We start from the raw sequence: 143565 nt of genomic DNA, 5'->3' as shown, positions 1-143565 counted from the left end.
GCTCGTTGTCTTTCTGCCCCGCAGGTGCGCGTGGTGCTAAAATACAGACACTGCGATGGGAGTTTGTGCATAAAAGTAACAGACGATGTTGTGGTAAGGAGATATGTATAAAAACTACTTTATTATTAAAAACGCTGAAGCACTGGCCATTTATATATATATATATATATATATATATATATATATATATATATGTGCCCGCTCTCCTCTGATTGCATGGCTCTGTGCCACATAGACTGCCCCGGGTGCATGTACAGCCCCAGTGTCTGTCCACACGTTCCCCGCCTGACAAACGTCACTATTAAGTAAAGGAGTAGTACTTCCAGGGAGTCGCTGCTCGACTGCGGCGAACTAAGAACCTCATGGAAATGCTTTTGTGAACAAATCATCTGAAAAGGAATTAGTTACGGCTAACTCTTTTTTAAGGTTGTGTTCCCGGCCCTTTTACCTCGCTGTTTCATATGTTGCCAATCAAACGTTTTTCAGATGCCCCCTTTCTTGCTTTAGCTGCGCATGTCCAAACGCTAGACCTCAGCCGGCAATCTGAGACAAAACCCTGTGCTTTTGGGAAAATAAAAACGATGAAATTTGACCCTTTGTTTTTTGGAACGAGCAATCCAAATTTCTGATTGGCTGTTGCTGTGTCTCATATATGTTCTGCTTCCAGTGTTTGCTGTACAGGACGGACCAGGCTCAGGACGTCAAGAAGATTGAGAAATTCCACAGTCAGCTGATGCGGCTAATGGTTGCCCGGGAATCCCGCAGCGCTGCCATGGAAACCGACTGAATGTCTGAAAACGCTGACAAACGGGCTCCGATATTTCACAGAGAGAAGATGGGGGGGGGGGGGGGAAGACTTTGAGAAAACAAGACAGTGAGCTGCCTGGAAGGAGAGAGATTGCTAAGAAAAGGCAGTTTTGTGTTTATTACAACAGTTAGGAAAGTTTTTATATGCTTTCAGTTGAAAGCTTCTATTTATTTTTGAATTTGAAGCGAGAAATCTAAAAATAAATCCTTAAGTGGACATCATTCTTCCGTACAGCACCGTTAGACCAGATGTAAATACGTATTATTTTTTTTTTCCCAATTTTTGCATTTTCACAAATTCACATTCTAGAAATGAGTGGGAAAGATGTCTCATGCAGCATTTAATTATTATTTTTAATTTTATTCCCCAATTCCAACCGTGGGGATCAGAAGCTTGCAGGACGCGTCGTTCTTTTCTTTTTACATTTTTTTTTCCTTTTCTTTTTTATGGCATGCCTTTTTTCTTTTCTTTTAACCGATTTGTATACATTATCAACTGCATACAACCTCCAAAAAATAAACAACCTATTACTTCTGGAGTAAAAGCTAGAGCTTATTTTTGTGATAAAAAGCCAGATTTTTCTTTTCTTCTGTATTTTTCTTGGGGCAGGAGGATCTGTACCTTCATCGGCACCGATCTCTCGCCTGCTGGTAAAAGTTTGCTAGTAACTCAGGGCAGAAGATGAGGACATCTTGTCTCAGTAACTTAATGTACCACCAATTGGGACTGAATTAAAAGTTCTTGGGTACATCTATTCTTGAAGGTTGTGTGTTTCTAATTATGTAGAATGAGTTCCAATTGATGTTTATCTTCCGTAAAAGGTAAAACTTGCTGTCTGGGTTCAGATTTGAGAACAAGGACTGTGGTGCGAGGTAGACGACGGTATCCGACATGTTCTGCGTATGACAGAGAAGTTGATAATGTGGTCGGGAAGACCGTTTCCCTTATTATTCGTTGCAAAGGTGGCGGCGGATGCAGCCCTGGCCCCTCTCTCAGCTGACTGTCCTAGCCGTGACAAAAATACCAGCGGAATACAATCAATATATTGTGTTATTGATCCAAAATTATAGGCGTTAAAAAGTAAACTAATTCTGGAGGCGGAAATGCTTCCACCCTGCTCTGTTGTGGATGTAGCCCCCCCCCCCCCTATACGTAACTACTCAGCAGCTGGGCTGTATATTTTGTGTGATTCATTTCATGTATTCCTAGGATTCCAGAACAAAAATGCATAAAACGATGTTTGAAAATCATTTTTATTGAATTTTTTTCATTTTTTTTACCAAAAATGTTCTAAATACACTTTTTTGGTGATGAATGGACCCCCTCCTAATCTGAAAGAGTAAAAAAAAAAAAAGTTTTTTTTTTTTTTTTTTTTTTTTTTTGAGGATTTATAATGTCCAAGAAAGTTGGGTTCAATGTTTTCTCTCTAGTCGGTTCCTGTTATAAATATAAAACGTGTCTGTATCTTACTGTGATTACTGAATAACATTTAATGTATGAATATATATATATATATACACTGTTATGCTATCAATAACCACTAACTATTGAGTGTAAAGTCAGAGTCCACACTCCTTGTTTTCTGCAATTAACAATATTTATTAAGAGAGGCTAAACAAACTAACAATACATATACAAATTACTATAAATTAGTATATGCTGTTACCAAACTATCTATTCATTGATTGAATGGAAATAACAAAGAAACAGCAGGATAAGCCTGTAAACACGTGATACAATTACCACTCCCTTGTGATCATCTCCACGCAGACTCAGAGAGAGAGAGAGAGAGTTGGCAGGACTTTATAAACACAGTAAGTCCTCCTTCTGCTGGACACTCCCCTGGTTACCTATCTTCTCCAGTGACCCTTAGAGACCAAGGTGATAGAAAAGGGAAAGGACATTGCACTGGGGGAGGGAGTGGAAGGTGACCAAATGTCCTAACTGATTTGCCATGTGCTCTGCAGAGAAGAATCTCCATTAATGTTTGAGACCATTTTAAGGTCTTGTATAGAGAGGCTTTGCCCATTGGATCTCTGCATCAGAACACCATTTCACTTCATTGGCATACAGTTGGTTGTCAATCATGCCCTCCTTTTTACATCCCTCCTTTTGACAATGAAGTGGATGAGACCCCTGGACTCTATAAAACCCACTGGAGACAAGAGGGAGAGCGTACCTCGCAGCGTATCTACTATGTATGCATGCCCAGCCCGCTATTCACAGAGTTCTTTCCATTTGCATTCCATAATGGAGGTGATATACTCTGGCAATCAATGACTTCAGGTAACAACACATACAAACTTGAATAACAATACATACTACAGAAACACACAATATAAGAAGTATCAGTTAACAATTATAATGCTGCTGTCATACTGGCTATGTCTACTGCATTCACTAACCCAACCCAGGCCCTACACCTCCCAGAACTGTGTCCACAATCCCTCTTCTATATCTACTTTTACCCATTCTGCCCACCTTATTAAAGCTCTTTTTATAGTATAGGTAATTCTGGAACAATTTAGAAAATGTGTAGAAATTTGAAATGTGTAGACACTAACCAATCAGTCAGTTTTACATGCCTACCACTTAAAACTACAGTACATTTTCCCCAAACCGACCCTTTACATTCCCAATCATCTTGATTGCCCTTGTTATCCACCCATAATCCCAGAATATAATTATTTCCCCAAAAATGTCCCCATCAATTTTTAACAACACCCCACACCCGCACTGAGTATTACATATAAACACACATCATATACATTGTCACCACTCCATATTTTAGTCCATCCTTCTATTCCATTGGCATAATTCCCTCTGCGGTCTCGAGAGGGCGGAGTGATGCCCAGATCAGTCCAAGAGCTGTTTCTAGTATAATTGCCTTCAGGATGTTGGTCAAATGAGTTTGTGTTAAGTTCAAGTATTGGAAGATTCATTTTTGGTATCTGTATAACTTCCATTATGTTGCTGAGTGGATGGAGTTGCATTCAGTTCCAATAGGGAATTATTATCGGATTCACATGTCCTGAATTGTTTAAGGAAATGCAACATGACTGGAAAGATGTTGAGCTTCATTCTTCTTAGAATATTATTTCACGTTGTCATACTTCAAGCACCTAAAAAGATCAAGCAGAAGCATCAATCCTTAGCAGTTAACTCTGTATCTGGAGCACAAGTCCCTTTATATAATTTACACTGATCTACATGCACCCACTTATATCCAGGCTGCCTTCTGGCCTTTTTGGGGTTAGACCTCTGTACATGTAGAACTGTTGTGCCCGGTGTGTCTCAAATTACATAGGGCCCTTCCCAATTTGCATCCCAGGGAGAATTTTTCTGAAAATGTTTAATCATTACCAATCCCCCCTTTTCAAACAGAGTTTGAGGTATGGATAAAATTTTGCAATCTGTTGGGGCCATATTGGAAGCAGCAAAGTGAAGCAATGAGTTTAATTGCTCCTGAATTTGGGAGAGATACTGGTCTCTAGATACAGATTCTCTCAGTGGAGTTGAAAGTTGTGGTTCACCTGGATGGCCTAGTGCCATTTTTCTCCCTGTCATTAATTCATATGGAGAGCACCTAGTGGCATTAGAGGGTGTAGCTCTGATAGCCATGAGTACTGCTGGGAGATTGTTAACCCATGATTTGCCATATTGTACCAGCATTTTAGATAACCTGGACTTCAGAGTACGATTCATTCTTTCCACTATACCGGATGACTGGGGATGATATGGTATATGAAATCTCTGCTGTATTCCTAATAGAGAACACAGGTTTTGCATAACTCTCCACAAAACATTATTGCAAAGGTCTACCAGCATTCCTTCTGTTCTCATTACATCTGCACCCAGTATGGTACCTTCAGTGTTTTTACTTTGCCAGATCAGTATTTCTTTACTCCACTGAGCACTTAAAGTCAAGGTGACTTGTGGAATAAGAAATGCCTGAGACTGGGAGCCACCAAGTCCTACGAGAAATGTCTTTTTCGCCCCAGAAGGAGGACTTAATGGTAGATCGGTTAATGTCACTGAAGCTCCTGTATCAATCAGAATCTTAGTGTGATGTCCTGCCATAATACCATGCACGTATGAACGTCCGGAATGGTCCCTAAATGTTTTACAAATAGGAACCATATCGTCCAGTGCTAGTCAATCTGAAAATAAAATTAGATGAGCCTCATCCCCTGGTTTCAGTTTGTGGTCATTAGTAACCGCCCCCTGTACTGCCATCATTCTCAGAGCCTCCCGCGCCGGACCATACAGATTGGTCCTAGGCAGAGGGTTAGAATGATGTTCCTGACCTGCCTTTTCAGGACTGTTATTTCTTTTCATCTTTACAGATCCTCTTTGATCACTTTCTTTGAAAGACCAAGAGGGGGATGGACTAACATGCCATCCCTCAGTCACCCTTTGGTCTCTCTTGGCCTTCCTACATTCTTTCTGTCTATGACCATGTTTATTGCAATAATAACAAATACCTCTGAAGGGAATCTCAGGTAGAGATTGCTTCCCTTCATTGGTAGTTACAATCGCAACCTTGCTCTGTCCTATGACTCCTTTCCTCATTAAATTCTGCCTGGCCTTCCCTATGATGGTCAATACCCCTTCCAAAGTATCTTTTTCCTCGGCCATCATTTGCACTCCAGGGTCTAAGTAAGTGAATTTTTTTACCAGGTATTGTAGTAGATCAGGAGGCGTTTGATCTGGTGGAATGCGGTGGGTTAGCCGATAGACTTGCTCAAATTTGGAAGCAAAAACCCACGGATCATCTTGTAAATTCACCTTCATCTCAGCAAGTGAATGACTATCTAAATCTCTGTCTCCTGTTACAAATTTGGAGACAGCTCTAAGTCTGTCTCCCTCTGTACCCCATTTATCATCTTTAAACCAATCGTGGTCTCGATTAATAGGGCCATTTATGGGTGGATTCAATCTACATGCAATGCTGCTTGGGGCCCACATTTTAAGAATCATACATGCCTCTTTAGGAGAGAGCATATATTGTTTAACTGCTGATTCGAAATTGGACATATTTGAAAGGACATCTGTTTTGCAGTCATATGGGGGAAAGAGGGGTTTTAACTTCATCAGCTGTTTCATCACCTTATCTCTATCCTGCTGCTGTAGAATTTTAGCAGTTTGCAGGGTGGCAGATGTCCTGCTTTTAACACTAGGTGAAACAGATAAAGGGTCCATAAAATGTGGTATTGTTGGCTTTGTTACAAGAGGGGTTAATACAGGAATACCACCATTATCTAGCTCATCCAGTATACGGTTTCCTATGTTTGTTCCTGGGTTCTCATTCTCTACAATACTTTGTGCCTCTTCTTCTTCTGCACATGTTTTCCCCTGGCTGCATACAGCAACTGGGGTTTGCGTGGCTAAACATGTTCTAAGGGATGATATCAACTCTCCTCTCGCTTCGTAATTGTCCTCTAATGTGTTTACATAATCTCCATTTAATCCACAGGTTGGACAATCACTATATTTACTTGTGTTGTTTATTATGGAGGCCACAGGAGTGTGCCCCACAAGTATACGGTTCAACTGATTCCTCAATAACTTCAGCAACTTCATACAGTTCTGGATTTTCAGTCTATCTTTATTCAGGCACCACTTCTTATTGTCTACTCTGCAATTCTCTTTCTCACATTGCAACCACAAACTATGCATTTGTTTAAATTCATTTTCATTTTCCATCATTAATGGGTCAAAAGTGCTAGCTTCTGCATACTGTGCTACAATTTCCATTCTTATATATCAAAAAACAAATTATAATTTACTCACACGACTTGTGTCTTCAGACTGCAGGCAATCAAATGGTGTGCACCCCACTTTGAATCCTCGGTCTGGATAAAACACGATCCTCCAGAAATGATGTCCGGCTTACTAATTGCGTCTCACTCTGGTTGCCTCTTAGGATCTCTCACGTCTTGGCCCGAGACGTATTGCAGAAAACGCTTCCAGCAAGTAAAACAAAATCGGTTCGGTTATTTTGTCCCTTTTAGCTCACTTGTATCTGGAGAAAACTGGATTGTCCCCCCTTGCAAGTGAGCAAAAAGTGGTAAAAAATAATTACCTGGCTCGCCAAATGTTATAAATATAAAACGTGTCTGTATCTTACTGTGATTACTGAATAACATTTAATGTATGAATATATATATATATATACACTGTTATGCTATCAATAACCACTAACTATTGAGTGTAAAGTCAGAGTCCACACTCCTTGTTTTCTGCAATTAACAATATTTATTAAGAGAGGCTAAACAAACTAACAATACATATACAAATTACTATAAATTAGTATATGCTGTTACCAAACTATCTATTCATTGATTGAATGGAAATAACAAAGAAACAGCAGGATAAGCCTGTAAACACGTGATACAATTACCACTCCCTTGTGATCATCTCCACGCAGACTCAGAGAGAGAGAGAGAGAGAGAGAGTTGGCAGGACTTTATAAACACAATAAGTCCTCCTTCTGCTGGACACTCCCCTGGTTACCTATCTTCTCCAGTGACCCTTAGAGACCAAGGTGATAGAAAAGGGAAAGGACATTGCACTGGGGGAGGGAGTGGAAGGTGACCAAATGTCCTAACTGATTTGCCATGTGCTCTGCAGAGAAGAATCTCCATTAATGTTTGAGACCATTTTAAGGTCTTGTATAGAGAGGCTTTGCCCATTGGATCTCTGCATCAGAACACCATTTCACTTCATTGGCATACAGTTGGTTGTCAATCATGCCCTCCTTTTTACAGTTCCCATCTTTAGTCTTGGCCCACCATCAATGAATTGGGACCAGCTAATAAATACTGCTGCCTCCAGGCAAGGACCACCGGCATCTCCTGCAAGACCACCAGCGCCATCGAATACCTGAATATGCGCACACAGGGAGTACGTGGAATAGCATGAAAGCCAGACAGCGAGTGTATGCTGTGCCTCTGTTTACGCTTCTTCTGTCTTCAATTCTTGAGTGCTTCTCAAAACAAACATTAACGTATTCTACTCGTAATTCTACTGAAGCGGGGATGTCGGCAGTCTTAGCATAATGAGAATGGAACGGAAAAGATTGGCGTTACTGCAGCGGGGGAAGTCAGGGGAGGATCAATTTGTGCTTTTGTCTGTAAAATTGAAATCGCGTTTTGTTTACTCCGGCGTAGTCAATATGCACAGGAAACAGACAAGTAAGAAATTCAAGACAAATTAACCAGCGATTGACCTACACTTGTTAAGCCGACTCTAAAATCTTGGAAGTGATCGGCTGCCTACAGCGGGAATACATTCTGGATGAGCAGGGACGTAACAACCATGGTTGCAACTGCGACCAAGCATGCATTCTAGGTAGCCTGGGCCACTCCTGCGACCACTTGTCTGCCCCCTTTAAAGCTGATCTCCCTCCACAGCAGGGGCCTGTAGGTTTTTAGTCCAGGTCAGACTAGCACTTTATGAACAGTTGTGGACCTACCCAGGGGAAGCAGGAAAGCTGTGGGGTCAAGTAATGTGGCTGTACGGTAAAAGCAAGGTTGCTAAAGGTGTGAGCATGAAGGTGTACGTAAACATTTGTATGTGTGAGCATGAATGTGTATGATGGGGGGATGGGGGGAGGGGGGGGGGGGGCAAAGATAGCGCTGTGCGACATGTTGCTTGTGAAGTCATTGGGCCCTGGGGGAATTTTCCTACCAGGCCCTGTAGTTTATAGTCACGGAGTTTTGGTTGAGGACATCATTTATGCTTTATTTATCTGTACTTTAAATGCATTTAAAATGCATACCGGGTGATAAAAAAATAAAACAAAATAAAAGCTTGCCTGTTGTAGAAGCTGCAGCACGCTGCCCCCTGAGTGGTCCAGTTTTTAGGTTGCTTTGTTTAAAGTAGCCAACCAGCATCAAGAAAGCTCTCCATTTAGATGTGAATGCTTTCTGCGTGTGTACGTGTGGGTCTCGGGAGATGAGTTATAGTGTATATACACTTGTTAGCCACTTTATGAGGTACACCTCGCTAGTGCCAGGTTGGACCCCTTTTACCTTCAGAACTGCCTTCATTCTCCGTGGCAGACATTCTACAAGGTGCTGGAAACATTCCTCTGAGATTTTGGTCCATATGGACATGATGACATCACGCAGTTGCTGCAGGTTTGTCAGCTGCGCATCCATGATGTGAATCTCCCGTTCCACCTCATCTCAATCCAATAGTTTACCTTTGGGATCCGGTGACTGTGGAGGCCATTGGAGTTCAGTGAGCTCATTGTCATCTTCAAGAAACCGGTTTGAGATGACATTTGTGACGCGATGCGTTATCCTGCTGGAAGACGGGTGCACTGTGATCATAAAGGGATGGACACGGTCAGCAACAATACTCAGGTAGGCTGTCGTGTTTAAACGATGTTCAATTGGTACTAAGGGGCCCAAAGTGTGCCAAGAAAATGCCCCCCCCCCACCATTATACCACCAGCAGTCTGAACCACTGATACGAGGCAGGATGGATCTATGCTTTCATGTTGTTTACACCAAATTCTGACCCCGCCATCTGAATGTCACAGCTGGAATCGAGACTCATCAGACCAGGCAACGTCCTTCCAGTCTTCCATTGTCCAACTTTGGTGATTCTGTGCGAATTGTAGCCTCGTTCTCCTCTGACCCCCCAAAAATCTGGTCCATAGGTCATAAAAAACCCGCTGGCCTCAAGGGGTTAAACAAATAACAAAAATACATCCATAAAGCCGAGTACATGAAAATATGTGTAACGCTTGCCAATAAAGATAATAATTTGCAGCACACCCGCGGGATTCCGTCTCTCAGTAAGTGTAGCGTTCCTCCCCCCCCCCCCCCCCCCCCCCCCACCGGCTTTTTTCTCTATCTTATATCCGTTGTCTTGTGTTAAAGTTGCCATCGCAGCTGGGCCTGACCTTGATCAATGTTGTTTACTACAAAACTTATATGAAAAAGACCTTGAACGTGACACATAATGTATTTATGTATATTAAGCAAATCAGTGCCCCCTACAAATATTGGCACCATTGGTAAATATGAGCAAAAAAGACTGAGAAAATTTGTCTTTATTCTTTAAACTTTTCTTACAAAAATCTAGGGTTATCCAAAAAACAAAATTGTTAAATATATGTGTGTGGCACAGTTATTGGCACCCATTTAGTCAATACTTTGTGCCGCTTTCCTTTGCTACGATAACCGTCTGTTCCTATATTGCCTGACTAGGCCGGTATGGCCCGCTGAGCCGCAGCACGCCAGGGGCCTGACTGTCCACCCCGTCGGGTCTCGGCTTAGGCCAGAACACGTTGCTGTCTGGCATCACAACCTCCATCGACGCACATCTTATACTCTCCGGATTTATTGCTGAGCTCCTCTTTTTCCTTTCGAATTGCTCCTGGAGATCACCCCGCCGGCTCCTCTCCCACACGCACCTCCCCCGCCGGCTCCTCTCACACACGCACCTCCCCCGCCGGCTCCTCTCTTTTTGGAAAACAAAGTTCAACTGGTTTACCGGATGCCAAACGAAAAAAGAGAAGACTTGGAGTAAAAAGATACCGTTTTCCGTTAACTTCCCTGCAAAGAGCTGCGCGTTTATCTGCGGGAAGCTTATAAAAAGGGCCACAAACATAACACAACAGAGCAGAACGTATGCCTCACACGTGGAATACTGTGACATCATCACTACAACCCAGACAGAACGTACGCATCACACGCGTGGAACGCTGTGACATCAACACCATAACCCAGACAGAACGTACGCATCACACACGTGGAATGCTGTGACATCATCACCATAACCCAGACAGAACGTACGCATCACACACGTGGAATGCTGTGACATCATCACCATAACCCAGACAGAACGTACGCATCACGCGCATGGAATGCTGTGACATTAGCACCATAACCATTATATTCAGATATAGTATGTCCACGGCCAAAAATAAAAGCAATAGTCCCAAAACATCCTCCTCTGTAGTAATGTAAATTAATGTAAAGTAGCGTAGAAAGGTGGGGCAGGGAAAAGGGTCACCACAACAGTACAAGGGCTGAGGGGGGCTGATTTTTTAGTCGCTTCGTCTGAACTCTTTCCAGAATCTCAATAATCCTGGAGATTTATTTATTTATCATTTAGTTGATTTCCAAACGACTGCTCCCTAAATGCTTCAAATAATGTGCAAATCCTAGCAATTATACCTCCTCTTCCGATACAAGGTTCGTATATTAGGGTTAATCCCTCTTTTTAAAACCTCTATTGCAAGTTTTGTGAGTAATTATTAATTACAGTATTATTTATCCAGCTGGGTACAAAAAAAAAGGAAAAAACTTGCAATAAAGGAAAAAGTAGCGCCACAGGTCAACCACCCCTCACTGCTACCTGCACTTCAACCTTTGTAACACAACAAGTCGCTACTTGCCTCTTGCCACAGAATCCACGCTCAGAACTACAAGTCCCATAATGCACCGCGCCTGTCCTTTATCTTTAAGTGTGGGAAGCTGTGTAATGCTTTACAGTTATAGGGCATTTAACCTCCTTGTTGCATTCTAAAGCCCGGGTGGGGTATAGGAGCAAAGGTAAGCGCCAACAGAGGCTGTTCGAGGCGTTATAATGCGTTTGGCGTGCTGGTATGACCCCCGCGGTGACCCGTACATCCCTTCCCCTTATAGTCAGCGCGGGGAGGATTGCTCCACAGACGGCGTGCGGCGGTGACAGCGCAGGGATCTGACCAGGTGAAAGCATTCATTAGTCTAATTAGCGCCCCATTTAACCCCCGGGGTCCCGGAAGATTTCCTCCATTAGATCCCTCTGCCAGATCCCAATTACGGATTGCGTTTGCATTTGGTGCATTAAAATTGTAAACAGACTGAGTTTGCTTTGTAAAAAAAAAAAAAAAGTGAATGCTACGTTTAGTTGCGAATTCTAGCAAATCTTGACTCAGTTTTTGCACCTGTCTTAGATTCAGGAGCCGTATACCCATCCCATGCATGTTTAAACACTATTACCCTCTACCACCTCTGCTGGGTGGTGGCTCCTCATCTACCACTCTCTTACATAATATATTTAAAAGTATCTCTAGTGTCCTTTTTGTTGTTTATTGAATCTGTAAAACTGCAGATTCTATTTAAATTGCCTGTAACAAGGATATTATTGGCCTCTTCTGCAATAGAAGGGTTAATCTGGTGCAGTGTGTTTGGGATGGTAGGCTTGCTGTGATGGGAGTGTGGGGGGGGGGGAAATGCACACAATGCTTTGGCGAGGGATTATTGCGGGAGATCAGGTTGTAGAATAGAGTGGGCGTCTTTTTTTTTTTTTTTTTATTATTTTATGAGTTTTTCCTTAAATAATTTCTCGTATAAATTCACTTTTTAATATGTTTTTATTAGTGTGAAAACTAAGATTTAATTACCATAGAAACATCCTAAAATATTGACTTTTTTTTCCTTTTTTTTTTTTATGGCGATATCGTGGCCGCCCGTGACCTCTGTGACTATATTATTATAAAACCTGATCTCCGGGCTCTGATTATTTATATACCGGATTAGTATTTGTTCTTTAAAACCTCAGGGAACCGGGGCATAGCAGCTGTTGGGTTGCAACTCCCGTCACCCTCAGTCAGAGCTGATGTGTTTTTTTTTTCTGTCCCGTATGTACCCACAGGACTGTTTGTTTAGGGTGAGAAGGGCTTTAGGTGGCTTATAAACCCTGACTTGATAATTTCTGTTTCCGTTTAATGGAACGTTGTGCTTTGGGAGATATATTATATACGTATATATTATATATGTAATACTTGGTAGTTGGGTGTCATGAGACGTAGTTAATGTATCCGTGGGCTACGTGATTTAGGCTAGTGACTACCTATTCATAATCTAAATGGAGACGGTCAGAAGTTTATATGGCATGTAAGCAAGACTTACTTTACTGTATTGAGAGGGTGGTAGGTAAGTGGAACAGCCTCCCAGCAGAAGTGGTAGAGGGTTATTTAAACATGGATGGGACAGGCATACGGCTCCTGAATCTAAGACGAGACCAACGACTGATTAAGGTTTGAGTCTTTACAGCGGGAGAAACGGGCAGACTAGACGGGGGCCGAATGGGGCCAATCTGCTTTTCTAATGGGTTGAAGGCTGCCAGCCTCCGCCTGGTTGATTCTATCGGCTTCCTAACATTGTTTGGGTGGGATGCAGACCCCTTCCTGCTGCGTCGTGTGTGCGGCTTTTCTCGTGTATTAATAGGGCATGCAGGTTCCGGGGCGCTATTATAATCAGAGAGAATCAGAATACGCAATTCACATTAAACGCGAGCCACATTAACTCACGCCGGTCCGGGGCCCGCTGCTGTGAGTGTCCGGTATATCGGCCAATCGAAGCGCGGCTGGAATTTCTCTGGGATGCAGGAAAGCTGATTATTTTAATCCTTAAAGAAGAAAAAAACGGGTTTTTTCCGCTCTTTTACTTCCGTGCCGGCCCCCCCGGCCCGTAGAATGTCTATCTAGGAAGGTTTGGAATTATTATTTGTCTTCTATAGCGCCGCCATATTCCGCGGTGCAGTACAACGGGAAATATTTCATATATCATCGGGAGGGCTGGTAACTGGTTAGACGGTCATCCCTATAAAGTATTCCAAGATGACGTAAACATTTAAATTGGGAATTATTAGGATTTTTCCCATTACTGCCACGTCCTAAAAGGTCATGGGGGGCCAATGAATCGGTAGCCATAGCGAAGCCTTGTTTTTACGCTTCCCAGAAAATAATACCTTAACGGAGCTTATTGGGCCGACAGATGTGATGAGTGTGCGGTGGTGATGAGAGGGCGCTGTGCGAGTTTTATCGTTCCGTTGTTAGAATCAAAGTATAATTGGACATAAAAGAGAGAAACATTGACCTTTGCGCTCAGTTAAGGCAGCCCCCCCCACACACTCGCGCATGCACACACACACACACACACACACACACACATACTCGCACGCATACACACCCTTTCCCCTCTGTTTATTATCACTGGCAGCACAAGTCAGCTCAGTTTCCTAATCGCGGCCCTGATAACAGGCGGAATGGTATTCTCGAGAACAATAAAACCAGGAGCTGCTTTACTGCAACCCAACCGCTCTCTCTGTCTCTGTCTGTCTGTCTCTGTCTGTCTGTCTGTCTCTCTCTCTGTCTGTCTCTCTCTCTGTCTGTCTCTCTCTCTGTCTGTCTCTCTCTCTGTCTGTCTCTCTCTCTGTCTCTCAAACCTCCTCGCAATCCGATTAACAAAAAGAATAAGAATGCAAGGTGATCTTCGCAGGTGCAGAGACTCCTTTTTTCTGGGTTCTGCCAACCTGGTAATTTAACCCCCGTTGCTTTGTGGATCGGCTCAATGGCTAGGGTTACAGTGGGGTTACAGTGTTTTTAAGGGTGGGGGAGGGGTAGGAGGGGGTCATCGGATTTGGAAGTTTCTGGAATTAAAGTTCTGCAAGACAGGAGATGACGGCGCTTTAAGGCCAGCAGCCCATAAATTGTGTGTTTGTGTGTGTGTTACACAGAAGCCACAAACCGCCGCACACGCTAGGGTTTCGGCCCTGTCTGTCCCTGTGCCGGGGATGTCTCGCAGCAGTCTGATCGCTGACGGCCTCTCTCTGCTTTGCTGCCGGTGCAGATTCTCTGAATGGCGCCTTTCGCTGACGTTCGTCGTTTTTTGTTTGTTTGGGACGCGTTTTGTTGGATTGGGGGCTTGTTTTGGGGTTTATTAACCACTTATTTTGTGTCCTGCAATAAAACATCTGGGTTTAGGTCCCAGAAGAAGGAAAAAAGGTAAATTACGCGCAGGAATGTGTCTTTTTGATGAGGTCCGGTCGTGTGAATGTCTGTGGATTATTCCGCCAAAGTTACCCTGGGGGTCTGGGGTGGCAGCGCGGGTGGAACCCCCCCCCCCGGATATATACAAGCGTGGTATTTGATCCATACGTTTCCCAGCTTAATGTATAGATAGAGTTTCTCGCAGTTTACAGCAGAACTGCCGTCGTCTCGGCTTTTAGGCATAAAAAGGAATTTTAGTAAAGCTGCCTGTACCGCCTGCCTCTTCGCTGTCGATTATTTTCTTTAAATGGGTGAATTTACTTATTTCCCAGAAAAGCTGAAATCTGTGGCAGAGCTACCTTTCTTGGCGTCTCGTCTGGGTGGACGGCTGCCATGTTTTTTCTTAGATTGGGCCACATTCCCTTTGCCAATGAGCGAAGGCCGGGGCTGTTGCAATACCCCTTAACCCTTTCAAGCCCCTGCCCCTTTGTGTGTAATCCTTTCAATCCCTCCTGGTCCGGCGGCAGGAAAAGTCTCCTATTGAAACCAATGGGAGCACGGCAGTTTCTATGGTAATGGGGTTTTTGGGACCCCCGTTAAAAAAAAAAAACAAACAAAAAAAACCTGTTTTCTGCACCAGTAAATATTAACCCTTTCAGTCTTTGAATCTGACAGCCATTTTTCTTTTTCTCCTTTAGTCGGAGTTGCGATGCTGCTTGAGATCGGGTTAACGCTGCTCGCCGCGGCGCTGCTCTACCGATTGTTTTTCCGTCGAAAAGATGAAACGTTGCCCATGGGCGATGGGTGGTGGGGAGCGGGCCCCAGACCGGAGAGCGAGGAGGATGAAAGTATCCGGCCCTTCAAGGTCGAAACGACTGAGGAAGAGTTAAAGGTACGAGGAGTGTGGTAAGCGGGGCTGGCGATGGTGGCACTCGGGGGGGAAAAGCTCTTCATGGCGGGTCTCTAATCTAAAATCATCCAATGATTACATTCAGAATAATTCAAATCCAATCATTCCGATCTTTTTCCCTTGAAAATAGCTAATTTTGGGTGGAAACCGCTAGATACAAAGCCTTGACTTGGGATGATGGGCTGTATGCTGAGGTACTTTTGTTGGAATGGGCGCCATACTCTTCCCTGGGATCTTCTGGGTAGTTTGATGTTGGGGGCGATGACTCCGCAGGTGGGACTCACCTCGAACATATGGAAGGGAGCGAATGTCTAAACGCTGCTTCCGAGGTTTCGGGTTGTGACCCAGAGATTTGGTGCTTCAGTTGGGGTCTCTGGGCAAAGAGACCTGCTAGTCAACGAACGTTCGGAGAACCGTCAGTGAAGCGGGAACTTGAAGCGATTTGATTTTGTTTTTATTTAATCTTTTTTACACATCGGTCTGTATCTTGGCGCTGATGGTCGCTCACCGCTCCGCGCAGGTTTCTTTGTGAGACGCTTTGAGGAGCGGCTTGACCTCCGTAATATAGAGAAAATGGTAAAAGAGTAAACTGATCGGAACTCTGGATATTGGGCCGTATTGTGGATATATTGAGGTGGTCTCTTGGTCTCTCTCTTGTAGGATTTGTTCCAGCGCATCGATCAGACCCGTTACACCGAGCCCCTGGAGGGGAGCCGCTTTAATTACGGCTTCAATTCCACTCACCTCCGCAAAGTGGTCTCGTACTGGAGGAACGCGTTCAGCTGGGAAAAACAACTGGAAGTCATCAACAAATATCCGCATTACAAAACCAAAATCGAAGGTCGGTGGAAACAATCACCGGACGGAATTCTGAATTTGTTTAAAAAGACAAAAAATAGATTACATACAATAAAAACATTACAAGTCCCCCCCTCTCTCTCTCCCTCTCTCTCCCCCCTCTCTCTCCCCCCCCCTCTCTCCCCCCCCTCTCTCCCCCTCTCTCTCTCCCCCCCCTCTCTCCCCCCTCTCTCTCTCCCCCTCTCTCCTCTCTCTCTCTCTCCCCCCTCTCTCTCTCTCCCCCACTCTCTCTCCCCCCCTCTCTCTCTCTCCCCCCCTCTCTCTCCCCCCCTCTCTCTCCCCCTCCCCCCTCTCTCTCTGCCCCCTCCCCCCCTCTCTCTCTCTCCCCCTCCCCCCCCCTCTCTCTCCCCCTCCCCCCCTCTCTCTCTCTCTCTCTCCCCCCCCTCTCTCTCTCTCTCCCCCCTCTCTCTCTCCCCCCTCTCTCCCCCCTCCCCCCTCTCTCCCCCCCTCCCCCCTCTCTCTCTCTCTCCCCCCTCTCTCTCTCTCTCTCTCTCCCCCCTCTCTCTCTCCCCCCCCTCTCTCCTCTCTCCCCCCCCTCTCTCTCCCCTCCCCTCCCCCCCCCTCTCTCTCTCTCCCCTTTATTCTTTGCTGATAATTTTTATCCCGCAAACCATTCCCTGTTTTAGTCGCCCTCCTCTGACCTCTCTCTCCGGATAATATCCTCCGGAACTATATGACTATATGTTGTAATGTGATGTCATTTAGGATAAAATGTAACGAAGTATCAGCTGTTGATGTGACCGGCTTTTATGTGACACACGGGGGACATGAGGGAAAATTAGGATTTTATATTGAGTAATCAGACCGTATCATTTAACACTTTGAGTGCCAGGAGAGCGTGAATGAATTGTGAATGGATGCAGGGATTTTCCTTTGGCGTCCGATGAGTTAAACCCATTTTATTTCTTTATTCTTTCTTTTTTTTTGGCAGTCTGGACACAAAGACCGATTCTTCTATTTAAGGGAATGATCTGTGTTGGTTTTGGTTTAGTTTTTTTCCCTTTTGTAAACATTAACTGGCAGAATTCAGGAATTTTCAATAAGTCAATCCGTCTAGAGAGGCGTCTAGTGGATCATTTGGGGAATTTACTACTAAAGAAAAGAAAAACACGCAAAATGTAAAAAAAAAAAAAAAATAAACCTCCTGTGTTACCTCCATGGTCCATAAATCTTAAATTTTTTTTTACATAAAATGGATGTCTCTTGCTGCCACAAATGTAATTTTTTTGCCCCGATGCACATGCAGGGTTAATTTATGTGCACTTTTTCTTACCAAAGCATATAAATTCAGATTCCTGGGTTCTGCTGAAATGACCAACCTGTACGAACAACAAAACGAGATCAGTGCACACCCAGCAAATACGATTTAAAAGCCCCTATACGAGTTCATATTGGGGGGTCCGGTCACACTATACGGCCATATATCGCTTCGCCCTCCACTAAGTCCCCCAAGTTTGGCGAGTCCTGTGTAGTTTTAATGGCTATGTAGCGTACCGTGGATCTGAATCAGTGGGACTGCACCACGTTTTAACCCATAGGAGACTCAAGAGACACTCGGCTGTCGCACGCATTAAAGTGCATGAGATGCTTATCCGCAGCTCCCTGTGAGACCTCCATGCCGGTCCCGGGGAAAAAAAGGTGAAAAGCAAACTTATTCCGAGTTTTCATATCCAGGTAACCCCCCCGTCTTCCACCTGCAGGTATCGATATCCATTACATTCACGTGAAGCCGGCCAACGTCCCCGCCGGCCGCGCCGTACGCCCCATTATCTTGGTGCACGGCTGGCCGGGGTCCTTCTACGAGTTTTACCGGATCATCCCTTTGCTGACGGACCCCGGGAGCCACGGGCTGAGCGACGAACGCGTCTTCGAGGTGATCTGCCCCTCCATCCCCGGATACGGCTTCTCGGAAGCGGCTCACAAGCAAGGTGAAACTTTGCGGTCTTGGCAAAAAAAAAATCAGTAAGATTTCTGTGCTTTTTAGTAAAATCCTCCTGGATGCATTCCCAGTGCCTCATTAACATGGGTAGGTGGGTTTTTGGACTACAAATCCCATCATTCATAGCAGAATTAGAGATTAAAATCCTCATAGTCATCTGAAATGAGCAGTTTAATATTTTCTCAGAATTTCCATATTGGGTATTAGTAGTAGTAAGAATAATGATATAGTAAGTCATTAATTAGTAGTAATATTTTGTTGTCTCGTTACTAACCGGTGTTAATTCCCCGACGGTTAGGCTGCGATTCTGTGGCCGTCGCTCGGATTTTTTACCACCTGATGCGGAGATTGGGGTTCCGTGAATTCTACGCTCATGGCGGAGATTGGGGATCCATTGTCTGTACAAACCTCGCTCAGATTGCCCCCAGGTAAAACCAAAAAAATCCCCGAATTCGGCAACCGCATCACTAAGGAATTTTAATGCAAAAATAATAATAATAAAAAAAACACATTTTTTAGTGCATTAAATAATGCGACGTCTTCTTTTTTTCTTAGCAACGTCAAGGGACTTCACCTCACCATGGTGCCCGTCTCCAGTTCGGGGTTGTCCCAGATGCTCTCCGTCGTCCTCGGCAAACGTTTCCCCGGAATGTTTGGCTTCCAAGACGAAGATGTCCGACGGCTGTTTCCTTTCTTAAAGAAAGTCTTCTATCATCTTGTGAAGGAGAGCGGATACATGCACATCCAAGCGACCAAGCCTGACACGGCAGGTGAGGCAATAACTGCCCTAGGGGTGCGTGGACGGGACCCACAGACCGCTGGGTCCCCTCTTGGAGAACACAAAACAAAGGACCGGGCGACCATCCAAAAAAAAAATTGTAACGTTCTCGCCTATAATCTGATTGCTGACCAAGAGCCAATCATTATACGGAAGTACCCCCAATTACCTGCTGGCGACCGATTGGTTGCATCTCCCTACATTTTTTTGCGGTGGGGGGGGGGGGGAATTCTATCTAAAGTACAAATTTATATAAAATCGGGATGAGATCCCGGTCTGCAGACACACAGCTCTCCGTTTCATGGTCTTTGTGGACCTTCTCAGATATCTTCTCAAACGCCGGACCCCCGCTCTCTAGATGTCGAGGAACTATAACGTCCTTGATGTATTTTGGGCGGATTTTACTACTGAATAGTAAGAACCGTAGGAATGTTTCCCCGATGATTGCAAAAATTTACCGGCTGGCCAAAAAAAATAAAAAAAAAAAATACGGAAATACAAGGATTTTTATGGTTCTTACAGTATTTTACCCGTTGATGTGATTGGTTAGCAATCATCGACCCACTTTCTCTCCCAGAATGCTGGATTCTACATCATTTCACAAGTTTTTTTTTTTGTTTTTTTTTTTGTGGTTCTTTTTCTTGCAATTTTATATTTTTACAGAAGCTACGGATAGCTGCGTAAAACAAAACGCCGCCCTACTTTCCGAATAAGCCGAAGAGCTCTCCCGACTCTTTAAGAATTCCTCCCAGTTTTGTTCTCCTTTTTATAATTCTAGGTTCTATTTTTTATTTTTTTTTATTATTTTTTTTTAAGCTCATTTTCTTACCGAACGGGGCTTTTTGATCTTTATCGAGCATCTGCTCTCGTTCAAAGCCAAATATTAATGAAATAACAGGGCGAAAAGCCAACTTGTTTGATGGCTGCTGCATACATCGTACCTTTTCCGTGTGCGTAAGTCTTGCCTACACATAATCTGCTTCAGGCGCTGCCATCAAATAGAAACGTTATTTTAGAAATCTGTATTTCATTTAACTGATTTGCATGAATGGGGGGGGTCATTTAACCCCTTGTGCTCAGGGAAGGCAATGCTAATGTTTAAACCGTTACTTTGTGAATTCCGTTCTTGTGTCGTAAAAGGGGGGGGTTAATGCTTTTAAAGTTTTTACTGCATGCGAATCAATGATTTATTTCTCCTCTTTGTGTGTTGTGGTGAGTTGCTGGTGCCGGAGGATAGGAGATGTCGGATTATAGTGATATGAGCAATAACTCTTAACGTTTCAAATGCAAAACATGGTCTCCTTTGTTTCGGGGGGGGGGGGGGGGGTACGGCTTTCCGAAGAATATTTGAGACCTTTGGATAGAAATCTCTATGTTTGACTTTAAACGTACCCATTTCCTGCTGTTTCTATAGCGTTTTTGTTGCGGGGCCTTGTAATATCCTCCTTTGAGCTCCTAGAAAAGAGGGACATCAATGAAGAAAGAGGGATTTGGGACCAAAAGCAGGGACACTTGTGAGGTATGGTGACCCAGGGCCACCATTAGGAGGGTAAAACCAGGACTGGTGTACAGGGTCCCAGCCGACCAGCTATCTAATAGGCCCCTAATTGTTCGAAAACACAATCTGTCATCCGCTCCAGCCCTGTAATTGGTTGAGGAGCATAGGGTTGGACAGTAGGAGGAGCATAAAGTAAGATTATAAGAGGAGCGGGCGCTGGCGTAACAAAGGCCCAAACTCCCCGCCAAACTTCCTTCCACCCCACCTCATGAATACCGCTGGGCCGGAGAGCCTTGCTCCCTCGGTCTTGGCGCGCTGGGATATGATATCATTTCCTGGCGCCCAGATGTATCCAGCATGTGAGGAGCTTTAGGGAGCAGAAGAGCTCAGGCTGGCCGGTGGAAAACACAGGTAGGAGATCAGGGGGGGCATGGAGTATGTGTTTAAGTGTGTTAGTGTGTGTGTTCATGTTATTGTGGGCCCAAAGCCACATGGGCAGAGCAGTGGGACAATGTGATGGACATGGAGTCTGGGGGTCCAAGTCCGTCCTGGGTCCCTGTGGTGATCTCGCATAGGCCTAGATACTTGATTGGCTGCTATACCAACTGAATACAATTCGCAGTTATTTCAATGCGTGGACACTGTTCACGAGTACAGATCCTCTGGCAGCCACAACATTAACTTTAAAGACGTCCCCCGAGGACTCCATTAATCCGGCCCTTTGATTTTCCCAGGGTGCGGGTTAAATAATTCCCCGGTCGGACTCGCTGCCTACATCTTGGAGAAATTTTCCACCTGGACTGATCGGGATTTTATAGATTATGAAGATGGTGGACTGGAAAGGTAACATAGTAACATAGTTCATAAGGTTGAAAAAAGACCAAAGTCCATCAAGTTCAACCTATATACATATTGTGTCCCTACTGTGTTGATCCAGAGGAAGGCAAAAAAACCCTTATGAAGCAGATGCCAATTGCCCCATACCAGGGGGAAAATTCCTTCCCGACTCCAAATATGGCAATCAGAATAAATCCCTGGATCAACGTTCTGTTCCTATTAATCTAATATCCATAACTTGTAATATTATTGCTTTCAAGAAACACGTCCAGGCTCCTTTTGAACTTTTTCCTTTTGCGGAGCGGGATGGGAAGGAGGGGGGGGATACTGGGGTCCTGAACCCCACATGAATATGGTTCAAAAATAAAAATCAAGCTCTGGACACCCAGCAGGATCAAAATATTCTTATTTTATTTTTATATATTTATATATATTTTTTTACTTTTACAGTTCAATATATAAAAATGTACATAAACGCGACCAGGAAAAAAAATACATTTTACTTGAGTTAAAAAAACAAAAACAAAAAACCCAAAACACAACACCATTAAAATTATACAAAAATAAAAGGTTTACATTTGGTGATAGCATTTTTTTCCCCCTAGAAAATTCACCATAGATGACCTTCTGACCAATGTTATGATTTATTGGGTTTCGGGCTCCATTGTTTCATCCATGAGATTCTACAAGGAGAACGTCGGCAGAGGACTCGGTGTAGCTAAACATGACAAGTAGGTGTTTTCATGCAAATACTGCATATTTTCAATCTTTGAGGTTTTTTATGCCATGTATATATCTGCATAGTTTATTTCAGAGGAGGAGAAATGTCATAATCTAACACTAAAGGGTCAAAGGCTTAGATGGAATGGAAGGAAGTTTAACATTATGGAGAGGGTGGTAGATAAGTGGAACAGCCTCCCAGCAGAAGTGCTATCGCTGGAACATTTATGCGTGAAACTAACTCGACTGCGAATAGACGCCCCTTGAATGGGATCGTGGGTCGGTTGGGGGAGATGTTCTGCGCAGACTCCAAAAGGGCCTTGGGGAAATTCCAAAATAAATGTAAATACAAAAATCATAAAGACTTCTTTTTTTTTTTTATGAAAAATATTGTGGAGCTTTTGAAATCCAAATATATTTAGAACCATTTTCTTTCTTTGTTACAGAATCCAGGTGACCGTTCCCACCGGCATCGCCTCCTTCCCCAACGAGCTCATGCATTGTCCTCTCTCCTGGGCCAAGCAGAAATACATCGACATCATCTCCTTTACCTACATGCCTCGCGGGGGCCACTTCGGTGCCTTTGAAGAGCCAGAAATCCTGGCTAAAGATATTCAGCAGTTTGTAGCCAAAGTGGAGCGCAAATAAATAGCAGGTTCTATTACGGTTTGTAGTAAATTAGAGGTTCTAGATCCCGTCGGAGGGGGGGGGGGGTGTGTTTTGCTGTTGTAGAATTATCACTCTCATGACCCGCAGACAATAGCTCTGCTGATGGGAGTGATAGTCCTATGAGAGCTGCTCAGCCAAATGATATCTGGGCATTGATATTTTTTGGGGGGGGGTTACAAGCTGGGGGTTAGGATAGAGTACAAATAATTATAGCAACAGCTTAGAGATGATCAGCAATTGTATACATACGCTTCTTTATAAACTTTTTCTAGAATATATTTACGTGTGACCTGCTGTTAAGCGATGCAAACATTCCATGGAGATATAAATATAAGATAAAATATACTATGCAAGCTATAAACAAATCCAGGGTTCCCAAGGAGACATTAAGACAAACTTTCACTGCACATCCAAAAAAAAACCCCACAAAAATTCTTTAAATGCGGGTAAGACTTTCTGGAAGTCTTTAAGTAATCCATTTTTTCTTTGGAATGGCTACGGTAAGAAGGCAAAATCTTCTTATGACGAACCTGCGCCCCCTAGTGGTAAAGGTAGAGGGTTACCACGTTAGATGGAAGGCTGGCATACATCAATTGGCTAAGCTTGGTTCCCACTGGGAGGCTACAGAGCGTGCGCAGGAAGTGTACTTAAGTATGCTTTTCACACTTCCTGGCTTCAGTAGAGACAGACAGGAAGAGTAAAAAAAAAACAGAAAAAAAACGCTAAAGAATGTATGAACTCCAATGTACGTTAACAAAAAAATAAAATATTTTGAGGAATAGATTGTCTTTTTTTTTACATTCTTGAAATTTCAACTTTCTGGCTATCCAGACAGCCCGTGTATTTTGTTATATTACACGTCTTCAGGTAGCGACACAAACGCTGTTACCTTTTTAATACACGCGTCATTTGTGTGGTTTTTTTTTTTTTATGAAACTTGTACCATTCCGAGACAGACGGGCCAGGTGGCATCATAAAGCCTCGCTGAGCATCTACCCCGGAGTCCTGGTGAAGGGGGATCGCCTTAAATTTTCTGGATATTGATTTAGGAATTTTCTGCACCAGCGGTAGCCTTTTTTACGGAAATCTCTTTTTAAAATTTTAATTTTAATTCTTTATTATTTTTTTTATTATTAGGTTGGTTCTGGATTCGATTTAATGCTGACAATTTATTGCAAATATTTAAAAAAATATATATATTTGTATTTATTGAGTAGAAGTGTCATTCTTTTAGCGCATAATGCTGTATATTTTTAAGGTTTATCAGGACTAGACGGGGCCAAATGGGGCCGATCTGCTGGCAGCTTCTATTGTGTGTAACATGATCAAGGCCAGGATACAAGACGGGGTTATTAGACCCCTAATTACACAAATGGCTTCGGTTGGCTGGTAAGGGGTCCACAGTGATAGGGGTCCTGGAGCCACAAGGGGCACAGAAACCACACTGCCTCCTAGTGGTGATAATGGCAGGTGGGCAATCTCCCAAACCGGGGAGTTATGGGGATGGGTAGAGGGGGAAGAGGTAACTTCGGTTAGTTTTTCGGTGAAGAACATCGCTGAATTGTAACATGTATCTGAAAAATTTATATTCCTTTAACGTGTGTGTGTGTGTACACATCAGTGTATACGTGGCTATATGTTATCTGTCCCTGAAGCCATATATCATCCCTCCCCTGAATAACATCTATAATGAGAACTTCAGATTCTATGAGATTAGAATTATTGAAAGATAATGACTCTGAGCCACGACGTTTCTTCTCGCACCTGTCTGAGAACGGGGACCCTCGCGGTGGCTCCGAGCAGCTGTTTCTTTATCCCTCGTCACGGAGAAAGGTCATCACGGATCAGCCGAGGAGGACAAAAGAAGCATTGTGTGTCCCATCGCTGACTGTGCCCATTACCTCCCAATTACAAACACATATGGCAGGGCTTGACCCTGCACGATTCTTTAACCAGTAATACGGTCCCTGCGGAGAGGGGTCGATCGGGTTCCAGAAGCTTGAAGCTAGATTGACGGGAGGCAGAGATGTGATTTAAGTTAAAGGCGGAGGTGTCATGCTCAACTACCCCCATAAACGTGGTCAGGTGGCCTGTGCCAACACTGGGCCCCCGATCCTTCTGGGGCCACATTCTGTTATTAAAGCAGACCCTCAGGTATCACCTGGCAGAACTGCCACAGAAAAGCATGACTGTTTCACGGAAAACTGGACAGTTAGCAGGTACGCAAATGTATTTTAGGCTCTGTGATTGTGCATTCCCTCCGTACCACCTACACCCGCACCACGCCGCAGTATTAACCCCGCGTGTGATTTTTGCGTTGTACTGCTGTCGGTCCGGCCTGCTTTTTGTTGCGCATGGCAGGGGATTGAAGCGTATTTATAGAACGGCGTCAGGAGGCCGGATAATGCACGGAAATAACGCCCTCCACAAAAGACCTCGCAGAACGTGGAATTATTGTGTATTATATTCTTCATTTATATTTACCCCAAGTGGAGTGCATGATTGCCCCTGTGCAATAGCTCCCCTAGTGAGCGGAACCGGTATACAATTTGGGTACACAGACCTTGCGGGAGGCCTGGTTCACAGAAAAGCGGATGAAGACAGAAGACATGTGGAGAGGTGGACGAAGAAAGAACAAGAAGAGGTGAGAGAAGAAGCGGAGCTGCGGGAGAGGGGGTGCGGAATTGGTCGGGGGACATTGAGAAAAGCGTGAATGAGAGCGGCAGTGTGAGTTATAAAAAAAAAAAAAAGTTTTAATGCAAATGAAAATTCAGAGCTCTGTGCTTAGTTTTCGTTGATATCCTTGGCGGTCCCTCGTTTTCGGACATTCCTATGAATTGCTGAAATTGGCAAATTTCGTTAAAATTCATGTGAATCCAGATTCCCCAGTCTGGTACATATATATATATATATATATATATATATATATATATATATATATATATATATATTGCTGCACATACAGCTGAACTGTTCTTTTCATAATTTTGTGTTGGTGGAAATAAAGGCTAATTAGAGGTATACCCCCCACCCCCTTCCTGGGGTAAGACTGGCTGCCTCCATGGCTCAGTGTTGGTAACATTTGCTCCCAGGACACTATAATGTTCTTTGTATGCCAACAGCTGTCTCAGGAAGAGACCGAAGAGGCGTCAGCTGCTCTCCAGAGGAATCGTCGTCGTTAGGCTCTGAACGCCGGGTCTGGCAGCCGGTCGCCGGGTCTTTGCTTCCACCAACATTCCGCAACTTTGTTACCCAATCCCTGCCAGGCTGATAATGGCTCCGCCCACTTATGGTCTCTGTATAAACCTCTACAGGGAGCTGCCAGCCACGATCATCAGAACCACGATCTCCAATTCTGTACATACAAGCATAGAAAATACACTCAAACGGTACAGAAATCTGAAATAAAAAGGCACAAAGAAAAACAAGGTGGGCAGGAATACAAAATCAGTTATATTAAAAAAAATCCACAAATAAAGATTTAATACATTTCAAAATTGTTTTGGCAATAAATTTAATAGAGACTTGTAATAAAGTAAGACCTGGGCGTATAATACGGCTCTTTCTAGACATCCTTATTCTTAGAAAAGTATAAAAATAAAGAATTTTTAAAAAATACACAAATTTCTGGCAATATCCCGAAGCTACATCATCTCGTGACCTTTAACGGGATATGGTCACTGACCCAGCTTAACATTATTAATGTACATTTTTGTGAGGGGTGATATTTGGGTTAAAATTTATTAATTTATCGCAGAGCTGAGATCTGTGGCATAATCTATACATTTTTTTTTTTTTTTATTATTATTATTATTATTATTTTTTTTTTTTTTACACAAAAAGTCATGGAAATTCCCCCTCAAAAAAGTAAATAATGAATGCTAATCGCTCTGCATGCAGGGATCATCTGCGAGGGCCGCGTCCAACCGGCGGGGCGAGATAAACGTTTGCCAAATATATCACTGAAGGGAAATGCCTCATCTCCAAACTATGCAGGACTAACTAAAAATAGAAGGAAGCAAAATACCGGGGTACTCCGGGGTTCCGCTCCGATACATTGTGGCATCGCATGGGAAAGAGAGATCCCCTAAGTCTCCTATTCATATTAGTTAGAGGCTAGATTAATACAGAGTCTGGCTGAGGGTGATCATAGCCGCCGGTTCCATCTCAGAAGTACAGGAACAAGTTCAGATAAGGATACTATGGCGGGGGATAAGGATACTATGGCGGGGGATAAGGATACTATGGCGGCTGTGCTGGACGGCCGCAGACCTCCGTCTTGTAAATGGACTGGTTACAAAGGAGATCTCTAAGCAGCCGCCCACTGGGGCTGCCACCCACCCCAAACATACAACTCAAGGTGTGCAAACACGGACTTTTCTTTAGTAAACGTGAAGAAATCGTATTCCCGTGTAAGAAACTTGCACATGCAATTTAAATGTCGCTTTTATTAAAATAGATTATATATATAATTTTGTATGTTACGGAGCCACGGTACGTGTGTACAGAATTGGAACAGCCACATTAATTTAGGATCTGCAAAATTATCCCTCCCCATTAGCTGCCTGTGTTGGACCAGGCAGCTAATGGTTATGCTAGTTATGCCACAGATCTCATGTTATTAAGGCTAAATGACCCATTCGTTTCAAATATATATACAAAAAACCATAACCCACGGGCGGCAAGCAGAGTTAACTAAAGCAAAGGCTTTTAAATATAGCGAACAATAAGCACCTAGAAACCTTGATAATGACCTTACCCCCTAAAGGACTTAAGCTTTGTCATGAAGGGGTTAAAAAGGAAAAGGTAACGCTACACGCACCCATATCAATCACAAGTCATTTATTAGACGTTCATATCTTTATCAACGTTTTGACCCATACAGGCTTCTTCATCAGTATAATCGGGTTCTCTTTCTATGGGTCAAAATGTTAATGCTACAGATACTTAAATTATTATTCATATTTATTATAATATTTATTAGTTTTCTCTGTAAAGGTGATCGTCCCCCTTTAGCAAAGAATTACGCAATTACAATAATTTAAAAAACTAAGGATGATGGGAGTTGTAGTTTTTAAAGCCAAGAGTTTCCTATGCCTGCCGTTGTTCAAAGTCAGGATTGATCATCGTTTAAAGGTGCTGTTCCACCTACTGAGCTTAAGGCTTTCATAACTAAATGCAGCATTAGAAACATAATTCCCAGGACTGTTAGATGCAAACCTTTCCCAGAAAGAATTCTTTAATCATGAAAACCTTTCCCTGAAAAAGTGAAATATCTGTGTTTTATGTGATTAACAGAGGAAAACGAAAAAAAAAAAAAGTTTCCTAAGGTCATTTTACTGAACATTTAAAAAAAAAGTGCAATTAAAGTGGAACAGCACCTTAAAATACCTTGCGTTAAACCGCTTTATAAAAGGAGGACCTTATTACGTATGCAAAAAGCTCAAAGTGATTTGGGTTCCTGAGACTTCTATCTGGAAAGACACGGATACATTGTTTAAAACACTTAAGCATTCGGCAGAAAGAACACCGGTTTGTTGAGTCCATCGCTCCCGGCAGCAGCCACCGCAGGGCAGATCATGGCGGTTTGGTGGGGGGGCATTAACAAGGCACTTGGCAGGACTGCGTACAGACCCATATGCTGCCCTTACAACGCACAAAATACCCTTATGTGCCCCCTCCTCGAGGACTCCCATCATTCCATTCCGGTGTTTCTCTTTAATCCTTTGGTTTGTTTTTAGTTCATTCTTTGACATTTCTTAATTCTCCAAGAAGGAATAATTTGTGGCCCTTTTCCCAGACAGTTCCTCCCCACCCCAAGCAGCTGCTCCCCTGTTGAATGGCAGATAGGGAAGCGGATAGTCCAGGGGATCTGTTCTGTTCGTAAAGCCCCGTTTATAATAATGCCGTAACCCAGAGGCATCGGACATGAGTTTTACAACACGGCCAGCTGTTCCAGGGACAGCTGCGCTGATCTGGATTCCTTATCCACTCTCAGAGTCTAATCGTGTGAAGCTCTGTGGTCAGAGTGGTGATGTCACAGCTGTGATGTCACGGGGTCCTCCCGGTAAAGGGGAGTTATATCTCCCTCTAGTGTTATCTTTCGGTAGCACAGACTTGTCAAGGACTTTCCAAGTCCACGAGCTTATCGGAGTATTCCTCTGGGCTGGTGGCCGCCTCGGGGGTCTCGTGGCTTTCCAGGGCGTTTGGCGTCTCTGCATTGTTTATCGTCCCGTAAGAATTGTGCCTTTCCTGGTCCAGCTTCGCCGTCTCGGAAGGTTCCGAAATGAGCACATTTGGTACATACATCTGGAACAAAAGATTTGTACAGACATACATGATGATGATACAATTACAATAAGGCCTCCAGCCTATATCCACTGTACCAAACCCTCCATCAACTGCATATCTATCCTTTGTCCTTTATTCCTCTGTCCAACTTTAATTGCTACCCCCCCTCTTTCTGACATTTCCCCACTCCACCTCCACTTGCTGCACTCTTCTCCTTCAACCAGCACTCAGTTGTACTCTTACCCCATTGTCCCATCTATGCTACAGTGAATCACTTTATCCATATTAAAATCACAATGTATATATGAAGGACGATTTTCTTATAATGAATGACTGTAGGAACCGTAAGGGAAGCTGCAAATAACCCATTCCATCTGAAGAAGAGACCTCTGAGTTTTCGTGACTCGACTAAAGGCGGATTCCAACTCCAGCGTTTGCTCCCTAACAGGCAACTCACGCACACAAGCATTTCCTTTAATATAAAAGTCTATCGAGATTCATTTACCGCGGGGTCCCACGCAGCTCCGGCCGCACTCGGTGTGTCTGCGCCAGCTACGAGCTCCACAATCTACAAATAGATCAGCATAGCGGTTATGTTTGTGCTACATGCGCCACCAAATGCAAATCACATGGCTACCCGCAACTTTACCATTTTTAAAGCCATGATAGAAGCAAATAGTGTCTGCGGCCTGCAGAACCCCTGCCGTGCCATAGTAGGGGGAACCCAATGATGATTTAAAGGGACCGCAGCTACCATATGCATTAAAGTGAGTAAGATGACTGGGCTGCCGCTTTAACACTATGTCGAGATGAGCAAGGAAGAGACGGTATAGATTCATGGGATGTATTACCCTTTAACCGTTTCAGTGCCAGAAGGGGGGGGTGAATAACATTGAATGTGCAGAACACTGCCCCGGCACGAAATGGATAACTCTCACCAAGTCGTGGCAAAAAGCGGTTCTCCTTGGAAGTCTCACCTTATAATTCAGAGGACTGAGGTGCTTGAACCACCCGAAACATGTATAAAGCATGCAGATGAAAATCGTGATCACCAGGATGATCAGGGTAAACAGCGTGGAAGGAGCCTTGAAGCCTAAGAGAAAGGGGAAAAAAAAAAAATGTGCGGATTACCAGATACCAAATAAATAGATAAAAAGTGGTGGTCCGATAAGTAGGAGAAGTTAGGGGAGTCTTGTACGAAGTGCCCTAGAAATTTAGGTGTTAAATTCTGAAGCTCAAATTCAGAGCTGAATACAACACGACAAAAAAAATGTATCAGAAGTCACTTACCCATTCTCAAAAAAGAAAAGAAAAAGAGCCACATGAGACACAGTATGGGGGCCGCTAAGGCTTGGCGAACAGCCGCAAAGTGGATCTTCCTGTCCAGCTTTGTAGGTAAGTAGGCGAAGTACAAATTGTGCCTGTCCACCAGGTGCTTGAGCAGCATATAGATTAATCCTGAGGATGGAAAGAATGGTAAAGAATAAAGAAAGGATCTACCTTAAGTATAAGACGCGATTTGTTTTAATTCAAGGAAAGAGTTAAACGCAGGGTTTATTGAGAATGTACGTTTTTAGAAAGCCGTAGGAACTGCTCTCAGTCCATGCAATGTTATTACTTTTTACTTACCAAATGGCACAATTATGGGGCAGGTTATACTGTACGCCATGATGACTGTGAACACGCAAAGCATCCACGCATACATCGCTCCGAATTCATACTCAAATGCCTGGTGCTATGGGGTTAAAAAACAATGCTATTAATACCTCGCAGTTACCTGAAAATTCTAAATTGATACAGAAATCCTACACTGCAGAATTCTAAAATCATATGTTTTTGGCATCGACTACTTATTAAGCACAAAAAAAAGCTCTAGAAATTTTTTCCAGTATTCCACAGCAAAAATATTTTGGGAAAAAGAACAGTTCTCACGCAGCCAAATTAACTGCCCTGTGGGAATTTACACTGCCCCCTGCCCCAAGAACTTTGGAAGGAAAGCTCCAGCGTGGCCCTCGTCGTGATCTTTACCTGCTTGATATTGCGCCTCTCCCCGGCAGACTTGGCCATTATCATGCGCACCGTATACAGGAGTAACCCAGGAAGGCGAATCAGCTCCATCCCATTCCCAATGAACGCCGAGGCAATCACGTAGTTTACAAAGAAGGCTCCTTGGTCCGGGAGGAAGACGCATCTAAGGGAAGAATATTCGGAACGGACATGAGTGGAGGATCTGCGTCACAGGAGACAGCGGCACCGAGGGGGTTCGGGAAGGGCTGAGGATATAACTAGAAGGTGAGCTCGAAATGTAAGTGAGAAGGGCAAGACGTAGGAGAGAAGGGACAAGGTAAGGTGCAAAATGTTAAAAGAAAGCATTGGTGGAGAAAGAGAGAGAGTAAGGGGGAATTAAAGAGGTAGCAGAAAAGAAGGGAAGTGAGAGATCACTGGTCAAGCAGAGGGGTAGAGAGATGATGAGACCAAGTGGAACGGAGAAAAGACATTCAAAACTGACAATATGGACAATAACACCGACACACGATAAATACTAAGAGAAAGAAGAGGGCCCGGTTCTTGTAAGGAAAGAGGGAAGGAGAAGGAAGCTGTGCGGAGGAAAGACAGAGATAGAAGCAAAGAAAACAGACACAGAACGAGAAACGAGGACAGAGAGGAGACGAGAGAAGACGAGACGATATTAAAACACAGCACAGAGTTACCCCAACAGCGTGTTATAAAGTTTATTCACTTTCGTGGCCTCAGCAGCCTTGGATACGGACTCCCAGGTTTCATACATTAGTAACGAGTACCTGTGTTTAGAGGACATTAAAGGACCGGCTACTTACTCCAGGCGAATGGGTCCCTGAACATCCACAGACTTATCAAACAGCCACCGGAAGAAAAAGTCTAAGCTGGGAAAACAGACAGAAAAGGTTTCGGAGGAACGCTCTCGCATTCAGACAGATATACGAAGATTTCCAAAAGGGTTAAACAGACACGGATCACGGGGGAAAAATGAACCAACTAGATCTAATAACAGCCCACGTGGAAACCTCGACTTGGTATTATGTAAAGATAAACTTAACCGTGTCACCTGCAGTCAAGCAGGAATATCAACCATAATACAATTGGAGCAAAAGCACCTAATTGCAAGCCTTATATATGATCACAGTGAGGGAGAATAGGAAGGAGTCGGCTCCAGACTGAGACTGAGGCAAAAAACCCAAAACAAAAGCCAAGTAGGATATTAAAAATACGAACGTGTGGAGCATTAAAGTGCCGCATATTAACGTATCGGGCGGAATAAGCGCAGCTAACCTGGTAAGGCCGAGCGACGGTAAAATCAGCACCATGAAAATCAGGAAGATATACACTTTATGCATCATTATTCTGTTCTCCGACGATCTGTAAAAAAAATAAAAAAAAATAAAAAAATCAATTGGTCTCAAATATACTGTAATAATTAAACGTAACATTAAAAGTGGAGCAGCCATGCAAGAACACCACAATAACCCCCGTCAACAGCGCTTTAATTACACACATTGTTTAAAATATAAAAAAAAAACCACGATTATATTAAATATTAAACATTTAAATAATCAGAAAATGATAAAATGTTAGAAGAAATACTAAAGTGTAATATAATAAAAGTATTTTTTGCACTTAATGGATGTTTACCAATTACAGCGGTTGCTTGATTCCCTCTCCTTAAATTCTTATATTTATATATTTTATGATTTAATGAAACATCTGTTTATTTTGATGGAGGATTTTTCCCCAAGTGGAACGCACCAACATCATATAAAATCGGCACTATACATCCTCTAAAGTTGCAAAACGAATAAAAAGGGGTAACTTCGCTTGAAAGTAAGTTAGAGGAACACATTACTACGCGATCCAAAATATCACCACTGTGGCACTTTAAAGGGGAACTCCCAACATTTTTAATTACTAAATTATAGCATTAAAAATGCGTTTTTAAAAATAACGCTGTTTTCTTTTTTAAAAAACAGTTGTACTTTTTGCCCCATAATATCAGGTTTCCAGGCAGCTGCGTATCAGGCATTTGTATGAGGTTCTCGCTCTGTTATCTGACCCCCAATCTACTAGACAACCCCCCCCGACTCCTTATCATTCTACCTGCGGGGGGCAATAGAATGGCTCGGTCTTAATCACCCAGTCGGACTCTCTGATTAATTAAAGTCTATGGAGGAACGACTTGATTAGCATCGCCATAAAGCGTCAGCTCGGTGTGGTGTTTGTCCCGGGAAAGTCATCCAAAATATCACATGACTGACTGACAGGTCTGCAGATAAAGGGAGTTTATGGGGCAGGTTTTGTCCCACGCCGGGGTTATTCCTGCACGCAGCGCGTTCTTTACCAGTGAATTATACAGTAAGTGACACAAATATCTTACTTTGTCCAGTGAGCTTCAATCAGGGTGGAATAATAGACAATCGTCGGCAACAAGGCTGAGAAGGACCACAGCAGCAATGTGGGGAAGAACTGACTGATGATCGGGTTCTGTGACAGACGAGAAGTAGATGGAGGTTCCAAACACAAGCAGAAGCAATCGTTCACTAACATAACACCCGTGTCTCTAGATCGTAAGCTTCGGATGCAAGCCCCCATTACCCAATGTAGTTCTAGTTTGGTCAGACCCTTTGAATGTAGGGACTGTAAGAAGGGCTGCGGGAATTGCTGGCGCTATTGCTATAAATAATACATTGTTTGTATTGATAGAATTGCCCGCGGTGCTTCTGCCCCGGGGTAAAGAAGTGCTTGTGTGTGTGTTATACACTCTGCCTCTGAGTGCGGAGAGCACTCAGACAAAGTAACACTCAAGTAAACGTCCCTTTGACGGTTAAGTCGAAGCTGCGCAGCGCCGGAGCCGATTGGACGATACTTACATTGAGGTAGTAGATGGGTTTGGTGACGTTGAATTTGTCTATCGTGCTGATAATAATCGAAGGGGTAGTCAGAAAAAACAGCACGATGAAGAGACAGAAGTTAATGCCGAGACACCGGGCCCACCACCTCCAGCCCTGCACCGAGAGATTCGCCCTGGCAAGAACAAGAAGCGCGGATCAGACAATAACAGGGGGGGGGGCAAATCTATACAATAAATACCCCAATCATCATAGGGGAGGAAAAAAAACACACAGCCTCATATTACATTGTATCAAACTCATGGGAAACACACATTCTGACTCAAACATGTAAATCGCAGCGGACTCACCAGGATATGTTCTCTGGGTAGGTGGCATACATGACCGTCCACCGGGAGGCACGGAGCGTCTGGCTGTAGCCGGAGGGCTGGGGCTGCGGAGCGCATCGGCACCCCTGGCACTTCACCGCGTTGAAATCTTTCAGAATACTGGAGAGACGGCAGTGACGATGTTACGGGGCAGAAAATATTCGGGACGTATCCCAGATCCCGATAACGGTGATACACAGACCCCCCCCCCCCCCACACAGCCGTTACACTAATAGAATGTCTCAGTCTTAATACACACACATATATATATATATACACATATGTGTACTCTAATAGCCCTCATTGACTTGCACCCAACATGCCCCTGATTCCCACACCTGAACTCAAGTAGTTAGTTTATTACAAATAAGTCAAATTATCCGGCACCAGAATCCTTGGAAATACTTACAAAGTAGCCATAGATTTTTCTGCAAACGTGACGAAGGCGATTCCCAGCGAAACATTGCGAACGACGGCCATTTTTTGGTTGAATTCCTCCATCAGTCTGTCATTCACCCTGGTGTAGTATTCTAAAGCGTCCTCCTGAGCGGGACAAATCACATATGAGTATAGACCAGACATACATCAGGCCACACCAAAAATGGTTGTTTTCTTTTCGTTAATAAATATCACAAACATTTATCGTCTTGATTTTGGGATACAAAACTGCTCAGAGACCCCAGGCTGCTATGAGAGAGGGAAAGGGTCTTCCTAACGTGATAAGAAACAATATAAATACGTTTTAGTTGCATTTAAGATTTGTAATGTAAATGTGTAATTATGGATAATATCAGTATAATATAAGGACGACGGCTCCGGCAGCGATCTCGTACCCACTCACAGCCGCGGATCACACAGCAGCAGAACTGGCCGCACGGCTTTGGGTTGATTAAAATGCGCTGTCCTGTCTTTTTGAACAGTTTGTTGTAGAAAGCCAAACTCTTCTCAGCCTTTTTCCTAAAACAAAGAACAAAAAATAGCAGTCGGTAAAACCGTCTCTGAACCCAACAGATCTCCATCGTCGCTGAACCGCAACTCCAAGGCAATGAAAGATTTTAGCCGCTCTCAGAGGGGGGATAGAGTGAGAGCAGCCAAATACTACGTCCTGGAAACGAGAGAGAGAGAGAGAGAGAGAGAGAGAGAGAGAGAGGTGGAGGAGAGAGAGAGGTGGAGGAGAGAGAGAGGGAGAAAGAGAGAGGTGGAGGAGAGAGAGAGGGAGAAAGAGAGAGAGGGAGAAAGAGAGAGGTGGAGGAGAGAGAGAGAGAGAGGAGGAGAGAGAGAGGATGAAAGGTCTGTGAGGGGGATGGGCACAGGGTACAAGGCAATCACCAGCTCTCATTGTGGTGAAATTAAATCTCAGATGTCTTTTGTTAGAAGCAGGCACCAGAGTGGGGTACTTGGGCAACTGGCCAAAGCTTAATGTAAATCAGCTCCTCAGAAAGGGGAGGAATAACTCCACTACTGCCCCATGTACAGCTCCTGCACAGAAGCTGAGCTGTGGCGATCGGTCCACACAGATAAGAAACAACATCCTACGAGTTCCATTGTAACATTACTTTTCAGCGACCCCAGTACCTCTCTTTGGAGAGACGGATCAGGTCTGCGACGTCGTAACACAGGTGGACGTCCACTACCCTGCAGGTTGGATACGCCTCGCTAGGACAGAACACAGAGTGCGAAGAGTTAAACCGCACATTTTATCAATTAACATAACTGCTGGAAACTCTCTGCAGTCTTAAGAGGAAGAGGTAAGACTAACGCAAAGCCGGGAAACAAAGGAGAGCGTTAACTAAACGAGGAGTCTGCAGGTATGTCACTGCGCGTAGGGGGCCAAACCCCAGGGAGTGCCTCCTACAGGAAGGGCTGAGCAACCTCTGCACCATGTATAGTTCAAAACTGTGAGATGAAGTGTAGAATCCCCCCGCCACTTGTCTACCATAAAAACGGCTTCCCACCTTCAGGCCCAGTCAATGCTACACCCCCTTCCATGTACAGACTACACCTTCGTAGTGTTGTCACTGTAACACAAACTTATTTGTTCTTACGTTGAAGAGACGCGATAATAATAATAATAATAACCCCCCAGGTGGCGCGTGATACTATCCCAGTACATACCTGAAGTGTCTACCGATGATATCCTTGTCTACTTCCCGCGGCAGCCCGGTGATAAAGAGCGTCTGCTTCACCTGTAACACGATGTTACAAAGAGACAGCTTAGAAACAACCGAACGCTCTACCTGCCGGACACAGTAACTCTCCAGCCAATAACGTGTCCCGGATACCGATCGGATACGAACAGGGACCTGAAACAGACGTAAAACTCGCAGGAGGGCTCAGCGTAGTTGAGGAGCTGAAACTGCTAAACTCCTGGCAACTCATAGTTTAGTGAATAAGCCCCACAGACTGCACAGGCCTCATTGCCCGGCTCCACCGACAGGTTTCCAGCATAGAAACTAAAAGGGGTAACATTGCTCCGGGAGGGGAAACGCAGACACCTCTCCCACGCGGTACGTCGCACCCACCGTATTTTCTCCTTTATATTTGATGGCAGAGGTGTGATGTCGCATAAAAACCACCACGAGGATCAGATAAATCACGCCGATCACCGTGTGCAGCCACAGGAGACTGTCCCTGCAAAAACGGGAAAATACGTTAAAACGGAGAAAAGCCTATAAAAAAAATACACCAATAACACAAGATTTACGTATACAGACATTACATCACTCTTAGACTAAAAAGCAGACGTGTGCATTCGGAATTTTAAAGGAAAATTTGCCAATTCCGTTAATTTGTACAAATGTCCGGGAGAAAAAAAAAAAAGAAAAGAAAAAGGGACCCGCAACAAAGCAGAGAATTCTGAATGGCGGAGCCTCCGTGCAAACCCTCTCCCATGGTTGGAGGACCGGCGAGGAGTTTCGCAGAAGTACCTGGATAACGGAGCGGATACCAGGGAGAGGAGGACGAGGAAAGAAGACAGAAGAACAAGTGGAGCACGGGTGAAGGAGACAGGGACACGAAAGTAGAAGGCAGGGAGACACAGAGAGAGCGAGTATGAGTGAGAGTGATGGGAGTTTGAGCGCAGGGCTTTCTTCTGTGCGTTTGTATTTTAATTGTGTATTTCACAGCCAGGTTACAATTGCTGCCGCCCACCCCACGTGGTCCCTATTAAGGGCTAATAGAGAATACCCCTCTCTGTCTCATTAAAGATCTTTACCTTTCGCTCACAGCAGCGAGGTGAATTGTTCAGCGTAGGACTCGCCTAAGAGGTTTGCCGTGACGTGGCAGGCGAGCTTCCATTCTAATGGCCATTGGAGTGAAAATAAAAACCTCCATTTGTCTAAATAAGCATAGGGATTCGGGACAGTGCGCAGGTAACTATCTTTTGGTGTTTATTCTATGTATTTTGGGCCGTTGCTGCCGCCCAAGAGTGATGGGAGTTTGAGCGCAGGGCTTTCTTCTATGTGTGTATTTTACAGTATTATATAGTATACTATTTTCACCCCGGGAAACATTTTGGGTGCAATGCGTGTTTGATCCTTTCTGCCAGGTGGTGGCGCTGTTTGCAATTGCTTTGTAGTAACAGCGACACAAAAGATAGTCTTCCAAAAATGTGTTTTTGATTAGAATTCTTTTCATCAACAAAAAAAAAAATTGGAATCACTACAGGGGCAGAACTTGATGAATGAAGTCAACCTCCATCTATACGTTTAAAACGGCAAATTACGAAAAAAATAAATGTTTTTCATGTTATTAAAAGAAAAAAAACTTTCACCCAACATTCATGAAGCACAACAGGCATCGTCGGTGCCGGCTTTACTTACTTGTGCTGCAGATTTGCAATTGTTGTCCTCCCAAAATTGAGTGGATCGTTATCTTAATGGAAAAAAAAAAAAAAAAAATAGTAATAACTGTATTTATGGATTTATATAGTTACATCATAATCCACAGCGCTGTACAATGGGTAATTAGGACATAAGTAGCACATCACATTACAACTTGGACAGAAACAAAAGGACAGGAGGGTACTGTTCAAAGGAGCTTACAATCTAGAAGGTAGTTTGTTAACTGGCTCTGGTCCAGGGTGATATTTCTTTGCAAAACTTCTTAAAAGTTGTTAAAATGAGTCAACCGCAATAATTAAAATTTAGAAAAAAAAAAAAAAGACAGTTTGGTAAAAGGTGTAATTCTGTACCGATGAAACCCAGACTTGCGTGCTAGGCAGGTAGTTGCGCTGTATTAAAAATCTACAAATAATCACAGGGGAGGCAAAGGCTGGAACCAAGTAGAAGATATTCCAAAAGGGGGTGGAGCATGATAAGAAGCGGGCTGGGCTACAGCTAAGCCACACCCCTTTGACTCTAGCGATGCTTTCAAAAAATGGCACTTAAGGCACACATTTTATGGGATAATCCCTTAGACTATTCCGCACTCATAACCTCAACGTCAGAACTCCCTCTGTTTAAAAACAGAATTTCTTTTGTTTCAATCTTTTTTTTTGCACATTTGCTCTTATTTCTTCATTTATGTTACGTAGACGTTTGACACTGTTGCGTTACCTTCCGGGTAGTTCATCGCTTACAGGATTCCTACAGAGAGTAGAATGCTTTGGGATTTGGAGACTATGTTACACAGGGTTAATAAGTAACACCCTTTGTAACATAGTTCAACCTTGTCGTTAATCGAGAAGACGACAAAATCCCAACATTGAAGCAATTTCCAGTAGTGTCACAAAACGGGGGGAAAAAAATTCCTCTTTTTGACCAAAATAGCCTCTGATTTCTCGCTGCCTTATTGCTTGGTTATCGATACGGGCGCGAATGCATTAACGTGAAACTCTCCGGACTCCTCTCGTTGCATATAGAACTCTTTGTAGTTCTTGCATCCGTGTGGATTACATGGTAATCTTGTCTGATTATGGATCACTACACGTAATGCTCATGTGATTTCGGGGCAGATAATTAATTAGTTACACAGGATTTATGCACACAACAGCGCGGAGTCTAACGTTGGAAACGAAAATCCAAAATAATTTAAAAGACTGAAAACAAAAAGAACTAAACTATGGGCTGGGAGCCTCCTTTTTTAATATAATTCATATTTATCATATGACTTCTTGTGCCCCCCTTTTATTAACCTGTAAAGAACCAAGTACATCTGTTATGACTTAATTCAAAGGGAAAGTCCCATGGGGCAAACAATCTCTTTAAGCATAACCCCCAGTGTTGTATACAACAACCCCCACAGTGCTGTATACAATAATTACCCCCCCCCCCCCGCGCTGTATACAGTAATGTCAGTCGGCATTGGTTTTATCCAACTTTGTCCCAATAAACTCCCTTTATCTGCAAACATGCAGGCTGCCGCATGTGATATTTAGGGTGACTTTTCCTACTCAAACACCACACCGAGCTGATGCTTTACAGCAACGCTAATTAAGTCCATTCCTCCATAGACAGTGTCTGGCTGTGTGATTAAGACTGAGCCATTCCATTGTTTCCCCACAGGCAGTATGATAAGGAGTCGGAGTGTTTGTCTAGTACATAGGGGCTCAGATAACAGAGTGAGAACTCAAACAAATGCCTACCCTGCAGCCAATTGAAAACAAAATATTCTGGGGCAAAAACTACAACTATTTAGAAAAAAGAAGAAGAACCTTAGTAATAAAAGAGTGGTTTAAGAAAGGTTAAGGTTACTTTGTAACTGGGGGATCCAGTTAATTACAATATGGCATAACTTACCGAGCAAATCCCCGGACAAATTCACCGGCAGGATGACGGCCACAGACAAGATGCAGCCGATTACAAGCAGGCAGATGATGTGACGCTGGAAGGAAAGATAGTGGGTCGCATCCTCGCCACACCGCTCACGGATGTCATCATCGCTGGAACGCATTAAACAAAGACATTAATGCCTTCCTACAAATCCCATTGCGTAATACAATAGCTGCCTACTGTCCTGATTTGGTGAGAATAGCCCAGATTGGAATCCCACTGCTTGATCCGCAAGTCACATGCAGCGGCTCGGTATGGGATGATAATGATGTCATTATCACAGGCTGTCCCAGGAGCACTTTGAATTATGGGAAAGAGGTGGAGACATGCTGTAGATGGGACGTGATGTCATGATTATGTCACCAGCCCAAATCACACACACATGCATTCATGTTCTCGAGTGGATAATTGAAAAGTTACATCAGGTTCCAAACTCTAAAAGGGGTGCCTTTGGCAAATACCCCATATATATATATATTTGCCCCTTACAACTATTTTCTGTGTCGAACACATCTCCTGGAAAGTAATAGACTCAGAAGTCAACTCCAGCGCTTTCCTCTCACCTGATTGGCTACTTCAAGAAGCTGGTGGAAAGTTTCAGCTCTGCAGCTTCTTCCTAAGTACCCTTTTACCCCAAATTTTAGCAAACCATAGGAAAGTGCAATATTTTGCGCGTTTGTTTAGGAGGCTCTCGGGGACGCTGGAGTGTCCCTTTAATAATGTCACACGATGGCCCAAAAATTTCTGTTTAGTCTTAAAATGAACTTACTTCATTTGGAAGACAGAGGTCATCCAGAAACAAAAGCCCTGAAAACACAAGGAGATGGCTGAAAAACAGGCATTATAACACACAAAGAGGAACAATGAAAGGGGTAGGCTGGGATTTTCATCTGGCAGTAATAGGATAATTGTGTTATAATACTGCTAATGTCTCATAGATTTTTTTTATAGTTTAAAACTGATCTACACTCCTTAAAGAGACTCCCCGTATTTAGGGGACAGTTTAATGCCCCTGACACCCCCTGTATAGAGGGATGCATGACATGCTCTGCGAGTATCCCTAACCCCGCTTTATTATACATTTGTCAGACAAACATAAAGACAATTACAATGGTTACATGACACAGAAGATGCAGCACTGCTACTGCAGCTGCTTCAGTGGCCCTCCTCTGACTACTCTTGCAACTGATTGGCTTCTTGAAGCAACCAGCCAATCAGTGGCAGGAAATCCCTGTATGTATTTGCAGTAAGACCACTCGAAAAATTAAAGGGGACACTCGCCTGTGGTATGCATTAAAGTGCATATGATGACTGGGATGTCCCTTTACCCCTCCCCCCCAACTCACGCATGGTTGGCTGGCCATTGGGTATTAGCTGCATACCCTTTAACTACCACTCCCATCAACCTCAGACAACAATATCCCAGGATTATAGGGGGCTGCAGTTTAATTACCAGATAGCTGTGCAAACATAGAAGCATTACAGGCTGGCATGAGACCCATCCAAAAACGTTATACCGCCCCAAAAACGCAATATGTTTAAATGTTAATATATAACGGAGTAATTCACAATAATATGAAAGTGTGATGGAGGGCACGGAGAAGACCTAGAACAAACCATAAAGACCTAGAACATAGCCAGTACTGGCATGAGATTGCATAGAACGGCCAGACAGGGAATAGGAGTCAGCTGAAACACATGCGCAGCCACCCAGCATAGACGTCTCAGCATTCGATGGAAAAATAAACTTACTCTGTCCCTTTCAAGCTCCTCGCTGGTTGAAGATGAGGACAGTCTGCGATATCTGCTCGGCGGCCTGCTGCAAGACAGAACGAGCGTGAGAACGAAGTACAGACAAGAAACGACAGACAAACGGGAGCGTACTGCGACAGGGGAGATATAAAGCGTAACCCGGGCTACCTGTCTGAATCGTACACCAAGGCGACCCGTCCATAGTCCCAGAACCTCTTACGGATCAGAGAAAACGCCAACAACAGGAGCTAATGGAAGATAAAGAGAAAAATAAATCTGTGCCGACGCATTGTGGCAAAATAACCTCAATAACACAAAAAAAAAACATCCAACTTCTTGGATTTTGGGTTAAATTTATATTATATATATATATATATTTTATTTTTTTTTAAATTTTTTTTTTTTGGTTTAACTACCAAACACTTGGGAGAGGAAAAAAAAGTTTGAAAATTAAATAAAAATGTTTTAATAATTTCTTGTAAACAGAAATACAGCATTAACCCTTCTCAAAAACTAGCCTAAAGCACAAGGAGTTAAAAGTCCCCAGATGCTGCACTGAATCAAACACTAATAGATTGTAAGCTCACGGGAGCGGGGTCCTCTTCTCTTGCCACAGCAGTACGTCATAACGTGCATCAATCTTGTTGTCAGTTTGGGTATAAATTTCATGTTATTGCCAATTCTTTATCATCTATTTTAATTTTATAGTAAACAAAACGCAATGAAATAAAGCATATATATAAAGGGTTAAATAAAGTGAAGGAGTGAAGGGTAGAGAAATACCTGATCTAGAGAGACAGGGGCATAAACTTAGTATAAGAAAGTATTAATTGCTATGTCATGTCTATCCGTTATATAAAACAATGATAATATTCACTGAGAGGGTGGTGGATAAGTGGAACCGCATTCCAGCAGACGTGGTAGAGGCTTTCCAAAACACACTAAACCTTGGATCTTTTTTCTGTCGCTACTTTTATATGTGTTAACAGTACGTACCGCGAAGCAGGTTACATCTAACACCAAGACGGTGGGGATGCCCCCAAAGGTGACCCCCTGCAGCACGGTGCTCCCGAGCGCTCCATTGTAACAATACGACTGGCTGGAGTTCGAGGCGTTCGCGAGACGGCCGTCGCTCCAGGAGGAGAACGCAGAAGACGTCGCGCTCAGGGAGGAAGAGAATAAACGCATCTTGGCCTCTTAACCTAAAAATAAAATAAAAAAAAATAACCTAAAAAAAAATCTAATACATAAAAAGCGGGGGTTAAAATAAATAAAGTCTTTGGGAGCAGCGATCGTGCGGAGCGCTGCCTCGGATACAGTCAGGCAATCGTCTGCAACCAAAGGAAAAAAGGTCAAGTGGAACGTTTTAAACAAGAAGGGGCGATGGTGACGTCCTTAATTACACGCTGCGGAGATTAAAGTCACGTTATACACAGAAGCCGGGCGATGAGGATGGCGCATGGTGCGGGGCTTTAACTGCCCCCATCGGGGATCCTGGACAGTTCTCCAAATTTTAGCTCCTTCTAAAAGGAGGGAAAAAAACTAATTTGGCAATTGTAAATGTAAAACGTTTATATATATATTTTTTTAAGTTACTCTACAGTCTTAACTACCGACAAGAATAAAGGATTATATTTACATAATTATTTCCACATTATCGGGGCTTTTAGCTCCAAGAAAACAGGGGATTTTGGTGCCATAGAGGGACTGTTATCTAAAAGAGAGAGTATGGGGAGGGGAGGAAAAAGGGACATGGTGTTTGGATGCATCTGAAGGCAACCCCTCTGGGTAAAACCAGCAAACATTGCTTCTCATTGCTCAGAAACAGAAAGCGTCATTCAAAATTAATGGCTTTACTGATCCGGGTGCAAAAAAACCCCCAAAATACCCTGAAACAAGAGAAAAATTGTTCTATGTGCCAATTACATGCGCAGCTGTCCTCCCAACAAGTCTCACGTGCTCTGTAATGATCCGGTTCTTAGATCTCACAGCGATTATATTTCCGGCAGTAAAGAATTAAAGAGATAAGATTGTTAGATCTTCCTCCGTTCCTGACTGCGAACGAGAAACCTGTAATTATTATCGCAATTAACATCAGAGTTTTTTTGCAGGTAAACGAAAGGGAACCCGATATCCAGGAACTCGTCTAAAGTGCTCAGATCTCATCATGCCTTTCACCGAGATCCACTAACCGGGCCTGGTCCGCCTTTACGTGCTTACTGGTCAGATACTCACCGGGAAGCGTCGGGAGCATGCGCGTTCCCAATGCGTGTCCTGCCGAGCGGCACTCAACACACAAAGTGAGCCGTTTCCAGGTGAAACACAACCCGTTTAGGTAAATTCAGGCCCTTACTGATGCCGAAAAAGAAAAAAACAAACAAAAAAAAAAAACCTAACTGCCCCTTAGACCCATGAAGTGCTGGGGGTCCTTTTTTATGTTGCCATGGAAACCAGATACTTCGCTAGGCTGTTCCAGGCACCGATCTCTGCTTACATGAAGGGATTGGATAATTTTTTTTAAGGGTCCGCCGGGTGCCTTGTGTTATTTGTGTACGGGAGGCTTTCAATGTTGAGGGGCAGAACATACCCCGTTCTACCCCTGGGAGGATGGCATCTTGGGATGTTTAGGGAGGGCTTTATAGTCACCGGTTTGAATTTATTTTGCATCAGAGAATGATTGACTTTATAAGGAATCTATAATGAACCTGGAGCCTCCCAGAACACGCGGGTCTAGCCGCCCTTCCCTCATCTTCTGTTGAAACCGGCCGAAGGAACTCTTTTCTCGTATGGTCCTACCATATGTTGGCTGCCTATGGACCCCACCAAGGGTTACGGCGTGCCGGGGGGGGGGGGGTACATCCTAGAGACCCCAAAACAAAGATCAGGACAAAACTTCTCCCTACCTGAACCAGCACAGGACATTGCGGTCCTTCGGCCAACCCCAGCAGTCTCTAACCAGGGGGTGAATCACGCGTCACGCGGGGGAAGAAACAACGTATCCGTTAGTAGCCAGAAAGACACAATGTTCCACGCAGTAGTTATTCAGGAGTCTCGGCTACGCAGGTAACAGGGTTTGTTTCCGCCTCACACGGCCGCGCTGTCTGCTGACACTACTGCCGGATACGGGCAAGAGAAATATCCTAAGGAGTCGGAGGGTTTATAAAAATCTGGGACCGTAAGAACAAACACGGCGAGGCGTCCCCTTTAAGAGATACTTTGAAGCAATATATAGAAGATAAACAGTCGTACAAATATACATTCCCTGCCAGGAACCGCGCCGGCGACAGGTGCATCAACAAGGATGTCATGTGACCGCGGCCACCGTCTTCCTGATCGCAGGCAGCGCGGCGCGGCCTTAAAGGGGACACGTCAGCTAAATGCCCACACCTCAGCGGCCTTAATTTAACAGAAGCCCGCTCGGACTCGAACACACTGAAAGCAATAATAATAATAATAATAATAATAATAAACCAGAAGTACGGAGAGCTGGAAATCTGGAGAAATTCCAGAAAAAAAATGACACGGAAGGACTCTGTCTGCAGCTGAACTATAACTCCCATTATCCCCAGGCAGCCATAGCATTACACTCTCTACCCCTGACCTGGGGGGGGGGGGTGTCTGTCCTCCCACTTTTTACCGATTAGTACATTTCTTGCTAGTTTTTGCTTTGTTAGAACCGACAAAAAACATGTCATGGCGTTAACCCTTTCCTATCCTGGGGGTTAAGCAGATCGCCGCCAGATCAATCAGTTGCGTCACTCTGAGAATAGAGATATAAGGTGCCCTGAAAGTTTGAAGCTATAGAGAAAAAGAAAAGAAACAGCTGTGTTAGCAGATCGCTTGTTGGGAATTTAATCCCTGATCTAAAAGAAAAACCCTACAAAAAGTTGTGTTTAAAAAAAAAATTGGAAGTTATGGATTTTTTTTCTCTTAAAAATATTTTTTCAACGGGTTTCACGCCAACAGAACTTCAGTGTTTGCCGTCGGCAATCGAATCCACCCAGGAAACCGGTGCCAAAGACCCACAGCGCCTCCTCGAAGCTCCCTCAACTCAAGCAAATAAACACTCAGGCTTCGCACTCCAGGGATAAAAAGATAAAGCGCTTTAACGTGCGATAAAGTGCTGTATACACAAACGGGACAGCTTAACGAGCTCCGTGCCTTTAATGACGCTCTCTCAGAATTTGGGGACATTCACTGTATTCTTTGAACCCTTAAGTGATCCAATTACACTTTTTACAACATTTTAAAACATACCATTTACTAGGCATAGCTTTATGTCATAGCTGGTATTTCTTTTAACTTTGTTCTCAAAAAAACTAAGTTAAATTTACTTTTTTTTAGATTTTTATTACAAATAAAGCTACAATGCTTCACCAGGCTCATCATTCTTAAAAGAAATACCGGTATTTTGTAAGAGTTCTATTTTCAGGTTTTTCATTCTTTCCCTCTTCCAATCACAGCTGGTAATTAATCCCCGTAACATGGTGCAGAATTAGACTGCGAGCTCCAGAGGACAGTAAAGCTTTTTCTAACTTTTTTTCGCTAGGAATTCTTCCAAATCAAGATATTCACGCATATCCAAGCAATTTCCCTCGCTGGTGCGATTACAAACCCGTGAAACCAAGCTTAGAGCGTGAAACCAACACTGACCGCAAAGCAAATCCGGCAAAAACCTGCACCAAATACACAGAGATAAAGGAATTCTGGTGCAGTTACCATAGCAACCAGTGAAATACTCTAGCCGATTGCGCCACAATTATGCACTAGGATTGCTCTTTATACACATTACGGACTTTTAACGCTAAGTCTGTTCCATAGACTTTCGTGGTCAGAGTGTCTAGCTGGGTGATTAAGACTGAGCCATTCTATTGTTTTATAGCATAATAATTTTGAAGAGTATTTTTAATCTGATACTGATCTGGTAATAATAAAAAAAATGAGGGGAGATACCCTTTAGGATTTCAGAATATGTATGAAAGATGCTGGGTGTTTTTTTTTTTGTTTTGTTTTTGTTTTTTACAGAGCAACACAAAGTGGTAGAATTATCAATAAAAAATAAAAAAATATAAAGAACGTTACAGAAAGGTAAAAAATACATCGTAGCACTGGCCACTGCAACCAAAAAAAATTAAAAAAAAATGTGTTTTTTAGATTATGTTCCCTTTTTTCTTCATGAGCTGAATCCACTTGCTCGCTGGGGTAACTATAGCTGGATTTAATTGTTATGGCCCGGCTCCTGCAAAGCTTTTGCAAACAGGTAGCCTACATACTGGCTTTTTTAATGGTCACGGTAAAAATGCAACCCTGACCCCAAGGCGAGACCGACGACTGATTAAGGTTTGAGTCTTTACAGCAGGAGAAACGGGCGACTAGACGGGGGCCGATCTGCTGGCAAATCCTGTGTTTCTAGTTTGCATGATAAGAACGCATTCGCTTCTCAAAGTAAAGGAGATCTAGATACACGTAAATGGTTAACAACCAAGTCACAAACACAGTAAAAAAAAAAAAATACATATATTATTAAAAAATGCGTAATAAATATATATTTATAAATAATATATTATAATGCATTATACTATTGAGGTGATTAGAACAGATTGGCACCTGGCTGGTGAAACAGCTACTGGTGACTTGAGGGTTAACACACCCTCCAAATAATTGGCAAGAAAAAGAGAAAGCTTTCCAGCTAACGTTGGCGTTAGCTCCCAACACGTTCTATACTGGCACCAGGGTTCAGGAGTAAACCCTACGGGTGCCCGTCTGTGCCGGCGGCACACTTGGCCGCATGACACGCTAATTTGCCATCACATCTTTTCTAAAGAGTTGAAGTGCTGCGTAAACTGTTGCCGCCATATAAATAAAAGATAATAATAATGCCACTAGTTTTATATAACGCCAGCATACTCCGCAGCGCTGCACAACGGGAATTAAGGACGTAAACAGCATATACCAGGAGATAAAGGTTAGGCGGGCCCTTATCCAAAGGAGCTTACAATCTAGAAGAGGAATAAATTGACAAAATACCAAATGGGCATGGTATAAAAACACACACACACACACACACACACACAATCAGCGAGACGGCTGCTGCTCCCATTGGCTAAAAGGGGAGTACATCTGAGCATGTGCAGGAAGTGTACTTTAGAATGCTTCCTGCTCTCATTGCAGGAAGAAGGGGGAGGAATTATATGAGACAGGTGTGTAAATAACTAAAGACCACCTGACCTGATCTGCATGTAGTAAAATGGGGGAGGGGGACAATACGCATTTAATATAAAAACAGCTCTGCAGTGCTCCTCTATATCACTTGTGATTGTTTAAATAGTGACTAAAGTACAAAAACACCATCAGCAAAGGGTTAACACCAAAAGTACACTGAATGCAGTCATCGGGAGCTTGGAGACAGGAGTGGCCCCATTGATGTTTCCATAATACTTTAAGGGCTGAGAGCCCAAGGGCCCTAGACCCCCCCCCACCATCACCATGCTCTTAATACAATAAAAAATGTCTTTCATCACGGACACCCAGGGTGCCCAAGAGGCCCAAAGTTACTCGGCCCTCTCTTCAAGCACCCTATGGAAATATAGGCGCAGGAGATCGGAATGTCAAACAGACACGTTATATAAAGCGCTTGGAGAGGGAAAGGGTTTGCCAAACCCTCCGGAAGCTTCCAAGATAACCCGCAACTCCTTTGCCGCTAAAACAATCTTTCTACATACTCACAGCTCTCACAGGCAGCCGTACCTGGGGGCTTTCTAAATTAACCCTTTAAATAGCCCATCGTGAAGATTCCACGTAGTGACCCAAACGGCTCTAATACCGATCGTCATGGAAACCGTAACTTGTCATTATTGAAAGATACACTTAATTGAGTCACCTGCATTCAAGCATAAAGTACTTGTAGCAAAAAACGGGAGTCTTGTATATGATCACAGCGGGGGGGGGGGCTACAGGAAGGAGTCGGCTCCATACTGTGTTACCCCTGAGAATTTGCCCCTTCACCCTGTGATTGGGGTAAAAACCCTGTGACTCAGTGGAAAACCCCCAACAGTTCCCAGGAAGGGAAGTAACCTCGTATATTCCATCCCTTTAAAAGCTGATGTATCAATCTGAAAATTGTTTTCTAGCGCTGGATCCCGTTATATAATAACTCTATATCACACGCTGGGTATAACAGGAGCTGTATTTTGGGGGGGGTCTTTCCTTCTTTTTGGCATTGTTTTGTAACGTCTTCCCGTTACATAGCTTGGAGCTTTCCGTGGGACATCTCGAGAAAGTTTATTTAAAAAAAAAAGAAATAATAAAAAAAAAAAAGTATAGGGGAACCCCCATCATTACCATCGCATTAACCCCTTCACAGCCGTAGGACATAATTACTACGAGACGCACCCCCCCGGTACATGTGAGGTCGGGCCCTCCGCCGTCTGCGCCCGCTACACATTTAATGTGTTATGTTATTTTGTTTATTTATTTTTTAACATATTTATATTAAATTATTGATTATAAATCCAAACACAACACAGAAAGAATTGCGTAGCTATTCTAGAAAAAAAACACCAATATAAATAATGTGGGGGGGCCACTAAATATAAAAAAGAGAATCTAACGTAGAGTAAAAATGCTGAAAACGCTTTGATCAATAGGGAAAGAAGCCTCTGGTCATGAAGGTGTTAAAACTACTTTTCAAAGATATTGTTCTTTTTTAGACAGTTTTTGCCCCATAATATGTTTTCAGGCCGATGCATATCAACCATTTGTATGAGGTTCTCGCTCTGCTATCTGATCCCCGATCTACTAAACACCCCGCCTCCTTATCATACTGCCTGTGGGGAACAATAGAACGGCTCAGTCTTATTCATCCAGCAGACACTCTGACTAATGAAAGTCTATGGAGGAACAGACTTCATTAGCATTGCCATAGAGCATCAGCTCAGTGTGGTGTTTGAGCAGGAAAGTCACCCCAAATGTCACATGACTGACAACAATGGCCGCCCTCCTGTATACAGAGTTAAAACCTAGAATCTGACAACAGATCGGCCCCATTCGGCCCCCGTCTAGTCGCCCGTTTCTCCTGCTGTAAAGACTCAGACCTGAATCAGTCGTTGGTCTCGTCATAGTTTCTGGAGCCGTATGTCTATCCCATGCACGTTTAATACCCTCACTGTATTACCCTCTACCACTTCTGCTGGGAGGCTGTTTTACTTACCGCCCATAAACAATAATTACAATTCTTTATGGCATTTCCATAACTTTCACACTCAGAATAGTAATCGTTATGAGAAGAAGAGTTCTGACTACCAGAAGCAGTGGTCCCTGTCCCCAGGAGATTGCAATCTAATGTGTATTGTGTAGGCATGATCTTGCATAATAAAAGCATGTGATTAAAGTGTTATGACTCATGGGAGGGGGGGGGGCAGGAAGATTCATCACACTGTAATACCCCCAAGAACTGCCCCATACAGTGAAACATACACCTAACCCCTTCCGCGCCAGTACCCTGAAAGGGTTAATTCAATTACTGCCCCAAATGCCACACCATTCAGCCCCCAACGTGTCACCAAACACCCCTAAATGCCCTGAATCCATGACACATGTATGTGCAAAACCCCTACATGTGTGTGTCACGCTTCATGTCACGGAAGGGGAAGGTGCGGGCGGTTACCAAGGGGTTAAATGCAGAAAACCCACAAGACACGTCAGGTAAGAGGGCAAACAGAGAACAACAAATACCCCACCCTGCCCCCCCAACTCTGCCCCGGGGTACCTGCTGCGAAGATAGCGGGATGCATGGGGTAACAGCACGGACCGGGGTGCGGGGTCTGCGCTTTGGGGTTTGGGAAGCGGCTGCTTACTGGGGTCTGTCAGCTGGAGCGGGAGTTACTGGGAGGGGGCGGAGTCAGCTGCTGGCCTAGACTAGGGGCTTCTGGGGAAGGCGGCTCTTAAAGTGAGTTTGTTCTGCGCATGCGCGGCCGGGAGGAGTCTGCGCAGGGGAGGCTGGAGCTGCGCGGAGGGTGCGTGTTTTGTTTGTTTGGACAGCTCACGCGTGGCCCAGTATGATGGGTAGGGTTAGTCAAGGTGTCCCCCGGTACTGTAGTGGTGCGGGTTACGCACCCTTCACTGAATGATTCAGGAGCCATATGCCCATGTAGGGTTTAATGCCCTCACTGTATTAACCTCTACATCTGCTGGGAGGCTGTTCCACTTATCTACCACCGTCTCGGTGTAGCTTGGAGTGGCACAAGGAAATGGGCCAGCAACAAGTAAAGCCACATGTATTAGGAAATTTGAAATGTTGTTGCTTGACTCCGGTCAGCCCGTCTGGCTTTTCGCCAGCGGGTGGCCCAGCACGCTTTCCCCCTCATTCCCCCCCCCCCCCCCACGGATGTCCTGTTTAAACCCCAGAAGTGCTGGAGGGGGGTATTAACACCTGGTCACTTCTTATATGCGGGCTCCCTGTTCTCGGAGATCTGCTTGATTATTCCTCCCCATCACGTTATAGGCTGACCTGTGGTGCAAGTTGATTTTTTTTAAGATGTTAATTGAAAAATACCCCCCAAAAAACCTCGTGCTTTCGGATATGACGGATGGTTCTGGTAAAAGCCGCGATGATGAGGCTTCCGCTTTAAGTTCTTCGTAGAAGTGTTTCAGGGATCTAATCGCTTGGTTGCGTTTATCACCCGCTGCGTGACTGATGACATCACAGAGTGCCCATACTGGGCGATGGTCGGGGTTATTTGTTTGTATTTCTGTTTTTATCAGTATTATTATCGGTCTGGCTGCCAGCATTGGGCGCGTGGACGCTTTGGCCATTGCTAGAGATTTACACCCTTCACTTAATCAGTCTTAGATTCCATATGCCTATCCCCTGCATGTTTAAATTCCCCCACTGTATTACCCTCTACCACCTCTGCCGGGAGGCTGCTCCACGTATCTACCAACCTCTCAGTAAAATCACACACAATAACAAACCGGTACAAAACGAGAAGAGGGCCCTGCGCCCGGGAGCTTACACTCTAGTCGGTGGTTGAGGTCTTTGTTCCTGGCTGTCGGTAGTGGTCTGATTATGAGACTAAGATGCAGATCCCCCGCAGCGCTGCAGGGGCCCGGAGCCTCCTCTCCGGCAGCCAGTGAACGTCTGCACAATGCGCTCTGGGGGCAGACTGGCAAATAGGGGGTTAAAAGGCATATCTGGGGGAGTGGCAAATAAAAGGAAATAAAAACAAAAAAATATATAGTTTACATGAATTAACATTTAGTGGTATAACTTTTTTCTTATAGGGTCGTCTTATATTCAGGCTTTTTCTTTTCTAAATAAATATTCAAATTTTGGGGGGTCGTCTTATAATCGAGCAAATAGGCTACTTAAATTCTGATAAATGCTTGGATGAGGGTCTCTCTGCCGGGCCTGACACCCCCACAAACAACAAACAATGTGAAACGAACAGAAAGAAATAAAAAATAAATAAATAAAAAAAAAATGCTCCCTTAAAGCGTTCCGACCGGGCTGGACTGGCAGGCGGGGCAAATGACGGGGCAACACGGTTTAGATATATTTAGTTTTTTAAGGGCTAATAGGGCTTTCATTTTCTAACATTTTTTATATAGTCCAGCATTTAACATGTTAACAAAATATAAAAATACATTTAAAAAAAAAAGCAGTTTTAGTGAGGGAAAAAAAAGTGTAAGTCTTGCCGGAGGTCACTAGGGTGGAATACCCCTCTGGTCATGGAGGGGTTAAGGAGGCATGATGTGGGGTAAAGAAGGGAAAGGGGTTCTGATGGATCGTCTCGTATAACTCGTGAAACCGGTCCCGGAGTCGAGGTGTTTGCCCTGCTCGCTCTTTTCAACATCTTTGTAGATCTGACCGGATTACGTAATTTATAAGAGGGAACCGACGCGTTTTCTTCCGCTTCTAAAGCATTTGGTAAGATTGACTTCTGCATACCAACAAAATGCTCCGGCAGCATAGAATCTGCAGGCAGGTCGGCCCATCTGGTCTGCCCTTTTTTTCTGATCTCCTGCATGTTTAAATTCCCTCACTGTATTGGCCTCTACCACTTCTGCTGGGAGGCTGTTCCACTTAGTAACGTTAAGCTTCCTTACATTCCATCGAATCCTCTGACCCTCTAGTTTTAGATTTTCGTCACATTTGAAATAAACTTCCCTCCTGTACTCTGAGTATGTAAATGATTATTTCCTATACGTTTCACGTGGACGCCGACGCGTTTTACAGCATGCAGTTTCCATGCATTGCTTGGTTATTGGAGCCCTCGCCGGCTCCCTCTACTGGCAGCAGGAAGAATTAGTATGTAAGCTTCTCGCACATGCTCAGTAGCACTTTGTTGGAAAAAAGTGGATTAGGAGCAGCCAGTTACATGTATGCTAGCAAAGCCTCGGTGTTCAGGTAGCATACATGCGATTGGCTGTTCAACCTCCATTGACCTGATTGGGAGGGCTACTGAGCATGTGCAAGAAGCATATTGGGCTCAGGGCCAGGGCCAGACAGGACGCTGGGCAAATACATGGTGGGCCGGGGGCCCAACATCGCGATCTGCGGAGACCCCACCGCTGCGGGCAGATAGACGGATGAGGCTCGCTGCGCGCCTCTAGATGTTTAGCGGGGGGGGGGGGGTGTATTCTACACATTTATCAAGAAATCCAGGCTTTCTGTAAGTGACATCGTTTGTGCCCCCGGGACGCGTCTTCGCGGAATGTTTAACGTCACTGCACGGGATTGGAAGAAGAATGGAGGAAACCTAAGGGGACGAGCGCAAATACACCGAGTACCGGCTCAGAGTTCAGAAGACAGACTAAAGCGTACGCCGAGAGATCAGGATGAGACCCAACAATTACCGGAAAAAAAAATACCCTTTTTATGTCGCAAATTAACCTAAAATTCTATGGGCATTCCTGATTTCCACGGAAAAAGGACAAAAACGGGTCATTTATAATTAATAAATCTATTTCCGATTACAGCCACAAACTCCTGAATTAAAGGGACTTTCCAGCCATCAGATCTACACGAATGCTTTAATTCTTTTGCGGAGTCCCTCTTGCCAATGCATGGGGGGTTTGTGCAGAATCTCCCCCCCGTATGATCGCAGGAGCCGACGTCCTGCCACGTGATACGCTTCAGCGCTGGCTCAGTGATTCGAGAGGTGGTGCGCTGTATCTCTGGCACTGCAGCTTCTCCTGAAGGCAATGTAATTTTTTTTTGCTTTACAGGTTTATGGAACGGGCATTGAAGTACTTACAATGTACTTTAATAAACATTCTTTGATGAGGGTCCCGACGGGAACACAGGAGTGTCCCTTCAACCCCAAAATCTTAACAAGGGTCCGTAGAGCCCCCTAGTGGTCAAAACGAGTGCAACACCCAACTCATTTATCTCAATAGATGTCTGTTTACAAGCGGCCAGACTGGATTCCAGTAGTCTGAAGGCATCTACAACAACCCTGATGCCATGAGGGGCCACTTGGGTAAGGAGCGTACATAACTTGAACATACTCCAACTTTTGGGCAGAATGGTTTACCCATCAACAGGAACCCCCCATGTCAAAACAGGACCAAGAAGTGTGTCTACCTATCCTATACCCTATACTGTTGGGAAGTGATACTTAAAGACCCGTCATATCAACCCATTAACGGCCTACAGTACCAACCACATCCACATGTATTTCGACCAGATGCAATATTTATTTATTTTTTGAGAAGCGTTCTAATGAGATTTGTTTCGGGGTTACAGAGTCTAATTGGACAATTTTATAGACGATAAAATAAAATATATTTTTTTTTTACAAAATGTTCAACAGTTCAGAAGTAGGGTGAGAAGACCGGCCTTCGGCGAGTACAAGAAGCTACGGAGGACGATTTGGAAATGAGACCATGGACGGCCGGGAGGAGGTATGAATCGGGGACGTTCCGTGAATAAAAATGGAACGCTGAGATCCGGAGATCAGTCGGCAACCATGGAAGACATGTCCAGAAAGCTTGGCCACGGGCGGAGATTTCTCTGGAGACGTCTGCGTATTTGTTGGGACGTCTGGAGACGTAATTTGGCTAAAACATAAACTTTATAACCTAAAAACCCTGTTAGACCGTTTTATCGTTGATCTCCATGCCAATAACGGCCGGATAAATACAAGTAGAATATTTACACGTAAGTGCTCTTTTCAACGACTGTCCATAAGGTGAAGACAGTTCACCATCGATGGAGGGCTCCACTTTGACGTGAAACATGCTCCGGTACTCAATGGCCATCAGTAACCGGGAGCATTGTCCATGGAGCATGCGCATTTCTCCACGATCATTTGAGGGAACTCGGCCACTTCGATTTCCGTGTAATCCCCCTTTTTGACCAAGTACATGACGGGCAAGGGGGCGCTCTCCACCACCGCGCAGGTCTTCTGGCCGTAAGGATGCTTCAGGAAGGGCGCTTTGGGCTGTCGGCAGCCGCCGGTACACCGATAAGCGTTGTAGCCGGCCGGCTCGATGATCCAGTACTGTGTCCAGGTCAGCTGGCGGAAATTGAGGAAGTGCTCCTCCCTGCAGCAGACGTTGTGCTTGTTTTCGCCGAGTGCGGAGCAGTCCCCGTGGGCACTATGGAGAAAACAAATGGCACTTAGTCACAAAAGCAGATATATATGTATATGGAACCCAAGGGCCACATTATAGACACAGAAAAAAACCTAATCGGTCGTTGGTCTCGTCTTAGATTCAGGAGCCGTATGCCTATCCCATGCATGTTTAATCCCCTCACTGTATTACCCTCTACCACCTCTGCTGGAAGGCCATTCCATTTATTTAACATTTCTTCTCCTTTGAAAGGAACTTCCCTCCTGTACTTTCTTAAATCTCCCCCCCCCCCCCTCTCTTCTCTTCTTATTGAAGTCTGAGTGGTTATCTATTTGTTCATGCCTCAGTTTTGGGACATATTTTGGGGATCATCAACTTAACAATGTCCTCCCAGCTCATCAGGGCAGACCAACCCAGACACGGGATGGGACTTACTCCTTTTCATCTTGGTCCAGAGTATATACGGCCAGCTCCGGCTTGTCCATTTGGCCGTCGGTTGGCTTCTGAGAAGTGAACTGCACCAGCTTGGCCATTTCTGAGGCGTAGCTCCCGTGCTTCTCTCCATCCACCCGGACCTCCAGGTACATGGAGGGGTCACCTTGGCTTTTCATCCAGTAGTTCACAGCCGAGGTTACGTCGAAGCTCCTCCAGCCGGACTCCATGATCGGCACCAGCCTGAGGAACCGAGAGAACTGAGATTTTCATTTATATGGAAACGATACGCTTGGAGGACCAAGAAATAAATGTTAAGAGACCGATTCTCCAGGAGGAATGGACTTAAAGGTCTGGGCCGTACCTGGAATCTATCAGGTGAGTCCTGTTGGTCCCATCCTTCAGGATCTCCACGTAGCAGATACTGACTCTGGCGTTGCTCACCGCTCGGTGGTCTCTTCTCTCTGGCACATTTGCGAGGTTGGGGGGCATCTTAAAAAGTTTTAGCTCTGCCATGGTCACCTCGCTGCTGCTGGAGAGTCTGGATTCCATGTCGAACACCAGGGTCTGCCTTTGGGGGTTCGAGTACATCACCTCCCCAGAAATCGCTGGAACAGAAAAGTAGCACATCATTAAATACCGACTAATAACAACTCGGGGGTGTCAGAAGCCCCCCACCATCAGTACAGGAGGGAAGTTTATTTCAAAGGAGGAGAAACGTTAGAACAAGAGACCATCATCTAATACTAGGGGGGCAGAGGCTTCGATGGAATGTAAGAAAGTTTTACTTTACTGATAGGGTGGTAGATAAGCGGAACAGCCTCCCAGCAGAAGTGGCAATACATCAACAACGAAGTGATACAGCGACATGGTACCAAGGACTAAGCTTGGCAGTGACAGTATAGATGCCGGACTGTCCTTACCTTGGTTTCCCTGAATGTTTCGGAGGATGCCGAGCAGGCTGGGTACCGATCTCCTCTGCCGCTCCCGGTGCTTGTGCAGCATCGAGATATATTTCTCTTGGATTTTCTTTGGGATGATCAGATTTTCGATATCCCGTTTCTGCAACTTGGGGACCTCGGGGAGATTAAGTGTCTTCAGCAGAGCGTCCTTGATATCATCCGGTGTGAAGCTAGCGGCGGGTACCAGGCAGACGGCGGCGAGGACCCAGCAGAGGCAGGCGGAGACCCTCATCATTCCGTATCGCAGGGCAAGAACCAGCAACCAACAAGGATCCTCTCGATGTCCTTGCTGTCCACAAGGTGTCTGCTGAGAAGCCCTCCAGCCGCTGCTTATATAGGAATCCAGGGTCCCGGCCCCTGCTGGGAAAGCCAATTATGCTAATTCATACATTACATCATGCAAATAAATAAGACAGCAGGGCATACACCCCCCAATTAGGAGACTGGATATACATTCGTGCTGGATATACATTCATACTGGATATACATACTAATTAATTCAATAGTCAGTAGCCAGTAGTCAGTAGCCAACCATCAAATAACCCGCTGGAGTTATAACCCAAACAAAATTCTGCTTCTATTATTATTTTATTGTTTTATTTTATATTATATTATGTATTTTATAATTATAATATAATAGTATATAATAAATTATATTATTGTATTATACATTTACTTTATATAGTTTATATATATAATATAATAGTATATAATAAATTATATTATTGTATTGGACATTTACTTTATATAGTTTATATATATAATATAATAGTATATAATAAATTATATTATTGTATTATACATTTACTTTATATAGTTTATATATATATAATATAATAGTATATAATAAATTATATTATTGTATTATACATTTACTTTATATAGTTTATATATATAATAATATATAATAAATTATATTATTGTATTAGACGTTTATTTTATATATATATAATGTTTATATTATATATTTCTTTTAATTTAGCCTATAGATATTTAAAGAAGTTTCTGAAGTTACCTTAAAGATCGCCCGATATTAATGGCGTAGATTTAAATTCACCTTCATATAATGGCCTGTTTTTTTTTCTCGGTTTGAAATGGTTTTATTAGGGGTAATGTACAAAAAGCGTTCATGGTGCAAAGTGGTAACAAGCGGGGCAATCACCCACCGCATTCACCGCATATATATATATATATAAATGACTAAAAAGCTAATTTATTGGTATTTTCTGAATTTCTAGATTGAACAAATGTGCTTCGGTGTAAATAATTCTTCAGAAGCGCTGCCAAAATTGTTGGCGCCATATAAATAAAAATAATTCATAATTATTAATAATAATCTAATAATAATGTGTGGGTTGTAATAGGCGCTGCGGAAAGTGTTGGTGATATATAAATAAAAAATGATAATAATAATAATGTTTGCTTTGCTCTTTTTGTAGCAGATGAAATCTTCTTTTGGCCATCATAGAAAGAGAGGTAGTTACGTAGATCCTCCATCCAGTGTTGTGGGTAATACCCATGTAACGTTGCAATATTCTGACATTAGAACGTCTCGCAGGTATTCAGCTATGCGTTCAGCGTCCAATGTGTCTAGCGCTGTGTACACTTGGCTGTTTGTCCTCCTGGGTCACCCGGTGCTGAACCTTCATGCGTCTGGCACGGGGGCTCTAAATGCCTGTCTTAATGATGCTGGGGGGGGCCTGCCTTCCCTTGTAGAAGCCAGTGATGGGTTTATGGGATTTGTAAATAGAATTAATGAGCAAACAGACCAAGATGTGGATTGGGGTCTCATTCAGAAGCGAGGACTTCATTGTTCCTTCTCGTCCCGCAAACAGGAGGCTGGAATTCGTGGCGGCGGCGGCGGCGGCTCTCCAGTTTGTGGATTGGGAGTCCGTCGGGACATACAGGTTGTCAGACGCCGCGCGTGAAATACGACAGACGCCCGCTGCGACGACCTGTCTGTGCTTACGCTTTGGGTGTGGAACTCCGCTCCGCGTTTCAATAAATGCTTTTTGGGTTCAAACGTTTCGACTCGGCCTTCATCAGGACTTACTGCGTGTGAGCGAGCACAACGTGTACCGTCATCGCGGAACGCGTGTAATAATCTGAATTCTCCCAATTTTCTATTCTGTAATAAACGGTTCTTTCCTTTCCGACCAGACTCTATATTCTGGAAATTCTCTTAAAGTTGAGACTTTTGTAACTAAAAGTAGCATTAAATAATAATACTTTAATCCCGTAACATTCTGCCCCGCTTATCATTTTTAATTGTCATGTGACACAAAAATAGCCGCTGATGGGTTGTTGCAATAGGAACCTGATTCTTTCACAGTCAGTTTGTGAGTTAAAATGAAAAACTAAAAAAAAAAATACCCGGAAACATCCCGGCTTCCGTTCCCCAGGGCCCTCCCTTTTTGGAATGTGGGTAGGTGGTCCCGCTAAAGTCGGTGGGCGGTCCAATGACATCAGTTGGCGGTTCCACTGAAAGCTGCCTGGTCTTGGTGGGGAAGTGGGCGGGGAGTGGGGCGTGTCTCGATGCTGCTCCCGCGACCCGGAGTTTTCTCCATGCCTACCTTGAGACCTGGAGAACTCTCTGGGTGAAACCTGGAGAGTTCCCAGATCTGCTGATCATAATGCCGCCTGATTTCTTTCCAGTAATATGGTTGGCTATTCAACCCTAAAACGGGCAACCGGGATCCTCGGCGAGCTGCTTTTCAATAGGTTGGTTGGAGGGATCAGATATCTCCATTGTGACCGTTCCATTCAAACTCTAGCGGTCTGCTTCATGCCTCCATAGTTCCTTGACCCAATGCTCCATATCAGTTCCAGGATATGACATCATAACTGCCTAGAGGTGACATCATAGCCACCAAGGAAGGTCCAGAGGGCATGCCCGGGAACTTTCTGGCTCTGCCCCTCTTGTGGCATGTGAGTAGGACATCCTGCCAACGTCATGGGGCACATGCCATTTTTAATGGGGAGCCTTCCCTTGCGGGACGCGGCCAGGACTGCACACTGACGTTGGCGGGCGGTCCCACTGACGCCGGGGGCGTTCCCGTGGCCCGGAGGATTCGGATCTTGACCCGGAGAACCGGAGGAGCAGCGCTCACCCGGCAATCTCCCGGAGCGTTCCCAGGTATGTCCATAATGCACAGAGACGTCGGAGGGGTTGGAAAGTGAAGTCAGGGTCTGTACAGGTGCCAGTGATGACCAAAATACTTCAAAAGTCATTTCATGGAAAACATAAATAAATCCAGTGCATAAAATGTATAAATTTAGTACCGACCCGCCGGGTGAGCCGGCAGCGCTAAGGGGGTCTCGATTAAAGTTGTTTCAGGTCGGGGGGGTGATTTGTTGTCATTTTTCTGCGTCTGTTACTCGGGGTAATGTGTATTCCGGATTGTTTGCCCAGACCGTACGATGTGTATTCTTCATAGACGGCTTCCTCGCGTTCACAGCTGACTCCCGCCCCGCAGACACGTTTTGTGTATTTCCGGCCTGCAGGTGCACAGAAATTCATGCCTTCGCTTCTTTTATTAGTCATTTCTTAAATTAATTCATATATTGACATTTTTCTAATAAAATTCATTTATTTCTAAATTATTATTTTTGTTTTTTTCTAATTATCCTGCTCGGTGTGAACGGCCCGATGTGTGTTTAAAATTCTCCAAAATATGGAACGTTCCCCCAAAAAATCCGCATTATTCTGCGTTGAAAAATTTGCAATTTTTATTTTTTCTTAAAACTTTTCTTTTTTGATCACACTATGGCGACCTGCCGCTTTGCCATAGCTTCCCCATCGCTCTCCTAGGCTATTTTTTTATGAGGTTGCTTTTGATGTAAATATTTTTTTAAAAATTGGGGTGTGTGAGAGCCGCTATCAACTCTTATTTAGATGCAGTTATCGTTAGATTTTTTTTAGTATTTTAATTTGGGGACAGACAGGGATGATTTTTTTAAAAGGAAAATTTTAAAGCTAAAAATAATATAAATATAAATATATATATATATAGATATATTTTTTTTAAAACCTTAGTTATATATATATATATATATATATATATATATAGGAATATGGCCTAAACAGAGAATCTGCCGGCAGATCGGCCCCATTCGCCCCCGGTCTAGTCGCCTGTTTCTCCTGCTGTAAAGGCTCAAACCTTAATCAGTCGTTGGTCTCGTCTTAGATTCAGGAGCCGTATGTCTATCCCATGCGTGTTTAAATCCCCTCACTGTATTACCCTCTACCACTTCTGCTGGGAGGCTGTTCCACAAATCTACCACCCTCTCAATACAGTAAAGTAAAAAAAAACAATTTCTGTGGGTACGTGTGGTTGGACAAACACATGACAATGATGCCCGATGGAAGATATTGTTGGTCTTGGAACATTTCGGGCTCTGCGTGGATTCAGTAAAGGACCCCCCCCTGAGACATTTGGCATTAGACTCTACAGAAGGCATCTTCGATTAGATGCGCGCGGCTGGGAGTTATAAGTGTGGTTTTTGTAGATACTCTGGTCTTTAAAGGGACACTCCGGCCATCACATGCACTTTAATTCCTATGATACCCCCCTGCATTTGCCCCTTTCCTCGCAGATGTGATTCGCCATCCAGCACTGTCTTACCAAAGAGCTAACCCTCTCTGGCGGAGGGACTGTAAATGTAAATGTAGGGACTAGTGCATTTCTAACGGGTCTTTCTCATGATAAGGCCTCCTGTTCCTTTAAGAATATTGTATATTTGTTATGTAGTAGTCTGCATGTATGGGAGGAAGGAAGCCTGGTCAGAGATGGTATCAAGGCAGGTCCCATCTAAATGGGTGAACTTTAATGCAAACAGGAATATCTCCTTTGCCTCCCTGCCACTGGGGGGTTTCACGGGGTACATAATGGATTCAGACGCCCCCCTTTGTGGCTCCGGACTGAGTCAATATCCATTAAGATGCAAGCGAGGCCTCCTATTCATACAACACGTAGGAGAGCCCACTGAGCCCAGCGGGGGGCATGCAGTCACCTCGACACCTGCCCGTGTGAATGGTATGGCCCAGTTACTACTCGATGGATCTGAACACCACATCAGATGCCATTTTGTTTTTGTTATGTGGATCATTTACCTAGAAACATAGAATTTGCTGGCAAATAAGACCCGTTCTGGTCCATCTTGTCTGCCTCTACCACTGCTGCTGGGAAGCTGTTCCATTTTATCCACCCCTTTTCTGTAAAACAGAACATCCTTACATCTCCTGGGGTCATCTCATCTGCAAGTATACATCTTTATCTCCATGTAAATCTAAGAAACAAAGATAAGCCTAATGACTACACAAAGTCCAGGTGACTATTTGCCCAAATTAAAAACACATTAGCCCCTTAAAGAGATTGCGTAAGATCAGCGAGGGTTGTTTGCCTGATATAGATAAAGGCAGCTGACAAGGAGAAGAAAAAATACCCCTTTATCCTTAATTACTGCTGGGAGGCTGTTCCACCTATCTACCAGCCTCTCAGTTAATGTAAAGAGCAACACATTGGATAATTATTGGTCATGTGGTAATTTTTCTGGTGAAAACAGCAACTTGTATAAATATTTTGCCTCAAACACAATGGGGCATATAGGAGCTGAGGGGTCAAAGGCCTCAGACTATTACCCCAGCCAAGGGCACTCAAATCCTTTGAGTTCTTAATGTGCTGCCACCCGCCGGCCAATCCTGCATATAGCATTAAATGGTTATTATACCGCCACCTGCTGGCCAATTCTGCACTATATGGTTAAAGTGCTGCCACCTGCTGGCCAATCCTGCACAATGCATTATATGGTTAGTGTGATGCCACCTGCTGGCCAATCCTGCACAATGCATTATATGGTTAGTGTGATGCCACCTGCTGGCCAATCCTGCACAATGCATTATATGGTTAGTGTGATGCCACCTGCTGGCCAATTCTGCTCATAGCAATGTCAGGAAGGAGTATGCGGTCCGAATTTGACCAAATTATTGCACAGATCCCTGCTTCTTTTCTTCACTTTTCCACTGCAAATAATAAAGAAGGTATCCAATTTTTTTATGTGACATTAAGATAAGCTGATTTCTCCAAATTCTATAAAATAGGGTTATTTTTCGAAATTCTATATAGGTTTAGAGCATCATCTCCAAGGAAAAAATTGGAAAATCACCTACAAGTTGGAAAAATAATAAAAGTCAAAAACACAAGTCAAGATGCTGAGCTGTGAGACATGGAATCAGTCAGTGGAAAAAGTAAGGAGACACCGAGTTTGTGAGAGCAAATGGGAAAAACCCTCCGAACTTCATCTGAACCGAAAGGGCAGGAAATGAAATTTGTTGTCCATAAGACAAATTAGTAAGAATCGGTTTTGGTCCATTGGCAAGAGTGTCAGCGAAAGCATCAAAACTGCTTCACCTGGCAGCAAATTCCATATAATAACTGCCAAGATTGCACACTGTGAAACCTTTTAGCAACAAGCACTCCTTGATCCTTCTCCACAGAGGATTTCACCAACAGGCAGTCCATTTATAAAAACCATGCTTGTTCTTCTTTGCCAAATGCATCATTTTACATTTTTCTATGTGGAAACATCTGCGATTTAAAGATCTGTCTCCTCCTTCTGAAGGGTTTAATAATAATGTTTATTTTGGAGTAACATTCTGTATTCAGTCATTTCACCAAATTCTCTTTCCATGTTAAACTTCTTTCCCTTAATATATATATATATATATATATATATATATATATATATATGTTATAATTTACACAGTAACTATTTGCGTGGCACGCTATAAAAAGCCAGGTAGAGCACATACACTGCATCTCTCTTCAGTTTCACATGTAAAGCCGCGTTGACTCCGTATAAAGATATTGATGCACAGATTATTTTTTGGGTAGCATCTCCTACCTGCTCTTTAACTCTTTTCCCCATTATGGATGCTAGTTTCACCAGCCTAAATATTCTACACTCGCAAGTGCTTTTCTTATAGGGACACTCCAACCACCATATGATAGCTGCATGGTCCCTTTAATCTTCTGTAGTGTTCCCCATAAGAGAGTGCCGGGGTGTTAATTACAGACGCCGATGGAAACAGAACACTCAGGGAGATCCATATAATGAGAAATAAATCACTTTTAATGTATTAAGAAATATTAAAATTGAACACTGAAATCGAGGAGGAATGGCTGAATCGGCAATTTGACTGCCAAAAACGGCAGGACCGGTCCTGTTAACTCATAGAAGTCATGGAATTCAGTCCTGACGAAGTTAAACCCTTGTTGGGTGGATACAGAGCTATGCCGAGGTGGAAATGTTTGTGTAACGATATTCACTTGTTATAACCTGTATTCATACAAAATAAAATCAAGACAATTCTATATACAAGAGAAAAAAAAAAATAAGGCATCCGTTGAGAGGACAAAATCATTAAATACGGTTTTATTTCCGTTTCCCTTTCGTTGGTTTAGCAAAGAGCGACGGGTCCATCTGTTCTTTGGAAAGTCCCCTCACAGAGAACAATCTGGCGGCACGTTCCTGCAGGGTCCCACCACACTTCAGCCCAAGAGCCAGAAGCTCCTGCTTGAGTTTCTCCAGCCCCAGGGCTTCCAGCTCAGCCGCGGAGCTAAACGCCAGGAGGTCTGTAGGAGAGGAGTCCTGCGGGAGAACAGAAATCGTTACTGCGGGGGAACCAACAATCACCTGTAACATAAAGGCCAACAGCAATGGCTTCAACTACGGCCCTCAACCACATGCCCAATGACACAGGGTGTGGGGATATACTGTGTGAAGCCCAAGCTGCTCTACGGTATAGGTAGGAAGCTTAGACAGCCAGGTGGCGTATAAATATTATCTAATCTCTCCAGCCGGATAAGGGCCAAGCCCTTCAACTGCGTGCTGTGACAAGGACCAGGCGGCCCTTCAAGCTACATCGGTTCACCGTTAAGAGACTAATCAAAATATCTGTTTCAAGAGGTTTTTCCTCTAATGGTTGGCGATACAGAGAAACTGAGGAATTGGGATACTCCGTCCCACCGAAACATACATTTTAGATCTGATTTTCTTAAGCAATTTAGGATCTTAAAGGATTTGTGCAGGAATTCTTCAATTACAGGAATTCCAAAATTAGACTCTGGCTGTTGAAATCTGTGGAAGTAGCAGCCGCCAATTACGTTTATGCCAACAAAAACGTGTCCAGATACCATAGATGTGATTGGCTGCTCTTACGCCCACTGAAGTGCTACTGAATATGTGCAAGAAGCATACGGAGGCCTCCTGCTTTCAGTGAACGCAGCTGGGGAGGGAGTTAAGAGACAGAAGAAATAGGATTTTAACATGAAAATGGGGCTGGGGTGCACTTTTAAGAATCATAAATTGTTTTACTTTGAGCAATAAATCTGGAATAAGCACCTGTATGAGCAAAACCGATATTCCAGTTTAGTGAGATGATGGCAGATAAACAGCCTCCCAGCAGAAGCGGTAGAGGGAATTTAAACATGCATAGTATAGATTCATGATAGCCTTACACCAAGACGAGACCAACGATAAAGTAAGGCTTAGGTTTCTTAGAGGGGAATTAAGACCGAATTGTGTTTGCTTACCATGTCCTGGACCTCCGGAGCTGGTCTCTCCTTTTCTTTCTCGGGTTCTTGGCTCTCTGACATTGTAGCTTCAGCAGGAGGAGTTACTTCCTCGGACCCCGAGGTCTGCGGTTCCGTCGGACCCTCTTGTAATAAACTTGCAGCTTTTTTCTGCTCCTGAATGAACGGTAAAGCGTCAGGGGGCGGCAGCCGCGTTTCGCATCCGTCGGAATCGCTCGGACTCTCGGAGCTGCACGGCTTTGGGTCCGTACTGTGAGAAGATGTGGATGGAGATTCGCTGTCACTGTCGCTTCCGCTGTCAGAAGCCGAGGAGATGTCCAACCCTTCCACTCCCGTCCTGACCAGAGAATACAAAAACAGACAATGTTTTATATATAGTATTATCCATCAGGTCGCCTCCATTCGTGTTGAGAAGACGGAGAATTCTAATTACAAGCAAAAAGCAAGCCGCTGGTTTAGATTGGCCAAATCTGTGTATTAAAAGAAATCACTGCACAGGAATAACCGATACACCTGAAGCAAAGGTGCGAATTATCCCTCACCACACAGCATGCAGCACTTACCACAGACATTTCCGTTTGTCATGTTTGGATTTAGAGCTCTCCCCTTCTGTCTTGCGTTTGCGACTTTCCGTTCCCTTTGCGGAGACCGCTGTGCTGGAGGAAGCCTGTAATCCTGAAATTAAGAAAAATCTCATATTAATGCTACTGATCGCATATAGACGAGGAGGCCAGAGTAGCCCCGCTAACCCACTCATTAGATACAGGGGGGGGACAGATATCTCCACCAGCGTCAACAACCGAAGTGGGACACAAACCCCAGTGAGGTCAAACAGATGGGCCGAGGCAATAAACATATCTGCCCACTTTCTGTATGTAGTAAATAAGAATGCTATAGTTTAATAGGTTACAACGGGGTGACCAAGACATATTCGTTATTCTCCCCCTGCAGTCACATGACGTGGGGTCGGGGACCTTGCAAAAAGCAATCTGGATGACTCGGCCTTACCTTTGATGACAGAGTCCTCCAAAGTCTCAGCCATGTCCTCGCACTGCCGATGGTATTCTGGATCGGTGAAGTAATGCTTCGGCTCCGCCAGTTTACGCTTCAGCCTTTCCAGGCGTCTTTGCTCTTTTTCCGCCTCTCGTTCCGCCTGTTTTTTAATCCATTCGGCCATCCTGGAAAAAATAAAAAGGGTGCTCTTGGTTGTGATGTCATAACCTGTGACCCCCAACTCTCTAGAAACGAACTAAGGGGGGGGTGGTCTGTCCAATGTTTGTCAGCATCAATAATAATTACAATGGGGTAGATTTAACCCTATCGTGACCAAGGGCCTTTTTTATTTTTTGAAAATTTTTACCATGTTGGGTCAAACATGAATCCCACCGTCGCGCGCGCACGCACAGACTTATATATTGCTTTTAAGTACTGATAGGGCAGTCTTTTTCACACGTCCAGACCAACATTCAGTATCAACAGCATACAAAAATACAGAAAGACTCGAAACAAATGAGTTTCCTAAGGTTATTTTCACTTGTTGGGAAAAATACCCCAAAATATACCAAACTTCATATACAAAATATTCTGTACTTACAGTACAATTGCAAAAAGCGCAAAAAAAATAAAAAATGAAATTATACAAAAATAACAATGCAAAAAAACAGAATGTTGCAGAATCTTGTAATACCTTTTTTTATTGGACTAACAGTATTTAAAATAATAGACGAGCTTTCAGGAGTCCTCCCTTTATCGAGTCAAAAGCATTTCTCTCCCAAACTACAAAAATAACAAAACCTATTTAAAAACTAAAAAATCCCCTGCTCTGCCAGCCAGAGGGTAGCGGCGTTCACAGCCTTGCAGCAGACGGTAGGTGTCATAGTATGCCCAATAGTTGTGAAGGAGTTAATCTTTTTTTATTTTTATTCTTCAGACCTCAAATATTAGCAAAAAAGAACACGTTTCCCCCCAAAGTGTTTTCCTTACGCTTTCTCATGGTTGACGTCGCGGAGTCGCCTCCCGCTGAGATCCCGGCACGCCTCTCGGTTTGTGGTCTTTTCGATCTGGGCGCCCAGAGCCCTGAGCATGGAGCCAAACCCTACGATAAAAAAAAAACAAAAAAACTTTTAACTAGTCCGAGGCAAATGCCGGAACCCGCAGACGTCAAAATGTCCAAATATAAATAAATAAAAATTACTACATTTTACCTAAAATGTCTTCATCCTACATAGCATTTTATAGAAAAAAAAAAAAAAGGTTCAAAGTCTTTACTTTCTGGAGACTTTGGTTCTATAATAAACCCAGCCCGGTCCAGTCTATGGCGCTGGTGTTGTAGTCGGCAAGACCGAGGCCGGCCAAAGCCACAAACTGGATTACACTTTAAGATCCACTCACCTCCTTTCCCCCCACGAAGCCGAGGCTCCAGACTGTACGCGAGTCCATCCCGCAGCTCCTCGTCCAAATCGACCAGCCGGCCGTCACACTTCACGTAGAAGTCATCCGGCAGAGCCTAAAATAAGTAAAGCATAAATCAGTTAGCCAGGTGCAGCTGTCCGTGGAAACCCCAATTTCAGAAGCGCTAAATAGCAATAACTAATCAAACTAATGCACTTGTCACGTGACAAAAAAAACAGGCACTGATTGGCTGTAGCCATAGAAACTGAAAAGGCATCTCAGACGATTCTGTGGTTTTATGCGATTTAAACCTTCACAGGAAAATATAAAGAGTCAGATTTGCTAACGTTGTCTGCTCGGAGCGCATTTAAAGGTCAAATCGATAATACAGCTTCCCAGGTTCTAGGGCACTAAAGGGTTAAATGACATTGTGAACAATAGGTGGGTTTACGTGAAGCTGTGGACCTCCGGGGGTCCTCGTGAGACCAAACCAGAATATGACTGCGCTACAAATGTCAAATAACGCAAGGTTTTTTTTTGTTTGTTTTTTTTTTTAAAGTAGGTCAGTGTCGAAAAAGGCAAGTCCTCATTTATCTAGAAGACCGGTCCCCATCTTAATGACCGACCAAAGGTTAGTCAGCAGCTCATTATCCAAATATTTTCTGAGAGTCTCCCAGCCATAATATATTAATAATAAATATATAAAATCCTTGCCGACTCAGCGAATCCATACCTAACACAACCCCTTATTTACCAAAAAACAATATTTTATATAGAATCTGCTGGCAGTCGGCCGTTTCTCCTGCTGTAAAGACTCGAACCTTAATCAGTCGTTGGTCTCGTCTTGGATTCAGGAGCCGTATGCCCATCCCATGCGTGTTTAATACTCTCACTGTATTACCCTCTACCACTTCTGCTGGGAGGCTGTTCCACTTATCTACCTCCCCGTCAGTAAAGTAAACCTTCCTTAGATTCCAATTTTAAGCTATGGTCTTAGACTACAGGTGCCCAAGAGGATCAAAATACATTTCATAGCTTCACATAGTTTCACTCTTACTTTTAAAAAAAACCCCACCACACATTTGTACACAAGAAATATCGAGAGCTTAAACAAAAACAATTGTTTTTTTAGCGCGTAATTCACAAAAGCAGCAAATTTGGGTGCGTTCCTTATAACTTATCTGTTCTGTTCATATTATAAAATAAAACTTCCTCTACGCCCTATTAATAAACCTAGAAATCTGTCTATGGAATGTCTACGGGGTCGTCTTATAGGCCGCGACATATCGTTAAAAGCTGCATCACGGAAAATGCAGCGCTGCGGAATATGACGGCGCTATATCAAACAACAAAAATAATTATAAATGTAGGGTGGAAAGGAATATAGTTATTTGATTTATAGCTAAGAGGGCATAAGTAGCGTATCACGTTTAAGATTGAAGTCAAAGAGCTTACAATCTAGAGGATGGGCGCTGAAAGGAACACATTTGCATGTACATTGACTATGTAAGGGGAACGTTTTCTAAATAGTGGGACTGCTTAAAAAAACTCGGGGAGATTTGCAAGCGGTGGGAGAATAACCGAGGGGCAGCTCAGGAGTCTGTGGGCTTGAGGAGGCGAATGAGAGTAAATTGTAACCGTGAGGAAAAAGTCTCACCGAGGCCTGGGCAGGAAGGAGATCCCGAACCACCGACCCGTGAGGCCTCCGGGCCACGGACACCCGGCCGGTGAAAGCCTCTCGCACCCATACAACCACCTCCATCTTTCCAGAAGCCACAACAACAACGTCACCGAGATTCCGCACAAACCGGAAAGAAGTGCGCTGGAGAGTCACGTGGCTACGGCAACCGACGTCACTTCCCAATGGGACGTGTCTGCCCTCTTTGTTGTGGGGAAAGAAATGACACAATCCTTCGTGTTAGAGCGAAATGGAGAATTCTAGAAAATATGTCTACGTGTAAACAAGAAATAAAACAAGAAGCGGCGGTTTTTCCTGTGATGCTAAAGAACATTTCAGTGTAATTTTATTTTCAGAGATATACGCTGTTTTTAAGGGTACGGTGTAACCTGTCCGGAGATTTTTTTTATTTTATCCTGGTGTTCGTGTGGTAATAATGTTGTTTGTTAATACTGGTCCTATTATATCGCCATTACTGGCATTACACCCGTAACAAATATGGCCGCCGTGTAAAGACTTTGCAATGGCCAATGAGCGCGAAACACAAGAGACATAATGTAGTTTTACCTCCGTGTCCATTAGCGATAAATAAAACAGGCAGGGGTGGTTTGGTGGCTAATTCCAGTGCTTGGAGCTCTGTTTGGCTTTGGGTAACCTCACTCAGGGAGTGGCAATTTGTTTACATCAGGGCTACAGATGATTTTATATTAAAATAGATTGTAAGCTCAAAAGAACAATGCCACATCAACCAATGTATTGCAGTATTCAGTCTATTCATGTTACTGTTTCAACGGGCATAGTTAACCCCTTAATTACACATCATGTAATTAAACTGAACAAAACTAACCCAAATCTAGATAACAAATATCAGATGTAATGTCATTTCATTAAGTAAATAATAAAAAGTAGAATTTATATATATATATATATATATATATAATTTTACCAATTTTAACAAAAGTAGGACACTGAATTTTGTCAAACTGATACAAGTTGGAATCAACGCATTTATGGGTTAATACATCAATGGAAAACCCAATATATGGATAACAAGCGTCATTATAAAGTGATATGAAGTTTGTGAGTTTAAATTGTATGATGTAATGTTATGATGAAATAGTTTTGCAACAGAGAGAAGAAAAGAACTAAGATGAGGAAAAACCATCATGTAACAAAGTAACCAACATCCCATTCATGATTCAGAGGCTTACAGGTAACAATGTATACAGATTACCCCCTTTAGTGGCAATTTAACCCTTTCAATGATTTGGCACCTAAAGCTCTGTGCACCCCCTGGGTGTGATTGAAAATGTAATGCTGCTGGTGATTTTGTACCAGAAGGGACCATTCTTTCGCTTTCCGCTGCTATAGTTTGATGCCAATATGCATGAGATTGGTACTCGCTGACATTTATTTAGTTGCCCTCGGTGGCCACCTCAAGCTCCCTGCAGCGCATGAGCAAAAGCCACGTGTTCCAACCCCTATACAGATCCAACTTGTCTCCAGTTGCCCCTTAATTATGAGCAATACATTATAGAACTGGCCGGAGGCTGCCCTGTCCTATTATCCGATCTCTGATAATCAGCCGGGGCCGACAGCTTCTGCCGCTCTGCGCAAGGCGATATAATTACATATTCAACAGAGCGGAGATCAGGGGGCTGCTTGACAAACGTGAAGGCGAAGATTAACTATTTCATAGCCGGTGGTAGAAAGATGATGAGATTTTTGTGATCTGAACTACCATATGTGTAATTTTTTTTTAACTATTTGTACCATCCCTCTTAAGTGTCCCAGTTTTCACAGGACAGTCCTGATTTGCGGGAAATGTTTCGCTTTTTGCAGGCAGTGGGAATCATTTATTTGTTTGAGAAGATCCTCTCTGTTTGAGAAGATGCGCCGTAGACCTTCATTTCAGCTCCCAAGTAGCCACCAACTTTTCAAATGGGCAAACTTGGCCCCCGGGGGTCTTGCAAGAGGCATGGTTAGGGATGGGGCTTCATCAAGACATTACTTGTGAAGCCCGGTCTTTAGTGAATACAACTCCAACTTTAGTGAATGCACCCCAATGGGCAGTTTTTATAAATGAAATTTAGGGACATTTTTAATGCACTCGAAATATATGTTCCAGAAACTTATAGGCAAAGAAGCAGGAGGTATCCACTTTGGTGGGCTGAAAAGGAATTGTACCCTAATTATACAAAGTCAATCAGAAATAAACTTGTACATATAACAAAAACTGGTAGTTTTCAAAATATAATTTAGCTTTAAAGTGAAGGGGGTTCAGGAAACAACTCTAGAGAAAAATTGAGACCGGGGACAGAAGTTTCGATCAGGACTGTCCCCTGAAAACAGGGACACATGGCAGCTACTGGGTAAGCAGGATAAAACAAGGGACTGTCCTTGGAAATCCCAGGCAGTTAGCAGGTATGCTAAACTAAATGGGTTACGCGGACATGACACCGGCAGGGCAGCAGCTGTCGTCACACGTGTGCACGGCGTTCAGTCTCGGAAAGTTGTTGGGCGAGTAAATGGGGCGTTGTTTCATTACGCCCTACCCCACCCTTACTACTGTTACTGGGGAGTAAACATGTAACATATAGTAACCGGATTTTCCGTTCCATTAAGCCAACCACATAGACCAGTGTAATGCGAGCCCGGGGGGGGGGGGTGCCTGGGACGCCCCTAGCCATCGCTGCCACCTTCCTAATAGCACCAGCCGGCTACAAGATAGGTAGCCGCTTTGGTTCTCCTCGGGGGGGGATTCTATGTCTTCAGGACGTGTCCTACCAAATAAGAACCACTGAACTGGTAGCCAACACCATGAAATTAATTCCTTATTAACTAAACGCATGCAGGGACCCTAGGGATGGTTCTGCACCTCTTTCCTGGGTAGGTTGTGGGAACTTTGGGGTACTAATGTGGGTGGACCCCCTTGGTCTGACCCGTTGCAGAAACTCCAGCTGCCCGCCAGCTCCTCCTTTGTTTATGTGCCGCTTTATGACCTCATACTCTGCCTCACGAGGAGGAGCGTGCCAATACAGACCTCTGCAGGGTAAATGGACCAGTACCAAGGCTCCTAGTGGCCCATTGGGCAGAGGCACACTGGCAGCCACGTTTCCCAATAAGCTGATCTTCCCCCAGTAGTGTGAAACGGGGCTGTTGCCTAAACCAGAATCCACTGATGCTTGCTGATCACAGTGGGACGGGCACAAACATCCCCCCACCCCCACTGTATTAATAAAATAAAGACATTAACATGTGAAAACAATCACATTGTTACAAAAACATGATGGTAAATTTGGTGCGGGGCACGCCGGTGCCCCCGTCTTTGGGTTCTTTCTGGTCCTCTCTCCGAGACGCTTGGTTTAAAAGCTGATTACCCGGGGGGGTCGGGACCACCACTGCCTTTATTTCATGGGTAGTGGGAAGTCAAGCCGAAAAATAATAATAATAATTAAAAAAATGCCAAAAAAAATAATTTTCTGTAATTAAATCAAAGTAAAATTTGCGTGAATATGACATCGACATCAATGATGACGTATTCACAACTGACTTTATATAGAGAGGTTATTCAGGTTTATACATATTATAATGGCTATACAGTAAATAACATTTAACTCTTTTAGTCCCCTGCACGCCCCTTCCAACTTCTGGCAAGAAGCTCATTAGAACGTACAGGTATTTTCTTCCTGTAAGAATATTCACTTGAGGACTCATTGGTCTCTGGGCTGCGCTGGCTATGGAGCCCTGCTTGCTGATCACAGTGTGATGTGTACAAACAGGTGAGGAGAAAAACAGTTTCTCTCCCATTCAAAAATAATTTTAAAAAAATTAAGGCAAAAATTAAACATAAATGGAATAATAATAATAAAAAATATATATATAAATAAATAAAATTGATTGGTAGTCCAGTGATGTCACCATGACATCACTGGCATTAAAAATGTATAAGAGATCCCCAAAAGGATCTTGAGCCATACTGCACTGAGAACACTGCAAAAAAATTTGAAAAATTAAAATAACAAAATAAATAAAATATATTTTTTTCCCTCAAAGGAAGTGCCCCTTGGCCCCCTTAAAAAACATCTTAAACACGTACATTATAACATCAGAACCCCCAAACGTATGGAAAATGGGAGTCATGGTTCAACAAACATATGGTATAAATGATCCTTGTGATGTCATCACAGACACGGTGACATAAGAAGACAGTAAGGCGCAGGGGTCGTGGGTGGTTGTCTTAAAATAATTCCTCAGTGGGAAGGAAAATGGAGACAACTGGGGTGGTCTTCACGTGAGCAAGACTAACCTGCAGACCACAGACATCAGCAGGGGAGGGAGCAATTTTCTCACCCTACATCTTATGAGGTGTAAGGCCTCATATGACCTCATATTTAGCTTTGTATAGTTTAGAGCGATGATGCAATAAAGGAAAATGTATTTTATTTACACTGTTTCATTTATAAATACACCTCCTATTGTTTCTATACACATTATTGGGACTTTTAGGGACACTTGGAAGGTATGAAGGATTGTGAAAACCCTAGGTTACCTGTCCTGAAGAAAATGTGAAATCAGTAAAGGACTTGTGAAGGTCATCATGACCTTCAGCAAAACCGCGGATTCCTACCGAGAAGGCATCTGTTCACCCTGTGACCCCGAGGCTGGCCACCTGTCACACGGAATCGCTGAATGGATATGTGTTTTTGGGTTGGTTGGGGGGGGGGGGTTAACTGGAGATGCTCCTTACTCTCAGGCGTCTGCACATAGCAAGAAGCTGAACTACAACTCCCACGACATTCAGCCAACCAAAGTCTCTTAGATGCCGTAGGACTGACATTCACATACAAACAGTACAGTCGGCCCCGGGGTCACTAATGCCCCACTATGAACAGCTTGGTGGCCAGTTTGCCTCTGGCACGTACAGTTATAAAGTTTGCTGGCCCTTCTAGTCGCCCATTATTCCTGCTGTAAAGACTCAAACCTTAATCGTTGGTCTCGTCTTAGATTCAATAGCCGTATGTTTATCCCATGCATGTTTAAATCCCCTTACTGTATTAACCTCTACCACATCTGCTGGGAGGCTGTTCCACTTATCTACCACTCTCTTAGAAAAGTAAATCTTGCTTACATCACATCTAAGCCTCTGACCCTCCAGTTTTAGAGTACTGTCAGACTATGGGTGCCTAAAGGGTTCAAACACCCAAATTATCACCAACACATACACCTTGCTTAGACTCACATGCTTTTCTCACACTTGTTACAATTGCTAGAAATATTTTAAACAAAACAATTAAACAAACACAATGACTATTAGTCATCAGTAATATTTTATTTCATTCATAGTGGCCAAAAAGGATGCTCCATGCACCTCCATCCACTGCTGTCACTAAAAGAGACAACATAGAATAAGTACAGAAAGAATCTGGTCATGGTGTAAATAACACCTAAACTGCTTGTTACTCTAGACCCCTGAAAAAATGGTAATTGCCCCAATTTTCCCATTCTCAGTAGCCCACTGGGTCATTACATAATTAAAAAAAATAGCCCAATGCATTATCCAGTATGTCAAGGGCATGGTAGTAGACCAGAGAATGGGTCACTAGCCACAGTATATGTGTATGTATAACCAGCCTCCATTCAGCAAGCTGTATCTCAGGGCATGTCTCACTAGCCCAATTATTGTATCAATTATGTTTCACTAGCCCTGAAGCAGGCAGTACTTCTAACCAAGAGCCAGCAAAACAGCAGTGTAGCATACTGCATGTGTCAGTGAATCAAACCCAGCATCATTAGCCCAGAGTGTTAGTGGCCCAGTGTGTGAATCACTAGCTCGGATCCCCTATCAGTGACCCAGTAGTGTGGCAGACTGTCTATGGTGTGAGCAGGAATATTTCTTACAGTCCAGTATCAGTAGCCACCTGCATCTTTCATTAGCCCAATTATCCTTTAGTAGCCCACTCTATGTATCGATTGGCCGTTACATTTCCCACTACCCCAGAGCACTCAGCTGTCCAAGTGTGACCATGTCTTCGTACACACAATGCAGTATCAGTATCCCCGCCCGTTTATCAGCGATGATTGAATGTACCAGTAACTCATTTCAGTGGCCCAGTGCGTGTACCAGTAGCCTAGTAACTGTCAGTAGCCCAGTCTCCCTGTCAGTAACCGAGTGCCCCTGTCAGTAGGCCAGTAACTCTGTCAGTGACAGAGTCCATGTGCCAGTAGCCTTGTGTGAGTGCCAGTAGCCCAGTGCCTCTGTCAGTAACCCAGTCCATGTCCCAGTAGGTCAGCACCTCTGTTAGTTGCCCAGTCCATGTGCCAGTAGTCTTTTGTGGCTACCAGTAACCCAGTGCCCTTGTCAGCGGGCCAGTCCATGTCCCAGTAGGCCAGTACCTCTGTTGGTAGCCCAGTCTCCCGGCCAGTAGCCCAGTCCATGTGCCACCACACAGCAGTGTGCCGGAGCGTGCCTTTGTGTTTGTACACACAGCTCTGCTTGTTAGGCCCTCCCCCCATTGTCCCTGATTGGCTGCCGCCGCCTGAGTGAGCGGTCACTGGGGCTTGTGGGACTAGCCGAGGCAGCCATTTTCCAATTGTATTTGCAGCTAGCAGCCTGCGCGCTCTGCAGCCAGCGGGGAAGGTAAGTTTGGGATTTACCCTCCCGCGCTCCGAAACTGCCCGCACAGCCCCTCACACCGACCCCTCCGTCTTCACCCCGTCCTCCTGGAGCCCGCAGCCCCTTCCCGCTCCCTGCCCTCAAACTTTTCGGGCTGGAGAAGCTGAGCGGAGCCGGTCCGCCTCCCCCTGCCCCCAGTTCTCTCAGGCAAGGAGCTTGTTCTGTGTAAATCTCCCTCCTGCCACCCAGGGCGTCTTTATTCGACAAAATGCCCCAAAATACCAACTCGTACCCCTCTAAAAGCCCCAGCATCCTCTCCTGCACACCCCCGGGTAACTGACTGAGGGGCCCTAGTGGCCCCAAACCCATGGCAAAGTGCCTTAAAACGCGTGCAAATGCCCCCCTCATCTCTCCGGTCTCCCCAGTTCTTGTTTAAGCTTCTCCATCTTGTCTTTTTTCTGGTCACCATGTTTTTTTTGCCCTTATAACAGAATCCTGTGCTAGCTGGGGGAGATCTGGGGCAAATCTGCAGTTTGGGGTACTTTGTATGTATCTGTGATGTGCTGGAACAAGTACTCCACTTATGGTGTGGAGATACCCCCTTTGTGGGGTAGATATTCCACACGTGGGGCAGTTTGCTGCAATGTATCCGTGGAATTGTTACATTGTAACATTGGGAGGCTGAGCTCAGGCAGCCAGTGAGCGGTGCCTTAGAGATTCAGCATGGAACATCCTACAAACACTGATACCCCCAAAACTTTATACCCCTGCACCCTATAATAAAGCCCCAGTATAGGGGTGCCTCCACCCCCGTAGCTAATATAAGGGGGGCTGGGGCTATTTTTAGGGGATCTGAGGCTTGTTGAATTCGAGATCTTACGATTCCCTTACACAGATCTCATATAAAAGCTATTTCTCTCTGCGATCCCACTGCTTTATTTGATCAAATAAATATATATATTTTATATATACTTTTTTTTTTTTTTCTATTTTTGGGGGGCTGATCTGTGTTTTTCTTTCTCCACTGCTGATCACAACACCTCCAACTGCCCCAGTGTGTTCAGCTGGGGAGGTTTATTTTTAGTCGATGTTTGCCCCCTTTCTGCTTAGCCGTGGGGTATCGAGGGTGTTTTTTTGGAGCATGAAAGCTCTTATTTCCCCCAGAAAAACGTTTTTTTTTTAATATTTTTTTTTTTCGTGTGGAGTAACATGGGGAGGATCTCTCCGAGCAGCCTGCTAGCGCCACAGTTTAAAAACCGGTCATTTTAGGTGAATGGGAAGACATGGAGGAGGCTGAGATCTTTGCATTCAAATAAACCCAAATAATTGTATTTTTCATTTTTTGTAACATGCATATTTTTTTTCTTAAATATCCCCCCCTCCTCCTTGCTCTGTTTTGGGAAGGTAGATTTAGGATCGTGAATCCTGCAGGAAGATGGCTCGTACAAAGCAAACAGCCCGTAAATCCACTGGTGGGAAAGCCCCCAGGAAGCAGCTGGCCACCAAGGCAGCCAGGAAGAGTGCGCCCTCCACTGGTGGGGTGAAGAAACCTCATCGCTACAGGTAGAACACAGGAGGAAAAGGGTGTGTGTTGGAGGGGGGGGGGGTGCTGCCGCGCATGCGCACTATATATACACTGCATCTCCAAGGATAACGTTCTAATGCATATATATAATTATATGTTTCAGTTACATTTCTATAATTACATACAAAAAATTAGACGTATGAATTTTTTTCCATGGGATTTTTTTTTTTTTCCTTAAAAAATTTTTTTGGGCATCTGACCATGTGTTCAGCACTGTGTAATAGGAAAAAACATTGCAATAATATAGTAGCTTGTGGGTTACTCAGAGTGTAAAATAAATATTCTTAATGCACTTATTGAGATTTAACCTATAAGTGTGTTTATTGTAATTGCGTTTGCTTGTGAAACATAACATTTAATGAGTTTATTTTTGTTATTTTTATTTATTTTTTTAACATGTCTTTTGGGCGTTTTGTTTTGCTCGTGCTTCTGATGGGGAAATGTGTGTGCTATTGATGTACCGATGAGAAGTTGTTGGGATGGGGGGCTCATTCTGTAGAGGGGTCTTTGTAGTAGGCTGGACCTGGCAGGCTTCCACCTGCTTCCCAGGAGCCCGTACTGTGATAGGCTTCCAGCTGCCCTCTCCCCAGCCGACACTAGAGGGCGCCAGAGCACATCTTCTGCATACGTTGCCGGCGCTTAGATTTAACTCATGTGATTGCGGACCCAGACCATGCTGTTTCCTGTAACTTTTCAGTAGTGTATTTTAGGAAAAACTTTTTTTTTTGTTGCTGTTTTCAATTGGGTTGTGTTTAAGGTTTAGTAGTCATCTGTCTGGTACCTAAATCCAGCTCAAACTTGCCAAGTCTAATAAATAGCCATACCTTATGCATACTCCACACATCTTTATTATAATAAATTCACTTTTTCTTTTTCTCTAAACCTCCTAGGCCAGGTACTGTAGCCCTTCGTGAGATCAGGCGTTATCAGAAGTCTACTGAGCTGCTGATCCGCAAGCTTCCTTTCCAGCGTTTGGTCCGTGAAATTGCCCAGGACTTCAAAACAGATTTGCGCTTTCAAAGCGCTGCTATCGGTGCTTTGCAGGTAATGTGACTCTTTGTTTTCAACTTGCTTTGTCCCATTTAAGATTACCATTGGGCTGCATATGCTTATTTAATAGAAGATGTATATACTGTTTGGTGAGCTCAGAAAATATTCTACAGCATTTTTTTTCTCTGTATAAATTTATACATTTTTACTTTTATTTCTTTCAAACTCTTAGTTAAAAGACCTAAAAAAAAATGTCCTACAAAGAAATTTGGTTTTACATTTGCTTAGCAATGTATAGGTTACCAAAGTATACAACTCATGAATATCATTTCTTCCATTCATGTGGATGTGTAGAATAATTACACTAGAGGGAGTTGCCGTCACATGCAAAATGCCCCTTTGAGGTTGTTAATTTCTAACCATACCTCCGCAACCTGTCCTGAGGCTTCTGTGCTATTTCCCCAGGCTGCCTAAATTGGCACTCTGGGTATGAGCATCCCAGCATGGAGATTACAATGCTAGTCTGAGACGTGCACCTGCGCACATCTGTAATTAAGTGGGAAGGAACGTGCACGTGGGGGAATTGGTTGTCCCTTGGGCAAACTTAGGATGGGTATGAAACTGTACGAACACAGTAGAGTTTAATAAAAAAAAAAAAGCACTTGGTTTGTTTAAGTGACAGGGATGCATTATCAACGCTGCACAATAGATAAGTGGAACAGCCTCCCAGGAAAAGTGGAAGAAGATTATAGCCCTTTTAGTCCCCTGTACGTCCTTAAAGCTTGTGGCAAGAAGCCCATTAGGACATACAGCTACACCCTAGCTTGGTTGTATCGACAGCCTGGACTCCACCTGTTGAAAGAAACACTCTGCCGACTGATCATCTGTAACGGTGCTAGCCGCAAACAGGCATTCCTTTCTGGTAGTTGTCATTGCTAAAACCCACCGGAATACAGGAAAGCCTGTCCTCAAGTGACACGGGCTCTCATTGGTCCCTGTGCCGGCTGACTGCAATTTGCCAGATTATAAACATGCATGGGATAGACATACGGCTCCGGAATCTAAGACGAGACCAACGACTGATTAAGGTTTGAGTCTTTACAGCAGGAGAAACAGACGTCTAGATGGGGGGCCGAATGGAATGGAAATGCTTCTGATAACACGTTGCTGCAGTTACTCTAGAAGCTTGTGTTATATGAACAAAATGGGACGTTCCCTTTATGTTGTGGCTATTGCTGGATGCTTGACTTCTTTCATTCTCATAATGTACGATTTCCAGCTGGCTGTAATTGTGGCTGAGGTAACAATGTATGGCTGTGTCTATAAAGCTGCTGCATGTTTTAATTACTGTTTACATTTTTTTATTCATTCATTTCTGGCTTTGAAAAAAGCCGTTTGGTCCAATAATTCTTTACGTAGACAGGCGGGCTTTAATAATGAGAATAATCACACAGATGCTTGTTCTAAAGTGATGCAGACTGGGGTTGTTTAATATAAGTCTGGTTTACGGGCCCGATTTCTATGCTGTTTGTGTTTCTTGTCAGCCTATTAGTGCTGATCGGCTGTTTGATGCCGGTATTAATCTTTTAAAATGATTGCCTTTCATAGCTGGGATGGGCTTGAGTGATTCTGCCGCTTCTGTATTCCTTGCCACACAAATGTATAAACAACCTCTGGGTGCTCGTAGCCTTTTAATTAGTACCGTGAAGGCGCATGAGATTGAGATTATTCTGTATAACTATGAGTTAGCGATCGCTGTTACAGGGGTCACCCCAAAAGCCAACTGTTAATGCTGTATGCAGGACATACATGATGCAGCAGCAGTCTAGTCCTCAGAAGTGTGTTAATGCATAAACTTGATTCCAATGTTTTTTTTACTGCATGAAAATTGGTGCATGCGTCGCTCGGTCACTGGAGCAAGAACGAAATGTGAAAATTAAACAACTTTCTTACTCAAGCCCTGCTGCTGCCTCCGCTGAAAGCAGGAAGCATTCTCATGTACACTTGCATGTTCTCACGTTACTTACATATAATCGGCTGCAGCTATTTCCATTTACTACAGTCAGATCTTTACTTATGTGCAAAAAGTGTACCGATGACTGCTCTCTGCTTCCAGTAGAGGAGTTAAATGAGGGGAAAATCCAGTCTTTTATCCAGTAACCAAAGAACGTATGCAAAGTGGACTCTGAGGTGCAATAAAAAAATAAAATACAGTTTTGGGGTCTAGACTGTAAGGGTGCGTTGGGGTTTAATGTAGATACGCACACATCCAACTATACAGCACGGGGAGCAAACATCATATAAGCGTGTTTTATCTCTCCGTTTGTGAGTGGCTTCCGCTGTATCTGATACATCCATAGTCTCGCAAGCATTTTCTATTAATGGTCTCGGTATAAAAAGAGAAAATACTGCCCTCTTTAACCAATTAAGTGCCTGAAGTGTGGCAATGTAATGGTTAATATATATATGTATGTTGTATGTCTTGAATGTGTAAAACAAAACAAAATTAACACTAACCCCTTCATGACAAAGCCCATACCTGTACAGGCTTACAATGCATTGTTTTAATGGGTTTAAGGACAACCCATTGTCCTTAAAGGGTTAAGTTATAGGTTGGGTATTTGGTGCGAAATGTTTCTAAATTACTGTTCCTGCATAATGTGTTACAATGTATCCTCACTAACCGGTTTCTCTCTCCTTTTATAGGAGGCTAGTGAGGCCTACCTTGTCGGTCTGTTTGAAGACACCAACTTGTGTGCTATCCATGCCAAGCGTGTCACAATTATGCCAAAAGACATCCAGCTAGCACGCCGCATACGTGGAGAACGCGCCTAATCTCTGACCACAAGGAAACCCTTTCATCTGCATACCCGAAAAAAGATAATTTTAAAGAAATCTCTTCTTCCTGTTTATTGGTAGTTCTGAACGTTAGATATTTTTTTTCCTCCATGGGGTTAAAAAAGGTACCTAAAGTATATGGTTGTGAATGGAAATTTTAGGGACAGAATCCAATTTGGGCAATTTTCATTTGTGTGCGACTTAAAATAAATGGAGCACATCATACGTTTAACATTAAAAAAAATAAATAAAAATCACACAAGTTCATTTTCCAATTCAGCTTTATAACAAAATACGAATAGCTCTCTTCAAATTTTTTTCAGGACAATGCCAGCATTTGGATTTTTTTAAGCTAAATTTCTTATCCGTGGCAATTAAAAGGGTGTTTGTAGCATTTTTACCATGTAGTAAATTCCATTCACTATATATTTTTGTTTTTCTAACGGAATTATCCTACATTCAATGTTTTTAATGTTGTCTGTTTTCTGTGCTGTTCCTGTAAGTTTACTATTAAAATACATTAAACGACCAATTTGTTTTTTTCTGATTTAGGGTTTTATTTAAAGTAGTAGTAGATCGTACCACAGACAACGAGGGTATTTGGGTTATTCTAGAGCATGGTGGTGTATGTGCTGTTCACTCACTCAGAGGCAAGTCTTGTGGGGCTGCCCCATCTCCTAGATGCATTAAAATCTGGCTTAACAGAAGCTGTGCCCATTGTGCGCCCTTTAAGGGAGCATGGATGTATTTTTACCATGTGTCTGAGCTAGATCTGTGCTCAGCTCATCACTCTCAGCCAGCTGTCTCTCAGGGACTGATTGCTACTAGGAGAGTGCTCTCCCTTTGGGATAATCAACATTATATCAAACATAAGCCTTGTTCTATTTCATGATCAGAAGAATCAGCAATGGCTGATAGTGATGACAGATCATGAGATTAATTCCATATTCCCGTAAAGCGGGGTTACTTTTTTGATAAATGGCCTTGTTACCATACCAACCAACAAAATGTACCTAATGCTGGACCATTCCATTGGTTGCCACGGAGACCCCTTCTCAAACTTGCTGTCTGGATTACTTTCAATCTAGGATTGTTTGTGAAGCGGCAGAGGAATTTTTCCTGCTTTACCAACAGAACCTTTTTAGAGAAGTTCTAAGAAAGTATTTGAACTTTTTCCAAAGTGTTTAATAAAACTTGGTTTTCTAACGACGAGCCGAAAGGTTTGTTATCCTTCTAAACTAATACCAGCCATGTCGATTTTCCTTTATAAATGGAACACGGCAAATAAGGGAGGGATGTTCTAAGACAGCAATGCTTCTTCTGTGACGCTACATTATTTTAATGCTCTGTGGCAAAGTGCGTAAAGCGTCCCTTTTAATTAAAGTACCTCTGATCGCCTTCATTCAGGATTTTTCTGGGAATCATCAATAAGTGGTTGCTGATTTCATTGCCTACCAAGACGCGATTAGATTATAAATATGCATGAATTGTGCTAAATGCAGCATCCCTCATCCCTCAGTGAGGCAGGGAGGGGACTGTGTGCTCTGGCTAAGCGGAAAAACTTTAATTGTAAATATATATATAATATATGCTATCCCCCAAAGGTAGATTAAAAACATAAAAAATGCAACATCCAGGATGGCCGTATACTTTACTCCTATTACATCCCTGGCAAAAGGGGCCGTGTGGGATTAAAAACATTCCTGCAGCGCTTCTTACAGTCCCTACATTCAAAGGGTCTGATGAAACTAGAACTGACGGAGTAAGTCGAGCCGATACATTAGGCAACGAGGATCTGGATCACCAGCTTACAATGTTGTGGGCAAGTTCTTTCAACTCATTGCCTACTTTATACAGTATGAAGGGCGACCTCAGTGATCCCCTGCTTCAGAGAGAGCCTGGTTGGCCCTGTATAATGTAAAGTTAAATCAGAGACTTCTTCAGTCTCCACTCGTTGAATTATACATTATACCAGGCCAGAGCAGTCCATCTTACTGGGGAGACCTGGCAGTGTTGAACCTTTCATAATGACTAGTGAAGTGAAGGAGTTAAAACCACAACTCTCTCCCACGAACTGTCTCTTTAGTGGTTAACCCAGAGGTTTAGCAAAGCAGTCCAGGTGCAATCACCATAGGAACCAGTAGACTGTTCTTAATGACTGCTCCATTTTACCACTTTGCATTAGGCCTGCTGTTTATCCATAACCCCAAGTCCCAAATATCTCAATATAAGCGGAGAAACCTGACAACATACTCAGCCAATCAGAATAAATCTACTCCTCGGGCATAAGAAAATTTACATATAAAATGTTATTTATTGATTGATTTCAGTATTATTATGATTAATATTAATAGTGTTATTTTATTTCAGTATTAATTCTCCTGTATACAAAGACCGCACCGTAACAGGCAGCCACATCCCCCTCCTATCCCCCTCCGTCGTTACCTCAGGTGACGTTCTTACCCGCCGCTCATTTCGATTTTTTTTTCTCGCAATCGATCTTTATTGAAAACAGTACCGCGAACATGCGCGAGCCGGATGGGCTGTTCAGGGGAAGCACCTAGGCGCAGTGACGTCATCACTGCGGCGCGGTCTGTTTCCAGCCGCGGGAGCTGTGATGCCGCAGGTGGTGAGTGTGTCATACGGCGGATAGGGTGGGCGCCGTCTGTTTTTGGGGTCATGTGCCAAGCATATATGTTTAGCCCTCTTTGGACTGGGTTGTAAATATTATAAAGTACCTGGAGGGGCGGTGGGGGGACGCAAGTCTTTGGCTGGGCCAGGGTTGGAGCCCCTGTCATGCATCTGTTATGTCCAGCAGCGACCATATGAATGGGAAATGTCATTAATTTGGGGCAACGCTGCCCCCCCCATCCCATGACCACTACCCCGGGAAATGGCTAGTGTCATCTCACCCCAAAAAGCCACACGTGGGCCCAGCAATAAACATGATACACTGCGCCCTCACAGACTATTTCTTCTATAAGGCCCTTAGGTAAGAAGGCCATCAACAAGTTCTATTGGTTAGACGAAATATTCTCTGCGCAGATTCAGTACAGTGACGTCATCAGAAACCATTAGACTTCTTTTATGGCCTTAAAAAATCTAGGTTAAATGCCCTTATAATGAAGTATGATTCCTGGTTTGTTGAAGTGTGAGCCAGTGGTCATACAGATCCGTTAACCCATTCAGGGATACTAGAAAGCTTAACGGAGTATCTGGTCGGTAGATATGTTTATAGATATCTTAGCAGATCTGGATCTCTGGAAACCGGGACAGTCACTTTTCTGAGAAGATCAGCATCTTAGGACACCTGATATCCTGGGCTGGGCACTAGGCTCACACAGGTGACACAGCACTGAGTATATTCATAGCATGTGAATAATATGCTTCTATCTTCAGGCTACAGTAATGATAAATGTGGCAGAAAAAGGATAAACAATGGTTCTAAAGAGAGATCTCAAGAACCCAAAGTTAGTACTACACGAGGCTCCAACGCAATTCAGTAGCAGATGCTGATCCATTAATATAATCATAAGCCTCTCTGCACCCCTGCCGCGTGATGACAAATGGGCATCTGATCCACTTCTTTATTTTAATGGACACAATTAGCTTTTAACAACTATTCTAAGTGACCCCAAACTTTTGAAGGGGTTATATATATATATATATTATATATACTGCAATATAGAATATACCTTTTTTATTGGGCTAACAGTTCATTTTAAAGACTAGCTTTCGATAATATCAACCTCCCTTTGGCAAGTCAAAAGCAATACTGACCACAAAACATGTAAGCAGGACATGGGCAGCAGTACAGGGGTTAAGGGGCACGATAGAGACTGGGAAGGTAAAGGTCCCAGCATGGCTCAACAAATCCCGGGAGGTATGCCTGGCTGCGGCTTGGCCTCCCCAGCCAGCGAGCGGCAGCCAGGACAGCAGAGCATCAGACACAAATGCACCGGCAGAGAACATCTGTTATGCTTGTCCTCGTCTTTTGCCATTGTCCCTTTCCTGGCTACTGAAGCAAGATTCGCGAGAGAGGGCAAGAGGGCAATTTTCAGGCAAAGTCAGTCCTAGACCCCTGGCCCACTGATTATGCAAGAGTATATAAAATTTGACACGGAAGGGGTTAATTCTGCCAGTTTGCTAACCCCTGTGTGCGGAGCAGATTAAAGTCTCATTGTATTGATTTCCGTGTGATCTGAGGTTGTTTGCTTGGAGACTTGTGTGGCTCAGACTGAAGATTCACGCTGCTGTCGGTGTACTCGGTACTGATATAATATTTTATAGAGGAGCTTTGATTTTTATTATATGGGATGACACTCGGTTAATGCGTTACAAGCTCCCCATCCCCATCTTACGGTCGTTACAGAATCTGAGTCACGTGGGTAGCAAATACTTTTAACGTATTTAGTTTTGCTTGGAAATCCTGATTTTTGACAATGTCTGCTCATTCGCTATTTAACTGCCAGGCACCGAAGGGGTTAATTCTCCAAAGTACTTTTTAGGATGTGTCAATACATTTAACCCTTTAAATACGGTCCCCAAAAATTCTGTTTGGGCTCAGGGGAGGATACCTGATGTGTGACAATAGGGGTTAAGGATATTACCGGTAATATATGAGAGATTGCTGTCAATTCGATATTTTTCACAGAAAAGGCATAATACTATTCTATCACTATTTGTTTTACATAAGGAATGCGCGATCTGGCATTCCCTTCTGGGAGACGTCATCAACCAGGTCAGCGGAGGACAGAATATCCCCTGCAGGGTCTGTCTGATCGCGTGCAGCGCAATCCCCAGCTTGGTGATCAGTGCGTGCGTTCACAGGGAAGAGAGTGAGAAATAATGTTTCTCCCTCTTCCAACAAGTAGAAAAAGCAAATAATAATAAAAAAAAAAAAACTTTTTTTTTTTTTTTTTTTTTTTTAAATCACTAAAAATAATAAATACATTAAAAAAAAAAATAAACAATAAAGTGACCCAAGTGATGTCATTGTCACAGCTTTGTGACAACATGCCCCAGAGGTCGCCTAGAGGGATCTCTATCCATATTGCAATGATAACAGTGCAAAAAATAACAAAACATTAAAAAACAAAATTAACCCCTTAATGACAAAGCCCGTACATGTACGGGCTCAAAATGCATTGTTTTCAATGGGTTTCGGGACCGCCCATTGTCCTTTAAGGGGTTAACAAAAACATATAATAACAAAATAATTAGAAAAACAAACAAATGAAAACCTTACATCCCAGTGCCCTAGCTCTACATGTGAAAAGTAACCCCCCCCCGCTCCTGTTTACCCCCAAATCCATATCTATTAAAAATACCACCCCAAAGGGTACTATGTAAGGGCTGTATATGGGATGTATATGTCTGTAGTCAGGGGATGTCGCCGAACATACGTTTGGAGATTGTTTACCGGGGGCGCCTAGAAGATATTCTAAGAAATATCTTGCAAAAAAAAAAGTTTCATTTAATGAATATTTTTTTTGCATGTTTCTATGGTTTCAAATGAAAGCCATATTCTAAAAAAATGTATCCTTTGTGTGGGTACGTCAAACACGGAAAAGGACAATATTTATTACATTTAGTAAAAACTGTGGGGAAAAAAAAAAAAAAAGATCTGAAACATAAGGTACCAAAAACCTTCTGGGAGTGAAGGGGTTAAATGAAATGCAAACTACCTTTATTGAATTTAGGGGGACTTTTTAAACACACAGTCCAGAAAACCATTTAAAATAAAGATGATTAACCATTTCTACACTAAGGACACCGGATTAAACATGGCCATAGGATTCCTGTCATATCACCAGAACTTCATATGACATTTCTGGGATTATTATAATTTATGCATTTTTTTTTTCTCATTGAACAGACTTCACTTTATTTATTTAAAGAAATATGAGTTTTTTTTAAAAAATGCCGTTAACGCCCTCACTCCCCCCCCCCCCTACCCCTCAGAACACTTCTCAGGCTGGCTAAACGAATTTACAGCCACCTTAAACCTCTGTGACCTGCACCTTATCCCTCTCTATCATACCCCTTAACCCCTGCACCGCTGCCCATGTCAGATATTTTAGGCCGAAAACAAGTATTCCATATATGTGTATTTTATATGAACATAAAATGGAGTCAGAAGCGTTTTGTTTTCCTTAATCATATAATGATTCTTTCTTTCTTTCTTTCTTTCTTTCTTTCTTTCTTTCTTTCTGTCTTTCTTCTCTCTATAATTGAGAACAAAGAAGCATTCCTGTATGTAGCTGCTTCGGTATATATTATCTAATTAGTCTAATTAGAGTAGACGCTGCATATCTTTAAGAATGTAAATCGGAATGGGGGATACCTTCTAAGACCACCAAAATCCGATTTACTACCTAGGAGGTAGCGTCTAGAGATATGGGAGACCAAGGATAAATTCCAAACGCATATGTAATGGTCTTAAGTTATTTCTTAGACCAGATCGTCTCTTACAAAATTAAGAAACTACACTGGTGTAAATAAGATAATAAGTCCTAATTATAATGGATAAAACCCACCGTTATGATTGGAGAATTTCAATCAGTAGGTGGAGACTATGATAATAAGCCCTGTCTTTAAAAGATTACGTTTTTAATAATTTAGGGACTAAGTCACCCTGACGGACTCATTCACCAAATTTGAAATTGGAATTTTGGAACATCCTGGCACCATATTTTACTCTTAGAGGTACTTTGAGTTCTAACCTATATAACTTTTAGAAAGTTATATTTTTTTTCCCCCCACTTAATTTCTTGACTATGTATCTGGATTAATATCTACAAGGACCAGTTGGACAACAGCAACAAGTGGTGGTAAATATAATCGTTTTATTATTATTCTGAGTAGAGGTGAATTTTGTCTTCTTCAATATAGAATTCCCTGTTTCCGGGAAATAGTATATGACGTTATTGTATATGACGTTATTGTATATGACGTTATAGTATATGACGTTATAGTATATGACATTATAGTATATTGCATTATTGTATATGACGGCTTGTGAGACTCCAGCTTATAACCCGTGATAATAACAATAATGAAAAGGTATTTTTACCTGTAGATGAAGTCTGACATCATTTGCATCGATTAGGAACTTCGCTAATACTCTTAGACATTATTACATTATTTTTAATGTCATATTGGTAAAACTAATATATATAAAGAGAGTTAGTGATCTTTTTATTACCGCTCCTGATTATTATTTTTGGTTGCTGAGTGGAGTGGAAATGAATTGTGTGTGTTAGACTCATAAGGTAATAATTCATATTTAATAACTAATCGACAATATACTGTATTTTTTACTTGATTAATTTTGACATGTTTTAAGATAATTTTTTGTGTTTTTATCTTTGCACTGCATGACCAATATAGATATTTTATAAATTGTGTTTATACAATAAATCATATTTTTGATTGACCATCGTGGTGATATACATCTAATCTGAATAATAATTTCCGGCGGGATCTGGAAGGATTTAGGATGGGAGATAAAATATAGGGTATCTCTTTGTATTAATAGTGTGGATGTGGTCCTACAATAATTAATAGCGTCATTATTTTGCGTGTGTGATAAAATATTGGTTTTGCCTATTTTGTCTCATTAATATCCCCAACGTCTTACTTACATGTCTGGTTAGTGTTAGAAAAATGCTTATGTTCTGGTAAATATTATTCCTGACAAAGACATAAGAAAGCAGGGAATGTCTAGCCTATTCTTGAAATTTTGTTCTTAAAGTGGAATTTTAGTACAACAAAAAGGTATTATTATTATTGTGTTTATTATCTTTGATTTATATAGCACCAATAATTTACGCAGCACTTAATACAATACATATATTCAGAACTAGAACGGACAGACTGAGACATATTGCAATACTCCTTTCTTTTCAGTTCAATTTACACTACTGGACTAACAATGCTATATCAATATAAATAATATATTTCTATATATATAAATTATATTATATATATATATATATTATTTTTTTTATTATTATTATTTTTTTTTTTTTTTTTTCTTAAAACCAAGTGCAAGTAAAATACATTTCATTATAGATCAATAATGTCTAATTGCAGGTAAACATTCTCAAGATTTGCTGCATGTTTGAAGCTGAAGAAATACAGAACTCGTACAGAGATTAAGAGGTAATTAACATTTTATTTATTCACTTACCGAGTGAGTGCGGGTAATCGCGCTGCTGTTGCTTCTGTAAAGGAAAGAGGAGCTCTGTTTGGGCAGAGAGAACGACACGCGGGGCACACGTAGCTTTTGGGTGGCTGCCTCTTCTGGGAGCTCCCGTTAGCAGAATAAGTGGAACTGCACCTTTTTAAATACATTTGGGTTTTATTCACTAAGGAGAGAATTAATTGTAGAGTTTGCGGGGCGAGAGAGTTGTATTTAATTGACTTGACTATACATTATGATGGTGTAAACCCAGTGAGCTTTTCCAGAAGAAGAACGTGGCTGGCCCTGGATCATGCATGGTTAAATCATCAGGATTTCCCCACAGCCTCCTCACCCATTGGGTTATTCAGTGCCAACCAAGCTCTTTTTCCCGGAGAACACCTTAATAATGAATAATGAAGCGAGGAGTTAAAATTAGAACTCTACCGCTACCTCTCCTGCGAGCTCATTTAGTGAATAAGCCCCATTGGCGCTAAGGTTGTTTCTGCCCTCGCCGGTCTCTTCTCATCTCATTCTTTTAATCATTTTAATTATTAAGGGAGGCTTCTTGCAGGAGATACTTATTGGTTTAATGCCTGGGAGTAAAGGTTTATGGATCGAGTACCGGGCTCCATGACTTCCCCACAAACTGAATCTTGCATTTATATCGGTGCGTACATCTCAGCTCACTTCTCTTATCCTTTCTTTAGAGGAATATTTTAATCCCGCATGAGAAATGGTGTCCATGCAAGGAGAACGCTCTTATGTCAGAGAGAGTTGTTTTCAGTTAAGGTAAGTGGTTTAATCACATTTAACCTCCAATGGGGGTCTGCGTCTATGAAATTTAATGGGATGTACTTTAAAGTTGTAGAAAAAGTTAAGACTCCTCATTGCAACCAGTGGGAGATCCTTTCTGTGCTCATCTCTCCCTGGCTGTACTTTATCCCGATACAGGGTTATTATTATTATTATCTTTTATTTATATAGCGCCAACAGTCTACGCAGCGCTTAATACAATACATAAATTCAAGGGGTCTGACAAGACGAGAATTGACAGACTAAGACAAACCGATACATTTGGTGGAGAGGCTCGGCTCGCAAGCTTACAATCTAGAGGGAAATTGGGTGACAAACATAAGGCACAGAGAAGGGGTGAGAGGTAGTGTGGGGGTATAAGGCACAGAGAAAGGGTGAGAGGTAGTGTGGGGGTATAAGGCACAGAGGGGTGAGAGGTAGTGTGGGGGTATAAGGCACAGAGAAGGGGTGAGAGGTAGTGTGGGGGTATAAGGCACAGAGAAGGGGTGAGAGGTAGTGTGGGGGTATAAGGCACAGAGAAGGGGTGAGAGGTAGTGTGGGGGTATAAGGCACAGAGAAGGGGTGAGAGGTAGTGTGGGGGTATAAGGCACAGAGAAGGGGTGAGAGGTAGTGTGGGGGTATAAGGCACAGAGAAGGGGTGAGAGGTAGTGTGGGGGTTGCATCAATGACAAGGAAGTTCTAGCAGCCAAGAGGACGTCAGGGAGGGGAGTTTGGAGCTAGCAGAGTTGTTAGATATATCTAAAGGAATGACAAGGTTAGAATAATGATGATCTGCATGCATTTTTTTAAATCCATAGAATTTGGCTGCAGATCGGCCCCATTCGGCCCCCGTCTAGTCGCCCGTTTCTCCTGCTGTAAAGACTCAAACCTTAATCAGTCGTTGGTCTCATCTTAGATTCAGGAGCCGTATGCCTATCCCACGCATGCTTACATTGATGGCGTTGGATGTGTTTTCTGCAAACATGTCATTTGTAGGCATTTTTGATTCTATGCTTGTTAAAAGTAGGCTATGTTTTCTTCTTATGCGCAAAATAATTACCCACCGCTTTGCCCTCTGATTTGGGAGAGGCAGCCAAATCCTCCTTGTTTCACCAACTACCTACTGGCCGAAATAATATTTTTTAATCAATGAACATAAACTTAATGTTTTATCTTTGAGTAGGAAATACATTATCTCATTCTTATGTTAACTGCAGTAGACTTTGCTGTGATTCCTTGTATCATTTTGTGTGTTTTTTTTCTCCTGAATAGTTTAGCATTGTGCTGTGTTATATACTCTTTGCAAAAACATACAATAAATGAGGTCGGATACTAACCTAATACTCAATTTATCCTTTTCCCTTAAAAAGCGTCCAGCTTTCAGCCAAAGGGAGACGCATCGTGAAGGGTCATTTCGTGGAGCGAAGCAGGTAGATCTGTGTAACCTCTATGTACTCCCAGCAGTCACGTTTTCTTTATCTTTATAATTATTTCTGAGGTCGTACTGTAACGACGTAACAACTGCTTGTCCTACCTATAGCGTAATGTCTTATGTTCTCATTAATGTTTATGGAACTTAGACATTCGCTGTTTCTGTCTCCCCCTCTACCGCCCTTATCTGCCCCTCCATTCCTCCTCTGCCGCCTCCTCCATTTAATTTTTTCCTTGTCCATTCAGTGCCTCCTTTCTTCTTATTCTCTCCCTCTCGTCTTCTACAGTTTCTTCTCATCGGTTTTGTTCCGATCTCTTCCTCTAGTTTGTTCTCTAGCGTTTTGGAGTTTAGCCCAAAATGTCATATTTGCTCCTTTTGAATGATTATGCGTCTGATTTCCCCTCTTTGCTTTTCAGTGACATGTATGACAGTCGGTGGTACGTTAACGAGGAGGAAGAGATGTACTCGAGAACCCAGCAGAACCACAAAGCAAAGCCTAATAACAGCAGTCCATGGTTTAAGATCACGGTGCGTACGACTCTCTCAATTCCTGTGTTGTGGGAAGAAAAACCGTTCTCTCCAGAGCTTTTATTTCACAGCGGAGCAGTCAGGCCTTGGGGGTCACAAACAGACCAGGATTTCAATAGATCCCTGCATTGAACACAAGGGATTTAAACAGTTTCAGCTCACACTGGGATATCCTAAAACCTTATCTAGCTGTGGCCTGGAGTGTGACACCCCCTGCGCTAGAGCACAGCCAAACACTCTTACTAATTAAATACTATGGAGGAAGGGACTTCATTGCCATGAAGCGTCAACTCAGTGTGGTGTTTGAGCCAGGAAAGTCACCCAAAATATCACATGACTGACAACAATGGCCGCCTCCAGGTCTACAGCGCTGGGGGTTATATTACTGTATACAGCTCTGGGGGTTATATTACTGTATACAATGCTGGGGGGGGGTTATATTACTGTATACAGCGCCGGGGGTTATTACTGTATATAGCGCTGGGGGATTATATTACTGTATACAGCGCTGGGGGGGGGGTATATTACTGTATACAGCGCCGGGGGTTATTACTGTATATAGAGCTGGGGGGTTATATTACTGTATACAGCGCTGGGGGGGGTTATATTATTGTATACAGCGCTTTGGTTCTGACCAGAGAATAGAATACTGGAGGGCTGGTAAATCATCTAAATGAATGATCTAAATCATTCTTTAGATCTGGGATCTCAGACGTATCTTATTCATTTGGTTGGTTCTGTAACTCGCTGGATCCTAAATTCAGCCTCCTGACCCTAACCTCTGCCCACGTTTTCCGTTCCTAGGTATTAAGTTGTTATAGTACTATTACTATAGCATTAATCGACTTATATTAAATTATTGTCGTTTTATTGCACTATTTTTCTTAACAGATACCTTATGGCAGAAGATATAATAAAACTTGGTTGTTGAGTTCCATCGAGGAGGAGTGCGGATTCCATTTTCAGCCCTTTCAGGTAGGAATCTGTCGCTGGTCACATTATTATTTTTTATTGTTTTATGTAGCGCCTTCAAATTCCGTAGCACTGTACAATGGGCATTAAATGCCTCTTCGATCAATTCATCTGCAATATATATATATATATTCATAAAAAATTATATGTCATGTGGCAAGCAGGAAGGGAGCGAGGTGTGATGGGAGCGAGGGATTGTGATGTGTGTGTGTGTGGAGGAAAGAGGAGTGATGTGTGATAGGTGTGATGACAGAGTGAGGATGTTTTAGTGAATGTCACGGTGAGTGTGTGTTCTAGCGCATATTTTGATAACCAGGTGAGGATAAAGGGCCAGGGGGCCACTCAACTTTACTAGCTCCCCAGGCCAGAAGGTGCCAGCTCTCCCCTGGCTACAGTGCTCATCTGAACTGGGCATGTGGCCTAGTCTTCTAATCATAAACATGTACCTGCGCATTTACAATATTGTAGACAAAGAACAGTATAGACAATAAACCAAGCTTTTTGCCACACAAATGTATTTGCTTCTCACTCCACGTTAATGAACGGTGTCCGTGTTACCGCGCGCCGGGAGGTTCCGTCTGTGCTCAGGGCCAGAGCAAGCGGATAAAACCATGCATCTCCAGGACGTAAAAGTAGAAGTCGGGAATATTAACGTAACGTATACATCGTAAGAGGGATAATATATTCTTCCGTAACCTATTAAACAATATTTTTTTTTTTTTCTTTTCAGTTCCATTACATAAATAACATGGCCGTTTTCTTCGTGGACAATTTTGCCACCGCCAAATCGCTGACGAGAGCTTCCAAAAGAATTCAAGGGGAACACTGCTACAAGGTAAACATCCGGCGACCCGCCGCGCGAAACGCGTTCACAAACGTCAACGCTTCGAGACGTTCGGTTGCGGCCGAAAAAGGACCTTTGGGTCCTCCGGCTTCAAGCTTTTCTTAGATACGCCTGATGAGAAGGCAGAGAAAAAAAATATTTAAGAGACGATCTACAGTGTGTGCGGTTACCACCTGCATAGGAAGTGGATTCCAAAGCTTTACAGCTTTAATGTGAAAAGAAACCTCCTTTTGTCTAAGCTGAAATCATGGCTTCTTTAGTCTTTATCAACTGCGTCCGTGGGGTGAAAATTTCCCCTGCATGGTTCATACCTTTAGCTAAACATGCTTCATCGCTTTCCTCCGTTCCCATTATTAACTTTGTTTCTAATTTGTGTATCTTAAATGTGTTTAAATTCTCTCACTGTATTACCACATCTGCTGGGAGGCTGTTCCATTTGTCTACCATCACCTAAGCCTCTGACCCTCCAGTATTAGACTATGGCTTCTTGTTCTTACATCTCTCCTCTGTTGGCGCTTCAGATGGCACTTGATATCTTTAGGCCCAAAAAAAAAAAAGTTTTATGTCCTTATTTTCCAAGACATTTGAACAATTTCTCTAAATTATGCCTTTCCCGATGAAAGAAGAAAACGACTACTGACGTTTGTCCCCAACTGGCCACGGGACGTCGTTGTGGCCCATAGGAGCCACTGATTGCATTCTGTGAGGGCCACCACACAGACCAGAATATTAAATGTCTTTTATATCGAGGCTTCTCCCCGGGTTTATATTAACCTTTAGTGCTGTGTTGGCCGTTTTTTATATTTCTTTTAATTTGACCTTGTTTTGATAGATCACTATTAATGCCGCGCCGTCCGACGTGCCGCACGGCCCCCCGAGAGCGCTGGACTCTGTGAATATGAGATCTGTCTCCATCTCGGATACAGGGAGGTGTCTGAACTCCGGCGCCACTCACATTCAGGTAACCGCTCGGTCCGCGCACTCCGGCACACGGGAACATGTTACGGCAGCTAATGGGATCTTTTGGGACCTCCGTTGGTCCCCTTTAGTGGTGTTTTTTTGGTTCGGGGCGGCTCTCTTCAGCTGAAGGAAAGACCGCTAATGTCTTGAAAGCTTATGCGACTTCTTTTATGTTTTGGCTCGATAAAATATCACCTGCTTGGACTCGTACGGCAATATCCATTTTCCTAATAAAACAAAAAGTTGAAAGCTGTTCTTTAGATTGGTGGCTGGCCATGGCCCCTGCTATTGGATGTATACAGGTCTCGTAATATATGTAATCCCCCCTAATACTTCACCAGCATTTTGAACAGCCCCAGGACAGAACCATCATTGGGTTTGGGCTGTGAGATCAGTGAAGGCCAAGCGCCATTGCAACAGAAGCAGGGAATAGGTTAATTTTTGGGGTTCAGGTTTGGGGCACGGAAACCAGGTGGTGGTTGGCTACAGACTGATCCCTGGTTGGATCAATGCTTACTATCTTACTGTAACATTATCTCTTTCTCCTCCATTCTTTTTTTCCCCTCTCCTTCTCTCTCTCCCTCTTTTTTTCTCTTTGCCAGGTACTTTATGGGCGACTGGATTTGTGGTTTATGCCATAAGTACCTTACTGCTGATGTTTTTGTTAGTAAGTCTTTATGCTTTAACTTGTGATGTCCCCCATCTCTGTAACACGCGGTATTATTTTGCTGCTTTCACCCCAACCCTTGACAGGAGCAGCGTCTGTTTTAGGTTCCTCTTGGGGCATTAGACCTTAGATCAGGGGTTCTCAAACTGCGGCCCTCCAGCTGCTGCAGGACTACATCTCCCATAATGCTCCTTCAGCTAAGGGGCTGGCTGAGGAGTATGGGAGATGTAGTCCTGCAGCAGCTGGAGGGCCTCAGTTTGAGAACCCCTGCCTTAGATCTTACATTTTTCTTGCTGCCAGATTATTGTGCGATGCGATAAATGCTTTTATTGCAATAAACAGAAGCAGGGAGGAGAAAACGACTCGGTAGTCTCGGTGTATGTAAAAAAAAATAAAAAAAATAAAAAATTATAGGAGATTGCACAAGTTAAAGTGCACCAGAGTCAATTCCAAATATACTTGAAGTGTTTCTGACATTATGTGTAATGTCCCTAAAAACACTATTTAGTAGTTCAGCGCTCTGTACACCTCCTAAACATCTTGGACCGCTTTGCATCTATTGCTGGGGATCAGTTCCAGTTTTGGCCACATGATGGCAGTATAAGCTGTAACGTGGCACAACGTCCATGAGGTCCTATTAAAAATTAATAATACTGTAATAATAATAATAATCTTTTATTTATATAGCACCAACAGTTTACGTAGCGCTTCTTACAATAAATACGGTATATTCAAGGGGTCTGACCAGACTCGAATCGACAGACTAAGACAAACCGATTACATTAGGTGGAGAGAGCCCGGCTCGTAAACTCACAATCTTGAGGATCTGCCTAATCCGGATTAATTGGTTTTTTTAAACATTGGACTAATTTTTAAAAAGGCAAATCAGGAGTGTTAAGTATGGTGCAGTAACCATAGCAACCACTGTAATTTTTCAGCCGATTGATTCCGCAATTAGCAGTAGAATTCTTGTTTATATGCATGACTCGTTATTGGGAAATATGGACTATGGGGGAGAATAATTTGTGTTTTAATTATATCTTTATAAGCAGTCGTTAACGGAAAACTAAATGTAACGCACATTGGCAAAAAAATATGCCCCCCCCCCCGCGTGTGCCTTGTCTGACTGTAACAGCGCTACGCTATCTGCTGGCGCTATATTAATGAATGTAATGTATACAGAGTGCTTTTTTTTTTTCCTTTTTATTTATTTTTTTTATTTTTTTTCTCATTTTATGCTTTGCCTGAGCCTGTTAACGCTTTCTGTACGATACCCATACGTAGTATAAATGTCCTGATTACACAATGAACATGGAGTAGCTACACTTTACACACAAAAAAAAAGTTAATTGTTACCTCGACACTTATATGAAAGTTGTCGGGCGAGGAATCGAACGACTGCAGACATTAAACACTGAATAGGATGTTTGATTAAAAGGTACAAATGCTGAATAGAAAAGCTCTGTGTGTAAAGTTCAGTAAAAAAAATATCACATAAAAAGGCCACCACCCTTGATCTATACATTTTGCTGCCTACTCAGCAAGCAGATGTATGAATCGAGTGCTATTTAGATTTCAGCCCTTATTGCAGAATAAACATAAAATGCACAGATGTGATTGATGGCCGCGTTCCTCTCCCTACCCCTGTAGGTTCCATTGTGTGCTTTTTTTAGTTGTATAATAAAGGAGAGCATCACGGAGGCCACGCAGAACTACACTACTGTTCAAAAGTTTGGGGTCACTTTAAAATGTCCTTGTTTTTGACAGCAAATCACATTTTGGGCATTAAAATAATACGAAATGGATCAGAAATCCAGCACAGACAGGGTTAATGTTAACAATGACTATTGTAGTTAGAAATGGCTGATTTTTAATAGAATCTCTTGATAGGCATACAGAGGCCCTTTATCAACTCCCATCACTCCTGTGTTCCAATGGCCCTTTATCACTCCCATCACTCCTGTATTCCAGTGGTACTTTATCACTCCCATCACTCCTGGGTTCCAGTGGCCCTTTATCACTCCCATCACTCCTGTGTTCCAACGGCCCTTTATCACTCCCATCACTCCTGGGTTCCAGTGGCCCTTTATCACTCCCATCACGCCTGTGTTCCAATGGCTCGTTGTGTTCGCTGATCCAAGTTCCAGTTTAAAAGGATAATTGATGTTTAGAAAACCCTTTTGTAATTATGTTACAGACAGAAATTTCCTTGTTTTTCAATGAAAACAGCAAAATTACCCCAAACCTTTGCGCTGTATATTCTTGCATTGTATCGTCTGCGTACGGGAGCCCAACTGCACTAATCCCACGGATTCTAATTATTTATTGCCGGAGAAATCATTTGATGTGCGATGATGTGTAAATCTGCGCAGACGCCTTTCTTTGTGACTACTAAAATAATCACGCCGACTCCTAAAACTTCCTGGCTTTTAAATTTTACTTTTATTTCAGATTAAGTTTCTCAGTAAGTGTTTGAGGATCGGTTCCTTATTAAGTGATTATCTCACGCTGCGCATTTTGTTGCAGCCAATTACTGAGTAACCTCAGAAACATAAAATCTGCCGGCAGATCGGCCCCATTCGGCCCCCGTCTAGTCGCCCGTTTCTCCTGCTGTAAAGACTCAGTCGTTGGTCTCGTCTTGGATCCAGGAGCCATATGTCTATCCCATGCATGTTCCTTTGCTGTATTAGCCTCCACCACTTCTGCTGGAATGCTGTTCCATTTATCCACCACCCAATTATTTTCATGATGTTATTGCAGATGTGTCTACAGAAACGCTACAAGAATGAACTTGGAAGCCTTGACCTGAGCAACCTTTCCAACGACCCAGGTAGGAATTTTTGCACCAGGGCAAGTTTCAAGCCCCCCCCCCTCGCATTGGATTAATATAAAAATCTTTATACGCCTTTAAAACGACTTTGTTATGTGTGACAGCTCTAACAATCTGTAAATAAAATATAATAAAATGGATTTTATTGATTCTCTAATTTTTCTGTGCAGACGGCAGTCTGATTTTCCGTTTACTGCCCCCTCAATATGTTTTCCAGAACACATTTAGCCTTTTTAGCTGGCGTCTCCTCGTGTGGATCATTTCATTCTTTTTTTACTGGATAGAAATTTAGATATTTGTCATTACAGATATTTACAGACCATTAAGATGTTAAAAATATTATAGTGATAAAAAAAAAACACCCCTGATACTTTATTTTGGTGACCAGCGATATAAATAAAATAAAATTATAGAATCATCTTACGAGACTTATATATATATATATATATATATATATATATATATATATATATTAGTTCTAATATATAATAGACCTAATATATGTATACTTCAATTAATATGTTTAAAAGTACCTTTAGTGAATAAAGCTATAGATTTGTGTAAGTTATGTTGGTTGGGAATCAAAGCCTTTAAAGGTGCTGTTCCACCTACTCCGTTGTATTGTTTGTAACTAAATGCTACCTTAGCATCATTCCTAGCGTTGCTAAATGCACGAACCCTTACCGGTAAAATGTTCTCTTATTAATAATTTTTTACTGGGAACACGTAATTGTCATGTGACACAAAAGCAGGTGCTATAGTGATCTGCTAAAGTTGAGATCGCAGTGAATGTTAAGTGGAACGGCGCCTTTAATTTATACTAACGCGATCGTATCCTGCCACCTAGTGGTGAGAGCGTAGAGCTGCGTCTGTAGATTTCATGGCTGCCTGGAATTCTCACTTTGTATCGCTATACCAATCAATCCGTTTTTGCTAGTGGGTTACAAATAATTGATTTATTGTTAGTTATTATTATTATTATTATCATTACTATTATTACTGTTATTTTTTATTTTTATTATTATTACTGGTATTATTACTATAACTTTAATAGTTAATAACGTGTACAATAATATTAAAAATAACTGTTGTTGTTGGTATTATTGTTGTTTTCATCGTTAATTATCATCTTTTTTTTTTAAATTATAGTATTATAGTATTTATTCCACCAGAAACACGAGAAATGGCACATTAATGTTTAGTGCGTAAAAGTGTTTTAATTCTTGTTCACGATCGATCCGGTACATAATCTTTTTACCCAAAAAATACCTACTCAAAGTCTGTAGCGTTTCCGCATATATCTACGCTAAAAACCAAACACGTCACTAATCGTATTACAAAGATTGGAATTTTTATTAAATTATTCCTAAATATCCCAAAGATTCGGGAGAACGCGTTTTATTGTCCTGCATGCTTTTATATCCTCAGACTTGCGATCGGCTGACGTGTTCCTGCCTCTGAACGACGAATCGTCCGCGCAGCTCGTTCTGCAGATACTCGCAGAGCATTTCCCGCAGGTACGCGCGTCATTTTATAATTTAGATATAAAAGTTTGTGCCTTAATCACGGAGTCTGATAGAATGATCCGGTAAATGACGCACCGTCTCGCACGGCCGCCGGGGCGATGTCTCCGCCGCTGCTGTGGCGGTGTACACAGAAGGGTCTCTAATACACGTGCTGCACGGGGCAGAAGCGCCAGGAGGTAAGTATAATATAATATAATTATGTATATATTTCTAAAGATTTTGAAACGACTTGCTTACAATTACAAAGAATCCGGGAGAAACGAATGACGTGATTGGTTCCCTTAGCTCTCGTCCTTGAATTTAAGTCGGAACGACCTCCACAGACTGAGTGGATTTGCCCCTCTCTTCTATGCGACTCCTCACCTGCAGAGCCTGAATCTCTCCCATAATAAGGTAAGTCCCCTGTAGGGGCTTCTTATGCTGGGGTTTCGGATGGTGTCCTGGTTCATTTAACCCTTCGAGGCCAGTAGATTTGGGTTGAGGAGTGTAAGTACTGTATTTGCTCGATTATAAGACGAGGTTTTTTCAGAGCAAATGCCTCAAATCGGTCTGACTATGAGACTAAGATCCAGATCCCCCGCTGCAGGGGACCTGGATCCTCCTGTCTCATGCCCCCCGTTTACCCCCCCAAAAAAAATTTGGGGGGGGAGTGTTAAATGGGGGGCATAAGGCATTTCTGTCCCCCCCCAGTTATGCACATCTGCCCCCAGGCTTGCCACTCTGCCCCCAGGCTTGCCACTCTGCCCCAGAAATGCCTTATACCCCCTATATGACACTGTGCTCTATGAAATGCCTTTTAATCCCCTTAACGCCACTCTGCCCCATAATATGCCTTTTAACCCCCTAAATGCCAGAGTGGCATATAGGGGTATAAGGCATTTCTGGAGGCAAAGTGGCACATAGGGGGTCAAAATGCATATCATGGGGCACAGTGTCATATAGGGGGTATAAGGCATTTCTGGGGCAGAGTGGCAAGCCTGGGGGCAGATGTGCATAACTGGGGGGGGGGCAGGTTGGAAAATAAAAGGAAATAAAAACAAAATATTTTTCTCAATCATAGCTTTTATTAAAAAAAAATAGTTTACATGAATTAACATTTACTGGTAAAACTTATTTTCCTATAGGGTCGTCTTATATTCAGGCTTTTTCTTTTGTTCCTAAATTAATATTCAGATTTTGGGGGGGGTCGTCTTATAATCAAGCAAATACGGTCCATTCCTTGCGTGTGTCCATATCTATGCATGTAAGGGCCAAAGCACTAACGTGATGGAGGAGTTTGAGCCGCTTTGGCTTCTAGTCGCACTCCACCAAGTTTTCCTGATCCAGACGTTTCTCCCGAGCCCATTGGCTGCCCAGCGATATGACATCATCCCGTGTCAGATCCCTCGTCTTTTCTATTTAATATGTGGCATGTCCCTTTTCCTGGCTCGGTCCGCTTTTAGTTTGCTTCGCGTGGTTAACGTATCGTCTGTTTTGGTTCAGCTCTGCCAGGTCCGAGATCTAGAACTCATCCACGACCTGGATCTCCGAGAGCTTTGGTTGGAGGGGAATCCTTTTCAAGCTTCTTTCAAAAACTCCTCCACGTACCACCGGTTAGTTACTCTCCACCTCTCCGTACGATGGTACTATTGGCTGTTGGGTATAATATTTCGCATTATTCAGATTATTGTTATGCATTTTCAGGGTTCTTATTAAGACATTTATTGTAATTTCTCATCTTTATAATGGTTTCTTTGTTTTATTTCCCACGGCGCAGGCTTATAGTGCACCATTTTCCTGCGATCCAAAAGCTGGTATGTATACATGTCGCAAAACATTATAGAATTGGAAAATGACGAGTTTTTGGTTGCTTTTTGTTACCGGATGAGGTCCGTGGCTGATGATCGGTGAGGCTGCGCAATGCTCAGTCATTAATCACTGATCAGGAAGCAATTTATTTAGCTAAAAACTGGTGAAAAAAAAATATTGCAAAATAAAGAAAAATATGTAGCTGCTGTCAGATCCCTTTTCAGTGACGCGTTCAGTAACATTTCTAATCCGTGATTTAAACAGTGATCCCAAATCAAGCAGTTATGGATTACAATGTGTGCTTTTGTGGGTTGTTTTTCTTTGAACTGGATCTCTCTCTGTCTCTCTCCCTGTGCGTCTCTCTCTCTCGCTCTCTCTCCCTGTGCGTCTCTCTCTCTCTCTCCCCCTGTGCGTCTCTCTCTCCCCCTGTGCGTCTCTCTCTCTCCCTGTGCGTCTCTCTCTCTCTCCGTCTCTCTCTCCCTGTGCGTCTCTCTCTCTCTCCGTCTCTCTCTCTCCCTGTGCATCTCTCTCTCTCTCTCTGTGCGTCTCTCTCTCTCTCTCTCTCCCTACACGTCTCTCTCCCTACGCGTCTCTCTCTCTCTCCCTACGCGTCTCTCTCTCTCTCCCTGCGCGTCTCTCTCTCTCCCTGCGCGTCTCTCTCTCTCCCTGCGCGTCTCTCTCTCTCCCTGCGCGTCTCTCTCTCTCCCTGCGCGTCTCTCTCTCTCTCCCTGCGCGTCTCTCTCTCTCTCCCTGCGCGTCTCTCTCTCTCTCCCTGCGCGTCTCTCTCTCTCTCCCTGCGCGTCTCTCTCTCTCTCTCCCTGCGCGTCTCTCTCTCTCTCTCCCTGCGCGTCTCTCTCTCTCTCTCCCTGCGCGTCTCTCTCTCTCCCTGCGCGTCTCTCTCTCTCCCTGCGCGTCTCTCTCTCTCCCTGCGCGTCTCTCTCTCTCCCTGCGCGTCTCTCTCTCTCTCTCCCTGCGCGTCTCTCTCTCTCTCTCTCCCTGCGCGTCTCTCTCTCTCTCTCTCTCCCTGCGCGTCTCTCTCTCTCTCCCTGCGCGTCTCTCTCTCTCTCTCTCTCTCTCTCCCTGCGCGTCTCTCTCTCTCTCTCTCTCCCTGCGCGTCTCTCTCTCTCTCTCTCTCCCTGCGCGTCTCTCTCTCTCTCTCTCTCCCTGCGCGTCTCTCTCTCTCTCTCTCTCCCTGCGCGTCTCTCTCTCTCTCTCTCTCCCTGCGCGTCTCTCTCTCTCTCTCTCTCCCTGCGCGTCTCTCTCTCTCTCCCTGCGCGTCTCTCTCTCTCTCTCTCTCTCTCTCTCCCTGCGCGTCTCTCTCTCTCTCTCTCTCCCTGCGCGTCTCTCTCTCTCTCCCTGCGCGTCTCTCTCTCTCTCTCTCCCTGCGCGTCTCTCTCTCTCTCTCCCTGCGCGTCTCTCTCTCTCTCTCTCTCCCTGCGCGTCTCTCTCTCTCTCTCTCTCTCCCTGCGCGTCTCTCTCTCTCTCTCTCTCTCTCTCTCTCCCTGCGCGTCTCTCTCTCTCTCCCTGCGCGTCTCTCTCTCTCTCCCTGCGCGTCTCTCTCTCTCTCTCCCTGCGCGTCTCTCTCTCTCTCTCCCTGCGCGTCTCTCTCTCTCTCCCTGCGCGTCTCTCTCTCCCTGCGCGTCTCTCTCTCTCTCTCCCTGCGCGTCTCTCTCTCTCCCTGCGCGTCTCTCTCTCTCTCCCTGCGCGTCTCTCTCTCTCTCCCTGCGCGTGTCTCTCTCTCTCTCCCTGCGCGTGTCTCTCTCTCTCTCCCTGCGCGTCTCTCTCTCTCTCTCCCCCTGCGCGTCTCTCTCTCTCTCTCTCTCCCTGCGCGTCTCTCTCTCTCTCTCTCCCTGCGCGTCTCTCTCTCTCTCTCTCTCCCCCTGCGCGTCTCTCTCTCTCTCTCCCTGCGCGTCTCTCTCTCTCTCCCTGCGCGTCTCTCTCTCTCTCTCCCTGCGCGTCTCTCTCTCTCTCTCCCTGCGCGTCTCTCTCTCTCTCCCTGCGTGTCTCTCTCTCTCTCTCTCCCTGCGCGTCTCTCTCTCTCTCTCTCCCTGCGCGTCTCTCTCTCCCTGCGCGTCTCTCTCTCCCTGCGCGTCTCTCTCTCCCTGCGCGTCTCTCTCTCCCTGCGCGTCTCTCTCTCCCTGCGCGTCTCTCTCTCCCTGCGCGTCTCTCTCTCCCTGCGCGTCTCTCTCTCCCTGCGCGTCTCTCTCTCCCTGCGCGTCTCTCTCTCCCTGCGCGTCTCTCTCTCTCTCTCTCTCTCTCCCTGCGCGTCTCTCTCTCTCTCTCCCTGCGCGTCTCTCTCTCTCTCTCCCTGCGCGTCTCTCTCTCTCTCTCTCCCTGCGCGTCTCTCTCTCTCTCTCTCCCTGCGCGTCTCTCTCTCTCTCTCTCCCTGCGCGTCTCTCTCTCTCTCTCTCTCCCTGCGCGTCTCTCTCTCTCTCCCTGCGCGTCTCTCTCTCTCTCCCTGCGCGTCTCTCTCTCTCTCTCTCTCCCTGCGCGTCTCTCTCTCTCTCTCTCTCCCCTGCGCGTCTCTCTCTCCCTGCGCGTCTCTCTCTCCCTGCGCGTCTCTCTCTCCCTGCGCGTCTCTCTCTCTCCCTGCGCGTCTCTCTCTCTCCCTGCGCGTCTCTCTCTCTCTCTCCCTGCGCGTCTCTCTCTCTCTCTCTCCCTGCGCGTCTCTCTCTCTCTCTCTCCCTGCGCGTCTCTCTCTCTCTCTCTCCCTGCGCGTCTCTCTCTCTCTCTCTCCCTGCGCGTCTCTCTCTCTCTCTCTCCCTGCGCGTCTCTCTCTCTCTCTCTCCCTGCGCGTCTCTCTCTCTCTCTCTCCCTGCGCGTCTCTCTCTCTCTCTCTCCCTGCGCGTCTCTCTCTCTCTCTCTCCCTGCGCGTCTCTCTCTCTCTCTCTCCCTGCGCGTCTCTCTCTCTCTCTCTCTCCCTGCGCGTCTCTCTCTCTCCCTGCGCGTCTCTCTCTCTCCCTGCGCGTCTCTCTCTCTCTCTCCCTGCGCGTCTCTCTCTCTCTCTCTCCCTGCGCGTCTCTCTCTCTCCCTGCGCGTCTCTCTCTCTCTCTCTCTCCCTGCGCGTCTCTCTCTCTCCCTGCGCGTCTCTCTCTCTCCCTGCGCGTCTCTCTCTCTCTCTCCCTGCGCGTCTCTCTCTCTCTCGCTCTCTCTCTCCCTGCGCGTCTCTCTCTCTCTCTCTCTCCCTGCGCGTCTCTCTCTCCCTGCGCGTCTCTCTCTCCCTGCGCGTCTCTCTCTCCCTGCGCGTCTCTCTCTCCCTGCGCGTCTCTCTCTCCCTGCGCGTCTCTCTCTCCCTGCGCGTCTCTCTCTCCCTGCGCGTCTCTCTCTCCCTGCGCGTCTCTCTCTCCCTGCGCGTCTCTCCCTGCGCGTCTCTCTCTCTCTCCCAGCGCGTCTCTCTCTCTCTCCCAGCGCGTCTCTCTCTCTCTCTCCCTCCCTGCGCGTCTCTCTCCCTCCCTGCGCGTCTCTCTCTCCCTGCGCGTCTCTCTCTCCCTGCGCGTCTCTCTCTCCCTGCTCGTCTCTCCCTGCGCGTCTCTCTCTCTCTCCCAGCGCGTCTCTCTCTCTCTCTCCCTCCCTGCGCGTCTCTCTCCCTCCCTGCGCGTCTCTCTCTCTCTGTCTCTCTCGTTAGAAACCCTTTTTGTAATTATGTTACAGCCAGAAATGTTCTTGTTTTCCATACAAACAGCTGAGTGACCCCAAACTTTTGGATGGTAGTGTTCTCCATGGGATCGTCCACCTGCGTGATTATTCTTCCCCTGTGGTAGATTAAATAGTGAATGGGGGTAATTCCTTCTATTCCTATTTATTGTCATTGATTTTTGAGACATATGTGTATGAACTATTCAGCGATCAAATACCAAACCCCGGAAGAGTTCTGCATGAGAGAAGAGAAGAGAACTAGAAGTAGATTTCTGTGACAAAAACTAAAACCTCTGTGTTCTTTAATTTTAGGACGGCCATATTTTTAAACCAAATGTCTTTTTTGATGTTGAGACCCCCAAAGATCTCCCGCCTGTGAAGGTAAATGAACCCTGTCTTACCTTTCATCATCTAGTTTTGTGGATACCCTGAAACCATCAGCCTGCCGTTACCCGATACACTCACATGACGTTAACCCCTTAAGGTCCCTAAACCCATTGAAAATAATGCATTTTGAGCCCGTACATGTACGGGCTTTGTCATTAAGGGGTTAATAGTGCTCCGGGTATGTAGAGCACTCGACGGGAGTGAAAATAAAGACACGAACACTCATTAAGACGTACTTAACCCCTTCAGTACCACATGGGACATACCTGCTGTGGCCGTTTGGCTAAAATAAATGATTTGAATTCATTCTCCATTCTAGGGAAGCTTTTTTGTTAACGAAGAGGTCAAAGCATTTCTGGTGGGATTTTTGCACAGGTGAGTCCAAGTAAGTGTGTGGGGCAAACGTTTCGCACCCAGAAAGAATGCCTTCATGGCAGGTAAAAAATAAAGTTTTACCGTCTTCTGGACTGGGTTTTATCTGCTTTATACCCCGCGAGTCACATTATACCTGCTTATCAGTGCTTCCCCCCTTTTAGCAGTTAGTGCTGTGGAGGGTAACAAGCCTAGTGGCTTTTCACTCACGCTCTCTCACTATCATTCACTCTCTCAATGTCTCCCTGCCTTCTCCGCTGACCTCTCCCATATCCTCGTCTCCTTTCCCACAGCTGCGCTTCTTCTCTTGCCTCTTCTTGTTCTTTTATTATCTTCTTTCTTCGTCCGCTCCTCCCCGGTATCAGCTCTGTTATCCAGGTACTTCCTCGAAAGGGCGGAGCCTCCCCGCACACACCCTCTCACCCGATTGGAAGAACGGGATAGAAGCTGCCCCCGCGGGGCGCACCGTGACCCCGCCCCCCTTGCGGAAGTACTCCAAGAGGCCAGAATATCGCAGACAGATCCATCTGCGTTTTTCTGGCCTCTTGGAGTGCAGAGGGGGCCGATTAAAAGACCCCATCGAAACTACAGAAACGCAGAAAAACAGAATAAGTTTATTTAACATATATACAAGAGGGGGATATAATTATTTAAGTAAAAAGTTTTTTCCTGTTTCCTTTAGGTTTTTCACGCTGTACGATTCAGGGGAACGCCAGGCTTTGCTACCTTTATACCACGAACACGCCGTTTGTTCTTTCTGCTTACCCAATGTTTACTTTCCAAAAATCTGGTGAGTTGAAATAGTTTTTTTTTTTCTTCAAATTTGTTAAATTAAAAAAATAAATGAACCCAACATATTGACTATGCACCAGGATCACAAAATAAAAATACAATATGTCGCCATGAAGACAATTTATAACTTATTATCCCATAACAGAAAGATGTGAGTACATTTCCTAGATATTGCTTTTATAAATAAAAAATAACATGAACGTTAAAAAAAAATAAAAAATGACATTTTGTTGAGATTAATTTATTTTGTATATTTGTATTTGTATATTTTTTTTTTATCTGGTTGGTGTTTTTGTTACATTTGCTCCAAAAATAGAGAGGTTATTAGAAATTCCACTTGTTTTAAATCCCTGATTATTATCGACCAGAAAGGGGAATTTATATTTTGCTCGGCTAACAAGCTTGCAATCGATTTCCAGTGAATAGTCCTGTTTTTCTTGCCGTGATAGATTGTTTTTAATTTATATTACGCAGGAGCTGTTCTGTTAATGTTGTCGTTGTCCGTATTATAATGTTGTTTGCTGTGCTTAGCCTTGAACAGCTTAAGGATTATTGGAACGAGAACCGGAATCTCTTCAAAGTTAAAAAAGCAGGTTTGTGTATTTCCAAGCTGATTTTCTTTCATTTAAATCTTTTATTTATGCGGCGTAGGTGCTGTTTCCCCTCCTGTAAACCTTAATCAGTCGTTGGTCTCGTCTTAGATTCAGGAGCCGTATGTCTATCCCATGCATGTTTAATCCCCTCACTGTATTACCCTCTACCACTTCTGCTGGGAGACTGTTCCACTTATCTACCATACTTCCTTACAATACATCTAAACCTCTGACAATAGTTTTTAGACGGAAGACGAGACCAATGACTGGTGAAGGTTTGAGTCTTTACAGCGGTAAAGTAACTGCAAAGATTCTGCTCTGAAAGCCACCAAGTCAGTTTCCAAATAAATCAGAGCAGTTGTGGTTTTCGCCCCATAATATAATGTTTTCAGACATCTGCATATAAGTATGATTCTCGCTCTGTTATCTGAACCCCCAATCTACTAGACAAACACCTTGATTCCTTATCATACTGCCTGTGGAGACCAATAGAATGGCTCAGTCTTAATCACACATCTACACACTCTGCTTAATGAAAGTCTATAGAGGAACGGACTGGCATCGCCATAAAGCATCAGCTCAGTGTGGTGATTGAGCCATGAAAGTCACCCAAAATATCACATGACCGACAACAATGGTGACCTCCAGGTTGACCATTACTGGTCTTGGGATTATATTACTGTATACGGCACCGGGGTGGTGGTGGTGACTGTGTATACAGCGCAGGGGGCGGGGTCGTATATTAGTGTATACAGCACCGGGTGGAGGTTATATTACTGTATACAGCGCCGGGGTGGTTATATTACTGTATACAGCGCCAGGGTGGTTATATTACTGTATACAGCGCTGGGGGTTATATTACTGTATACAGCGCTGGGGATATATTATTGTATACAGCGCTGGGGATATATTACTGTATACAGCGCTGGGTTTATATTACTGTATACAGCGCTGGGTTTATATTACTGTATACAGCGCTGGGGGGGTTATATTACTGTATACAGCGCTGGGGGGTTATATTACTGTATACAGCGCTGGGGGGTTATATTACTGTATACAGCGCTGGGGGGGTTATATTACTGTATACAGCGCTGGGGATATATTACTGTATACAGCGCTGGGGATATATTACTGTATACAGCGCTGGGGGGTTATATTACTGTATACAGCGCTGGGCGGTTATATTACTGTATACAGCGCTGGGGGTTATATTACTGTATACAGCGCTGGGGGTTATATTACTGTATACAGCGCTGGGGGTTATATTACTGTATACAGCGCTGGGGGGTTATATTACTGTATACAGCAGTGGAGGGTTATATTACTGTATACAGCGCTGGGGGTTATATTACTGTATACAGCGCTGGGGGTTATATTACTGTATACAGCGCTGGGTTTATATTACTGTATACAGCGCTGGGTTTATATTACTGTATACAGCGCTGGGTTTATATTACTGTATACAGCGCTGGGGGGGTTATATTACTGTATACAGCGCTGGGGGGGTTATATTACTGTATACAGCGCTGGGGGGGTTATATTACTGTATACAGCGCTGGGGATATATTACTGTATACAGCGCTGGGGATATATTACTGTATACAGCGCTGGGGGGTTATATTACTGTATACAGCGCTGGGGGTTATATTACTGTATACAGCGCTGGGGGTTATATTACTGTATACAGCGCCGGGGGGGGGTATATTACTGTATACAGCGCCGGAGGGGGGTATATTACTGTATACAGCGCGGGGGGGGTATATCTGTATACAGCGCCGGGGGGGGGGTATATTAGTGTATACAGCGCCGGGGGGGGGGGTTATATTACTGTATACAGCGCCGGGGGGGGGGGTATATTACTGTATACAGCGCGGGGGGGTATATCTGTATACAGCGCCGGGGGGGGGTATATTAGTGTATACAGCGCCGGGGGGGGTTATATTACTGTATACAGCGCCGGGGGGGGGGTTATATTACTGTATACAGCGCTGGGGGTTATATTACTGTATACAGCGCTGGGGGTTATATTACTGTATACAGCGCTGGGGGGTTATATTACTGTATACAGCAGTGGAGGGTTATATTACTGTATACAGCGCTGGGGGTTATATTACTGTATACAGCGCTGGGGGTTATATTACTGTATACAGCGCTGGGTTTATATTACTGTATACAGCGCTGGGTTTATATTACTGTATACAGCGCTGGGGGGGTTATATTACTGTATACAGCGCTGGGGGGGTTATATTACTGTATACAGCGCTGGGGATATATTACTGTATACAGCGCTGGGGATATATTACTGTATACAGCGCTGGGGGGTTATATTACTGTATACAGCGCTGGGGGTTATATTACTGTATACAGCGCTGGGGGTTATATTACTGTATACAGCGCCGGGGGGGGGGTATATTACTGTATACAGCGCCGGAGGGGGGGTATATTACTGTATACAGCGCGGGGGGGGGTATATCTGTATACAGCGCCGGGGGGGGGTATATTACTGTATACAGCGCGGGGGGGTATATCTGTATACAGCGCCGGGGGGGGGTATATCTGTATACAGCGCCGGGGGGGGGTATATTAGTGTATACAGCGCCGGGGGGGGTTATATTACTGTATACAGCGCTGGGGGGGTATATTACTGTATGCAGCGCCGGGGGGGGGTATATTACTGTATACAGCGCTGGGGGGGTATATTACTGTATACAGCGCCGGGGGGGGTATATTACTGTATACAGCGCCGGGGGGGGGGGGTTTGAGATGTTCGGAGTTTCCCGTTAACGCTTTTCTTCCTCATTTCAGAGTCAAGACTGCAGCTGATAAAATACAACCGGCTGCAGGTGGTGGGATTCCTCTGCAACCTCCCGAAAACCGAGCACCTTCAGCAGTCCTTCACGCTGGACGTCAGTCTGCAAACGGTAGGAGTTCTTTAGATTCAAAGCACTTACCTGACACGGATGCTGCAGCAATAGGAGGCCTTAAAACGCATGAGCACGGGGTTTTCAAGTGACCCCTTCTCGCAGAATTCACCAAGCCAGCACTGGAGTAGAGGACTGCATTGGGAGGCGGGTCCCTTGCGGGCGCGGGCGGTTTTTCTGGGGCTGCGGGCGGGAGCGCGCGGTCAGGCACTGTACCTGCGGGTCCCGGTAATCCTGCGCAGTCCCGCAAGGATTCCTTCTCGCTGCTCCATTACAGTGTCTCCTATCTGGCGGGAGCGGAACACCCACATTGCGGGAGCGGGCGGGAGCGGAACACCCACATTGCGGGAGCAGGCGGGAGCGGAACACCCACATTGCGGGAGCGGAACACCCACATTGCGGGAGCGGGCGGGAGCGGAACACCCACATTTCGGGAGCGGGATTCAAAACAACGGGAGCGGGCGGGAGTGGGATTCAAAAAGCAGTCCTGCGCAGGGCTCTACACTGGAGCTCACTGGAGATAAAGCGCTGCTTATAATAACGATTTTAATTAAAATGATTGATGTCCGAGTACATTTTCTGTGTGTTTGCAGCAGCAGCAGATATTACGGTCGGGGAGGCGGATTTATTTTTTTCATCATTTAAAGGGACTCTCCAGCCGTTATAAACACTTGCACGACGTAGCTGGGTGGTCCCTTTAAGTCTTCATCCGTCCTGTATATTTAATAAACGGAATCTGTTTTTTTTTTCCTTTTCCGCAGCCTTTCCTCGTGTGTTTTTCGGTGGAAGGAACTTTTAAAGAAGGTGACCCTAATAACAAACCTGATGCAACACTGGTCTGGTTTTGGCAAATTTCTATTGTATATTTTTTATTGGAGTTTTGAATTTGTTGCTATTATCTGCATTGCAACATCATTAAAGGTGCGGTTCCACTTACTGTGTAACTAATTGGAGCATCAGAGACATCATTCCCGGTACCGCTCAATCTCCAAACAAGGAGATCCCTCTTATGTCCTCCGAAGTGTCCCGTATGGGTTAATTTTCTGTACATGGACTCTGCTCTGCATTTACTCTCAGAATACCCCAAAAGTGGATTCATTGTGATTTCTTTTTTTTTTTTTTAGCAAGTTTAAAATGGAACAACCTTCTCCGGCTCTTTAGAAGGACTTTTCTCATTGTCCCCGCTCCAGAAGGGTGGTAAGAAATCGTAATTTAGCCATTGTTGGTTTGGGGATGTTTTTGATTAAAATTATTATTATAATTATCTACTCCCAACCCATCTAATGCTATCTGGGGCTAGCCCCACCCTTGTTTGCAATAAGCCCCACCCTTGTTTGCAATAAGCCCCACCCTTGTTTGCAATAAGCCCCACCCTTGTTTGCAATAAGCCCCACCCTTGATGATCCTTGCAATCCCGTCGTTATTTCCCCTGTAATGATAGGAATGGGTTCTGGAAATAAACCACATGGAATGTTGTGTTACTTTTAATAAAATTGTCTAATTGTATTTATTCTTGTTTTGCTCTCAGTGCCCAAATTCTAAACGACCAGCTGGTGGTTGGGAATTCATACGTCGGTTCGCAAGAAACCTCGTCTCTGTCCAAAGCGGCGCATGTTCAGGCTGTGGGCAAAGATTCCGCCCTGGTTCCAGCAACAATGGAAGTCATTGCGGGTTTTTCTGAAAGGACCGGAATGAAAATGAACTGGGCCCAGAAGTGAGTGTCGGCGGCAGTCTGGGGCGCGTGCGCATGTTCAGCCGCCGTGGGAGCCGGGGGTGTGATTGGAAGTTGGAATTCAGTGATAATTTTCTGTGGAAAGAGCAAAAAAAACCACCCAATCGGTGCTGTATTTAAAAAAAAAAATAAAAAAAATGCACAGGTTTGTGTTAAATATAAATAATCTTCAGAAAAATTTAATCTCATTATTTTAACCTTACAGTTTACCCATAAAAGTGCATAGAAATTAATGAAAATAACACAGAATTTATTTAACCCCTTCCGTACCGATGACGTACCTGGTACTTCCTGGTTGGGTGTCACCCACAGACCGGGACGTACCAGGTACGTCATCGATGATGCGCAATCCAGCGTCGCTATGGATGCTGGGATCGCGAGGGGCGGCTTTGAAGCGAATCACGAGCACGTAATTTAAATATTTAAATAAAACTGCGGCCTTCAAGGGAAGACGCAGTACAAGAACGCCGGTCCTGAAGGGGTTAAAGGGGCAGATTGGGTCCAGAACATGTTTAACAGGATTTAATAACATACAGGAGGGAAGTTAATTCCAAAGGAGGAGAAGTATTGGAACAATAGGCCATCATTCCATAGGTGGAATGTAAGGAAGCGTTACTTACTGAGAGGGTGGTAGATACGTGGAACTGCTTCCAAGCAGAGGTGGTAGAGGGTAATACAGCGAGGGGATTAAACATGCCTGGGATAGACATACGGCTCCTGAATCTAAAACGAGACCAACGACTGATTAAGGTTTGAGTCTTTACAAGAGGGAAAGACAAGCAGATTAGACGGGCCAGATGTTTCCCTAAATCAGCCCCTTTTGCTCCATATTCTTTGCATTTATTTCTTATTATCCTTTCTTTTTCCCCCTTTAGATGTCTTGAAGACAACAGCTGGGATGTAGAAAAAGCAGCAGAAGTATTTGCAGCTCTTAAGGTGCGTTAAACCTGCTGGAGGGGGGAATAAATATGGGATCACATTAAATATGCAGAATATCCCCGTGCGTTTGCAAGAGGGACGTCACTAAAATTTGAGGGCAACATGAAGCTATCCTATGCATAAAATGACTGGCGTGTCCCTTTAATTAAATGTAGTAATCTGCAGAAAATCCTAATACCTCATTGTCCTGATTATAGGATGCATTTTTCTCCCTGATTTAAATATTTAAATTAGGGGTGTGGCCTATGATCAGGTTTAGATATTCAGGATGGCGAGTGCTGCATTTTTACCTCTCAGAAGTCCCGATTTACCCGGAAACGTGGTTGTTTCTCCCACCTCCCTGGAGCACGGAAGAAAATCACTCAATGTCTGAACTAAATTTACAGTTGCTCACCCTCACTCACCGTTTCTCACTCTTCCACTCTCACTCACTCACTTTTGTGTCTCCCTACCTTCTCCACCAACCGCCTCTGTGTCCCGTCTCCTTTTCCGGTATCAGCTCCGTTAACCAGACCTCCCGGAGCACTTGTGCAAAAGGGCGGGGCCTCTGCTCACATCCTCTCCCCCGATTGGAGGAACAGGGAGAGGCTGTCCCCGTGCTACAGGGTGTGACTTCGCCCTTTTGCAGAAGTACTCCAAGAGGCCAGAATATTGCGGATGGATTCCACCCGGGGGGGGGGCCCGGTTAATGGAGCTGATACTGGCGAAGACAGAAGGTTGAGAAGCGGGCGAAGAAAGAAGACCAAGAATCGGAGCTGCGAAAAAAGGAGACAGGGACGTGGAGGTGGTCGGTAAAGAAGTTAAGGAGGCATTGAGAGAGAGTTAACAAGAGAGAGTGAGAAAATGTTCTACTAATGTGTATTTTTTTCTGTAAAAAATAAAAAAAAAATAAAAATGGCACTAAACTGTAAAGGACGGTGTTTATGACGGAAATACTGACTTTTCTTGTTTGTTTTATTTCCTAGGATAAAGGAACCGTGCCGAGGGAGGCCTTTTCTGACCCGCAGGACGCGTTTGGCATGAAGGGCTAAACGCGCAAAACGCTTTACCGCATCCAGAGGGTTTTCACACTTATATATATATAATTTGTACCTAGCGGAGTTTACTTTCATTTTGTATCATGTTGTAAATGTTTACTATAGTTTTCTGTAATTTTGTTTATTTATATAATAACAGTAATAGCGTTTTATTCTGTTTTGTTGTGAAATTTCCCAGGAATAACGCACAGTGGTTACAATTTGTGATAAATATTCCTAAAATCTTCAAAAGTGTCTGTCCCTCCCTGAGATATATATATATATATACACACACACTGTCACTTAAATTTTTGTTACTCTAAATAAGGTTTTCAGGCTTTTATTATTTCTGTAAATATTCATAAATTTAAAGATGTGCAGGAAATGATGTCGTTCTGTAACAGCGCATCGGGGAGTGAAATGTTTGTGATGTTCCGTAGTGGGTAAGTAGTGATACGGCATTGATAAATAACCCCTTTGTTATCACATGACCTGTGGAGCAATAAACAGACCCAAGGAAGTCCTTTTAACTCTTTCTGACACATCGGTTCCGGTTTTGTATGTCTGTAGGGGACCCCGGGATGTTGGAGGGTTAGTGCTTTGAGATTGTTTGTCCAGCTGGGGCCACCGTCCACGCGCAAGTGATGTCAGCGCTGACATCACATGCAGACCAAGGAGGTAGGGATACAACCTTCAAGGGACACCGGAAACAAAATGTGATGGCGGATCGGCCCTATTTGGCCCGTCTAGTCAACACGATATTTTCCTGCTGTAACTATTCAAACCTTAATCAGTCCTTGGTCTGTCTTCGGGAGCCGTATGCATGGTTAAATTCGCTTACTATATAAACCTCTACCACTTCTACTGAGAGGCTGTTCCACTTACTTTACTGAGAGGGTGGAAGATATCACCTTACATTCCATCTAATCCTCTACTTTTAGATTATGGCCTCTTGTAACGTTTCTGGATTGCGATACTACCGGTATTAAACTGTTCACGGGATTATTGGGCTCTTCACAGAGCAACGTCGGCCTATTTAGGGTTCATTCACTAAACGGTTTGTTGGATATCCAAATGAACCTTGTCAGCACGCCAGCTCGGCCCTCGAGTGAAGCCGGTGGGTTAAAACCACCACTCCTGACCTTATTGATGCATTAACTCCTTCCATTCCAGAAAGACAAAGCTGATTTTTTTGAAGTTTATTTTAAGGAGAAAAAAAAGCCGATTTTAAAGAGGACAAACATAATAATATTTTTCAGAACTAAACATTTTACAGTGTATGACAGAACATTACGGATGATATCCAAACACATGGAACGAAACGGGAGATCACCGAGAACGCCGTGTTTAATGACAATAAAATGTTTTATTGAAATTGCACTTGTACAGCGTTACTCGAAGGCAGACCAGAAAACTGACACTAATTAAACAAATGATTTCTTATCATTTACAGAAAAAACCCCAAAGTTTAGTAAAATTACCAGGAATCCCAAGATTTTACATATGTATTCTATGTACATCATTCCAATAACACCCACTAGCCGTTTCAACACCAATTAGAGGAATAAATGGTTAATATGCGTCATTACAGGCTTTATTGGACTTTTCCGTTCATCCCCCTTGAAACACCAGCGTCTTTATCAAAAGCGTCATAATTCGAGTCTCAGTATGTCTACAGGGGGTTAAATTAGCATCGGCTTACAAAGAAAAATATACATGTATATGTACATACAAACCCATGCATGAAATAGAACATAAAGCATCCGACACTCCTCTTCCCCCATCGTTTTGGGCAAAAATACAGTCTTGAAGGTTTCAGCTCCCTGACTTCGCTCTGCATTGTTAAGGCCGGTCCTAATGAGCTTCTCCTGTGGAAGGGCAGAGCTGGCCCTGCACAATGCATAGTAAAACCAGTGAATGGACTTTAAGGAATAGCTATAGGTTACGCAGGGCCAGCTCAGCCAATACTTCACCCCAAGTTCACTGGGGGTTGTTTCTTAGGGGTAGAGCAATCGAGGAGTTAAAATGCCCCCCCACCCATGCAAACTCTGGGTTAATAAATAAACACCGCAGTGTAAGATGATTCAATTTTGTTCCAGCCTTATCATACTTATAGAATTAACATTCTTTGTGCTTAAAATGGCTTAAAAAATATAAATTAAGAAAAAAAGCACATTAAGGGGCGGTGGCTGCATTAAAAAAAAAAAAAAAAATTCCCTAAAGTGATGGAAAAAAAGGAAAACGGACGAGCTACAAAAAACCCAAGCGCAGAGAGGATTAGCGGGTTGGCAGCACACGCTTCGCACACACGTGTACATGTATGAATGGCAGGTGCAAGCTTTGCTGGCAATAGAAATCCGTCGTGTTAACCCCCGGAAGGCCGGAATCTTCTGTCTCATCGCGTGAGGATCTGTCAAAACAATTAACCGAGAGAGGCTGGGCTTGGATGACTTATACACGGAATGCGGACTTTGATATGGGGATGGGTTGCTATAGGTACGCCGGTTAAACTGGCCCACCAATCACAGCACTGCTTTCCACGTTATTTCTGGTTTCTGGTGAGAAACAGGCTTACTGAGCATTAAAATGTACCCATTTATTGAGAAAAAAAAGTTGCTTTTCTGAGATATATAAACCAAAGGCTTCATCAAATCCTGGCTTCTTATAAAACAAGAAAAAAAATCCAAATCAAGGGGTCCATCTAAAGCGCCCCGCGATATAAAAACCCGACACCAATACGGGGTCCCGCGGAAGGATTAACGCGTCGCTGCCCTTTGCTAGTAATGGGACAGGGTAGGAAGCAACAGAACTGGCATCAACGCTCACAATATACACCCATCTGGTTAAAATGAAAATCAAAAATGTACAAATATTTTAGTTTTTTTTGTCATAAAAGTTTTATCATATATGTTATAGATAACTCCTTTGTTGAGATGTCTGGCAAATAAGTGTCATAATTATTAGATAAAAATATTAAATAGCGAATTGTCAAAAAAAAACCTAAAAATACATTAAGCCAGGGCAACCATCGACCCCATACTATATATAACTATATATATATATATATATATATATATAATTATGAGGGGCGGGGGGCACTGCTCATACCCAGCCAGCCAGGTGTCACAAGGCCCATCAACATTTCAGGTTTCAAACCTTTTAACCCCCTAACCCAAGGAGGGAAAGAAAACTTGCAGCAGTAAAGCTACTACCGCACCCCACACTGCCGGCTTAAGGCTATGAGAGCATGCGCAGCCGCTACTTTTATGCCTCCTTCTCAGAGCAAAACGAAAAAGCTAAACCCCCCCCGCAGAAAGTGCCTGTTTTACAGAGAAACGACTCGGCTAATGTGTGAAAGCCCCAGACGCAGGGGGCTTTTTTTTTTAATAAAGATATCCACAGGGGTAACTCGTTTGCACAGATGGGTCATGAAGAACTACAGAGACGATCCCATCCGATCAATGTGTGACCAGGGCCGGTGCGTGATCAAAACATTCTGTCCCCTCAATGCCTGTCGTCCGGTGCTCTTCTCAGGATCCTGATGACAGAGACCCCGCTGGTAATCACGGGGGACCCTGGCCACGTACCCCAGCTGCACAGCCCAAGAGCTAGCGATTACAGAGGTTTCCTTTTCCTTCCAGAGAACAGACGTGTCCTTCATCCACACGACATCCACCATTTACATGACCTTTTTTTCTTTTTTTTTTTGCTTTTATGTTATAGAAGGCGAAATGAATTAGTGAACACAAGGTTGGGGGGAGGATCATTAATAAACCCAAAACCCCTCTTAACGCCCCCCCCAAAATTAAAAAACCTCCCGCTGCCAGATCCGGGAAGCGAACCCGTCTCCCCTGTCTCTATAGTATGAAGAACTGGCACCGCCAATCAAACCGCAGCAAAGTGTCGCCGCCGGCAGCCGCAAGAAGGACAGACGGGGAGAAAACACTGAAGAGATTCAGCAAAGATGAGATTCGCCGACTGCCCGTTCCTCCCGGCCCAGCGCTCCGCTCGCTTTATCTCGTGTAGTACACTCTGTAGTAAACCGATTTTGACCGCCATAAGGAGTAGGAGTTATCGAATTTGAGAAGGTAGACCCCCCTGCCGGGGTACTGGTGGCTGCCGGCATACACTTCTTCATGACAATCACGTCTGTACACGGGGACAATCTCATCCACCTGAGGCTTGTTCGCATTCTTTTTGGCTTTTTCTTCGTTGTTTGGGTTTTCTGTTAGAATAATAAAAAAATAATAAAAAGGTTTTAGTTGTAATTAACATCCTATTAATAGAAACTGCACCAACTGTTCTGACCCCGCTGATTTTATGACCCTAACATGATCATTTTTCCCTTGGGGTATTCCCTAAAGCAGGGGTTGTCCAACCTGCGGCCCTCCAGCTGCTGCAAGACTACATCTCCCATCCTCCTCTGCCAGCCCCTTAGCTGAAAGAGCATTCTGGGAGATGTATTCCTGCAGCAGCTGGAGGGCCGCAGGTTGGACACCTCTGCCCTAAAGGGTTTTCAGTTAAAAGTATAATATCAGGGTGTCTTGATCCCCTAGACGGCAGCAAATCAAATAGAGAACGCTGTGAATTATGGCCATTAGAAACTCAAAAAAAAAGCGCATTGGGCTCTGAAGGTCTGCTGGGGAGACGGTTTCAGCTGTAACGCACTGGAATATGCAGGAGTATCGTGTACAGAACAAAGTATATTCCAGGCTCAGCCTCTGCGAAATCACTGGATGGAGTCAGACTACATACCGCGTTTTGCGGTACTAAACACACACTTTTATGGGGTATTCTCACTAAAGCACAATTTCAGATTTTGCATTAGGACCGACCCTTAAATAGGTATAAATGTATAGATCAAGAAGTGACAGCAATCTATCGATATCAATACACTCCCAGCTGAGGAGAGCTGCAGTGGGTGCATCACAATCAGGGTCTGCTCCATGCAGACACAGAATGCTGGTTTTTGTAACATTTTGGGGATGAAACACGAGGACCCAAGACATCATGCGAGACATAACACACCTAGCCATCACCGATGCTCGGCAACCCCCCAAAACCAACCAAGCACTCATTGGGGTTTTCTCTTAATGCATCGTGAAGTCATGAAGTGAAACTGTAACTCTTCTGCATAGACACAGGACCTATTCACATCAGCACAGATTCACCAGCCTTTACTACATAACTTCCTGATTTCACGTAATTAAACTTTGTACAACATTATATATATTTTAAAGTGACGGTACGCAAATATAAACCATTCCACATACTCTGCATCGGCAAGAAACCAATACCCACCTTCATCCTCCTCCTCGTCGTCGCTCGACTCGCTGACGTGCACGCTGACAGAAGTGTTTGGGGAGTCTGTCCATTCAAAATAAACCCCAAACCCAATGTCATAATTATCGGTGGCAAACTCCCAGAAAAGATAGGAGCCTTCCTCGTGCGTGGGGACCCGGACGGTGACCACTTCGCCTCTGCCCACGGTGATCACGGAGTCCGCGTCCTGACGGATCTTCTCTTTGAAGTCTTTTATCTGCGGCCGTGTCCACATGGAAGGAGCCGCTACGACCGGTGCGGACTCTACGAAGAGAGATCCTTTACTTATCACGTGATCTCTACCCTTAATTCAGAAACAAATTAAAAATACACACAATATCCTGTTGTACTGCGCAGTGGAATATGATGGCGCTATATAAATACTAATGTAAACGCTTTTATTTTAATTAAAAACTTGCCAGATCTGTGCTGCTTTTGGAATTACAGTCCTGGATTCTCTCTCACAGACTGAACATTAAAAACACCACAAGCCCCGAATTCATTAATCAGACACAAACCTTTCGGCCCGTTTTCAAGAATATCATCCAGGGCGTCTGTGCCCACATCTGTTTCAGTGCTGTCCATGGGGCCGTGACTCTGTCCGTTGATGGACGGGGTCTCTCCAGATGCGGAGATGTTTCCAGCTTTCAGCTTGGAGGGAGAGTTGACGGGAGACCCGCTTCCGGCAGCCATGATTTCTTGTTGCTTCTGTAGGGCTGCCTGTAGCAAAAAAAACAATCATTTGTAGGACACAGGAATGGTAAATCATCTCCAAACCCCAACAGTTAGCCGCATCCGCAGCTCTGTAGCCCTCAAATGGGAAAACAAATCAGTCCCAAAAATGGAATTATAACTGGAAACAACGCAACTAAAATTAGCAATGCCCTGCTTATGTTTTGTTAAAAGGTCAGGTCTATTTTTTCCCTTCATGTCAAACCTACCAGCCTCTCGTGCTCTGCAGAGTCTGTAGCACCTGCGCGAAACGCCCTGCCCTGATCTTGATGGCACATTAGCCTGTTGAGTAGGCTCCTGCCCTAGTTAGCATGAGTGCTCGCTCAGGGGAGTACCTGTTGCTGGGCCAGCTGCACCTGATACAGCTGCTGCATGTACTGCTGGTAGTGCTGCTCCTGCAGCTGTCGGATGAGGATCTGCTGCTGCTCGAAGTTCCCCGGGTACTGCTGGGCCGCGTACTGCTGGAACTGCACCGCCGTCTGCGAGTTCAAAGCCGCCATTATCTGCTGCCTGCAGGAACACAAGCGGCAACGGACATGAAGAACGCTTTACGCACGATTCATTCTTTAAAAGGAAGCAGGGCACGTGCTTTATGCTTTGGAGACATTTAATTTAAGGTTCGCTCCTTTCTTCTTACCCCACTTACCCCAAACGCCTGAACCAACCAACCAACCAACCAACCAACCAACAACAATCAGCAACCTTATAACAGAGATATGATGTCCTGCATGATTATTCCTCCACATATATATATATATTCCATATGTAAACACGACTTTAAAAACGGTCACTTTAAGGATGTACTAGATACAGAAACCCTTCTCATGAAGTACGAATAGCCTTACTCCGCATCCCTGGACCGATGCACGGGGCCGGAATAAACCTGGAAGTAATAATTACTTTTGCTGCTCCATGCGGAACCTCTCCTCTTCGGCCCGTAACCGCTCCTCTTCCTCTCGCCTCAGTCTCTCCTGCTCTTCTCGTCTTCGCTTCTCCTCCTCCCTCTGCAGGCGTTGCTGCTCCTCTTCCTCTCGTCTCCTTTGCTCCTCTTCCTCTCTCCTGTTTTTCGAAGACCGAAAAGATAAGTCAAGGCTTAAGAGACCGCAACACGACCGCAATACGAAAACACGAAGCAAAGCGGTTTCTGACGCGGAAGACGGCTCGTCCTCCAAGCAGTCTGCCTTTAATTAAACGGGAACAAAGGGTTAAATCTGTAAAATGGCTATACATTATGTATGAATAGAAAATATTAAAGCAGATTCTGAACGGATTAGGTGATTCTTATTCACGGATATCTCTGTATAGGGCATGCTGTCCGCGTTTATTGTATTTAGCTGGCAGGTTACCGCTTGCGCTCTTGCTCCTCTTTCTCTATCTTATGCGAAGTGACGTATGTCGAGAAGAGGTGACAGCATCTGTTAAGCAGCGTTACAAACTCCGCCATGGCCTCCAGCTTGTCCATGTTCCCCAGGGCGGCCCACTCCCTCCTAAAAAGAGGAAAAAAAAAATAGATTTTTATCCTAAAGCTACATGCGAAGAGCATTTGCAAAGTGGTGCTGATTCAAACCTTTTTTTTTTTCGCATTTAGTAAATAAGCGCGTCTGCCTTTAACCGCGGCGAGCGCCGAACTCACCTCTACATTAACCTGGTTATTGAAAAGTGCGGCTACCTGGCAGCCTCATGGTTAGGAAGGAACCAGGGCAGCGGCAATGAAGGTGCGGGACTATGAATCCCGAGTCACGGTCACAATAGATACTGATCCCCTTCCAACACAGGGCAGCCCACATAATGGGTTAATAAAGAAGACACCCAGAAACGTGCATACAACACTATTGATGCACGGATAGCGTCTGGGGGGGGCGGTGGGGGAAGGGCTCGCTGGCCTGTAGGCATTATCTAGTGACCTAGCAGGCACTCAATTTCATTTGGTGATTTGGCGACAAGCAAAGAAGTTTAACCTTCATGATAGCCTCTGTCTGCCCCCCCCCCCGTGGCACGCAGGAGATAACGGAGCCCACCGAACTATTCTTACCTTCTGTCATTGCCCAGAACATCAAAGAACCCGACTTCAGGACAGGTATCTGGGTTGTAAGGACCCAGCAGGACCTGCTTGTGCAGCGCCACCAGCTTGAGCTTCTCTTCATACGTCGGGTGAAACGCTTTCCCGTCCTTTTCTATATATATATAAAAAAACACAATCATCAAACACCTTCCCCACGGGTCATACCATAACTTTGCTTTGTGTTAAAGTAGAACGGCATTTAACACGGCAGCGACGGACGGGCCCCTTCATCGAGACTTCAATACATGCCCCAAAAGCAAACATACGAGGGTGTGACAATTAAGTATAACCCCCCCAAAACAAATCTGGGGGTCTGTGGATCTGGGTACCCGCATCGGGTCAGAGTACCAGAGATTAGATGTTCTCAGTAGGGAATTGTTAAATGTTGCAGGCGAAGAATCAACGCTGGGTCCGGGGAACAAAAAACGTCACCAAAACAGTTAAAAAGTCTGAAATAACAGATTTACTTTATTCATCTGTTCTCAAGCAACACATTACTGCTCCCCAAACTAATAGCAAGCACGGGGGGGGGGGGGTACGATGCGGGTTTAACCAGCCTTCCTCATTCTCCTATTTTAAGAAGTCGATGTAACGCTCAACAACAAGGTCTCAACGACCTTTATTTACAAACTGTAACAAAACGCTGCCCGATTGGTGTAATTTGGCACGTAATGAATTATGCAGGATGTTCGGTACGAGAAACACCCATAAAATAATCACGAAGAGCGACGCATGAATACGAGGCTTGAAATAAGATCCCCTCGCGCTCCCTGCCACGGAAGGAGAATCTCGCAGCCAGAGCGACATCATCATGACATCATCATGACATCAGAGCGACGACGAGAGCGATTCCCATCGGCACACAGCTGCACTATAAGTTTATGGACAATGCTGGAGCGCAAAGAGAGCGTTCTACACAGAACGATGGGGCAAACGGCGCAAGCCATCCGGATTTACCCCTAGAAAAATATGCTTGTTTCAAATGAGTGGTAATGGTATGAGTTGGGGGTGTAAGGGGGAGGAACAATTCACATCCAGGAAGGGGAAAACCCATGTGAAAAAGGAGGAAATAAAGACCGGGAGAATATAGGCAGGGGGTACGGGCAGGACAGAGGCCAGAGGGGAAGGGAGGGCAGGACAGAGGCCAGAGGGGAAGGGAGGGCAGGACAGAGGCCAGAGGGGAAGGGAGGGCAGGACAGAGGCCAGAGGGGAAGGGAGGGCAGGACAGAGGCCAGAGGGGAAGGGAGGGCAGGACAGAGGCCAGAGGGGAAGGGAGGGCAGGACAGAGGCCAGAGGGGAAGGGAGGGCAGGACAGAGGCCAGAGAGGAGGGACATTGTGCATTGCAAAAGCGAGAGAGGTAGGTTAGGGACAGCAGCAAGTGTGCATTTGACAGCTAAGCATGAAGGTGCAGTACAGAGACGCAGCAAGACTTGTGGTTCTGTATAATTTGTGAAGATAAAAGACATCTCTCCAGCCTGCCCGGGGATAAAAACAACTGCTGCAATAAATACATCATATTTAACCATTTCATAGCTTCACTAAACACGGGAGGTGTTTAATCCTCAGTAATGAGGTGCAGTCACATGGAGACAGCAGATGATCTGCACCGGCCCAGCGCATGCTCGGCATTCAGTAACTAGAAATCAGCCGCCGCTTAACAATGAACTCGTTTAAGACCCCTTATATACCACGGATTCTTCCTAAAGACTCCTCGTCCGTGGTTAGTACAGAAATACACTGTATACGGCGAGCTTCCGGTCCATGTATAGCTCGGATGACCCTGTATAAAACAGACTTAAAATCTGAAGTATCCTGCAAGTCCCCTCCGCGACTGAGACACACACACACACACTACAGCGACTGAGCCACACACACACACTACAGCGACTGAGCTACACACACACACACTACAGCAACTGAGCCACACACACACACACACACACTACAGCGACTGAGCCACACACACACACACACTACAGCGACTGAGCTACACACACAACACTACAGCAACTGAGCCACACACACACACACACTACAGCGGCTGAGCTACACACACACACACACTACAGCGGCTGAGCTACACACACACACTACAGCGACTGAGCTACACACACAACACTACAGCAACTGAGCCACACACACACACACTACAGCGACTGAGCTACACACACACAACACTACAGCAACTGAGCTACACACACACAACACTACAGCAACTGAGCCACACACACACACACACACACTACAGCGGCTGAGCTACACACACACACACTACAGCGACTGAGCTACACACACACACACACTACAGCGGCTGAGCTACACACACACACACACTACAGCGACTGAGCTACACACACAACACTACAGCAACTGAGCCACACACACACACACACTACAGCGGCTGAGCTACACACACACACTACAGCGGCTGAGCTACACACACACACTACAGCGGCTGAGCTACACACACACACACACACTACAGCGACTGAGCTACACACACACACACACTACAGCGACTGAGCTACACACACAACACTACAGCAACTGAGCCACACACACACACACACTACAGCGGCTGAGCTACACACACACACACTACAGCGGCTGAGCTACACACACACACACTACAGCGGCTGAGCTACACACACACTACAGCGGCTGAGCTACACACACACTACAGCGGCTGAGCTACACACACACTACAGCGGCTGAGCTACACACACACACACACACTACAGCGGCTGAGCTACACACACACACACACACTACAGCGACTGAGCTACACACACACACAACACTACAGCGACTGAGCCACACACACACACACACACACACTACAGCGGCTGAGCTACACACACACACACACTACAGCGACTGAGCTACACACACACACTACAGCGACTGAGCTACACACACACACACACACTACAGCGACTGAGCTACACACACACTACAGCGACTGAGCTACACACACACTACAGCGACTGAGCTACACACACACACACACTACAGCGACTGAGCTACAAACACACACTACAGCGAGTAAACTATACATTACACAGATTAAATTATACATCACAGCGACAGCTACATTACTTCTTAAGGAAAACCAGAAAAAAAGGGTGGTTTCTAAAACGGTAAATCCCTATTTCAAATTCAGGCTCAGAGCGTCAAGTTATAAGACACCAATAAACTCCGATCCGAACAGGCAAACCGTACCTGAGCAAAGGTTTCTAGTACCAGATTATCAGAGCCCAACGTACACAGTTGAAGAATTTAAGAACCAAACTCTTAGGAGTGAGGAAAGGATGAGCCGTAGAGATTATTTAAAACGCTTATTTCCCACCTACTCCTTTACATTTAACACGTTTAGAAGTGGTGCCCAGACCCGGAGCAGACACCATCCAGCAAGGTATAACGTTTGGTATAAACATTGGCTAGCCTGAATCAAGATCAATATATACATTACCGTTCTAAAGTGTGAGGTCATCCATCTGTTTTTCATGGATAACAAGGACATTTTGGGCTGGAACATAATCGCAAAAGGGATTTCTAACCATCAATCATCCTTTTAAACAAACTTGGATCAGTGAACAAATCGTGCCATTGGAACACAGGAGTGATGGGAGTGATACAGGGCCATTGGAACACAGGAGTGATGGGAGTGATACAGGGCCATTGGAACACAGGAGTGATGGGAGTGATAAAGGGCCATTGGAACACAGGAGTGATGGGAGTGATAATGGGCCATTGGAACACAGGAGTGATGGGAGTGATAAAGGGCCATTGGAACACAGGAGTGATGGGAGTGATAAAGGGCCTCTGTAGGCCTATCAAGATATTCCATTAAAAATAATTCCCAGCTTAAATAGTCATTTTCCCTGTCTGTGCTGGATTTCGGATCCATTTCTTGTTGTTTTCATACAAAAAATCTACTTTTTCATAATAAAAAAAACTTTTATAGACCCCAAACTTTTGACCGTAGTATACAATGTGTCATACTTATGCATATTAGGTGAACACACACACACACACACCAGGATGCTATGGCGAGACAAAATTGTATATCACACACAAGTGTAACACATACGGAAGATGCAGGCATCACGTTTTCTTTAGTTACTAGTTTGATAAGAATTTTACACACAACCCAGATTTCTTAGAGGATGCATTATTTAAATGGGAAAATGTACGTAGACTTTAGGAGCCAGAGATACAATTAGAGGAGCCAGGAAAGAACGTATTCATAGAACTAAATATAAAAGCGCACTCGGGATCCATCGATTCCCAAATCTTGGGGTTCCAAGATGATGAATTCACGCGTATAGCGGTCAAGGCCAATGGCTTCTATTGTCTATCATGGAAGATCGCAGCAAAGGACCCGCAATTAACTGTAACTTCAAATAAAACCCAATTCATCTCCCGCTGTGACGGACAAACCAACCGGCGCATGCACCATTATTATAGATGGAACAGAACCTACTGCAATAGGGAGCGATAACATAGAAACTCTACGGAGAAGAACAAATCCGGAAACACGAGCTCTACGGGGAGAAGTCCCGACGACATCATTTTCTGTTTGCGGGAAAAAAAACGTTCCGATGAACACGGAAACCGCAGCGCTTTATTTTATTTTCTCCTCAACGAGGTGGACAAAGTGTACAATTGGAATGAGGATGAAGACGCGAGGGACGCGGCGTGATGACATAGCGAGGGGCGCGGCGGGATGTCATAGCGAGGGGCGCGGCGGGATGACATAGCGAGGGGCGCGGCGTGATGACATAGCGAGGGGCGCGGCGTGATGACATAGCGAGGGGCGCGGCGTGATGACATAGCGAGGGGCGCGGCGTGATGACATAGCGAGGGGCGCGGCGTGATGACATAGCGAGGGGCGCGGCGTGATGACATAGCGAGGGGCGCGGCGTGATGACATAGCGAGGGGCGCGGCGTGATGACATAGCGAGGGGCGCGGCGTGATGACATAGCGAGGGGCGCGGCGTGATGACATAGCGAGGGGCGCGGCGTGATGACATAGCGAGGGGCGCGGCGTGATGACATAGCGAGGGGCGCGGCGTGATGACATAGCGAGGGGCGCGGCGTGATGACATAGCGAGGGGCGCGGCGTGATGACATAGCGAGGGGCGCGGCGTGATGACATAGCGAGGGGCGCGGCGTGATGACATAGCGAGGGGCGCGGCGTGATGACATAGCGAGGGGCGCGGCGGGATGTCATAGCGAGGAGCGCGGCGGGATGATATAGCGAGGAGCGCGGCGGGATGATATAGCGAGGAACGCGGCGGGATGACATAGCGAGGAACGCGGCGGGATGACATAGCGAGGAACGCGGCGGGATGACATAGCGAGGAGCGCGGCGGGATGACATAGCGAGGAGCGCGGCGGGATGACATAGCGAGGAGCGCGGCGGGATGACATAGCGAGGAGCGCGGCGTGATGACATAGCGAGGAACGCGGCGTGATGACATAGCGAGGAACGCGGCGTGATGACATAGCGAGGAACGCGGCGTGATGACATAGCGAGGAACGCGGCGTGATGACATAGCGAGGAACGCGGCGGGATGACATAGCGAGGAACGCGGCGGGATGACATAGCGAGGAACGCGGCGGGATGACATAGCGAGGAACGCGGCGGGATGACATAGCGAGGAACGCGGCGGGATGACATAGCGAGGAACGCGGCGGGATGATATAGCGAGGAACGCGGCGGGATGATATAGCGAGGAGCGCGGCGGGATGATATAGCGAGGGACGCGGCGTGATGATATAGCGAGGGGCGCGGCGTGATGACATAGCGAGGAACGCGGCGGGATGACATAGCGAGGAGCGCGGCGGGATGACATAGCGAGGAACGCGGCGTGATGATATAGCGAGGAACGCGGCGTGATGATATAGCGAGGAACGCGGCGTGATGTCATAGCGAGGAACGCGGCGTGATGTCATAGCGAGGAACGCGGCGTGATGACATAGCGACGACCCACTGAAACAACAAAGCACAGACCCGACCGGCTGGGTTGAAACTGGGGCCAGTGGGCCGTATGCGTTAATATGGCACGGGCACCTATCGGTGAGGCTAAGGTGGGCACACCTGTAAAGGAGGAGTTTAGGATCTGTGTACGAAGGCATTATTGTTCCAGAGGCAAGAAGGCACTGCTATTTAAACCATGCATGCGCAGGGGCGCTACAGAATCCCCCCCCCCCCCCCCTGTATTTTCAAAAGGAGAAATGTGAAACTTTAAAATGGTTTTGCTTTTTAGAATCTCTTCATAAGAGAGATTGCAGATCGATTAAAGAGCGGAACGTTTATTGCAATCACACGGGGGAACGTAACAGTGGTTGGAAGTTAATCCAAGGCAACCGTAAAGAAACCACCTAGAAGAGACAAAACATCCATTGTCATACGAAGGTAACGACGGACAACAGGGGGTGGAGAAAAGCAACCTGTATCCATGACCCGGGGCAGCTGAGCGCGGGGTAAAGGGATCCGGTAAGCAGCTACCTCCATGTCATTTAGGACGGGACATAAAGCATCCCAGAAACGAGCAACTGAGGAAACTTCTGATCACGTCAAGAAAGCTACAGAAGGAGCCTCCCGCCCCGTGACATTTCGGGGAGACGTGGGAACGCGACCTGCGCCCCATATCCTAATGGGGATTGCCCTGCGCCCCATTCCAGAGAAGGATACGTAACTCCTTCCATGTAATTTATAGAGATGTAGGGTAACGGCAGGTACCAAACGTCATTGTGGGGGAGTGACAGGAGACACCTGTGCCCAGGTCATTTAGGAGGTGTGGTTGGGGCATCGAGAAACTCCCAGCACAGGATACAGAGGCACCCCGACCTACCCCTCAGCATCGCACAGTCCGCCCTCCTGCCCTGACAGCCCCACAATCCGCACAGCGTTACCTTTGAAGAATTTGAGGGCCAGTCCATACAGCTCTTCCAGGCTGAAGCCCCAGCGCTGCTCCATGGTCAGGGCCTGGCTCTCCTCTTCCTCGGGTTCACGACTCATAGCTACCACCTCCCCGATCGCTGGACGAGCCAGCTCCTCCGGATCAGGAGTCAGTGTCAGGCCGTCTATCGATACCTCTAGGCGCTCTGCGCTGCTCACCACCGCCATCCTCCTCCTCACACAGCGCCGGCCACGTCCCGACTTCCGGTTCCACGGAACCTCTGACGCGCAGACGCATGCATCACATCCGTCCAGAGGCGGTAGGGGGAGAGCTGGCAGAGAGGGCGGGACTAGGCGAGTGCGCGAATCTGTTTCGTTGACGCGGAATGCGCGTTCCTGTCTGAGTCTATGTGTGACAGGATTGGACAGGACAGGGCGATTGGCTTCGGGCTGCGAATAACTGCCTTGGAGACGAATAAAGCTCTGTTTTACCTCAGAGAGGCGCTGATTACCTTCTCCCCACCAGCCTTACACAGACTGCCTTAACCAATCACAAACAATTAGCAATTTATCACTAGGGGAGACAATACTTATTGGGGAGAGATAATCTGCAGACACTGAGAAGTTAAGGCTGGTTTAAAGGTATATAAATAACAGCGCTTATTAAAGGGTATATATATATATATATGCATATATATGTTATTTTAATCTGTAAACGCCCCTTACATGTATTTAGGACTGTAAAGTGTATGGTTTGAGAAAAGTGACAGATCTGCTTTAATCCTAACAATAATAAAATGCGACTGTTGCCCTTTGAAGGCATGTTGTATGCGACATCATGCGTGTGCAATATGCGCTTGGCAAAAGAGGTCCAGGTTCCCAACCACGTATCTCACACGTGATGGCACACGTGGGTCTCTTCTTTTTGGTACAATCATCCGAGCCAACCGGCAGCCTTCTTACTCACTCCAGGCGGGAGTCTTGTGCCCCTTACTGATAATGGTGGAGGCTTCCTCTGTGGAGAGGAGAGTGCTGCTGATCGGTCACCGGCTGATGTGTAAACTGCACATAATTACCGCCGAAACAAGAGAAACTACTCTATTGAGCTGGATTCACCCTCCCACTATATCAGGATAATGCCAGTTAAACTGGCTCAATGACGTAAGTGCTAAATGCCAGTTAATTTGCCTTTAGGGGGTTATCAATCAATTATATTCAGAAGTGTATTACTTTGAAGGTAAGTGGGCATTTGCCGTTAATTTAGCTTTAAAAAGCCATTAACGAGCTCTTCTGTTCTGAAACAGTGCGATGACATACGGAATTACTCACGGTTACCCAAGTCTGTCTTATTATAGAGATTAAGTAGATTTTAGTCTGTGATTTTAGGATGATGCCCAATACATTACTGTGTGGTACAGCACCGGGTTCCTTTCCAACTATTCAAAGTGGAAGATGTGTTTATTTTTCTGTGGAAAGGCAAGGATTGGGACAACTGAAGCCAAACCATTGGGCATAATTTGGCAGGGTCCTCCAACATGTGAAACACTGCCACGGTCATTACTGAGAGGGTCACCAAATTCAGCTATTTATCTGTAGCTATAGTTTTGGATTTTTTGGAGGTTTAACCCCTGAGTCGCAGTTGAAATCAGTGAGGACATAACTCGGGAAAAGTGTAAAGTGCTGTGAATTCACCCAACGTCTTCCACTGGCTATAAACTGATTGGACTCGGGTCCCAAAATGCATCTAGACCAGTTTAAAGTGTAGCAATTCAGAAGTTTTAATGGTTTAGTTAAATTACAGCCTCATAAAGCCTGAGACATTTTGTCTACAGATTGTGGTCTGCAGATTGTTTTAGACATTAGTACGGCTAGAGCTAGAGTCAACGGGACGAGCTGGTATTAAAAACATTCAACAATAGTGTACTTGTTTCATGATAGCTCGATCTTGAGGATACAGGGTTAAAATAATTTTATTTCATTGGGTCTGTTAAATTAGGCCAGTGTATATTAGAAAGGGACCAGGAGAGTGGAAATTCCCACCAATCCAGTTTTTTTTTTAATAGAATATATACCGGTGCAAAATGTAGTAAAGCATCCTCGGGTAACTTTGGGTGGCTGATCCACTAAACAAATGTATCTTAACTGTTTTAGAAGACAGTTTGCTGTGTGTTCTGCTGTGAACCTATAAAGAAAGAAAGTTTTATACGAGACAATTAGGCCAAGTAATCAATTGCTGTGCTACAGCACGTTTTTAGACAACATAACCAGATAGTGGTTACAAAAGTAAATCTTGGCAACACAAAAAAGTTATTTCTAACGTCCCTTTACATGCCAACAGCGGGGAATACCTCCAGAAGGCAGCAGGACGTCGAACGGGAGCTGGGATCCAGATACAGCGATACGGAATGGTCTCAGCAACTAATGACGAGAAATGATTTCATTCAAAGATCTATGAGAAACCAGGTATGTGATTCCCTAAAATAATGGCCCCTTTTTTCAGTTTTGAAAACGGACCTTCTAGGTAAAGAATAAAGATGTTTAATAATTTTTCTAATTTAAATTACAAATAGGAGAATTTAACTTGTGGCTAATAAGGTTGATACTGCATTGTTACTGGCTGGCACGGCTGTCATTAACACATCCATAGTCAAATATATACATATAGAAGGGGTATGGATTCCAAAATGCATCATCCGAAGTCCAATGATACCGGGCTCAGGCCTGGAAATAAGAGATGCTGAGGAAGGTAGGATGGATTAGTACTTGAAAGTTATTAATGACATGCTAAGGAATCGAAGGACAACAGTAATAACGGTTGAACGCTGAGTAGCGGGTGTTATTTCAAAATCTATAATTTGCTTATTATGGAAAAATAGAAACCTTTAGTAGGGTATACTATCACATGAATTAAGTTACATTGGGGCCACATAAAGTGGATTACTTAAAATCCATTTTTGGGGACATTTCTGTCTCCATAAATTACAATACACAATCTGTGTATGACGTCTTAAAAGCAGAAGCTCTGTTGTGAGGTCATAGCCATGTAGAGCGATCTGTGAACAATGGTACCTGTAGTTATACAACATGAAGGAAACAATAACAAAAAAAAAATGTAGGTGTTTCTCAAATTTATTCAGATTTTATGATGTTAATTGGAAACCACCGATCTTGATACACTTGGCCAGGGCTCCGTCCATCCTTCAGGCCATCCAGTCTGGGGTGACGAAGGAAAAGCCAGAGGGACTCTGGCTGCCCGATGAAGAGGACGTGCAAGATGCAGAGGACATGTCACATGAAGAGGACATGTCACATGAAGAGTCCTCTGTGGTGTCCAAAACTAATGGAATCTCCTGCAAGCAGAGATTTGGTGTTGGTGGCTGGTACGGGGGAGTTGAACGGCGGCTCTCTATATCCTCCCACCCAATGTTCTGGAAGAATGGATGCCGCCTAATACATCCTGCGGTCGAGAGGCGATACTGAGGATCTTTCCTCAAAAGATGCTTCAAGATGTCACCAGCTTCTTCAGAGAGCAGTTTGATATACCGAGGTCTTTCATGTAGAATGGAATAGATTATAAAGAATGGTAAAGACCCGTTAAGCATCTGGAATAGAATCACCCCAAAGGACCACCAGTCCACAGCAACACCGTATGTTTTGTTCTCATGTATTTCCGGGGCCATGTACAGGAACGTTCCACATTCTCCTTCTGCTTCTGCTGTTCCAAAAATGCCTTCTGCAACAAGACCGAAATCGCAGATCTTCGCATGGCCCTCTCCGTCAAGCAAGATGTTGTCCGGCTTCAGGTCTCGATGTATAACGCCCCGAGAGTGGAGGAACTGGATGCCACAGATGATTTCAGCTGAATAAAATGCAGCTGTGGCCTCGGCGAGACAGCCCACCCTCTTCATATATGACTGAAGGCTTCCACCAGCCATATACTCCATCACAAATGATACGCAGGTCTCGGTTTGGAAGGCTGCATATCCGTGACACAGGAACGGGCTGCCTCGAGCCATCTCCAGGATCCTCCTCTCTTTAAGTAAGTCTTGGGGGTTTATGGCTTTCTTGCGGATGGCTTTGACCGCTACCATGGAATCTCTTCCAGGGACAGAAGCCAGCATGACCTTCCCAAACGCTCCTTCTCCCAGCTCTGAGTGGAAGGTGAAGCCGGAGAGCGTCATGGGGAGAAGGCTCCGAAATCTTTTCGCAGTAAGACTGCGTTCCTCCATACTCCTGCGTCTTTTCATGGGAACCTTTCCCCTCCTGCGCTCCTCCAGATGTTCCTCTGCTCTTTCTTTCTCCTGCTGCCTCAGATTCTGGCTGCTTTTCTCGCTGTATCTACACCGCTTCTTCTCATGTTCGGAGCTGCCTGTGCTGGTTCTGGGGCGTTTTGTTGTGTCTTTTGCCCTCACACACAGGCTGCTCTCCTCCCTCTCTTTAGGAGTACGTTTGGTCCTCTTCCTCGCTCTCCCTCTTTCTTCCTGAGTATTGCTACTCTCTTTCTTCTTTTTGAGGACAGGGACTCTACTGGCCAAGTGCTCCTTGTTCTGATCCGTACTCCTTTTTGCTGTGTTAGTGGAAGCTGTTTTCAGTCTTTTGAAAAACTTCCTCAGTTTTCTGGGGCAGCATCTCCCTACAATCCACCTCAGTCCATGGAGTAGACAGCAGTCCTCCATAGCTCTCCTTTTAAAAGGTTCTCCTTTTAAATCTCAACAATCTCTGATGTTGTTGGTAACAACACTTCAAGTCTGCTACGAATAGCTGCTTACAAGTGCCGGGCGCCCAACTACACTGAGGAAGCAGGTGAACGTTCTCCAGCTTTACAGTGATGACTGATGTCACAATTCACTGCTCACATAGTGAGGTCACAATGATGACTCTTCCGCTTTACTGCTTTATGGATGTAAATACCTTAGTGGATTCCTTTTAATTTATTGATGTTTGTATCTATCATATAAAATAACCAGGGTGTTAATGCTTGGTGAGTTTACGAAGCATCTGTCTGAAACGATAATTTGTTCATTTGAGAGTACCGAGTACTGCGTGATGACCAAACTACTTGTGCAAGCCTACACCGTACATCCCAACCATCCTGGATTTTGCAGGGCAGTCACAATTTTTAAACCTTAGATATTCAATCTCCTGTTTGTCGTGGCATTAAAAATGTGTTACGAGAATTACAGTAAAAGTTTTTTTTTGTTTTTTTTTACCACGTCTGTGGAGCTGCATATTAGCCATTTGTATGAGTTTTGTCTCTGTTATTTTACCAATGTACTTCAGAAGCACCCTGACTCCTTATCATACCGCCTGTGGGGAACCAGACAGTGTCTTAGAGGGACATTTTAGGTAAATGAGGAATTCGTCTTTTAGATATTAAGACTTTAGTGCCGCTGCCATAAATAATCAGCTCCTAGAACTACATGAGATAAACCCCACTTTTTTCAAGGCTAAACAGCCTTATTGTATATGCGGCCCGTGACGTATTCTGGCCGAGGCTCACAGTCCCGAGACACATTTCAATGTTTTACTCTTTATAATTTGGCGCTAATAAATAATATTTATTAGCATGAATATGGTTTAATATGAGACCTTGAAAGAATGTAATCTTTGGCCGTTACTCTGAAACTAATGGTTAAACATACATGCTTGAGTCTTTGTCACAAAGGGGTTAACTGCGAAACTGTGTTGCAGCACTGAAGAAAGGTGTGTTTTTATGTTGTATTGCCCCAAAAAGCATTTTTTTATCTGCAGTCCAGGGGCTCATATATGCTTTAGCACCCACTCACTCTAACACTGTACATTTTCACATACATATATACCCATTCTCTCTCCCGCTCCTCCTCCCCCCCGGGCACCACAAACCTAAGCTGCCAGATGGACCCCCTTACTTATTAAAATCTTGGGATGGAGGGCATATCTATATGTCTTAGTTACCAATTCTGATCGGTCAAATGAGAAAAAACAAGGATTGAGACTCCTCGGCATTAAAGGGACATCCCAGTACCAGTCCCAGTACCTCGTTTTTTTCCATCCTCAACTGGCCAAATCAACGTCAAATAAACTGAATTAGTCCTGGTGTTTTCCAAACTCGGGGCTAACCGGAGAAAGAAAGAAACATGTTCTCCGGTCTGACAGCCGCCTGCTAAAAATTAAGGAAACAATTTGAAAAACTCAGCTTTTGCGGTTTCAAAAGAAAAACCTACATCATGCTTTTTAGATGCTGTGAAGTATAGAGAAAGACATATAGAGAAGCTACTTCATTTTGATTTTCTTTTAATAAATGTATTGAAACTTTGAACGCTAGAAAGTTGCAATAATAATTTAAAATCTGGAAAAAGTTTCAGTTTTGCCTCCGGCAGCCGGTTGTAAGAGCGAAGAGAATTGCACAGAGAAGGATGATTCTTCATGGCAGGAGGGCAGCGGAGTCCAGCTCAGAGACCCCAACATCTGCCGTCTCCAGCCCGAGGAGACATCGTAGTGACCGCGCAGCCAAAAGGAATTCCCGGTTTCGGTAGACATTAACTGGAACGTTACTTACGAAAGTATACAAACGTAGGAAATCATTTTTTTGGTTACATCTTTACATTGAGTGATGTGTGCACACAACCTGTATTTTGTAGCTTTTGGGGAGGTGGAGCAGTCTGAGTTTGGTATTTGACTTGGCGCACCTAGTTGAGGTTGTGTAAAAGGGAACCAAGCTGGGTCTGATATGAGAACATGTAGGGCAACCACAATTTTTGGGGGGTTCCTACATGCTTGCTTTCCAGTATCCGTACCAAGCAAATCTTAGTAATTTTGAATTAGCCAATTAAGTCTAAACAAGACCTTAATCCCTCCGGCTCTTCAGGGTAAAACAAATTAACGCGTAATTAACTGATTAACTTTGTGAATCACTGAGCAATTACCCTGTAAATCATGTTTTGTCTCCGTGTAAAATGGATTTGGAAAACCCTGCTATCGGCATTGAAGACGGGAAACACTCGCATCAAAAAAATTACAAGGGAATTTACAAGTTTTACAAAAAACGTGGCCCCATTCGGCCCCACCAATCAACCGTTTCTCCTGCTGTAAAAACTCAAACCTTAATCAGTCGTTGGTCTCGTCTTAGATTCAGGAGCCGTATGTCTATCCCGCGCATGTTTAATACTCTCACTGTATTACCCTCTACCACTTCTGCTGGGGGGCTGTTCCATTTATTTTGGCTCTCGGTATCTCTTTGCATACAGGCACACAGCTGGGGATTAGCAGGAGGGGGTGATATGAGCTCAGATCTCTCTGCTCCTACCTGAATTCCAGGGGAAAAAGCCTAAAGGGGATGCAAAATGGTTTGGATCCCCAGAAATCTGGCAACTTTCAGCCCAGAGTGACAAACTAATTATAAAGTAGCCCAAAACACGCCTATCAAAGAAAGTCGAGGCGTACTATACAGGCCGGTAGTGACATTTGCAGAGAATATATAGAAACCCTATAGAAGGTGCAGAAAAAACATCAAGTGGCCTAAAAGTTTAGTAGTAGCAATTAATAATAGTTCAATAATAATAAAACACAATATTTTCTTTTACTTCCAGACTCCTAATATGAATTTGCCCCCCAACTTTGTGCACCAAGAATACTTTAAAGGGGAATGTGGGTAACTCACTACTAATTCTATTCTTATATAGAGATTTTATCAGGTTTTGTTTTCCAGAAGTCCAGTTGCTACAGAAGACAGATTTCGGGGTCCAAGTGCCAGAGCGAGGCAGCAGGGGGACACTGGGTGCCCAATCTTCTTCTGCTGGTGACATGCAGCCCCTTCCTTTCCTCCACGTCAGAAGCCAAAAGAAGCGTCGGATCTGATAGAATAAATTGTCAACTGTGGCTAAAAATCCAGGAACTCTCTGAAATGTAAACGTATGTGAGCTTTGAAAATCAGTGGCAATTTCTACCCTCTAAATGCAGTTTCATACCCCAGGTTTGTCTAAATATCCGGGGAATTCTGATCTCAGCCACACAGAGCTTTTATTTAGTTTTTTTGAGCAAATCTGTTATCGGTGAGTATAGGCATCACCAAAAGAGAATTATTATTTATTGTTTTATATAGCGCCATCATATTCCACGGTGCTGTACAATGGGAGAATTTTATATATATATATATTTAGTATTTGATCAATGGGGGGAAAAAGTCTTAACATACGGATCATGGATGTTAGATACCTATTGTTTTACTAATCCAGAAACTGTAAATGCCCCCAGAGGTAATTACCCCTCTTTAATTATCACATACACACTATAATCCTTATTTTAGTAACCCCATCACCCAAATCTCCAAATGGTATTTTAAACTATTTAGCAGATGTGCCAAAGAGGCTAAAATCTTCGTTAATCACCACTTGCCAGTCTCTTGGATTACATTTCTGTTTACGTTACAGGCTTTTTGGTACCGGTTTTATATATATATATAACACGCAGATCCAAGTGTTTAAGCCAAGCTTTACTTTAAGTGTGTCCCCCCAGACACCACCCCACAGGAGGTCCACGACTCCCACCCTCCCCAGACACCTACCTTTGTCTCTCTTGGCAAATGAATTATTGTTTTTGCAATTCTAATCCTTTCAGACACCAAATAACACATTATCTTATTTTTTATAATACACCCATTTACCCTCCCAGCCCCCGTCCCCTGACACAGAGTAATGACTTTTTTTTTCCATTTAATTCATTATGGAATGATATGCTGTTTAGATGTAAAGGCCTTAAAGTGATGTTAAAAAATACATTTTAAATAATTCATTTAATTTGTATATTTATTAATATTTAATTTTTGGAAATTATTTGCCTTTGTTTTATACGACTCTAAATCTCACCGAATATTGTCAAATCTGTATTAATAATATATATTAATATAATTTCGCTTTTTTTTTTCTATTTATCAATCTATATTCCATCAGTCTCACTAAATGTAGTCAAATTTCAATTATCAAATATATTCAAATGTTCATTTCTCTTTCTTTCTTTCTTTCTTTCTTTCTTTCTTTCTTTCTTTCTTTCTTTCTTTCTTTCTTTCTTTCTTTCTCTTTCTGTTTTTCTCATATCATATAAATTAATACATCTTCTTTCTTTCTTATCTATCTAGATTCCCCTTCATCTCACTTAATAAACCCAAATGTGTATTAATCGCATATATTAATAAACCTTCTTCGCCAACGGAATTCCAGTCTTGTTTCTTTTTTACTAAATTAACGGAATCGAAAAAAAAAGGGGCATATCTGGTCATTGCATCACCTACATATGTATTTAAATAGAGCCTCTTGTCTGCGGAGAAGAATTGGGTTGTGCAGAGGGTAGGCGCTGATGACGTCATAAGTGTTAGACACTTCAACTTTTGCTCCAGAATGTGTATTCCAAAGTATTGTCTAAAAGTGCCTGCAGGAAGTCAGGTCTGTAATTTATAAAACCTAATATAATAGGATCTGACTGGCACCCTCTATAAACCCCTTTCACACCTTGTCTACACATTTTCACACCTTCTCACCATCCTGAGCCCTCCAAACCCCTATTAATAAGACGCAAGCTCATTTTTCATTCAGAGTTGAGATAACACAGACAGAGGAGTCCTGGTGACTACTTTGGTCAGGAAGATGGCTGAATTTGCTGAGGGAACCGAGGACTTCTACCCCAACTGCTTCTCGGATGCCAACCTGATGGGCTACAGTGGCTTAGAAGAACAAAGTCTGGACCATACCATAGCTCCAATGCAACAGGGGGATTTCCACCAGACCCACATCAAAGGTACACTCCACTGTGATCATTGTAATGTTAGAATGTGTGAGTAACAATTACTGTAAAATAACCAGGAAAGCTATAATATACTTTAAGCATATTTCCAGTTCCATGTATAATGGTTTGTTAGACCTTTAACTTATAAGTAGTCTTATCCCAATAGGTGGGAAAAAAACTATTTTAAGGTTAATTATGGACTAGTTCTTCACAAAATTCCGTCTGAAGTTATTATATAGTTTATAGCCAATTCAGGGCAGTTACCATGGTTACTGATTGGATGGAACTGCAGAATATTCCAGTTTGCCCAAGAAATATGCTTTTTTTAATAATCCTGATTGCCCATCCTTATCCAATCTCTTGGCCGAACTCTTTCTATACAATTTGCACATTGTTTTTAAAATGTGTTACAGTGTCCCACATATGTGTTACTTTGTTGTGCTTTTGTGTCAGTAGATGCTGTGCCATATATGTTACTTTGTAATCAGCACAGTTGGATCAACTCAAAGCCAACTGAGTATTGAACGGGCATCATTCTTGTTTCTTCGTAGAGGAGGCTCAGTCGCCTGTTCAGGCTTCGCTAGCCAAAAAGTGTAACAAGCGGAATAAGTCGGGCAAAGTCTCAATTTCTGGTGGTGTTGAGATAATGTCCCATCGTAGGAAGAGGACCGCGTATGCCAAGAACCAGCTGGATATTCTGGAGGAATTCTTTGAAACCAACAGGTACCCGAATATTCACCATCGAGAAGCCCTGGCAAAGCTCATTTGTATTCCTGAGTCCAGGATACAGGTAAGTTGCCCAATTTACCCCCCAGCTTTACTCCCTAGCCTCACAGCCAAAAGACCCATGTCTTAAAACTACCTCGAGCCACGTCTCCTGTCATTGCTGCCACAAACGTTTCATCCCCTGTGTAGCCACATCACACACTGCCACTCAGGGCTGTCAGGAGAAATTTCCGTGCCCAGTATGAACTTAGCATGCAGACCCCCAGCCTGTCGCAGCCCATCATGTTATTCCTTCAAGGTTCCCTCCATGTTCCACATTTAAATACATAGATATTTCACAAAGTACAGAAGTTTATTTCAAAGGAGAAAAAATGTTAGAATAAGAGGCCATAATTAAGAAAAAAAGTGTCAGAGGCTTAGACGTAATGTAAGAAAGTTTTACTTTACTGGCAGGGTGGGTGGTAGATAAGTGGAACTGCCTCCCAGCAGAGGGGGTAGATGCTAATACAGTGAGGGAATTTAAGCATGCATGGGATAGGAATATGGCTCCTGAATCTAAGACGAGACCAGCGACTGATTAAGGTTTGAGTCTTTACAGCAGGAAAATTGGGTAGACTAGACGGGTCAAATGGTTCTTAATTATCTGCTGTCACATTCTATTTGTTAAAAAAGCCACCCCTCTCCCCAAATTACAAAAAAGCCCCACTTCATCTCCCAGATCCATTTCTAATCAATTCATGACAGGTTGGACTGGAGCATTTACCAAAACACACAATCGAACACTCGTATGTAAATAGTGCTTTGACTTGGCCTCTTTTGCTGCTTGGATTGTAGGTTTGGTTCCAGAACAGGAGAGGAAAAGCCAGACGTGAATATGCGAAATCTGCCGGTATCCCAGCTGTTGGATTATGTTACCCCAATATCCGCCAACCTACTCAACGCACGTTCCCTTCGGGAACGGTGCCCTTCTTCTCAACATCTCACCAGCAGCATCTGGCTTCACTTCATCACCAGGAAGATCCACTTATTCACCCAGAGCAAAGTCAACTGAGTCCTGCTCAAGTCTATCCCAGAACAGCACAGAGAGAGCGGACTACGATCCAGCCGGAACCAGCCAGGGACTACCATCCGAATATGCCCATTATTACCCCAGGAGGGAACCGGCAGTACTTGTATAAATATCATGCGACCCCTCTCATGGGTTATAAGAAGACTATGAATATGAATGGACTTCAGGTGCCTAAACAACCCAACTTCCTGGCGGCAATTAGTCCCGTCCCACTCAAACAGGTCTCAACATCGAAGATGACGGAGGTTGTCCCACGAGTACCTTCCACCTCAGGCAACCATGGTGGGATGAACACTTTGAGTGCTGAGCGCCACTTCCAGGTGACCTCAATGCCTGGTGGATCTTATAGTCCAAGACCCCAGAGTCTCGGTAGTTTGTAAAGAATGTTGTGTGTCTATTGCAAAGAGGGTGAAAAAAACCCAGAACACATGACGTCAGGTGACCCAAAGCTTAATGCCAATGGGCAGCCAACCTTCAGCTTTAGTTTTTACAATATTTAATGTTTTTATGGCTTTACATGTGTCTCAGGAACGCTAGACATCATTTCAAAAGTAAAAGTCCATAAAAAATACCGCAAATTATGTTTATTGTGTTGAGGATTATAGTTGGTGTAATCCGGCATTATATAACTTTTCTATTGAAAATTGTATTTAAAAATAACTTTTTAATTTTTTTTTTGAATTGCGCAATTATAAGCGCAGGTCCAGATTTTATAGCACAATATTTCATTGATTGTATTCGGAGCGCCACTTATTAGGCAGGATACCCAAATATCCGCGCTTGAGACAAATTTTGGAATGATTGTATATCTGGATTTCACATGGTTCATTTTTGATAGTCGGACGGCACTAGATTGCTTTAGTGGCTCACATGGCTTTTATAATAAAAACACTTTGGCCACTAAAGCAATATGAAACTTTAATTTTATGTTTTGTGTGTGTTTTTTTTTTATATATATACATTTTCTGTATACATTTTCTGTATGCTGTTTAGAAAAAAAAGCTTGACAAATTCTTGTTTTATTAAACTTTGCTAAATTTAAATGTTTGGTTTTTTTTCTAATATTTTTTGCAATGTGACCAGTCTATATTATATTGTTATATTTTCTATTTATTTCAAACAAATCATTTTTTTTATATTTTTTTAATTAAAAGACATGTTTAATAGGACAACCACTGGCAGCTTGGCAAGGGTTGGCACCGAGGTCCTTGCCTGTTACTCAATTAGTGACTCCTGTGTGCTTCTGCATGTTGGGAACTTAATTGTAGGCAACTCTGGAAGATCAATCCGGTGAAATAGTAAAATGTACCCACTTTATGTCCATTATAATAGCCAAGAGACCAAGAGACCATCATCTACAACTAGAGGGTCAGAGTGCCGACACGGCTCACTCCTCCATGGTGTTAACGGGCCGAATGGAGAGATCCCCTTTATACCGACCTGCTAAACACTGGTTGTACAGAGAGTCTGATCGCTCCCTTTTATGGGGCAGAGGGGCTGTCATGCCCCCTGGACCCGCAGCCCTAGGCCAGAATACCCCACTGACTCCCCCTTCTGAATGCTCTTTTAAGGATAGGAAGGCAATTAAAGGAGAAGTGTAGCCTGAACACATTTTTTAGCATTCTTAACCTTCTTGATTAAGACTTGATTAAGACAAGAGTATGATGTATTTTGTGTAAAAGCCCCAAGGAAAACAACCCTTTAATGTAGATTTCTAACAAAACCCATCTTTTTTGAGAATAGATTAGATAGAGGACTCCTACTCAAATGGGCCCTGAAAGACCCCACGGTAATGGAAGGGATGGAAGGCTGGGTGTTACAGGGTAACGAGGACACCTAGGAAGACGTATCCCTGCCTTACTGTTGGCTGTTTACTGACATTTTGTTAATTGTTTTTTTTAAATATGTTTGATGCTTATTTAATACTATAAGCGTTTTGGAAGGGGTACAACAGGTCACCCATCTGCTTTATAACGTTCCTGTTTTACATCTCAACAGCACCACCTGATGCATTTATGCCTAATGGCTTCAGACTAATTTACATTTCACCACTGTATTAGCTTCTACCACTTCTGCTGGGAGGCTGTTCCATTTATCCACTACCCTTTCAGTAAATAAGATGCGATAAATCAAACCATCTTTATGTAGGACCAATGCATATCCTCCTTTGCATACCAGCGGCACTAGTGTTTTTCTGGGCATCCCTCCCTAACAAAAGCTAAGTAAACCAAAATACAGCAACGTAGCAACAGGGGAGAGCTTACTTAATAGGGAGAAATAATCATGTTCAGATGGCTGCTCCCATGGTATAGGCATAAAATGGACTTCAAAAACTCAATTAAAGGCATATTATATGCCCCCCACCTGAAGCCTTAACAACAAGTAATACATATTAAAGTGCATAGTACGTTCGTTAATTTCCAGAAAAATATATATATTGGCTGGAGTGTCCCTGTTTAGTTTCCATCAACATAGCTTCATATAAGTAATATATATGCATCAGAAACAGACCCAAGTGATGATTGTTTCAAAGGAGGGGAAATGTTAGAACA

At 44.0% G+C, this 143565-nt stretch overlaps 8 protein-coding genes across 8 annotated transcripts in view; 4 read left to right on the top strand and 4 right to left on the bottom strand.

Annotated features, from left to right (window-relative positions):
- Positions 1 to 787, top strand: part of LOC149281651 (signal recognition particle 9 kDa protein-like) — a 3050-nt gene extending 2263 nt beyond the window's left edge. Inside the window, exons 2-3 of the mRNA XM_089499119.1 lie at positions 25 to 93; positions 668 to 787. Of these exons, the coding sequence (XP_089355245.1) occupies positions 25 to 93; positions 668 to 787 (189 nt within the window). The remainder of the gene's footprint in view (positions 1 to 24; positions 94 to 667) is intronic.
- Positions 788 to 15294: 14507 nt separating this feature from the next.
- EPHX1 (epoxide hydrolase 1) lies at positions 15295 to 22773 on the top strand. Its single transcript, XM_089499080.1, has 8 exons — positions 15295 to 15477; positions 16156 to 16336; positions 18054 to 18281; positions 18591 to 18720; positions 18848 to 19062; positions 21303 to 21411; positions 22011 to 22136; positions 22572 to 22773. Exons 1-8 carry the CDS (start codon positions 15295 to 15297, stop codon positions 22771 to 22773), a joined length of 1374 nt encoding a protein of 457 aa, XP_089355206.1.
- A 6141-nt stretch (positions 22774 to 28914) lies between these two features.
- On the bottom strand, positions 28915 to 43044 carry LOC149281649 (mechanosensitive cation channel TMEM63A-like). Its single transcript, XM_089499089.1, has 22 exons — positions 42853 to 43044; positions 42025 to 42104; positions 41857 to 41923; positions 40874 to 40911; positions 40072 to 40214; positions 38155 to 38206; positions 36856 to 36964; positions 36449 to 36519; positions 35909 to 35989; positions 35167 to 35290; positions 34743 to 34876; positions 34316 to 34453; positions 33987 to 34140; positions 33494 to 33600; positions 32395 to 32481; positions 31923 to 31988; positions 31114 to 31276; positions 30715 to 30820; positions 30376 to 30543; positions 30063 to 30178; positions 29591 to 29653; positions 28915 to 29103 (listed from the first exon to the last, which is right to left on the bottom strand). Exons 1-22 carry the CDS (start codon positions 43042 to 43044, stop codon positions 28915 to 28917), a joined length of 2448 nt encoding a protein of 815 aa, XP_089355215.1.
- Positions 43045 to 55118: 12074 nt separating this feature from the next.
- Positions 55119 to 57060, bottom strand: LOC149281648 (left-right determination factor 1-like). The gene is made up of 4 exons (XM_089499088.1): positions 56790 to 57060; positions 56231 to 56474; positions 55870 to 56109; positions 55119 to 55458 (listed from the first exon to the last, which is right to left on the bottom strand). The coding sequence occupies exons 1-4, from the start codon at positions 57058 to 57060 to the stop codon at positions 55119 to 55121; spliced, it is 1095 nt and encodes a 364-aa protein (XP_089355214.1).
- A 7202-nt stretch (positions 57061 to 64262) lies between these two features.
- On the bottom strand, positions 64263 to 69575 carry LOC149281647 (splicing regulator SDE2-like). The gene is made up of 7 exons (XM_089499087.1): positions 69471 to 69575; positions 67814 to 67928; positions 67406 to 67517; positions 66431 to 66600; positions 65986 to 66097; positions 65423 to 65759; positions 64263 to 64478 (listed from the first exon to the last, which is right to left on the bottom strand). Exons 1-7 carry the CDS (start codon positions 69573 to 69575, stop codon positions 64263 to 64265), a joined length of 1167 nt encoding a protein of 388 aa, XP_089355213.1.
- A 7967-nt stretch (positions 69576 to 77542) lies between these two features.
- LOC149281646 (histone H3.3A) lies at positions 77543 to 81517 on the top strand. Its single transcript, XM_089499075.1, has 3 exons — positions 77543 to 77670; positions 78583 to 78736; positions 81389 to 81517. The coding sequence occupies exons 1-3, from the start codon at positions 77543 to 77545 to the stop codon at positions 81515 to 81517; spliced, it is 411 nt and encodes a 136-aa protein (XP_089355201.1).
- A 2948-nt stretch (positions 81518 to 84465) lies between these two features.
- Positions 84466 to 114450, top strand: LOC149281645 (nuclear RNA export factor 1-like). Its single transcript, XM_089499086.1, has 15 exons — positions 84466 to 84512; positions 92349 to 92460; positions 94163 to 94267; positions 95109 to 95237; positions 98664 to 98733; positions 100162 to 100250; positions 100545 to 100652; positions 105996 to 106064; positions 106390 to 106445; positions 107125 to 107232; positions 107766 to 107827; positions 110633 to 110748; positions 112299 to 112462; positions 113356 to 113416; positions 114385 to 114450. Exons 1-15 carry the CDS (start codon positions 84466 to 84468, stop codon positions 114448 to 114450), a joined length of 1362 nt encoding a protein of 453 aa, XP_089355212.1.
- Positions 114451 to 118448: 3998 nt separating this feature from the next.
- LOC149281644 (Golgi resident protein GCP60-like) lies at positions 118449 to 129690 on the bottom strand. Its single transcript, XM_089499114.1, has 8 exons — positions 129477 to 129690; positions 122522 to 122663; positions 121836 to 121976; positions 121390 to 121548; positions 120825 to 120999; positions 120276 to 120477; positions 119737 to 120021; positions 118449 to 118660 (listed from the first exon to the last, which is right to left on the bottom strand). The coding sequence occupies exons 1-8, from the start codon at positions 129688 to 129690 to the stop codon at positions 118449 to 118451; spliced, it is 1530 nt and encodes a 509-aa protein (XP_089355240.1).
- Positions 129691 to 143565: the final 13875 nt, after the last annotated feature.

The sequence above is a fragment of the Sceloporus occidentalis genome, unplaced genomic scaffold (genome assembly GCF_023333645.1).
Source record: "Sceloporus occidentalis isolate IW3139 unplaced genomic scaffold, rSceOcc1.0.p SCAF_129, whole genome shotgun sequence".
Classification (NCBI taxonomy): Eukaryota; Metazoa; Chordata; class Lepidosauria; order Squamata; family Phrynosomatidae; genus Sceloporus; species Sceloporus occidentalis.
This window is presented reverse-complemented; position numbering and strand designations above follow the sequence as displayed.

Excerpts from the sequence above, each read along its gene's own strand:
- EPHX1 (XM_089499080.1), top strand. The coding sequence starts at position 15,295 with ATGCTGCTTGAGATCGGGTTAACGCTGCTCGCCGCGGCGCTGCTCTAC. Across the intron at positions 21,412-22,010 it reads GAAGATGGTGGACTGGAAAG|AAAATTCACCATAGATGACC; the intron begins GTAACATAGTAA and ends TTTTCCCCCTAG. Across the intron at positions 22,137-22,571 it reads GGTGTAGCTAAACATGACAA|AATCCAGGTGACCGTTCCCA; the intron begins GTAGGTGTTTTC and ends TCTTTGTTACAG.
- LOC149281649 (XM_089499089.1), bottom strand. The coding sequence starts at position 43,044 with ATGCGTTTATTCTCTTCCTCCCTGAGCGCGACGTCTTCTGCGTTCTCC. Across the intron at positions 34,141-34,315 it reads TACCCAGAGAACATATCCTG|GGCGAATCTCTCGGTGCAGG; the intron begins GTGAGTCCGCTG and ends TGTTCTTGCCAG. Across the intron at positions 32,482-33,493 it reads ATTGAAGCTCACTGGACAAA|ATCGTCGGAGAACAGAATAA; the intron begins GTAAGATATTTG and ends TTTTTTTTACAG.
- LOC149281648 (XM_089499088.1), bottom strand. The coding sequence starts at position 57,060 with ATGAGGGTCTCCGCCTGCCTCTGCTGGGTCCTCGCCGCCGTCTGCCTG. Across the intron at positions 56,475-56,789 it reads AAACATTCAGGGAAACCAAG|CGATTTCTGGGGAGGTGATG; the intron begins GTAAGGACAGTC and ends TTTCTGTTCCAG. Across the intron at positions 55,459-55,869 it reads CTGGACCAAGATGAAAAGGA|TGCCCACGGGGACTGCTCCG; the intron begins GTAAGTCCCATC and ends TTTTCTCCATAG.
- LOC149281647 (XM_089499087.1), bottom strand. The coding sequence starts at position 69,575 with ATGGAGGTGGTTGTATGGGTGCGAGAGGCTTTCACCGGCCGGGTGTCC. Across the intron at positions 65,760-65,985 it reads GACAAACGGAAATGTCTGTG|GACGGGAGTGGAAGGGTTGG; the intron begins GTAAGTGCTGCA and ends TTCTCTGGTCAG. Across the intron at positions 64,479-65,422 it reads CTCCGGAGGTCCAGGACATG|GACTCCTCTCCTACAGACCT; the intron begins GTAAGCAAACAC and ends GTTCTCCCGCAG.
- LOC149281646 (XM_089499075.1), top strand. The coding sequence starts at position 77,543 with ATGGCTCGTACAAAGCAAACAGCCCGTAAATCCACTGGTGGGAAAGCC. Across the intron at positions 77,671-78,582 it reads AAGAAACCTCATCGCTACAG|GCCAGGTACTGTAGCCCTTC; the intron begins GTAGAACACAGG and ends TAAACCTCCTAG. Across the intron at positions 78,737-81,388 it reads CTGCTATCGGTGCTTTGCAG|GAGGCTAGTGAGGCCTACCT; the intron begins GTAATGTGACTC and ends CTCCTTTTATAG.
- LOC149281645 (XM_089499086.1), top strand. The coding sequence starts at position 84,466 with ATGATACACTGCGCCCTCACAGACTATTTCTTCTATAAGGCCCTTAG. Across the intron at positions 100,251-100,544 it reads TCGCAGAGCATTTCCCGCAG|CTCTCGTCCTTGAATTTAAG; the intron begins GTACGCGCGTCA and ends TGGTTCCCTTAG. Across the intron at positions 112,463-113,355 it reads AAAATGAACTGGGCCCAGAA|ATGTCTTGAAGACAACAGCT; the intron begins GTGAGTGTCGGC and ends TTCCCCCTTTAG.
- LOC149281644 (XM_089499114.1), bottom strand. The coding sequence starts at position 129,690 with ATGGCGGTGGTGAGCAGCGCAGAGCGCCTAGAGGTATCGATAGACGGC. Across the intron at positions 121,549-121,835 it reads GAGGAGCAAGAGCGCAAGCG|GAGAGAGGAAGAGGAGCAAA; the intron begins GTAACCTGCCAG and ends TTCGAAAAACAG. Across the intron at positions 120,478-120,824 it reads TGCAGCTGGCCCAGCAACAG|GCAGCCCTACAGAAGCAACA; the intron begins GTACTCCCCTGA and ends TTTTTGCTACAG.